This window comes from Neopsephotus bourkii, unplaced genomic scaffold (assembly GCF_033783945.1).
Source record: "Neopsephotus bourkii isolate Nb327-2 ecotype Australia unplaced genomic scaffold, CSIRO-AGI_Nbou_v1 NB_245, whole genome shotgun sequence".
NCBI lineage: Eukaryota > Metazoa > Chordata > Aves > Psittaciformes > Psittacidae > Neopsephotus > Neopsephotus bourkii.
In genome coordinates this window covers 128,430-234,575 of record NW_026900755.1, presented here as the reverse complement: position 1 = coordinate 234,575, position 106,146 = coordinate 128,430, and the positions used below count along the sequence as shown (strand labels likewise).

At 36.8% G+C, this 106,146-nt stretch overlaps 2 protein-coding genes across 15 annotated transcripts; both read right to left on the bottom strand.

Moving 5' to 3' along the window:
* Nucleotides 1-5,964: 5,964 nt before the first annotated feature.
* Nucleotides 5,965-36,039, bottom strand: DPY19L3 (dpy-19 like C-mannosyltransferase 3). 9 transcript variants are annotated; one of them, XM_061345879.1, is made up of 20 exons: nt 35,913-36,034; nt 35,241-35,362; nt 34,303-34,445; nt 32,671-32,804; nt 27,153-27,243; nt 26,170-26,291; nt 25,825-25,970; nt 24,044-24,167; nt 22,502-22,636; nt 21,196-21,327; nt 20,582-20,683; nt 19,700-19,773; nt 19,299-19,457; nt 17,671-17,793; nt 17,205-17,316; nt 16,582-16,638; nt 13,759-13,841; nt 7,863-7,995; nt 6,966-7,124; nt 5,965-6,364 (listed from the first exon to the last, which is right to left on the bottom strand). In XM_061345879.1, the coding sequence occupies exons 3-20, from the start codon at nt 34,415-34,417 to the stop codon at nt 6,203-6,205; spliced, it is 2,163 nt and encodes a 720-aa protein (XP_061201863.1). In that variant the 5' UTR covers nt 34,418-34,445; nt 35,241-35,362; nt 35,913-36,034; the 3' UTR covers nt 5,965-6,202. The 9 variants fall into 9 exon arrangements, 8 of the variants coding, with proteins under 8 accessions (XP_061201863.1, XP_061201862.1, XP_061201865.1 ...); XM_061345878.1 differs by having other exon boundaries at nt 35,241-35,378; nt 35,913-36,006; XM_061345881.1 differs by lacking the exon at nt 35,241-35,362 and having other exon boundaries at nt 35,913-36,039.
* A 2,624-nt stretch (nt 36,040-38,663) lies between these two features.
* Nucleotides 38,664-61,041, bottom strand: ZNF507 (zinc finger protein 507). 6 transcript variants are annotated; one of them, XM_061345872.1, is made up of 8 exons: nt 60,883-61,031; nt 55,200-57,331; nt 53,957-54,062; nt 48,088-48,202; nt 45,718-45,822; nt 42,485-42,619; nt 41,991-42,356; nt 38,664-40,675 (listed from the first exon to the last, which is right to left on the bottom strand). In XM_061345872.1, exons 2-7 carry the CDS (start codon nt 57,324-57,326, stop codon nt 41,999-42,001), a joined length of 2,946 nt encoding a protein of 981 aa, XP_061201856.1. In that variant the 5' UTR covers nt 57,327-57,331; nt 60,883-61,031; the 3' UTR covers nt 38,664-40,675; nt 41,991-41,998. The 6 variants fall into 6 exon arrangements, with proteins under 6 accessions (XP_061201856.1, XP_061201858.1, XP_061201859.1 ...); XM_061345874.1 differs by having other exon boundaries at nt 60,920-61,023; XM_061345875.1 differs by lacking the exon at nt 60,883-61,031 and adding an exon at nt 59,982-60,302.
* Between the last annotated feature and the right edge of the window lie 45,105 nt (nt 61,042-106,146).

Genomic DNA, 106,146 nt, shown 5'->3' with positions numbered 1-106,146 from the left:
GCTCTGCCTTGGCAGGGAGAGCTGACCGGGGATCCAGAGGCATTTTCAGTGAATTAAAATGCAGCATCCCTTGGATGTGTCAGAATACCCAGTGTCTTTGGGATGACTGAAGTCCTATATCCAGAAAAGAACTTCACCTGGTGCTGGCACTTCTGAAATTAAAATCCTGTGATAAAACCCTGACAAAAGTCTAATAATCCAAAGATGGTAACTTTCCAAAGGCTGTGACTGATAGACCAGAGTAACACAGGCCTCCCTTGGATACAGGTTAGTAGAAAATCATCAACTTGGGGCAGAGGAACACAGGGAAAAACTAACAGTGTTCACAGGGGCTGCAATATTATGCTCTAAATTATCAGTCCCTTTCTCAGACGGTTTAGTGGTCAGCTGACATTCTGTATTTCATTTTTTTAATTTGACAATAGGTGGAAGAGAAAAGGCCCCACAAGACTAATTTTTTTTTCCTTTTAAATTGAGGCATCTTGTATATATAAATGGTGTAAAGTGCAGCAGGAACACCATCTTAGGACACAAACACAAGAAGCAGCATAGAATATGTGACATTCTATGATAATCTGATCATATGTGATATCATATCTGATAATATGTGATACTGTGATAATCTGATCATAGGCTGGTGAAACGAATATACATTAAGATAATTTGTTTAAAGCATTAAATTGTATTGTAAAAGCAATTAAAACTGCTTTGATTAAAGTTGCATAGTAGCTTGTCTGGGGAGGTCTGGCTGTTGTTTTTATATGTATATTAAAGTCCCATGAACGAACAGGTGAGTCTGTGGCTGGCTTAATTTGTACCCTTCCCAGATGGGAGACATCCACATGGTAACCTTGTTCCTGTGTGCATTTGTGACATGTTGGAAAACCTTGAGCACACCATTAACCAGTGGTTAAACTGCAGATGATGTGGTGTTTCCCTCTGGAAAGGCTAGATGCCGTTTTCCCCCATCCTCATGGCTTTTATTCACAGGTTGTACATAGTCTGTGATGTTGAAATACTACCAATACTCCTACCTGTGAGGAAACACTGGCTAAAATACCTCTCAGTGCTCACCCGTGAGGTGTGTCAGCCTCTATATTTTGTGATCGTAGAAGTTACAAACAGGATCTGGAAAATGAACCAAATGTGTTACGCACAAAACTCTTCCTTCCCCAAACAGCAGTAGCTTTGTCTGCACACCTTATGCTCTGTCCATACCTGTGGATATGCTGTTGTTTTGGATGGTTTTAATTAATTTTAGCATGTAAACTCCTTGGGGCAAAGACTATTCTCCCGTGAAGTGTTGTGTGTATCTAAGGCACCATATAAATAACAAGTAAACGTTGTGTATGTGGTATCTCCTCCTTGAATATATTTAGGGTTGACTAAAGCTTGGACTATATTCTCCCTCAGCTGTGATCAGATACTTCCACAGACATAAGTCATGCGTGCTGTTCTGTCTGAAGCCAAGGGAAGCAGCAGCTGTTTGTAATTGAAGCGTGGACCCCCGCTCCAGTTACACACTCGGAAGGCATGGTACCATTGCCCAGGTGGTTTTTGCACAGTGTGGTGGTGGATTCTGCAACAATTAGTTCAAGAATTCCATGATATCAAAGTCTTGGTCCCATTTGCTGGAGCTAACCTGTAGTTGCTGCGGTACTAGCATACTAGTCCTTCTCCTGCTACAGCTATGGCACTGATATGTAAGTAAACATGTATAATAACCCCCCGCCCCAAGCTCACAGCTGCTGTGTAACTGCAGTTAGCCTTACAGTGTAACCCAAAAGGTCAGAAACCATTTTAAAACTGCTCAAGAAACGTGTGTAGGTACAATCACAGTAACAGGACATACTCATTTGCAGCTGTCATGCCCTATTAAAACGTACTTCTCTTTCTAAGGATTACTAATTAGTTAGCTTAATTTATTCTAATTTGCATGCTGCTTTTTTAATTACTGTGCAGTTTCTGAAATGATATATTCACTGGCTCCACATTTACACCAACACATAGAGGTATTTCAGTACTTCTACAAAACATCTTACTGCAGAGCAGCATGGCTGTCACTCAAGAACTGGAACAGCTGCTTCACAGCAGAAAGCCCTCCAGTGGGTGAGGGAAGAAAAAACATTTCTTGGGTCCCTAGGGTAGTGGGATTTTCAGTAATCTGGTGCTTTCATTAATCTTCTACATTCTTTACAGACTTTAGCCATGTAGTAACATTTTATTTAGTATAAAATATTTGCAAAGGTCTGAAATTTAAATCCTGTGGATATTAGTATTTAATCTGCCTGCCTGTCAACTACATTAATCTTTGTGGTTTTTCTCCTTTTAGCTCTGACCCCCTGCCTTATACCATGTTAGGTAGGTTTTAGGCAGTGGGGTTTTTAGAAAACTGGTTCTCTGGAACCCAGAATCCCCTCTGCAAGCACATGTACCTGTCACATTCCATTACTTTAATGAATCTTGCAGGAGTCCTATCTGTACCTAATTAATTTCAGTGAGCAAGCTCCTCCACAACTGCCTTTGAGAGTGGTTCTAACCTGCAACGCTGTGACTGCAGTCAGGTACCTGCTGCTCTACAAACCCGGCTCCTCCCTGCGGCAGGAACACCTGGACTTATAAAAGCTTACCCGCACCAGCACATCCTGCTTCAAATTATGCCCTTGGTACGCTCAATTTGTTTCTCCCAAAGAATACATGTTCCTTTTACTGAGAAGAATATTAAAGCTTGAGCTACAGTGTGGAAATAAGCACAGCCTATTGGTCAAAGCAAATCATATTTACTTAAAGGGCATAACTGCCTCAGCCTACTGACCTTGCTGAAGTTAACACAGCAACTGGTAAAAATCATACCTGATACACCTTTAACTTGTAACAGGGAAAGGAATCCCAGCAAGCCCCTTAAATACAAAGGGGATTCAAAGTCAGTGAATATGCAATGTAACATGCCTGAGGAAAGTCAAAACTTCCTCCTGAAGAATACCTTGCTTTCCTCCATGCAGGCAGAAGTGAAGGTGATGCCCTCAGAGCACCTTTCCCAGTCCATCACAACATAAAACCAACCAAAAAAGTGATTTTTCAAATTACACTATTTATTTAGTATACAATAGTCATTACATCTCTTTACAATAACATATTATAAAATAACTATGTTAGATCTCAACAGCAGAACACTGAAACAAGAAATGAAAATACACTCATGGATCTCAAAGGCATTTCTTCTCTAAAAATATTCCGGCTACTTGATAACATTTGTCTCTGTGACCTACAAAGAGTAATTAATACTACACTTCCATCGATAGTGCACAGCTTCAAAGTTCTCACAGACAACAGGGACACACACCAGGAGTCACAGTGGTGCCATTCCCATTGCTAGTCATGTGTAAGACTTTGGCAAACACACTGCCACAAGGGATGTTCCTGGGTGTGGATGGTAGGTAATACAGTGGAACAGGGACACTGCAGTAACTGCTTGGAAAAGAGGTGCTCAGGGGGAAGTTCAGGAATAGGTGAAGTTACTCTTCAAAACCTGGCATATTTTTAATGCAGTGAACAGAGATCCCAGCAAGACATGAGAAGTAGAGGAAATAGTTACTAGACAAATATCACCTACCTCCTAAGAAGCCTGAGACTCTCACAGCCACATCTATAGCAGGCACCACAGTTCCATCAGAAGTGAGTTAGCTCCTCTACGTGGCCAGCCCCTAAATGAAGGCCAGAGAAACAGCCGCTCCCTCTTCTCCAGTGCCGTCTTGATGCCTGGGTTGTTCTCTAAGCTGGTGCATGGTTCTGCTCCTTGTCTATTCTACTGTTGTAAGGAGCCTGGTCTGAACGCTGCACTGAAATACATCCTTCCCTTCAGTACTGCATCTTTCTGGTTCAGGAACTGCTAGGTTGTTTAGAAGTGCCACCAGCTGTGACAACAGGCTTTAAGGACTGAACTGCAAGAGTTAGGCAATCTCCTTAATACTTTATGTATCATCCTTCAAAATTCTGGTGTGCTACCTGGGGGGATGTTTGTGTTGCAAGAAGAAGTGACGTTATTGTGGTGGTTCTGGATTGTAATGACCAGTGGCTTTTATACTTGCCCAAGGGCAGTGGGAACTCGGGACTGTTTTGTTTTAAAACAAAACAATTTGCACTTGGTAGTTTCAACAAAAGGGTTAAATTTCTCCTTTGGCAACATTAGAGACTGTATTTTTTGAAAAAAATCTACTTACATATAATTACTGTTACAGTCAAGACTTAGTCTCTCAGGTGTTACCTACAAGTAAACTGGCAGTGATAGGGGTACCACTGGATCTTGGAATCTGTCATTTCACTCAGAAGACAGCTACTGCACCTTTAAAGATGCAACCACATTTTAAAGTGAGACAATACAGCCTGGAGATACTTTACCTTACATGTGCTTGCTTTCAATTACTGTAAGGCACTCATCGAGGAATTCACTGACCCATGCTTTCAGCAAGAGCAGGCATGCATCATTACAGGCCTAATTAAAGTTTTAATACTGATTAAAGTGTTTTATTATTGCATTATGTTAAACTGCAGTGGTCTCCAACCTCAGTAAGGGAAGCAGGCTAGAAATTACTCAGGAGTTTCAGCTGCTCAGTTTAACAACCTCACTACTTTCACTGTTTGATTTAAATACAGTGTGATTAAAGCACACTTCCCTCCTCTGTTAGCGTGAAGTGCAGAAAGATGTTGAACATTGTTTAATGGGTATTTACTGAATATAAAATTGTTTGAGCATATGACATAACCATCTCCATTGCTTCAGTAATTTACCTCAGCACAACTGAAAAGGGAAAACACTTAAATCACTTGGAACTGGAACACAGCTCAGTTGTGAAAGCTAGTATCATTACACATCCTGATTAAATTAAATGTGGGGTTTGCTATCAGTAGCACTTTAAGTTTCCCATCATTAGAAATTAATTGCAGTGGTAATGATTATAACTGAGTTATTTGCACAGGCCACAAAGACTCTTATAGGTGTTCAAATGTTAATTCAACATTGGCCTAGAGGCACTTGATTATTACAGTTCTGTTTTTCTTAAGAAACAAATGATCCTAATGCATGTCTAATTAAAGTTGGAAAGTACTGTTAGGCTTTCAACCAGATTTAATGTCTAATTTCAGTATAAAACCAAAGCAGTGCTAAACCACAGCAAAAGTCATGTGTAATCTACAGAGCGTTTAGAAAGTCAATACAATTCACAAAGTTCCAGCTGGTAAAAAGACGAAGGGTACAAATAAATCACAAAGTTGTCAGGATTGAGCCTGTCTTCACTGAATCTTCTAAGTCAATTTAAAATAAGTGTAGCCTCTTCTAGGCTAAAGAGCAAGGACACAGTGATTTTGTGCTAAAATATATAGCTTTGTGTCTAAAATAACATAAAGCAAAGCCTAGTTCCCTGCTGATTTTAGAGATGAGTTTTTCGTTTCTAAGGTTGGCAGTGTTCAGTTTTGGTAGCCTACTGGAATTCAGACACAGAAAAAGGATCCCCTGTAGTTCATAAAGCAGATACAGAAAATGGCATTGTGAGACTCCATGCTGAGAAATCTGGAGTTTTGTTTGCTCTGAGCATTTTATGAGGATACAAACATGCAACATGTATCAAGCATGCTCCAACCTTCATTCTCATTAGAAATACATAACACTCCATCATGAAAAGCTTAACATTACTACACTTGCACTCAGAAACTCATATCCACAAACGTTCCCAAAAAATTCAAAAAAGAGGCACTGAAAGAGCACAAGGATCTGTGAAAAAAGGATCAGATTGTAAGAAAAAATTTCCTTTCTGTGACTATTTTCAGGATTCACAAAGATAATGCATCCTCAGGACCAGAGTAGCATGGTCTGCTCCTATTGAATTGAGAATAAAAATCCAAACTGCTGAGCAGAACTTGTTGGTCAGCTACACAGCAAGCTGCTCAGCGTGTTTAATTGGAAAAACTGGAAAACTTTCTATTATTAAAATGGTCCTTGCCAGCATGTATTTATGAATCTATGAAACTTTTGGCAACATCAAGAATGTTATCAAAACTAAACTGTCTAAAAAAGAACTAAAATCACAGTAATTAAACAAGAAACCATCAATGTAAAACGTCTTACAAATGTAATGTGTTTGTAAACTTCTGCATCTTATAATGTGGGTCCTAGCATTAAAATACTGAGCTCAAAGGGTTGGGAATGTTATTTATGCTTAGCAAGCTTGTAAACATGGAATGTTTTGTTTTGAAACACTCTAATGAAGTGTGTGGTGTAAGAAGGCAGGTTTTTTTTAATTTCTTCACAGAAGCGAGGATACATCGAAGGTTTCAAATCAGGTTCATTCTCCCCCAAACCGTCCATTATCTGTAATGAAATTGAACAGTTAGTGAAATGCCTTTAATCAATTTACAATTACAGGCAATAACAGGAAGCTAAAAACAACCTCAATAATACTTTGGTCAGGGTGGCCAGATTTGTTATCAGCAACTGTATAAAACAAGTGGAAGAAAATAACATTATATATAAGATATATACAGTGTCTTCTGTATTACAGATAACAATTGTCAGATGTGCCCATCTGCTCTGGGTTATGCTGTCTTCTGTGGGTCCATGTTAGTCCCAGACATGCTTGTAAAATCCCCAGACAAAATGGAGTAACACAAGTGTCCAGAGGGAGTTGAAGGTCTGAAGTGATTTACACTGAAAGGGAACACTATTTGTGTACTGCTGACTGGGAGCATATGAGGAAGTGATGATCTACTTTGCCTAGCCTGAATTCCTTCTTTTGTTATCAATTATCACCAAAGCAAGCAGTGTTCAATTTGGCCGTTTTTGAGAATGTCTAAAGGCTCCATTAGATTTTACTTCCTAAGTCATGAAGTGAAAATCATTCAAGCTACTTCAAATTGTATTTCAGAAAGAAATGAAATGTACTTTTTTTATTACTTTTGTACATTATACTTACATGGCCATTAGCTATGTCAAGTAAGTCACGTAACCGACAGCCTCTACTGTGTCGTCTTTCATAGCAAATGCTGTCCTCTAGGATGACGTAGTCTGTGCCAAAGGAGTGTAGTATTCTGTAAACATCTTCAGGGGATCTCTTGGCATAGATCTGATAAATCTATAGAAACAAAAAACTAAGCTGTAAAATACATAACATCACCACTATTTCTTTGTCTGCTCTTTTATGATTCCTTTATCTTAAACTAGAGGACAAACCAAGATTGCCAATCTGTATGATTTGAAGTAAGTATTTTAAAATAGTAACAACTAAATGCTTCATTCAGCAGCCACCAGGAGTTTCTATTTTACTGCTACTGCAATGCACAATAGTAGTGCTGCTGACTACAAAAGCACTGAATGGTGGTGGTGTCTGCAGAAAGGCACTGGTAGATGCCAGTAAAACATTCAGAATATCTAAATTAGAGGAAAGGATAGTTCAGAACCATCTCCTCTGCTTGGTGTGGAGTTTCTCAAGGCGGTTTCTATATAAAAATGTTATGTGCTGGTGTGGGAACTGAAGGGAGTAGCAGGGAAATGAGGAAATGCTGTGTGTCCTCTGGGCAGCAGGATCTATTAACGCCAGCAGCACCTGAAACAGCCCACTTAGAACTAGGTTGAGTACCTTGTTACAGTAATTCTGACATACACCAGCTGCCTGAAGCAAGTTAGCAGATGCCTGAAGTACAGGTTTCATAGAAGTTAAATTCTGGAACTGTATCTGAAAATAAGTTAGTTCAGTGAGTAATGAATATGGTGTCATCTCATTTGCAACCTGCCCTTAGAGATTGCATGTGTTTTCTAGAATGGACCCACTGCTCTGGGTAAGAATTAGCTTAAACAATCAGAATACTCTTACCTGTTTTGTTCTCTCTCTCAGATTCTTATCCTCATAATGGGGGTGATTAGTTAGGGTCCGTCCAGTGCACAGTTTGACTCCTGCTAATAGCTGCATGCTCCCAGCAAACACTGCTGTGTTTGGAGTGTTTGACCTAAACAAATGGTGATAAGGCTGAGGAAGTCTCTGCAGGGGCATTTTTGCACTGCTTGTTACAGATCAGAAGGAAAAAAAAGACTGAAAAAATAGTTTTCTGCTTCTCCTCTATTCAGGGAGCAAACTGTTCAAGCAACTGTGTTTTCTTCAAACATGAAGTGGATAAATCATGGTAGTACTCTGACTGCAAATAAAAAATTTACTGTGCACAATCAGGAAACATCATCCTGAGAATTTCAAACTACTTCCATATTTTATATATTTCTAGGGTTTATATAGCTTCTGAGTCTTTGTAAATGTCTATATCCTAGTTCTTGTCACGTTTCAAGAAACTTACTGTGACTTAGATTTCTGTCTGATATATAAGGCATTCTTTACAAAATGGATTATTTAATCTGAATGATAAAACTTCTTGTGACTGTTCTGGCATTCACCATTCACTTGAAATAAAACTTTGCTATGTGAGACATTAATCCTCTTATTGTGACAACTGGGGGAGGGAAATTATGAAACAAAAGTCACGCCAGTTGCAAAAAGCAGAGTAGGAGGTGCATGAGGTGCTAGGTAGAACTGCTGTCAATTACTTGCCCTGTGATCTCATCTGAGTTGCAAAGCCCATGTCTAGAACTGTTATCTGAGTAAGTGTTTTGGTATCTCAGGATTGTTTAAGTACTCACAAGGAAAAAATGATTTTTTTGCTCACCTTCCCCCCAACAATTTTCCAATCTAAAATATATGTAAAGACACAATAGAAGGGCATGGCAAAAAGACAAAGTAAAAATGATGGGCATCAGAGACTACTATAGAATCATAGAATATAATCATAGAATAGTTATTCTATAGTTAGGTTAATTAAAACGCTCATAGTATGCTTGAGTGTTTTCCAGCACTTAATAGGCATATCATCATGAAATGTCCTATGAAGACTAAAAGAACAGAAAGCATACATTAAATCAAGTAAAATGAAATTAGAAAGGACTGTGAATAGTTGACATCCACAGATGTGCCCATATGGCCCCTATCTCAGTGGTCAAAGAACTGAGAAACCCTGTGGTGTGCTTTAGAGAGCCTTTTGAAACTGCAGCTGCATATTCAGTCTTCTTTATGCTCCATGATCGGCTTGAAAATGGTCAGAGACAAGTATTACATTTTACTATTGCCTTGCAAGAGATTCTGCTTAGCAAATGAATAAATAATTGCAAATCCTTCCTAAAAATTCTTGCACTGCTACATTCATCTCATCTAGTAAAGACAGGGAGAATATTTTTAATAGGCCAGTTTAGCTTGACTGATAGACTAGTTTTTCAGCAATTTATAAAAGTAATAGTGTGAAAAATCTGTTTCTGTGTTTGGTCAAGATTAGCTCAAGTTCTGCCATGCTTTGCAGTACTTATCTCCTGACCCGGCCTTACCAAGGCTGTCCTGCACCTCTGGCTCCTGAAGAACCCAATGAAATGCCACTGTGCAGAATCAAACTTTCTTAAAAAACCCGAAACCATAAGTACCAAAGGGAAAACCACAAGAAAACAAAGACAAATCATTCCCAAGAAAACAGCCCGCAGCCTCTTTTCTTACAAAGGAAAGCTAGAGGAAATGGTGACAGTGCCCTTTTTCCATACCTTGCTGTAAAAATGCTTGTCAGAAATGCAAAAGCTCATCTCCGATGGTTCCCAGACCAATGTGCGACACCACCAGCAGCCAAGGACACAAACCTGGCACTGGATTTCACTGCTTGGAAGCTGGGTGGTGACACTGAGCTTCATGCAAAGTCTGCCCTCCTTAGTTACATCCTGAAGAGCTTCAGTTGGTGACTGTTATTGAGGCTTTACCTTCTGCAACAGCCACTGGAAGAAGCTGTGACAATTTAACTAATATTTTTCTGGTACGGGATGATTTCTACAGTTCATGCAAGCATCTTTCTCCAGTCCACCTAACCAAATCCTCCTCTAACTGCTGTGGTCTGTATCCAAGGCAGTTAATGTGCTTCAAACCACTGAATGACACCTCTCTATTATACAAAAACAAAGCAATTTTTACAAATGTCTGAACAAATGATGTATAAAATTAAAGGATAATTTGTTTTTATAGCTTTCTGCCAAGCTCCATACCACACTGCCCAACCTGCAAGCAATTTATTCTGTATGAAATGTCACTAAATAATGACAAGGACTTACAGGTCAAACTGATTTACATTATATAATTTAAATGCCATTCCAAGCAGACCTGATGGCATTTTGAACAAATAATCTCATTTATTTTTGAAGCTGTAAGCTTTCAACAAGTTAATTACAGCTGAACTAATGGGTAAACTAAGCACTGTAATACATTGTACGAAGCTTTTCTTCACCTACACTTAAGAATCTAGAGAATTATATAAATACTAAAGAATAACTCATTAAAATTAAAAGGGTTTTACAGGAACTACTTGCACAGACTCTAAAAGTGGTAGTAAGTCTTTCTCTTAAGTTGACAAAGAAATATTTTGAGTTGGTTTTAAGTAAGCCCTACAATGTTGCTATTACAGGTTATGTTGTTAGAAATAAAATGGTTATTTCTTTTCAAAGTCCTGCAAAGTTGAGCTCTGTAGTTGCTTTCTAAGCCATAAATTCTGACAGATCTCAGATTATTCTTTCACTAGTGCCTGTTCGTGATAGGGATTTTACAAAGCAAAGGGGTTTGGGAAAAGGAGATACTGAAAAGGAGTTCTCAAATATGCCATGTTAGATTTTTTTCTTCGTTAAAAGGAAGTCTTTTTATTTGCAGAATGCTGTATTAAAGTATTACAGGTTTAGCTGCAAATGACAGGCAGTAAAGCATATTAAGTCAAACTGTCATGGTTCTTTTTTTTCCCTCTGTTTTGGAATGACTGAAAATTGCAAAAATGGAAAACAACAGCCACAAAGAAAGAGCAACAAGATGCATTTCTGTTAGTCCCAGCCTCAATTCTATGCATGCATATTTTGTTCACATAACGGAGTGCACCTACACAGTTGGTATAAGCCTAGGTCTCAGGCACTATCAAGTTCATGCCTGAATCTTACTGACAGATCAGTCAATGACAAAGGATAAGCAAAAAAATTTAAGAACAATAATTACAAAAGTGTAGTATTGCCTTTAAAGTCTGGAATGTGTTGATTTCAGTGTGAGTATCCTTGAAAATCAGGCATGTAAGTAAGAGTGAAGAGTTAAAATTTATAGCTGTCTTGAAATTAAAATACAGCCATTAATATAAATTACTAAATGAAAGAACCACCATTGAAACATGGGTATTCCATTTTGGTAACCTTAAGAGCTTTTTGGAAATTTGGGGGGTTTCCACTAATATAAAAATTTGCCTTCTTTACCCCACAGACAATTGCTCTGCCAAATCTCAGTCTCAGTTAACTTTCCCACTGTTTTAGATTTTGTCTGAGATTTCCAAGAAGTTCTATGATTTTTGGTAACTGCTAATGAAATATTCCACAATTCTAGACAGGTTTCCCCTTTAAAGGCAGAAGACATTGCTTCTTAAACACTTACCAGAAGTAAACAGAGTAGGGAAGTTCACGCTATTGATTTGCTCATTCTACTGATATTCTTCCCCATCTCACAAATGAGCATGTTGTTCCTGTTGTCTTAGGGAGAAAGACCAAAACTAAGAATTTTAATGTACCTCCCATCTGGGAACACAGCTGTGAACTATCCCTGGGTCACTGCAGGACCTTCTTGAGTTTTTTTTTTTTTTCCTTAAGAAAAAAAAAGAAGCTAAGAAAATGAGGTGGTGGGTAGGAAAAAGCAAGAGACTGGGACATACAAGACCATTAGGTAAAAAAATGCACTCTGCAATAGCTGCAGTCCCATACTATGCAGTAACTTTATTGTAGAGATCTAAACCAGGATATCTTCCTGAAAATGCTTTGGTGATTCTAGTAAGGGGAAGAGTGAAAAATACATCTGCAGCCACTTCCCAGTGGACAGACTAATAGTTGGCTATTATTCAGATTGTATATTTGGACAAGTTAATATGCATTTAGATCTAAGCAGATAGAAAGGTTTTCTTCTTGAGGAGAGATTGCAAGACAGATGAGTTATTCCTAATTCACTGCTATACATGACAAATTAGAGCTTCTCATACTGAGTTTTAATAATGAATTATTAGTTCCTGACACCAAACTTGACAGATCATTAACTGCAGCATAACTATCAAGTGTTAGAATAGTAAAATTTTCTCTTGCATGTGAAAACTTAAGAAAATCTGTCCCACTTCGAGAAACTTACCATAAATTTTGTTGACTTGATTTAAAGCACAGATAATTAACTCTTTACACAAATAACATTTCTAAACACAATAAATTCTAAGCAGAAAATTTCCTTCTGTAATGACCTGTCATGACTTAAAATGAAAAGAGGACAAGCACCAGTTTAGCATTCTCAGCACTAAGAACATATGAAAAATTATTCTCATTGGATCAAGTCAAACTCAGTTCATGGCTGGGAATAATTCCACATGGATATTTTATGTATAAATCTATATATAACTCTACATATTGTACACAGGAGACATGAACTATCAGGCATTTACCATCTTTTAATAAAACAGTAGTGCTAAATGGAAATGGCTGGTAAACATTAGTCACAAAAAGGTGTCAATATGGCTGCAAAAATTTTAAATTATGGGAAAAAACATGGCTTACTGTCAAAATAAGTCATTGAAAACTTGTAATATACTTTACTTCTAAATTACACTTTCTAGTTTATGGATTAAAAAAATACAACATTATGGACTGTAAATATATTGTTATAGGTAGAATAGGCTGGGTGGTGACTGGACTCCCTGCAGCTCATTGCATATGAAAGCAGAATATATGGCTCCAAGGAAATAGTCCAACTAGTTGAATGTTAAATGTAGTAAATCCAGATTTACTTTCAGAATGTTCTCCTCCAGAACATGAAACTTTGTCAGGCTTCCAAATAAATACGCATTCCAGGAATATCTCTGTTCAGAACTTAATCTGAAAGGTTTTAGTGATTACTGTATCCTAATAGAGAACATATCCCTTAAATTCATAATCCTTCAGAGAACAACCTACTGGCCCTTTTTCTCAGGATATCCTCTAAATGCAGTATTTCAAACTGTTTCCATCTAAAAATACCTTTCTGTGCTCTGTGTGAAAGCAGAAGTGATGAGGTAGGGTTGTAATGATTAACTCATACTCCTGAAAGGGACTTGCACCTATGCTTAGCCATCGCAAGTTCAAATTCAATTACAAATATTTTGTTTACAGTTTAGAACATATGTTGGGATTAATTATGGTAAATATAAATAACAGAGATTTTTTAAACTTCATAGAGTACAGATTTTCCAGCCCTACAACTACACATGGGGGTGGGGGGTAAAAATTAAATTATTTCACTGCCAAGGTCTACTAATGTAAAGAGGTAGCTATAATATGATAGAAGAAGCTTGACACCTCCAAACTGTCCTCTTTCAGGTGAAAAAACGATGTGTACTTATGGGAGAAAATGTAGTCAACTGGTTCCCTGAGTATCATGCAATACAGCAGCATGATACTGAATCAGAACAGAGCAGTCTGGGGGCCTTTGCATGTAGCTGTTCTCCACAGCCATTAATAGCTAACCTCTTGACAGCCCATCTGTCCTTAACTATCTGCATGGGTCACCAGAGTTCACCGATGAGCTGTGACAAATAAGAACACTGTAACTAAGAACATTAGAGCTACACAAATAGCCTTTAACTTAAATAGAGAAAAAATCCTCTTACTTAATCCAGTTCATCAGCTCCACAGTGTCTGGGTCATAGAATTCTCTCAGCTCTGACAGTTCATCCATTATTCCTGGCCAGAACTATAATGAAAACAAAGCAAAGTAACTGAAGACAGAACGATCAAAACTAAGTCCTGGATGATGAAACATTATTTCCTCTTAGCTGGTAACTGATCTTGTCCAGCTCATGTCAGCTTCATCATCTTATGAAGGTTTGGTGGCTGTCATTGCAGTATGAATACAGAGTTTTAGAGTTTGAGATTTGGTCATCTGGCATCTCCTGTACAGAAGTACCTGCTGTGGGGAACCTGAGAAGAACAGCTTTTCTCAGATGCACTTCTCACTGGAGGTTTCCAGAACTCTATTAATAAAGATCAGTGTGTTTCTTAAAATCGATGGGAAACTAAAAGTTGCCACCGAATATGACTGCTGTGCAGTATATCTACTTTACAAGTGAACCATTTCAGTCCCCTGGACTACAGGGTGAATGCAAATGTTTTGTCTTTTCTTGACAGACCAAGCTTTAAGGAACAAGATAAAGAGGCATTATGTAGCAGTTCAATATGTATGAGCCAAGCCATTAAGTAACGCCTGTAATTACAGGAGAAGGAAACACCCCAGGAATTAACATTAAGTTTGGGGAGGCAACTGAATGTCAACATCCAATAGGCTATTGGGGAAAAACGGGGGGTGGACGGAAAGCATTTCAAAATTTACTGAAGACCAAGAATATATAAATCATATCTGGACGACTGAAACTGATTTCTGAAAAGCTTACCCCTACCCCCCCCCCCAAGCTAACAGAACAAAGATTTATTTAAGGGTTTCTTATCGTTTAAGATAGTGAATAGTCAGGGCAAAGAAGGAACAATTAAGAGAGATAATGACAATACTAATGGCCGATTGCTTTGCATCAGTCTTTACTGCAGAGGATGTTATGGTGAACCTATTCCAAACCTACTTTCTTTAGATAACAAGATTGCTGGCTTGCAAAGTGAAATGTCACAGAAAAGTGTGAGAAAGCACACCTGATAATCTAAACCTATTCAATTTAGGTAATATTCATCCAAGAGATCAGAAGGAATTTGAATGTGATGCTGCTGAGCTGCTTAGCAAAAACATGCATTCTTTCCCTAAAACTGTATCAGGTAGGAGGTCTGGGGAGCAGGAGAATATAACTGGGCCAATTCTGATACTTAACTAGTATTTCTGTTTATTTGATACATTCGTTAAGTAATACTAGTTGATAGACTGAGAAACACCCAAAATATAGTCACGGCAATATCACAACCTTACAGTTTGAGGCAGTAGTACTATAATAGACATTTCTGCTTCTCAGAACACTTGAGAGATAAGTAAATAAATTAAGCAGTTGTGAAATGAGACTGTAAAGTCTCAGAATGAATCAAAAGGCTCACTGACTCTTTGCAGCTTTTTAGAAGAGACAAATGTACACAAAGATATTCACTCCCTTGGCAGCTGAACTGCAAAAAATGACTTAAGACAATAAAAAACGCTGAGTGGGGAAGTATTTCTTTATTCCCACTGAGCACTTCGAAAAATGATACTTTTAATGTCAATAAAAATGATTTCCTATATTTAGAAAAAAAACAAAGATGACACTCTTGAGGCATGCCTGATCTAAAGCCTATGAAAATCAGTGACTTCAGAATTGAATCTGATTTAGGAACTTCCTATCTGCTCATGAAGAATGGGATGAAAATTCTTCCTAGTTGATCTTTCACATGAGATTATCTATTAAAATGTCATGCTCTTGGCATTACCCATGTCAAAAGAAATGGCATTATTTCTATTATTTTCACAGATGATAAAAAAGGTAAATGAGTTCCCTAACCAACATACTAATGGAAAAAAACACCCCAAACAAACTTAAAACTCCTCTGAAAACAGAGTAACAAGAAAATTTAAGTGGACCACCTCACTGTAACTTCACTGAACAAACTCTTACGGTCTTTCTTGAATTTTCATTTCACTGTCTGATAGAGGGAAACAGACTTTCAGAGTGAACTCTACTAGCAGCTTTCTTAACTGCTTTATTATTGTCTTTTTAATTTTTATAATGAAATTCACCTTGGGTTTTCTTTGAAGGCAATTATTTAACAGGAGTATTCTCATCTCATACTAGGTATTGCAGAAATAAGTTCTCCACTGAAGTGGCATCTGAATGTTCAACCTTTGTAAATACAGATTAAAAGAATGGTATGCCCATTAAGTTAATGTTCTAAATCTCACTGCTATGAGAGACTAAAAGACTAATAATCTTGTATATGTTATTATTTTAAATATATTTTATGTATGTACATTTAAACACTTGACCATATAATTTGTTTCTGAGACACGAAGACAACAAAAGTACTTGACAAGTTTAACAATTCTGTACTTTAAAAATACACGTGATGAAGCACAGCACATAACATATAGTATATTATGATTATTTCTGCTCCTACAATGAATCATTACACAACTGAACAATTTGCATCTTATCTGCAGGGTGAAAACCCAAACAGACAACTTACATTTCCATAAAACTGTGCATTTAAATAACACCTGGTAACTTACACACATAATCGGAGAAACATTTGTATCTACGAACAACTACTTTAGATCAAATAAGCCCAACTGGTCCTTTACATACAATTTCATATACACAAAGGTACTTCCACTTCAGGTAGGTTATGCCAATTTTTAAAATTCAGCCAAAAATCTTGTATGTAATTTATAAAACAACATCCCTTTGTGAGAAAGGAAAATTCCACATAAGTAAAAAAAGCCAGAACAGGCAGGCAAAAAATGGTCTTACCTTATATGAAATGTATAGTAATGTAATTATTGGTATGGAATATTTCATCACGTGCATCTAAGAAATCGCAAAAAAAAAAAAAAAAAAAAAAATTGGTTATTTTGATGATACAGTTATTTTGATAGACTTGATTTTTAATGTATTGATACCTGACATATTTATCATGTGGTGGAATTTACAGTTTTAAGACCATGCTCTGGTTTGTTTTCAAGTAAAACTCTTATCAAAGACCCATCACAAATGATGGATTTATATCTATGTATACTATCTTCTACAAAGTGGAAAACACTGTATCATTCAGTATAACAGGCTATAAAGGTCTTGCCAGACTGCTGATGATTTCTTAATATGGTGACTAAGACTTTTGTAGTAAAATTGTGGTTATTTTTCATTGCCACATCTACATTGCCATCTAGTGTATTCAAATGGAATTGTTTAACACATAAATTGTTTAATATATAAACCACTGGAAAACACATTTCACTTACTAAATTTATAGAAATGTACTTCAGAGATACCAGTTAACAGAATTCATTTCAGATGTCTTAGAATTCTGAGTCATGATTTGGTTTAGATGTGGAGCAAACCCACATTTCATGAAATGCTGTAAGTATAGCGCTAACCCTCTGTGATGTGTAGAGATGAATACACTTCAGGATAAGTTTCCATACTTCTGTACTGCACAGGCCAAAAGATGCAAATACACACATGTGGGATGTCCAGAGGTACTTCATTCTGGAAGAAGACAGACAAGTTTTTGCTGATCATCTGGAGCTCTGCTAAGCTGTGTTGATGAGAACAGTTAAGAGAAATTCTGAACACAGTTGTCTTGGACCTTCAGGACTCTGAAATAACTGAATGAAAGACTTTTGCACTTTGTTCTGTACTTTTGAGAACATCTCTGCTCCCAAACTTCAAAACATTATTTCTGGCAGAATTTTGGGAAATGTCTCAGTCTACAAGCAGAAACACACCAGGGAAAGAAAGAATCATGATCAGTTTGTGGTCAGCATATTTTAGACTTTTATGAAAATATACTCAATCATCTAAAAAGCCTTCAGTAGAATTAAAAACTCCCCCAAACTATACCTCATTGTGCTTAATGCCAGACATCCAAAAAGAACTGTGTGAATCAAGTTGTAAGCAGCATCAGGCTTCAATATTATTGTGCATTCACTCATTTTTTCCATCAACTGGACTTGATTTGAACCACTAATTAAACAGAAGATATAAGAAGGGTTATATTAAGTTCTGTAGCGTATTTCATAGAGTTGCCTGAATATTAAAATGTATTTAATCCTTCTGATGCTAATAAGCAATAGTATTGATACCAGTTCACATATGGAAGATAAAATGTTCTATTGTATCAGTTATGCAATTAAGCCTGATAGCACCAATTTGATGCAGCATCAGGTATTTATTTTCATGTCTAGTTTTCTGGAAATGCAATGGATGTAAATGAGCTGGTTTAGAATGAGATAAAGTTCTTTACAGAAAGGTATGGTTGGTTTACTGCTTGAAGCAGTTACTCCCACAGGCTTCACAGGGCTTTTGATGAGAGTGAAGAACTTTACTGTTGTGGGGTTGTGCTGGTATATCTGGCTGCTATTACAGCCATAAATTGGAAGTAAATTTACAGAAAAACAATTGCAGAAAGGACTGGCTTGAAGTAGCCAGTCTTGTGAATGTATGTAAAGGGCTGATCAAGACCCCAAAACTGCTCAAAAGTGTGTGTTTTTATCATGTGGGGGACAACCAAAATAACTAGGCAGTGTTAAAAATCAGGGTAATGTTTTGGATTATATCTAGATTACAGAAAATAAGAGCTGCAGATCATTTTGGTTTTAAAACTGATTGATGCACTAAGTTTTTTTTAAGGGGCTGGCTGAGTAGTATCAAAATGCCTTACAGATAACTATGACTTCATAACTAACATAACATAGTTTCAGCATGTCTTGGATCTTCTCCCTCTCCCTCCCCCTGTCACTCTTCCTCTTTTATCCTGTTCGCCACAAAATCTAGGATGAGTGGCATTAGTTACGTGACACTCCTTGAAACTCCTTGAATTAATCAAGTTGTCTATCATCCATCCTAGCTTTTGCCCAGGTTGTAAATGCAAAACTGAGAGGTCTGTAATGAACCTTTATTATTATTATTATTTTTTTTTTTAATGGTTCAGTACTAATTTTCTTCTGGTGTTCTCTAAATACCTGTAAGACCTACAGATCAGCCAGGGGAACTGGCAGCAGTGATGCACAGTTGCATTCTACCACTCTTGCTTTTTCACAGAGATGATGCAAGTTCAGTACAGACCATCCTAGTTTATTTCTGGGCACTCTGAGGGTACCACCAGGGAAATCCTTCATTGGGAGTGCTTTGCTCAGGGAAAATGGGATGAACAAAATAAGCTAACGCTGTATTCTATAAAGACACCCTTTCCCTGCTTCCTCTCTCACTACCAAAATCCAGCCAACTCTACACATACTGCAAAACTTGAACGGTAAATAAAAGGAATCTAGGGAAGAATGTTTCCTTGTTCAGCCTCATTACATCCTTTACATTTTTAGCTTTAATACTTATTTTGCACGATCTATTACGTGCTCTACTGTTTTCCTAGTACCTGTGGAAAGTAATACTCTATTCTGCTGTATAAAACTGTGACTTCCTTAGCCTGTTGAAAACTGACAGAAAATGTGAATTATTTTAATATATTTTACCTGAGGTTCCGAAAGACAACAATTACAGCTGCTACTGTCATAAATAAGAGAACAAATACGTAGATGTAAAAAAGTAATGTATCCGAGAGTCTTGAAAAAGTATTTAATGGCAGTAAACCAAAAGCTTCTTCACAAAGATACAGGTTAGCATCAAAATCTCTAAAGAAAAAAGAATAATCCTTGTCATCATATATTTCATAACTTGATGTCAAAAAGGACCAAAGTTTCCTTTTTTCCAAGAAATTAGAAAGCCAGAGTTATGCAGATTACTACAAAGGAAAATACACGATATAAACATGCAGTAAAAATCCATGCTTTACCACCAAGATCTAAAATGAGAGGAACCTGCAGGCTTCACTTAGTGAGCCATACAAGAAAGCAAAATTGAAGCTGATTCATACCTTGTTGCCCCAAATCCAAATTTTGCTTTCAGAAATTTGAATATATGCTCATCTGACTCAAGATTAAGAATTTTCTACAAAGGATGGGAAAAAGAAAGGAAATTATGTTTTAAGTATCAAAAAAATTAAGCTTTACACATTAAATTTTTTTTTTTTTTCATCATTTAAATGAAACCGTGTGGCAATACAGGCTCACTGAGATAGAGTGTTTTGCAGTCAAGCAAGCATTGAGTTTGTAATTATGGTCCTGTGGTCCAAAGGGCAAGTTACTTTTTAGAATATCTACTAGGGTTAGCTTCTTATTTACAGATAAATAATTTCCAGCACAAGTTGTTTTTTGCAGTGCTCTTTATTTCTATGACTTATCTTATCTTACTTTTAATTTCCACGTGTACTAACTTTTAATCTGTTGAAACAGACCTCTTGAAGGACTAAAACTCTAAGGCAGAAGTGTTACAATCACAAATGTCTGCAGACAGCTCTGCACACAAGAAGCAACTCAAGTATGGCATGGTCTACAAAATATTTATAACAAGTATTCATTTTTAAGTGCATTCTTTCAAAAGTTAATTCAGTGAAAAACTTTGCAAATGCTTAGCAGTATCAACATGCAGTATAACCTATAACTATTACAAAATTACTGGTGAGCTTCAAGTTACACATATATATTCCGTTATTTGGTGTTAATTTATGAAGTTTTAAGAGTATGTTTAAAAACCTGTAATCAAAAATGATTAGCAAAACAATCTTTCCAAAACAGTCTCTGAAATGCAGTGAAATCTCACTGCAATTTTTATTTGATAGTATTACTGTAGATAGTTAACAAATAGCTTTTAACGTAATAAATTTCATAAGTTTCTATATTAAGGAATATTTTCTTACCTTGATGAATTTATTTATTAGGAGAGTTAAGCACAAGACTAATAGTACATGGAGGATAAGTTTCCCAAGCCTATTAAGCAAAGGACCCTTTTTTAGGTTTTTCTAGAAAGAAGAAAATATTAATATTTCAGTACTATTTTGGTACATATGTGGAACAAAATACTAGTATTTCAGTAAATTTATATGTATTTGCAACAAAAGCAACAGACTACTTGAAATAGATTGTATGCTAGGCCAGATTATATTAGGTTAATGTAAGAACAAATGTACACAGAGCCAAGTATCCAGAATATTTTGTTGGAGGCAGATCCATAAATCCAGGACAAGTCCTGCTGAGACAGGAGTAAAGTCTGCTTATGCAATTTTTTCTTTTGGACGACCCAAACTGCAGTTTGCACTATCATAAAAGTTAATAGCAATCACAGAATTATGGTGTCTGATGTGCTTGGTTTTACTGCAGTTAGTGTAATTGAATTCATTATTTGATCATGCAACGTTTCTGTAGCTTTACGCTATAGTAATTCCTCTAATTAGTAATTTAAGATTATAATGTAGATAAACTACTCATTTACGTCACTCTTTATTTAGTACTACAAAAACATTTCAGTACCTACCTGGATTGTTCTTGCTATCAAGACAGAAGCATTAAAACTTATAAGTAATGATCCAAGAATCATAGAATTAAAGAACTGTAAGACACAGACTAGCAGCAATCCAGAAATCTGAATGATATAAAGCCATGTAACCTGTAACAATAGTAAGATTTTTATGCCTAAAAAACTTTACAGTCATACCTGATTTTCTTTGAATGTTTTATAATTTATTTCAACATTAATTATTTTTACAAAAAAATGTATCATCTTGTACTGAATCATTACACTTAAAGCCATTACTATATCCTTTCTGTATTTATGTCCTGAATGAGTTAGGTTAATATTTTATACCTAAGAAAGTTTTATTCTGTAATAAAGCAGGTAAGTTAAACAATTGCAGAATGATGGAAATACTAGTAACTTAGTATTTGGAAGATGTTTTGTATTTTCTTTAGTCAAATAAGTGTTTCTGTAGCAGTCTCTAATGACTTTATCACTAAAGAGTTACAGCTCAGTGCAGTTCAGCAATCAAACAATACATGATTTCTCTGACTTTTTTTCTACCAGTTTAGTATAGCTCTGCTTGAGCTATGCTAATTCAGCTGAATGCAGACACTAAAATCCAGATGATTTTCTGATACAGTGGTAACAAAATGTCAATTTTATCTGATGCAAAGATCCTGAGTTCAGTCTTGTATTACAGCAGTAGTGTAAGTCTGTATCTAAAGTCCCAACAAGCTCCAAGAGAAAAGTAGCACTTTGGAAAATCAATGTGCGATAGAAGTTGTGCAGTAAGTCCATTTTGGAATAATTCAGGATGAAGCTGGTAATTTGCCAGCTTTCAAGGTTGCTGATTAGTCACACTAATTGTTAACTCCAGCTTACATTTGCAAATATAATGAAGAGTTTAGAAACTGTTAAATAAACCATAGATATCTTGATATACAGCCACCATACTGATTTTCAGTTAAATTACTACCAACATTAATATTCAAATCTGGTTTGAATTTAAAATGAAACAAACAAACATGAACAATTCTTCCTTCCACTGTAACCTTCCTTAAAGTAAAGTTACAACCTTAGTAAGGTTAGAACCTAATGTAAGCTTCTACAAGTGCTAAAATAATCTTGGTACAATTTCACAGGGACATTAAATTCAAAGACAATGTTTTCATCTTCCCTAAAATCACAAAGCAGCACAGTGTATTATCTGTATTACTTTTGGCATCTGAGCCACTGGTTAGTAAAATACCTCCAAAACTGTTACCTTTATGACAGGAAAAAAAATAAAAAATAAAAATATTTTTTTTTCCAAACATAATCTTACCTTTGCTGTGGGAAGCAAGTCAAAGCAGTCTAGTACAAATAATGCCAATGCTTGTATCAGCATCATAAACTGATTAAATTGCCAAGTCAGGCTAAAGAGAAATGTTGCTATAAATACAGCCATAAATGTCAATCTCTGGAAGGAGGGAACAAAGTTTTGTTTAACGTTATAATTTTCTTCATTAAAAAAAACCACCACAAAACCCCCAGACAAGCCCCCAACAAAACCAACGAAAAAAACCCACCTTAATTTGTCCATTTTAAAAACCGTTTACATGAGTTTTCTAGCTGCAATAAGTGCTTGGAGGGTAACGAATATTTTTGAAAGTTACAGATTCTTGTATTTATGCCTGTATTTTACCACTGTAGTAACACTTGCAAAACAGTGGTGAGATCTCAGTTTCAGCCCATAGATTAACGTAACGTGCAATACATGTTTTACTATACTATAAATAGCAGTTATTTTATCAAATTGAAGAGTAATAACTTCAGAACTGTTTGTCAAAGAAACTGTATCACCTATTGGCTCTTATTCTTACAGATCAGGACCACATCTTAAATTTGGAAACAAATTAAATCAAAGAAATTCTTTAATCCTTGTGCTTTACAAGCTTATTTCCTGCCTGCTTTATGTTACTCTAATGATTTCATAAGAACATAGGACTCCTGTACTCTTCAGATCTTATCTTTGTATTTTTTCACTGCTAAGCATAGAATCATACAATCATGGAATGGTTACAGCTGGACAGAACCTTAAGATAATCTAGTTACAACCCCTCTGCCATGGGGACACCTCACACTAGACCATGTTGCCCAAGGCTCAGTCTAACCTAGTCCTGAACACTGTCAGGGATGGAGCATTCACCACTTCTTTGGGCAACCTGTTCAGTGCCTCACCACCCTTACAGTAAAGACCTTCCTTACACCTGACCTGAACTTCCCCTGTTTAAATTTAAACCCATTTCCCCTTGTCCTGTTGCTACAGTCCCTGATGAAGAGTCCCTCTCCATCATCCTTATAGGCCCAACTCAGATACCGGAAGGCTGCTATGACATCTCCACACAGTTTTTCTTCTTCAGGCTGAACACCACCAACTTTCTCAGCCTGTCTTTATAGGGGAGGTGCTCCAGCCCCCTTATCATCCTCATGGCCTCCTCTGGACTTGTTCTAACAGCTCCATGTCTGTCTTATGTTAAGGACACCAGAAGAGCACACAATACTCCAAGTGGGGTCCCACAAGAGCAGAATAGAGGGGCAGGATGGCCTTCTTCAACCTTCTGATCGTACTCCTATCGATGTAGCCCAGGATATAGTTGGCCTTCTGAGCTGTGAGCACACACTGAAGCCAGCTCATATTCAAGTTCTTTGTATTTCAATTACATTTAAATTAACAGAAGGAGTATCTGAATACTGGTTTTAATATTATGAGTGATTTGTGTGTGTATATTCTCTGCTATAAACGCTTATTAAGCATTTGTCCTAGGTTTTCTAGACAGTTTTCTGATACTAATTATACTGTGTCATACATGTTAGAAATACTCACTTCTCGAGCAGGCTGTAAATTAGTTCTGAGTAGGTATGTGATGGCTGCTATCTGAACAGCAAAGAATGGTAATGCCCAGTTCTCTCTTAAAGGAATGGTGAATTCTACTCTTGTAGTATCTATTCTGTACAAAACAAACAGAGTTCCATACACTTAAAAAAATTAAAACACCAACTTGGTGACAGAGAGGTTGTAATGACAGGCATATTTGTGGTATTTTAACTTCTTATGGATACAAATAGTGTCTCGACACTTTAGCTCCTTCAACATGCCTGGCTCTGAAACAAATCATTATAAAATTTCTGCAAGTCATCCATTGTTTCTGTATCTAAAATGTTGTATTTCAGCTTCACTTACTGTTAAAAAACTTACATTATGGTAAACCTTACTTACAAAGCATAGCTTGGGTAGTTTAAAAATGAACAAACAAAAGCCAAAACAAAACCGCTCTCAAAATGTTGAATTTTCATGTCACAGGTAATTCTACTTCATTTTTTAGTTCATAAAAAGCACATATAAGAATAAACAGGTATCAATTTCTTCACAGTGACCCCAGTGCCAGAGATCTGAATACCCCTAAACTGGCTAGGAACTTCCAGGCATTTTTTGAATACTCTAGCATATAAAGTATGGAATGGAAGTGAGTAAATGTTCCCCAAAGGGCATTCGTTCACAAAACCTGAATTGAAAGTTAAAACAAAAAAATAATTCCCTTTTTTCTTTTGTAGAGAAAATGTTTGCTAAAAACTAAAGTAAGCAACCCATCTGAGACATGCTAATAGGGATGAAAAAGATGTCTAAAATGTTGTAACTTGGTAGCTTCATCTGGACAGAAAGTCGTTATCCAAATCAATTCCATTCTATTTGTATAAAGGATAATGTATAAAGCTTCCATTATTAGAAAGATGGACAAAACAGATCTGCTCCAAATACTCTGTAAATGGAAAAGATCAGTTCATGAGATAAATGAGAACTACTGCACACTGCATGTACTTTTTAATTACTTTCATCTTTGGAGAAAGAAACATTTTACCTCTATATACCTATTTATTCTGTAATGGACATGCTTGCAGATAAACACCTTTAGAGCTGCTGATTAACATATCAAACAGTTTTGATAGAACTGACACTGTACTTTCATTTTCCTCATTAATTCAGATAACAGCCTATGTCACCAGTCTTTAGCTTCACACCAGCAGCTCACTACTAGCATAAAGCCAGTTCTTCAGTTTTTCTCCCCATATTGAGAATTCTCAAAATGATAAAGCACCAGAACAGCTGAATTGCTGCCTTTTTACTCTGAATCTTAGTGAAAGAGGGAAACTGAGAAGCTGAAATTCTGACAATTTTAGGTTATTGAAGGAATCCCTGGAGATTAGGTGTGGGTCAGTAAGGAGAGAGCTGAAGGGCGTATATACAGGTGTCTTTAACACCTACAGGATCCTAGGATGGAGATGACAGAACGTCATCTTACATCATCTGAACATCCAGACACATCTGAAAGATGTAAACCAGTTTCAGAGACCGATTTAAGACAAAATATTGTACTCAAACTTCTTGAAATTTAAAATTCTAGTCTCAATGTCTGACTGTTTTTTGATTATTCTGTAGTATGTAAACTTTTTTTTTTTTTTTTTTCATTTTCTGGCTAATCTGGAAGAGGCCTTATAGTTTCATATTTTTTGTCCAGTTAATCAGCTACTTGAAGGTTTAACACATTACTGCCTTACCTTTGAAATGAAGTACAATTTTAGAAAGATAGAAGGTTTAATCTCACTTACCTGTTTGTAATATACCAGCAAGCTGCCAACAACCCTGAAAGCCACGTTCCACTAAGAAGCCAGCTCGTTACATACAGAGCAATGACATAAACTGCCTGAAGTCCAAACAAAGTGTAGATATAAAAATAAACAGGCTCTAGGTATTGCTGTAAAACACAAGAATACTGATGTTGACATAAAACACTGATGGGGGCTTATCGTTAATATGAATTAGGTTTTGCTTTTACAAATTAAAAAGGTATCAGGAATATTTCTAATTAGAAAAAAACTATAAAAAGGGGAGCTATGATTCACTGCACATCTTCATAATGCACTTACAATCTAAAGCCATAAATAAACGCCTACCTGAATTGGAAGAATCCTATACAGAATGCTGAGAAACACCTCCTGGTAAACATTCATTCTTTCAAGTATGTTAATTGTCCTCACAGATTCAGTTTTATTGTCATATACTAAACCATGTAAACCTTAACGATAAAGAGAAATTGAAATAGGAGATTATCATTTTCCTCCTCCATCTTCATCTGAACAGTGAATAACTTTTTCAAAGGTATTCTAGGATCTGTCATCCAAAATGGCAAACTTTGAATCAAGGATTCAGATCACATTACCTCTGAATAAACATGACCTTGTGAGGTCTTCACTTTCCCTGCTTCGAATCTGACTCAGAGTGTTAATATGAGTACTATATATTTAATAACATGTAACATTTCTTTTTACACTTGCATTCCTAGCATAGAATCTGTGGTACATACTGGATATCGAGAACCATTCTTGTCATTACATTGAATACAGGTGATGTTAATACTGACAAATGCATATTATAAGCAAAAAATTGCTAGGGAGCAATAGCTAAGCATCTAGGAAACATGACAATGTCACAGAAAATCCCATCATTGTATAGGATTTCCTTGGAAGCTTCTTATTGTGTCACTTACTGTCCAGGCATACAGCAAAAAAATGGCCCTTTCCCACAAATAGCTCCTAATTCAAATTACACAAGAGAAGAATAAAAATGTAAGTAATGTATTGAATAAACCAGCAAGCCTGAAACTTAACAGATATGGAAGTTGTCCCTCAAAGTGATTGCCTTCATCAGAATGTGAAGGAGTGACACAGATACCCCTGTATCATTGTGAAATTTATTATGTCCATAACTTAGTGGCTGCCTGGCACAGGAACAGAATAAATCTGTCTAAAGTACAACTGTTACACTGTTCTTTCACAGTTATAGTATTCCTTGTTCTCAACTAAATTTTTTGAAAAAAAAAAATTAAAAAAAGTCAGCTGGCAACATGAAGTAAAACTTACTTTACAGTTTACAATACCTTGCTGGATGGAAGCAGCCTGAATCATCTGTTTGTAGTAGGAGTAATAAAGTCCACATTCTGTCCTGAATGAAATCTCTCTTTCCACTTCCTGAAAGTAAAAGTACATATAATTTCACTTTCTGTTTGCTTTTCACAATCATATGAAGCTGCCTTCAACTCAAATTCTTGCTGCACGAGGGAAACTGAGCTACACAGTGTCTTGTTAGTGCACTCTATGTGAATCAGTTCAAATAAAGGGTGTGAGACAAAGGGCTGAGGTGTAAATGCCTCTGGTACCTGGGAAAATGAATATCCCTTTTGCGATTCTGCTCAGAAACATTTTTGATATTTTACTATTCTTCTGTAATATTCAATATTTAGATAAGCGCACTGGCCAACAGCTGCACTTTTGAGCTGCAGATGTTTGCTCCATGCATTTAACCTTTTCTTCCAGATATAGATGTCCCATAGTGTTCCATGGCTGTGCCACCTTAAGGCTTAACTAGTTCAGTGTGCTTTACATGGAACTGCACCATAATGTTACTCTGGTATTTCAGCTGGCAGGGTATGCTGTTTCCCACTTGGTAAGTGCTGTTTCTGGCAGTTAGCTAGCTATTCATCACTCTCATACTTAAAGTACAGATTAAAGGAAAAACAATTCTTTACTTGTTTTCAGGTGTAAGTAAAGTTGTTATTTTTTAATTTTAAAATATTCAAATTGTTTAAACTAGGTACACTTCGAGGTGTGCCTCTTTCTTGGCTAATGTTGCAGCAGATGGACCCCAGTGAGATATGAAAGCTGTCCCAGAGAAAAGTGGTCTCAGAGCAGGATATTTGCTTTAGAATTCACTTCCTTTTGTTAAGGACTCATTATTTGTGAAGACCTAATGAAATTTAACAAATTCAGAGTCTTGAGCAACCACACTTAAACAAAATACAACTGCATGAACAACCAACATGAAGAGAATTAATAGGCATCATATACAAAATTATTTTATTGTTAGTGATCTTTTTAGTAGGTGATACAGAAACGTCTCAGCAAATATCTCTCATAAGCAGTGAGTTAGAAAAGCTTACATTGAGATTTGAAAATTAAATGAGATTCTTGTATGTGGTGTATGTCCTGGTTTTGGCTGGGATAAGAGTTAATTTTCTTCCCAGTGCTGCTGCAGTTCTGTGTTTTGGCTTTAATCTGAGAATGATGATGATGTTTTAGGTGTTGCTAAGTAGTGCCTAAGTTAAATCAAGGACTTTTCAGTCTGAAGAGGGGAAAAAGAAGCCAGAAGGGAGCACAGCCAGGACAGCTGATCTGAACTAGCCAAAGGGATATTCTGTACTACAGAATGTCATGTTCAGTATAGAATTGGGCCTGGCAAATTGGAAAGGGACAAGGCTGCTTGCGGATGGGCTGAGTGCTTGTCAGCAGGTGGTAAGCAATTGTAAGACCACTTGTCTGTCTTGGGTTTCACTCCTCTCTCTCCCTTTCCTTTACATCATTATTATCATAATCATAGCTATTACGAAACTGTTAGCTCAGCCCGCAGGTTTTACTTTTTCCTAGTTCTTCTCCCATTCCACCCGGGGTAGAAGTGGTGTGAGCAAGCAGCTGCATGGTACTTAGCTGCTGGCCAGGTTTAAACCATGCATGTATGCAAGTCATTAAACTTGAGTGAGATGTCTAAAAATAAACTTACTAATTCAGCTTTGTTTACAAAAGTACATTACTGAAATAACACAATGCTACTGTTTTCTGTGGTTTTTATGAATGCCATTCTGGTTAATACAACCTTGCACAGACTCTCCACTTTCATCTTTCTTATACAGCCCTGTCTCTTTTGCTGAACAGGATCAATATTATTTCAAAGCTAACATAAAGGTACATAAAAGAGCATGCTCCTTCCCCCTCTACTGCTCACTACAGAATTTCATCTCAAATCATCTGCTTTATTGAAATAAACTGTTGACAAACTGAATCAATATTAGTTCTGGTCTGAGAAAAAATCAACAGATAAAACCACATCTGATTCAATGCAAGTTCACAGTTAAACTCTCCAGCTGCTCTGTGATATAAAAATCACTGTAATAACGACAGAATAAACTGACATTGGCACTAAATACCAAAAGCCACACACTTAGCAAAGTGAGAATGCTGGAGTTCAAATGAGATCTAGTTTCAAATCCATCACTACTGAAAAGTTTTCTGCTACCAAAAAGTAGCTGATTCCAAGTGCTCATTAAAAAAAAAAAAAAAAAAAAGGGAAGAAAGAATGAAAAAAGAAGGAATGTTAACATTTGGAATTTATTAAGGAGGAGAGAGTAGTCACAGAGGGGGATCTAATTAGCAAAAATGCATTCAAACATGATTAATTTGTTATCCTGGCACCAGCTGTATTCAACCAAATGGTATAGTTTATGAGACAAACACTGGTGAGTTTTACATCTGTTTCATGCTAAGATAACATCTGTTTTACTCATTTACAATACTTTTCCAGTTCTACTGCAATTTATACTTTTCCTAGTATTCCACGTCAATAAAAACATACGGACTTATGGGTAAGCATTGTAAGAGCACACGCTTATCTTTCTGTATATTCAATTAGTGAGTCTTTAACAAAGAAGTTATCAGTGTTCCAAGTTAAAAGAACCCCAAAACTATCCTCCAGGATACATATAGAGCTGCATACAATTTCAATGTAAGTGTATCTTAATAGTAAGCATTAAAATCAAAATACAATGGACTTCCTCTCAAATGCAAAACTCTAAAAACCCTTAGGTTTCCTCAAACTCTTTAACCAAGTCATTCAGAATACTGAGCAAGTAGCCAAGGTCTGAGTTGAAGTTTTCTATAAAGAGCGTAAGTAAAGCCCAACTACTTTTCTGACAAAGCTGAAACACAATTTGTGTAACTAAAAATATTTTTAGTTGTATAGTTTAAGGTCAGAAAGATTTGTAAGTAGTCTCAACCACACAAGTGGAAATGTATATTATACATATATGTACAGCTGCTACCAGTGTTCCCAGTTGACAATCATGCCTTCAGCAAACAGATTTAATGCTTGTATGTTGTCTCTTGGCTGTTAACCTCATGCCCATCTGTTAGAATGGCATGGTTCCTACTCAAATCAGACTTTTGACCCAGGGTAAAAGTACCCATAACTACACAATGGGCTCTTCTTTGAAAAAGTACTGGACTACCCTGCTTCTCTTTGTGGCTTATGCATTCATTTTCTAGAATACTAATTAGCAGGCTACCCACTTTCCCACCTTTTTTCATCTTTCTTTTATATTCAAAATGTATAAAGAGAAAATAGCAGCACTTCAGAGAAAGAATCCCAGGATTCTTATCCTGCATGTCGGAAAGATTTAAAACTTGATAGCTTTATTCCTGACTTCTTGCAAGCAGTAGTTTTATTAAAGTAAAATTCAATAGTAATAGTTTAAATGGTTACTCAGAAGGGATCAAGATTCAATGACAACTAGAAGTTTACCTATTTGTGTTATAGTATTCATTTGCTGTGTGGCCTTGGCTCATTTGAAGTTTCTTTAGTGTGCATCTGAACAAGCAATGCAACAGCTGAGAGGTGAGGTGGTGCCATTCTCCCCCTGCAGATCTTATTCCTGGAAGATACTATATTTGAGCAGCAGGCACTAAACTGCCATTGAAAAATAACTGAAAAAAGACTAGCCATTTTTTGTGTTGTGTCAGAAAGTTTTCAGAAAACTGAGAAAATATGTTTGGATAAGAAATCTGTTTTGGCTTTCACCATCGTAAACAGAAATCTTTGTTGTTTTAATGTATTTGAGAGGAGAGTCAAACTTTTTCTTTCAAATCATTTGGTCAAGATAAGTGATTATAACCTTCTGTGATCTCTGCTAGGAATGTACACAAACACAGCTTCTGACTATGTAACATGGTATTCTGAATTCTTTTTTTTCCTTTTTTAAAAAAAATAAATTGTTATTTTAGGAAGTTTTGGAATAAAAAAGGGAATACCAATCATGTAGCTCTTTCATAGCATAAAACACTCTTCAAGGTCTGCATTTTCAGTTTTTCTGATAAGAAAATAATTTTGTATCTTTCTCCAATGACCATGGCAAATTTATAATAGTAGGCATATTTATTAGCAAGTAAGAACAAGATTCACACATACTGCAGCAGCTGAAATTAATACCCTATTGAAAGCCATATTCAAAAAATGAAATAAAACAGTAGAACAGCCACAGAACAGGTTTTCTAGTTGGGTAAACCATTACTGGAAGATACCCAAAACTGAACTGGCTTTCTATAAGCGGAAACTGAAATTAACAGAAAGGCAACCACTACTTCAGAATATGAGAGTTGTGAGTTAAATTACTCAGAAGTTAAGAATCATGACTTTGCATAATGAACTCTCTTTATTTTCAATTTTTAGGGTTGAATTCAATTGGCAAACTGCACAATATCGTAACTATGCAACCATGATGTTCATGTATCAGTGGGGTCTTCAGAGCAAAACCTCCACCTTTTGTACATAAATGGTATTTATTATATCAGTACATTGCCACAAGTCCATGCCTGTTTGTACTTCAAGTTATATAATACCTGTGATATTAATAAATATTGGGTTTAAGTAGAAAAAGGCAAACCTAAGATGTACCTTCAACATATATACCATCTATCTATATATTCAAATAAAGATCAGAGTGAGTACAAAAGAGTATTATATGTATTATCCACAACAGTGCTTGTTACAGTAAATGACAATTATTTTTATTACAGGAATATAAACGTTTCTGGGACAGAAAAGGTGCATAGTCAGAAACACACATTGCAATGCAAGTATTCCAATTAAATACATGTAATCTTTGAATTACATCATACATAGACCTAACAGAGTGATTTTTAGGATCTAACAGGAAAATTACTTACCTGCTTCTTTTCTCTGGTTAAATTTGGATATGTGTACAGCTGCATTATTTTCCCATGTAATGATTCTATAAAAAAACTAGTCAGTCCTGGATCTTGGGAATAGCTGGGTATACACTGATGAATGTCTGAAATATGCTTTGAGATTTGCACATTTAGGATAACATCATATAACATTAGTATTGAATAGTAAGAAACTGTGCAGTATCACAGTATAAATACAATTAGAGAGCTCTGTACTAGGATTTTGCATATTGTTTAATTTGAGTTTTGTTTGACATTGGATTGATCTGCATAAAAGAAAGACGATTATAGAGCAACATATAGTAGATTGTTGAAATTCTGTTCTAGATAATGATCAGTGGTTGGAAGAACCATAGCTACAATTCAGGCAGGAGCTGTGTAGCAATACTTTTAGAGAAAAATTAGGCAAAGATATTTGTAGAAATGACCAAGTATTTAAAAAGTGGTGGGAAGCACAGCTTTTCTTTCTTTCTTTCTTTTTTTTTTTAATGAAATATTCTATGGTTTTGAGCAAGTTCCAAGAAAAATACATAAATAAATGAAATTTCAACTAACACTCATTAATGTCCATGTAAGCACTGCTGAAAATATAACAATGACTGTTACCTTAATATTGGAAAACCACAGGTCGTTTTCATGCAGTGTAGCAACGTAAACAGAAGTAAGAAGTCCAAGAAAGATGGCAACAATTCCACCAACAGTTATGGAGAGTATGTTCCACAGCTTTCCACCTGTATGATCTTAGAAGAAAATAATTTCATACTCTAATTGTGAAACAAATAACTAAATTTAAAGGAATTCCAGAAACGCATTTATAGATTATCTGTGCTAGTACAGTTTACATTCTATAGGTAACAGGACACTTGGTTTTAAGAGGTCTTTACGGAAATGCTTTTTTTTAATAGCAAATTCAGAGTATTTTATTTGCATGCAAAGTGAAGTGGAGTGTGCCTTAACTGGTAAAATGTAGTTTAAGAGCACCACGATCCTATAAAAATCTAGATCAATACCACATCTAATTTTTACATCTAAGTTGAAAGTATTCTCCAGGGCAACTTTTTAATTAAAGCAATACAGGATAACTGTTAGATCACAAACTAAGAAATTAAAATCTTCTTTAGGCATCTTCAAGTGGCTTCCTGGTTTTGAGGGATTGCTTGCTTTTTGTAAAAACCCAAACCAAATAACCCAACACTGAAGGTTCAGAAGTCTCACTAAGAGACTGAACAGCAGCCAAAGCAGCCTTTGATAATGGTGTCATGCTTTGAATTGCAGATGATCTCCTGTTGACATCAGAATAAGATTACAGATAGAACGATGGGAATGAAAGGTTGTGTTTCTAAGTAGCTCAACCAATTTATTGTACACCTATTTTCCTGGTGTTTTTTAGACTTTTTTTCTTTTTTTTTTTTTTTTTTTAATGTTCATATAAGACTTAATACAGATGCTAGTGATCTGTAATCGTACCTGTGAAATGGCTATTTCGCATTGTGTGTGACATCTACATAATGGGTACCAAATATGCAGTTCAAGGGAACGGAGGGGTGTCCCGTATAAGAACTACAATCACTTTCCTGTTTTGTACATAGCCTAAGTGTACTTGAAAGGACAGTGACATTGTTGTTTCCCCGCATCTACCCAAACTGCATATACAGAAACATTTGCAATTTATATAAAAACGTCTCCCTTAAAAAAATTAAAAAAAAAAAAACAAAAAAACCAACCAAGAAACTCTGCCAACTCTAAAGCTGCAATTCCATATAAAAATGCTCAGTATTTCATTACTTAAACAGATCCTTAAGACATTTAACGCTTCATTTAAATTTACCTAGCTAGTCTGTCCTATAGTCAAAAATCAAGTGTTTGCAGCTAAATTGAGATTTCATGTGCAACCTGCTTATATTTAAGCAGCACCTTCAGGTCTTCAAAACCTTTTATATTACCAATGATATAAACTTGGATTTGTTTAAGAACCTATGATGGCTGTATAAAATCCGAGTGTCTCACTGATACTAAATGACAAAAAATATACTCACCAATTTAAATTAGGATCTTAAAACAGCGATGAGATTGACATGCACTAATTTGCATGCCCTCTGTCTCATCCAATTAATTTTGTTGATATTCAAGTATGCAAATGTATTTGGTACGTATCTAGTTCTATATTGTTCTTATGATAAGTACCAAAAACTAAACACTACTAAAAGCCAGAATGTTACAATCCTTTCCATTACGCACCAGACAGATTTTTTCCATCAGGCTTTACACTCTTCTCCTCTGAAGGCTGTTCTTCAGCTCCTTCTGTACCTTTTCCAACCCTTCTCTGTCTTACAGTTGTCATCATATCAGCCATTTTAATTCATTATTCTTCAGTCTGACCCCTAAATGGACATATACAAGCAATGCATCTTCTTACCCAAACACTCAATACTGTATGAAAGATCTGAAAACAGAACCATATTTTACTGCCATCTGAGACTTTGACTTACAAAACTATACTGCAGTTGAATTGGATCTTACAAAAATACAAGATTTTTTAAAATCTGTACAACTCAGAGTGCAAATGGAAGTACAGAATACATGATCTTAAATATGTAAAGACTTAAGTTTACCATTTTACATATTCTTGAGCAGGTTTTCAGAATGGTTCCTTATTTTGACTGCCCTCCCTTTTAGCCCTTGACTCAAAATACACGTTAGGCACTGTTTCTTTGAAAAAGTGTAAGCCCTTCAAATTAAAATTAGTCCTTTTAGGGTATTTTGGTTGGGCACCTAAAAGCGAAAGCCAATTGTTTAAATCCTGGCTTTCAGGAAATACTAAGGAAGGGGGCCATAAAATGCAAAAATGATATCAGAGAAGATGTGTCATAAAAACTAGAGAGATGATATTAAAAAAAAACCCAAAATAAAAACCCTTGATATTCTATACTATTAAAGCACCATAAAATTTGAAAACATTACAAAAAGACAAAGAACAGAGCAGCTAGTCATTCCCACCAAATGCCAGGTGCTCTCCGCTTTGTGAGCATGGTCCATTCATAAAACTGCTTCAACCTGCCGTTCTACATTTGAGAATCCATGCCCCATCCTGAATGCCATTCCCAGAGCATAAACAAATGTATCTGTGTTACCACTGGTGTAACTGACTGGTAACAGTAACGGTCGGACAGATACACCTCAGAGGCACAAATTTGTTGTTTAAAGCTTTTACAAGCCATTAGCTTCATTTCTTTCTGCATGCCTGGGAAAACACATGGCAGGAACTATGTGAGCACGTATCAAAGTTGATTTTAAGTACCTGGTCTGTAGAAAACCTGACAACTAATGCAAGCAAGATGGTTACCATAACCAGGCCCTCTCTTTCCAGTGCCATTCTCAGGCAGCTTGCCTAAACGCCTTCTACCGAAGCGGTTTGGCCGTCGCAGGGCGCCGGGAGGGGAACATCCCGCCTCGTCCCCACAGCCGCCAGAGGTGAGAGGAGGCCTCAGCAGGGGGAGCAGGCTCTACGGCTGCAGGCCGGAGCGGGGGCACGGTGGGGAGCACGGGGCGATCCCGTCGGTGTTGTCGGGCACCGCGGCAAAGAAGCGAGAGGGCGGGTGAGCCGCCGGAGAGCGAAGCGACCCCTGACGCTGGGCAAGGGCGGGAGGGGAGAGGCGAGAGGGCTGGGCCTGGGGCCGCGGCACCCCCGGCGGGGCGCGGTAAGCTTTCGAGGGCGCCGCCTCCTCCCCGCCGCTGGCACGACTTGCTGCGGCCTGCGCGGCCCGGCGGTATGCCGCGCGGCCTATTAGCTCCTCTGGCCGCCCGCATCTTCCCCTACCCCTCCGCATCTCCCCTGGCGGGGCCGATACCTGCCGACGATCCGAGGGCCGCGGGTTGGCTGCAGCGGGGCGGTGGCTTCTCCTACCGGGGCTGTCTGAGCGGGACCGCCCGGGCCCCGCGGCGATGGAGGGAAAGGGGCGGGGGCGGACGCGGCGCCTTTTGTTTGCCGCTGTCAGGCGGTGCGGAACGAGCGCAGCAGCGGTGGCTTGGGGCTCGGCGGCTTACAAGGCCCCGGCGCGCTGGTGGGCAGGCGGCTGCCGCCGGACGGGGGAAGCCCGAGCGGGGAGGAGCCGCCGGCGGTGGGCAGTGGGCGGGCTGAGGGCCGGGGACAGGCTGAGGCGGAGGAGCCGGTCTAGGACCTGCGGCGGTGTGGGCAGCGCAGCTTGTCCTGAGGTTTTCGGGCTTTGTGAGAGAAGCACCAGAGGAGAAGGCTATCTGCGGAAGTAGAAACGGGTGAAGTCAGCCCGGTCCCAGACTCATCCCTCCCCACCCGAGAGGGTTCTAGGTAGTCTTGAATTCCGAAAGGCGGCGGGCCGAGGAGCGGGGCTGGTCCTCCTGCGCCGTGTTCCCGAGGCGGCCCCACTTCGGGTCTGGCTGTCTGCTGGCCGTCGGCGGGCGCGGACGGGTCTTCTCTGTAACACTGACATAGAAGTTTTTACTTTATTATTATTTTATGCTTTTACCAAATATCTGTAGTGCCAGGTCTGTGTGATGTTTAAATTTAAATTTAATAATTCGAATTTAAATAAAAAAATTCTTCCCTGTGAGGGTGGTGAGGCGCTGGCACAGGTTACCCAAAGCAGTTGTGGCTGCCCCATCCCTGGCAGTGTTCAAAGGCCAGGTTGGATTGGCCTTGAGAAACCTCGTCCAGTGGAAGGTGTCCCTACCATGGCAGGCGGTTGGAACGCGATAAGCTTTAAGGTTCCTTCCAACCCAAACCGTTTGTGATTCTATGATGATGACGATTTTGTATTCAGTTCATTATAAGCTCCAGTGTATTTATCAGTTGCAGCACAAACATGCAAGGGGGAAGTGACTATTACCTCTGTAGCAGAAAGATAGCAGCAGCACCATTTTTTTCTGGTACAACCTACTCTTACAGTGAGTTTTATTTGCAGTGTCTTTAAAGATAGTCGTAGACAGAAAAGTTCCCCATAAAGCCTTTACCAGCACACCAACTTCCAGATCCTATCCCAGAAAGCAGATTTCCAGACAAATTCTGTAGAACAGGTGGGGATCAATTTCACTTCTTCAGGACAATATCAGGTTATTTTCCATCACCATTACAGTCCAGCAATACTTCCACATCCATGGTTCATTGGCAGAGTTATTTTGAACACAGAGGCATAGAATCCATAGAAAACATGCTCAGAGATGCCAAGTAATTAGTTATCATTCTAGTAATTCAGAGCTTTGAAACCAGGAAATTTTTCAGTATCTGGCTTGGTACATTTTGTATGTTACAGAAGTGTATTTTAGAAGAAATGATGATTTTATCTTACTTCCTCTGCTAAACTCTCCAAATAGTGAAAAATTCCTACTGTAAATCAATTTACTTCTATTTTTTTTTTTTTTTTTAGCAATAAAGCAGGTGGTACATTTTTGGGGAATGCTTGAACTTAATATGAAAAGTGAAGAATTACAGGTTTACAATGGGCGTTAATTGTATCTTGTTTTTATCACTAATGGCATCTCTACCACATCATTAAAGTTCATTAAAGGAACACATTGTATACAAATCATACAAGTGATTTTACACTGTAAATAAAGAAGCAAACTTGAGTATGTGTACTTTTTTGTGTAAAGGAGGTCATATCTGACCTCCTTTATATCCTCCTTCATATATTTGATAATTGACTTAAAATTTCCGAGATGGGGAATGTTGTGGAAGATGTTTCCTAGAACGGAAATTCTGCTTATCCACTACCTGTAAAGAGGCCAATGTGCAGTAGAATCTACACAGAACATAATCATTCAAGAGCTATAGAAATCCAGTCATTATGCATGGTCAGTAAAGTTGGGACCACCAAAAGCTTGCTCTCTACAGAATCAAACTTGGATAGATGTTACTAAGTGACAGGCCGTGTTGCGCAGTTGCCAACAGGTAGTAGTACTGAGAAGAGGGGAATTAGTAATTTAAATTCTATTGTTTTTTGACAGTTTTTTTTTTGACGTAGTTTTTAACACCGCATATTTGTAATATATTTGTGATAAAATGCTAGGGTCATTGAAGTTTTCCGTTTTGTGGAAATGACTGCAGAGGACCAGCAATGCAAATTCTTCTGTCATTCCCAAACTACTAATGCAAGCTACGCTGTAAAATAGTGTTACTTAAACATAGAAAAATTTGTGTAGTAGAAAACCATTAGACTGCCCTACATAGTGGTTAACTCAACTATAGCCACAGTTTGGAAATACCCACACCTTCACTTACCTGAAAAGAGCTGCCTAAAGCTTTCATTCCATTGAAACTGGGGAAGAAATTCCCACTAGCTTCATAATGAAGAACTTTGCAGTTGTGTCCTTCAGCCTTGTCCCATCATAACTGTGTGCAGGCTTACAAGTATTTTGACTTAACAGCATCATATTTCATCACTACAGCTACTTTTATAAAACTTGTGTTAACAATATTAAAAGTGTAACAACAATGAGCAAGAAATGACAGTCAAGTTTTAAAAATATTTCTTGATCTAAACAGATTCCCATGTCTCTAAACACTGGTTCAGTGTTTGAGTTTTCCATTTTTGTATTTCACAGGTGAAATAAAAGTGGCTAAAGTGTTTAACAAAAGAAGTTTATTACCAAAATACAATATTAAAGTCGATACGTGACAAACTCCTGTAAAGCAAAATAAATTATTCTAACATTGTACAGTATTTCAGAAGGTAGTTAAAGTAGTACTACAGACTTTGCTTCGTAGTTCCAAACAGTCATCTATCAGGAACACAATCCTAGAGAGAGCTTAAGGCATGCAGCTTAATGTGCTGGATAATCTCATAAAATGAAAAGTCATCCTGTTTAACAAGATACAGTATCAGAATGAACTGCAGTCTTTACATGTCAGTTTTCTAATTTTTTTATACTTTGGCTATAAAAGCAGTGCCATAGTGTTACATTACCTTTTCTTAAAAAAATACATGTACCCATGTCCATGAATATCAAATGCAAATGTAAATTTCTATTAAATATATCTTAACAAATGTTACTTTGAGCACCAACTGTACATTTTTTTAAAAATGATTAAATAAGTGCTTCTGGAAAATACCCTAACTCTGACTGAACCCCACTGTATTTTTCCAGGCCAGGTATCAGTCAGAAAGATGAAATATGCACCTATTTATCAGTACAGAGTAGAATGAAGTAAGTTTTCTCTTTAGTAGAAGTAGAGGCGTTTAAAGCTGCAAGTTACAGTTTATAACACAGAATAAAATCTAATTGAAACAAATGGCAAGTGAATAGCTGATCATCTGATAGTACTGTGACAGAAGATCCAAAAATATTTTACAAGCTTAGAGAAAGGCGAAGACTGCAGTGTTGGTGACTGAAATGTGCCTAAAACCCATTACAGAACATGCAACCAAGCCAACCATACACTTTCTAAAGCAGCTAACCTGAGGAATAATAAAGCAAAAAAAAATTTGCTTTCAGAAAAACTAAGTCTATAATTACTTCACATGCAGAACTTCGGGTAAAGTCCGAAGGGAATTGTGAGTGGGTAGCTAATGGCAAGCAGAATGAAGACAGTTTTTAAAAAAATAAATCTCTGTACATGTGGAAAGGAATTATTTGTTGGCATTTGTTACGGGTTTTATAATGGTTTTTAGCATCAACTAACTTTCTACCATTATACGAACACACAGTCAAAAAGAAAAAAGCAACAGGATGGCAAAGAACAACTGTGAATAGACGCATCCTGCTCTGTAATCCCCCTACAAAGACTCCTGGCACATTATACTTACTGCTGCAAGCGTGGGTTGATATACACCAGAAAATTGATAATTTTGATTCAAGGGTGCTGTTTTGAACTGTTTGTACTCTCTTGTTTCATTGCCACCTCCTTCTTATTTTAAAAAGTTTTTCACCTTTTTATCTTTCACTAGCTAAGCAACTTCACTTATGTACTTAAAATATCTCAAATATCTGACACAAAAATGCTCTGACATTATATCCTGACCAATTTTTAAAGCAAAATGTGTACTTTCTGCTACCCAATTTATTAATGAAATAATATTTAACCCAAAAGAACAAGTCAAATTGAGGAAATCAAAAGAAAAATCACCAAATGTACTTGGACTCTTAGTGCGTTTGTGCTGCTTCATAAAGTTGTGACAAGAACTGTTTTCTTTTCTGATGCCACTTCTAGTCAGCAATAGCACAATAGACTGTACACTATATATGCCACCTCAGATTTAAAGTTGTAGCTTATTTTTGCTAGCAGAAAGTTATAGATAAAGTAACCATGAAATACTGTTCTTCTAAGAGTAAGTAATTTTCTAAGTAATAAGCTACTAAAAATCAGGTAACTACATCCCCATGTCAAGAACTAGGCATGCTGCTGTGCATCTGCCTGTCATTAAAAGCAGAAATACATGCCTGAACTAGAAAGTTTAAATCTGGCTCCTAAAGGGCCTCTTTGGAAATGCTACTACTTCATTTTATCAAAGCATGTATTTCCAACAATTTAACTAGCCAACTTTTTAAATAACCTCAACAAAGTTGCCAGGTAATTAGCCAGTATAACAATATTCCCCACTGATAGAGAGATGAACGTCTTCTACTGCAAACTGCTGTACTGTAAAAAAAAGAAAAAGAAAAAGGCACTGTCATTTTAGAAGCTTTCTTTTTTCTTAGAAAACAATCCTACTTCCCTTAATGAATCCTTCTTATATGCAGTAGTAAAATTTATTGTACAAGTGACTGGATACAGTTTCTGCTTAAAATATTGTTTGCTTTTTTAAATATTATTTTCTACAGAAAGATTATTCTATCTTTGAGCAAATTATTTCTACAGTTACAGCTCTGCCAGACAAATGGGCAGTTTAGACAGCCAGTGGGATTTCAAAGAACTCCAAAAGCATGTAAGGTTTGCTTAAAAACGCACTTTGTGCTCACCTACATCTTTAGTAACCTACATAGGTTTAATCTACATCCCCTTGTGGCAATTACTGTTACTATCTTGTTCTCATTAAAGCACATTGCTCATACAGACTGCAAAGTAATCACCACAAATTAAAAATGTCATATGATGAGCTTTTTTTTTTTTTTAATAGAATCTGCTGAATCTGTCAAGAAAACAGCAGGTCATTATTATAAAAAAACAGCAGGTCATTATTATAAAGGATCTTTTACCTACTATCAATTCAAAAGATCGGATTTTTGTTAAGTTAGGATCCAATCAAACAGTTATTAGCAAAACTATTCCAGGCTCCTCAGCTCCCGCTGCTCTAAATCAATAGAAAGGATAGCAGTCTTTTTTGAAGGATGCCTTGGAGTTTGTAAGTCCTTAAAAATAGATGGGGAGAAATGAAATGCTTACATGTGCATGCTTGCATGCACACGTCCCTCTCCCTGCTGCCAAGAATCAAGCCAGTGAGAGTTTGTGAGATCATACTGTAAAATTTTTATCTGGTCTGTTGCTAGTTTAAAAAAAACCACCAAACAACAACCAACCAAACAAAAACACCCTAAAAAAACACCCCAAAATCTAAAGTAAAAAAGTTGCTTGATGAAATGCCTGGAACACAACAAAGGAGGAGGAAGGAAAAAGCTTTTCAGTTGATACAAAGCTTTCATACCTTTGGGTTTGATTGTATTGTGCTAATGCCTTATTAATGACTAGTACCTGACCGTAAGAGAAAAAACCCCTCAAGAATCTTACGTTCTTGGCACCATATACAGAAACAGCAGGTTAAAATGAATCCTTCTATTCCCCACTCCCTAAATTTATCTCTTAACTGACTCATCAATCCCTCATTAAAATATTGTACTCCTACTGAAACAAGGACTCAGAATGGGAAACCGAGTTTTGTTTGCCATTCTTCTCTTCAGCAAGTTTCTTAAGCAAAGAAAGAAAATACTCAATCTAGGAAACCCTCTTTTTAACTTACTGCTTCTCCTAGTTTGTGCTCTGGGATGTGCTGTGGTCCTTATTTAGAATGATATTTATGATTTCACCCTCATGTTCTTTCATATGATCCAGCAGATTATCTTTATTGGTAGACTCAAAACCGCAAATGCAGCAGCAGAAGAGAAGAACACAGTATTCTGTGCCAATGTGGGGTAGAGTGGAGCTCTTTTCTAAACTGCATGAGGTATTCATCAAGTTAGGCTTTTCATCAGAACCTGAAATTTCGTTTGTAGTCTGGTTAATAGACTCTGTAAAAGACACCAAGTTGTCTGAACTTCCTAGTATAGATATTGTACTCTCATCCGTGCCTTCTAATAGTGTTTTGTCAGGAAGCTGTCCTTGAAACCTGAAATAACAAAAATGAAACAAATATCAAACATAAAGTTGTTGCTTTTCACAGGAACTTTATTTTGGATCAGAGCTGGGTCATGTGAAAACTCTACATGATAGGGCTTGAAAGTAAATCAGACGTACCTGCTGCTTTGCGAAATTGCATCATTAATAGCCTTGTTCACTTGTTCATAGTTGTAATTTTGGTCACTTGCATGTTTCCACATGTGGGACTTCAGGGATGGAGGATGGCTACATACATACCCACAGAGAGAACATCTGAGGGAAAAAAAACAAGCGGAGAAGGAGAAAGAAACACTTAGAAGTTAAATTTTATTAGCTTAGCAATGGATTAGTTATTCCAAAAGGATGAGAAAAAAAATCAGCTTCTTGGTCACACTTTCAGTTTCATTATTAGGTTGAGTTAGTTTGCAGTTTCATCCTGAAATTTAAGACTGTTTTTAGAGTCTGAGAATTTTTAAGTTTGCTCTTTCTGATTTCTTAAGCAGCTGAATGAAAATCTTATCTGTTTGGCCTGTTTAAATACTGCAAAAATGCAATAGTTCTGGTGACTGCAGAAACAGAGAGTACATTGGTATGGTAACTGTCAGGCAGGTCACGAGCAATCTTTGCTATTGCTATGAACCAAGCAGCTGTGTAATTAGAACTGGTAATTTAAACTGAACTAATGAAGTCTTTCCTGATGTAGCATATATTAATTTATTTAAGGATCACAGACTTGTTGAAGTTGGATGGGGACCTTTTGAGATCCCGAGGACAGCATCCAGTCAGATATTGAATATATACAAGGGTCAAGATTCAGACAGGTGTCAATTTTGTCTACAGAGTTTTCCATAAGCTCGGGTACCACAAGACTATAAAACACTGCCTTATACAGTAAAGGACAAAACCTTGAAGAATAAGTCTCATTTATATAGAGATGTGGTGTATTTATGGATACAAATAACCCAAGACTGATCAAATCCCATGGGACCCTTTTCATACATGAACATACATCCACATTTTTTTTGCAAGTGTTTCATGATAAATTAGTTATCTCAGCATGAAAGAGATGAATGATACTCCATGACATCATGCCAGAGCAGAACAGTCCAGAGCAGAGTACCTCTCATGGTAAAGAGGATGGAGCTCCTTGTCTTTTGGACAAAGAAGCTACTTCGTTTAGCTACATGCTATTTTGGAAGTTTTCAGTTTCTCAAATCACATGGAAAAGACCTGAAGGTGACCTTCTTCTAATAAATTATACCTAGGAATGCATCTCAGTCTGTCTCATTCCTCAATGAGAGGATGTCTTCTGCTCAAGCAGCGTGATCCCAGTACGTTACACTATGATGAGTCTGTTAAAATGACTACTATTCCAGTCAGTTTTTCTATGTTTTTAAGACCTTTCCAGAAATATAACCTGGAAACATGAGAAGGCCTATGTAAAACTGTGTTATACACTACAATTCAGTGAGGTTTTATGACTTCTCTTAATGATGGTAGGATATAGTCCTTAAATGCCTTGCAAATAATCATATATAGGAAACTATTTCTGCTTAGCAGAAGATTGTGGCGAACAGCACAAATCTCACAAGTTAGGTGAAGGCATGGTACATTACCTTGCTTATGTAGCAAGATAATTCTGTCCTGCTGGGGAACAATAAGCATATCATTCTGGCTCACTTTTCTCTTTTACCTGATTTGGAATGAACAATCCTATTTTTCTCTTTTTCTTATAATTTGAAGCCTTATAAAGAAAATATAGGCATGTTCCTTCTCAGGTTGAGAGTCTTAATATTTCTAATAAGGCTGTTACAAGATAGTGGCATCATAAAAGTAAGATAAAAGGCAGACCTTACAGTTAATTTATAGATTTTTTTTTCAAAACAAAGATCAATAATCTTAATTCCACTCTATGTGCATGTGTATTCTACTAATCTTATTATATATATGATTCTTCTGCACCAGTCACTGGTCAGTGGGTTGGTAACACGGAAATGAAGCAACAGTTCAGTGTTTGTTTTTATCCCCTCATTTTTTAAAGTACATTCATTTGCTCAGGTAATGTACTAATCAGATTTACTTTGCTGTGAACAGTATCACAAGCCAAATGCTATTGACCACTTTATCACACAGTTCAAATCAAAGACACAGAAACTCATCAGCTTTTAGCATGATGCATTACACTTCATGATCATATACTTAATATACAGTTACACTCTATGCAAGACATCCCAGAGAAACAAAACTATTTAACAAATAGTTTGGTAGTAGAACCCTTTCAATTCTGTACTATGACTTGCTCAACAGGTTGACCTGTTTTTGAATTACTGAACTGTTCAAGTATCCTAAACTGATCTACTGAGGAAACAATTACCTTGCAGCTTTGGACAGACTATTTCCTTGGGATGCAGGGACCAAAGTGTGGAGGTTTGCAGTAATCTTTGGTAATACTAACAGCATTCAGCAATACAGTAGGACTTATGTCAACAGAGCAAATAGAATTTAGTGCTATTAGTAATAGTTTTGGGGAAAAAGGTAGTGGAAGGAATATGAAGTTGTAAAAGCAGCTTTTCTTGAGAAGAAACCCTTAGATGAATGTGCCTGGTTTGGATTCTTCCTATTGCCTTTAAAATATTCCATGAAGAAATGTTCAGAATTGTCAGAATATTCAGTATATTCCTGATTTACTTTCCTTTCCTAGTTTTGCTTTTTTTTTTTTTTTCAAATTAGTAGTAAACAATTATACACATTTGTGCCAACTTTCTCATGTATCTGTATCTATATATCTATATATATATCACACATATCTATGGACAGAATATAAAGGACACTCATCACTTAAACATAATGACTGTTCATACTAATTCTTAACTAGGGCAGTGTGATGCCAACCTGGATTCTAACTAACATGTACACGCAAAGGCTGTGCCTAGACTAGAATATTAAACAAAGCCAGAGAACATTCCTGGGTACTGGCATTTAACAATCTGTAACATTAAACGTTAGAAATGCCCTGGCGTGATTTTGGCACATACATTCTCCCAAACAAATCCAGGCATGCTTTGGTAATTAACACAGATCAGAAACTGTTTGCAATAAGCAGTTTATATGCAACCACCCTATTCTGGAAGAAAAAAGCTGACTATTGATCCAGAGGGAGGTCACGGATATATTTAATTACTAAGCATAAATATCACCTTGGAATGCCACATCAAATCCCTCTCTCATTCTCTCTTTCAAAAAAAAAAAAAAAGTCACTGGAACAAATAATGAATCTAGGAGGGAGAAGAACAGAACCTGAACTCTGCTTTGTATCTTAACATAACAAAATCCCTGTCACAGCTGTTTGCCAAATGAGAACTGTTACATACTTGTACTGTTCCATCAGCTGCACTGCCTGATGCTCCTGGGGGTGGCGCCTCATATGGCATTTCAAGCTATTCATGTTTGTGGTGGCGAAGTCACACACTCGACATCTAAAGAGACAAGAAGAAGTAAACAAATCTGACAGTTAACTGCTAACACTATTCCAGAAACAAAAATCTGTAAGAAAGCAAAGATATCTGGAAAGACTATAGTTAAAGACATAACAATATTCACAGAAGTTCAAGTGATGGCATTAACTTTCAGTTTTTGGACAATGAGAACAATTTACAGGCCAAAAAAGCCTCCTCCTTTGAAGAGACATATGATCTGTACTCCTTCCTGACATCTATTGTGAAGCTGGTAAGTGTAATGAAGTATCAGGATGCACAGGAGTCAGTGCAGCTCTGATGCAAGTTGCTTGGCTGTGTTATACCAAGGCAGAATATGGCCATAAGAGCTATAGGGCACATAGTGTATTCAGAATTAAGTCTTGTTCCTCAAGAATACATGTTATGCTTAATGCAACAGCCATGTTTCTCATGACATTTTTAAAGCCAAACTACCTATTTAGTAATGAAATGACTAGGTTTCAGAGCATTTCTTGTCCTAAAACGGACAAGACCAACATATTTAGATTCAAATGCCCTAAGAGAAGTGTGTCACACCATGCTCTTAATTTTTTTACTTCTGTCAGTTTCTTTGTATAAAACAATACATAAACCAGTCAATGTAAATTTAGATCCCAAAGTGTCACACAAAATACTATGCTATTCTTAAATAAACAGTATACTGTATATATTAATAAATAACAGTATACTACCACACAAACTTTTTGTGTGTAATATACAGAAGCCATCGTGCTCAGCTCAGACTCTGCATAGTTGTTAGCTCTTCAGTTGTTTCTTCTTTTGAAATGGTAATGTGTCCAATTTTAAGTCTTGTCTGAGACTTCAGGATACTTCACTTGACATTACTCGCTTTATTTTTTAAAGGTCTTAATTTGCACTATTAAAATCCAGAAGGTTCAAATCTACAAAAATGCATCACTGGAAGCTATGCAGTTTAATTTCCAGTACTTTTTTTCAGAATAATAAGAAAATACGTTTGCAGGTATAAAAACGGCAGCAGTGTAATAGGTTGCTATTTGATACTATTAAAGACTTGAGGAATACATGTTTCAAAAGGAGAAATACCATAATACTGGACTTCTATGTTTATTAGGCTGTGGCTTAAGTATCCTACCAGGTCTGTAGATTTGCCTAAGGGGTTTATGAAAAAATCATAAGAAAAGCAAGCCAGATCAGTAGGTTTAAATTTAGTATGCAGCAGTCTGTACCACCAGTGGAAAATTTTCAAGTCTTCCTAAATCAAACAAGCTGGCTAACACCAATTCAGAAAACTACCATTTACAAGACCCTTTACAGTATCTGCTGTTCCAACCCTTCTAAGTAACAAGTAACAGCGACAGGGATGTTCCTGAGGAGAAAAAAAGGAATTTATTTGTATTCCACGTTTGCTCTCTGAGCAAATATCTTGCAAATTTTTGTTAGTATTACGGGATATCATCATAATGTACAAATCAAAATACAATGTGTCTTCTGGGTTTGTTTATCCAAAAGAGAAAGACCCTTGCTGAGCTCTGCATTTCAAGGTGTTCAGTTTCCAGCATTTGCATTTAAAAAGATAGAAGTATATCAGCTAAAAAATTCTATTAACTCAGATCTATTTTCTAGCCACTAGAGAGGGACAGAGATCCACACTAAAGTAGCACAAATTGAATTTGCAGGAATTTATGCAGCAACCCATAGAAAAATGCATGATTTATTTTTCTGCTGGGGACACGACCTACAGTATTACACGTGACTTTAGATACCAAAGTTGTATATAAATCCATATAACATCTTGTAGAAAAGTTATAAAACAGAGCCTAAATGAGTGTATTACTATTGCTTGAAACCTGTGAAAAAGAGGAGAGGATTGGTGATAAGACAAAGGGCAGAATTTTGCTACAGTCTGTAGTAGCCAATGTAAAAAGTAACCGGATAACAATAAGAAACACTTTGCAATAAAGCAAATATATTATTACTATTGGGCAAAGTTCAATATTACAATGTAATTAACTTCCTTTTTCACATCTGAATGTTTCAAACTGAAAAACAGAAGTAGACTGCTATGGTCACAGATATGTCCTGGAAAAGTCAGCAAACCTTAATAACATAAGTTTGAGTCAACCAGCGCATGTAGATCCATCAGAAATGCTAAGTTAATCAGAATTTTTTAACAATATCTTCAAAACTGCATGAGCAATTTAGTAACCTTTTTAATTAAAACAAGCAAACCAGACAAGTGGCATTAGCAATAATTAAGACACTTACCTGTATGGCTTATCAGAGTTATGAATTCGTCTGTGATTGCGTACACCAACATAAGTTGTGCTTGTGTAGTCACACACATCACACCTATACAGTTTCTGAACTGAAGACTTGTTTCCTATGTGAAACAAAATCCATTATTTTAGTGAGTTACATTCAGTGTTGTAAGGTGTTGTCAGGTGATAATTTCAGCACAACTGAATCATCACAGAATTACAGAATGATTTGGGTTGGAAAGGACCTTAAGACCATTCAGTTCCAACCCCCTGCCATGGGCAGGGATGCCTCACCCTAGACCATGTTGCCTAAGGCTCTGTCCAACCTGGCCTTGAAACATGAATTAACATTTAAAAGCAATACTTTTGAATATCTGTAAATATTGAACAATTTTAAAGTATCTGGAGCAAACTGGATCGTTTATTTAGCATGCTGTTCTGCATTTACCCTACCATTTACTAGAATTACTAAAATTTTAGGATAACACATCCTTTCTCACTATGTGGACACTTCTTTCTGGGTTAAACACCAGCAAAAGGTATTAAAATATGGGAACTGCTGACCCCAGGAGTTTCATTGCTTTGCAGAACGGAAAGGAAAAGATGGGCATTAAGAAAGAACAAGTTTAAACTGGATATAAGGAAGAAGTTCTTTACTGTAAGGGCGGTGAGGCACTGGAATGGGTTGCCCAGGGAAGTCGTGAATGCTCCATCCCTGGCAGTGTTCAAGGCCAGGTTGGACGGAGCCTTGAGTGACACGGTCTAGTGTGAGGTGTACCTGCCTATGGTGGGGGGGTTGGAAATAGATGAGCTTAAGGTCCTTTCCAACCCTAACTATTCTATGATTCTGTAAGTTTCAAACTGGCAAAAAGCAGAAGTCTTCCCAAAGTATCTAAATCCCCTCTCTCCCTCCCACATACATGCACATCAACAAAGGAAAAAAAAAAAAAGAAAAAAGATTCTGATCAGACGTGAGAAGAAATAATTCGGAACTTCTCCAAATTACTAAAAAGCAATTGTAACAAAAATCATTTTTTTTTCCAGAATGAAAAAGACTCTTGAAAAATTAATGGCTGCAAAGACAAAGACTAATGACTAACCTAACAAAGGAAAAAGCATGCTCACAAGTGCACAGTCTGAATATTTTTGAGATGTATGTGGATAGACTTAAACAGCCTTATTCCTGCTTCTTTACTGAACAATGGAACTGATATGGGTTAAAATATTAACATATGAGAAGAGCGATGGTATTTTCTATGCTTCTTTTCCATTCCAACCTACCATACAGCCTTCACACACTCCCCAAATGAAGAACAGCAGATACATGAAGGAACACAAAGGCTGGAGCTGTTTAAGTCAGGACTACCACCAAAAGAAACATCAAACTAAAATCACAGGGCTTTCATCCTGCACCTAACCTCTTCATTAGCTAAAGTGAAGTAAGTGCAAGTAACGTGCTTAAGTTCATTTTATCTTTGCACCGTTTCTTACTACCTGGCTGAACAGCCAAGACATTACTCTCAGTTTCCTTCATGGGCTTTGAAGAAACTCTGGTATCAATCCTTAGAGAATATCTCCAGTGGGTGAAGATCATTACTAAAGTACAGCCCCAAACCAAAATAAACAAACAATTCAATAAATAATGTGTGGGAGTAAGTAAAGCTGAAATATCGCAAAAACAGACTTCAGAAACTTCAAGCTCCTGTGAAGTACATCTCCAGCATAAATTAATTTGTGTTATGAAGAGGTTTACTAGTAACAGGATAAATCAGAAGATCCTGGACGAACAGAAAAGGCTGTATTAGCTGAATGTTTTTTAGTAGATATTGACTTAAAAAACTCTGGGAATACCAGCAGGTGATCTAATTCCCAGGCCTCCCAGTTCCTCCCCAAACCAAGGATAACTTCCCTTCCCTAGAAAAGCAAGTTCTGATTTCCCAAGTAAGATTCCTTCATTCTGAATCTTGAAGAAATCTTGTCAAGGCCAAGAGGTCCATGTCACACTGAGGGGAGAGTCTGTTTGCCATTTTTCCAACTTGTAAAGACACACAAGCTTGAAATATGAAAAAGTGGCTGTTGAAAACAACAGAAAGTAGAGTTTTCAGACATATCTCAACTTAGGTCCAAATACCATGAGCTTCCTTCCAGTTTGGAGTAATAAAAACTTGCTGAAACCCCCTGCTTTATCACCTTCTGAAGGGAGGATATAAGACAAGCAGACTGAGCTTAGGAGGAACTACAGTTTATCTTGAAAACAGAAGTTTCATCTCCCGAGTCCAAAATACTAAACAGATTTTGTAAAGATAATTTTGTTCTGAAGTTCCCTTTTAATGATGCTGGACTCCACCTGGAATCTTTAATCTTTTCCTTATCAAAGCAACACTTAGCAATCTTTATGGCAGAACTCTTTTAAGGAGACACTGCAGAATAAACCAGTGGAAAGAGTGTCATCCAAAATGGAAGCTCAACTTTTCACTTTGATTTTTGCCTCCCCCAACAGGTGGGCACTGAATTATGTCCAAAAAAGTTTTAGTTGTATTATTCTGAGGGATAATAATTCTGTTTAAGCTAACTTAGACAGTAAGGGAAAATCATCAATAATTAAACCTTTCCTCCAAAATTCAGCACGTTAGGGGAGGCCTGATAATCCCAGAAGGTTATTCTGAAGAATATATAGTATGTCGTATAAAACAGCAATGTGAATACAAAGAGTCTGAAATAAAATCTGAATAATTCTGTGTGTACCAAGATAACAGAAAGAATATTTTATATTTTTAACTTTAAAACATGACATAGTGCTCACTCTTGTAGCATTCTTAAAAGTAATATGGAAGTAATATATAACATACAGTCTTTGCAAGTCAACCTTAAAGCAAAATATATCATTTTTTTTCCTACAATATGCTCACATAGTAAAATTTATTGTTTGTTTTTTTTCTATTTAATGTAAATTATCAAAATGATCTTAATATATACTTGAAGACTATGGAATTTAGGCATCTACAATCATTCTTTTGTGAATGCATATGCATGCAGAAGACCACAAATGAATACAAAGACACTTATGGGGCTGCAGATCTATGGGAGAGCAGGGGTTGTCTGAAGGTCAAGCTACTGCATGCTAAACTTGAATGGGTTTTCCATCTTAAATTCTGCAGCTTTAGAATAAACTGCTTCCAAATGTATTTTCTGTTACGAATTTGGTATTTTATTGGGTGGGCAGCTTAAAAGAAACAGTATCTAATGAGATTTTTAAAGCATTATGCAAACATATTATCTATTGCATAGTTGTACATGGCTAACCACCCAGTAGCACACACTTAGGAGCAATTATTTATACCAATCACTACTTTAGATTTATTCCTTCAACAAAATGCACATAAATTATAATACATCATATAACCTCTCACTGTTGCAAAATAGCAGTCGTGTGTCCCACCTCCTGCTCCTTCCATGGGCTTATTTCTTGTGGGTTCTGGGCCTTTTTTGCTTTCTGGAGAGAGGATATCAGGCCTCTTAAAAGGGAGCAGGAAATGACAGATCTTTGTTCTAGCAGTAGTAACAGGTGCTCCTGTAATGCTGCTTATTGCCCTATTCCTTCATTATTAGACATTTACAATCCGATCATATCCAGTGTCATAATGCTCCCTTTTAATTTATTGTACCACCATGATGAATAAAGAGACTTTTAGGACTAACTATTTCATTAACAAGAAATGAAACTGCTCAGCTCAGGCATCTTTCACATAACCAGATGCTATGCCATAAACTTCTTTGTTTTGTGTTGCTTTATAGGGATGACATCTGTTTGACAAGAGATCGCTGTACTGCAGTAGTGTTGCAATTCAATTATAAATTGGTTCTGAAATAATTTAAGCATTCCAAAGTATGAGTTAATAAAAGTTTCAAAGGAGAACTGTTTTCATTCAAGCCACATTATTGAATTTCATGTGGGGTAAACAAGCAATTAAAGTGCATGGCTGCAACACTTTTGTAAGATAATAATAAGCAAAAAATACTAAAGAAAAATCTCAACAGTAATTAAATTGAAAGCAGGCAGTTTTCCCAAACAGGGCTCCTCTTTCATGAAAGCTAAATTGCAAGATCCGGATATGAACTCTAAAACCACATCATTAAAACATACTATTTTCAAAAGCAAAAGGGCACCTTGACTTTCAGTCTCCTTAACAGGACTTTAGATCAAAAGTTACAGTATTCCCCCAAATCTAACATGTTTCAGGCACTTCAAGGTAGTATTCCTGTATCATGACATTTATAAAAATACTGGTTTAAACCAAACAAAACATGGTCAGAAGTAATAGTCCAAGCTGTGCTCACACATATTTGTACTCAGATAAACTAACAATGTTTTATTTCCTATCACTTCCATTAAAACATTTATTCTATTTCTTCTGAAGAAAAAAGTCTTACTACTTCATGGGGAACATTCCCACTACCAGCAGACCCTCCCTTGCTGCCTTCCTGTCTCCTCCTGACTTCAGATACCTCTCTCAGACTTTGGTCTTAGGGATGTAACAAGCCCTACAGATCTGAATTTAAATCCTTTCTGCATTGATGAGACTGAAAAGGAGTTGGGAAGGTTCGTTTTACCTGAGGCTGATAATGTAACGAACTTTAACTTTCTATGTTGAAAGCCAGAAAGAGAGGCAGTGTGAGCTAAGAGAACAGAAGCCAAGTATAAAGATCTCATTCTAGTCCAACATATACAACATTGCTTTGGACAAATAATTAGTGGTTTGAACTGTCTACCCTGGCTCATGCTGATTAGTCCTTTTCACAAGTAGTTACATCAGTATCAGTGAACGCTTTCGCAGTCACTGATCACCTGTAGAGGTGAGAGTAGAATCCAGAAATTTCAGCTGTGGTCTAAGTACTGTTATAGTGCACATATTGGTATCAAAACGCACAAGGGACCATACTTAGGACAGAAAAGAGCAAAGTGCACAAAACAGAAATACTTCAGCCCACAGTTGTTCAGGGGTGATATAATTACTAGCATTTTTCCACAGTGCTCTAAAATTGCACAAGACTAGTAATTACAGTGTCACCTTTAGAATAAAAGTGCTGTATTTTCAGTAACTTCAGCTCACCAGACAGGAGGACGCATTCAAGTTGAAATAATAAATATTGGGCCTCCAGGATATTCAAAAGGATTTTAAACATGTTCTCCTAAACTTCCAAATCTGGTTGTTTTTTCTCCCTATTTCACTACCTTAAGACATCAAGGGTTTGGTTTGGGGTTTTTTGCTGCTGTTGTTTTTAAATCAAACACTTTTAAATGATAAGCAAATACACAGTTAAACAAACAATTAGAAAATGCATACCTACTGTTACTCTGGCAACTATTACAGATACAGGTTGAATTTTTAGAATGCCTTATATTTGCCTCTGAAGGTCTAAAATGATGCATTTTGGACATAACTACAATTAAATGAAAATTTCTAAACACAGAATGGATGGTACTGTATATATACACTGACAACAAACTACCACAGTGAGTTTTAAAAAAGGCTTTCTTTTATTTGCTCTAGATGATTTAGAAGGAAGGAAACAAATACGTTTTTTTTTAATTAAAAATTCAGAGTAATACTTCGTACCAGTTGTTTTTCACAAGAAATACAATGTCCAATTACAGGGCTTGAAAATGTCTTGCCTACCGATAAATGTCAGTAAGATATCTCAAAACAGACTATGGTTAAGCTTTGCACACTACAAAGAATATACATTTGTTATGAAACAAGCATGAAAACATTTCACCATAAATGAGATTTTAAAGCCAGTTTTATACATATATAACAAACAGAAGTCATGTTATGAGTGACTTTTTTAATTCCAAGTGTAAATATAAACAGTACCTTCTCTTTCATCTACTTCGTTGGAAACTATTAGTTTGTTAGATGTGGCTGCTGAAAAGATATCTGGAAGACTGTGTTGTTCTCTTTCATGATTTCGTAGCTGGCTCTGAAAAAGCAATATCCTACATTTTAATATACACTACAAACACACACTGGTCACTTCAAATATTGCAATCAATTTGAATTGTTACTTAAGTTTTCAGGACAACTATTATAAATTGGATGTTAACATGTATATAATTATCCCTCCCATAATTTTACTAGAAACAAAACAAAGTAAATAATATTAATTAATAACATAAAGGAATGATGCCAGTGACTGAGAGGATTATATGATTTGTGTTTTGTTAGAAAATAAATTTCCTTCTCCCCTCATTCACATAGACAAGTAGCAAACAGTTCTTACACCAAAATTATTATACTCCAGAAGCAGTACTAGATTAGAGGTTAGATGATGGCTTGTGTGAAAACTGACTCAAATCTCGTATTGCCTAGTGACTTAGGAATATGTTATTCTGGTTTCCACTTGCCTGGGGAGGAGAGAGGATAGAGAGCCTTTCGCCACCCTACTTGTACATTTTTTTTAAAAATAGGATTAAACAACAATAAATATGTGAGAATTTGTGCTACCATTGCCTACAAGAGTTTCAGTTGTACATCTAGATATTTATTATTTCTATTCCTGACTACTGAACTGAGTATATAGGAACATACTCACCAAGCTTAAAATAGCAATTATAAAAATGGCAGAAGTACATTATTCTGCTCTGGTGTGTAATCTTTCAGTTCTACAGAACACCCAGACCAATCAAGAGGAAAAAAATAAAAGAATTTCTGCTTCAAAGTGTCTCATGTTACCCCCAAGTGCCATGATTACTTTTGCACACACTCAAAAATAGTGGATGTGTTTGAGCATTCTTTTAAAGTTTCAACTATTAAGTTATCTGATACTTCCATTTCCTCCAGCAGTTGCTACATGTGGGCAGAAAAACAGAAATGATATTAATATGTCCATAAGATGGTTCTTAGGAAAGTAACTTAGGTGATGAAGCAAGTTTATTTCAGTGGGTAAGGCAGAATAATTATAGCTGAACTGTATGTTTGGAAAGTGCTGCTGGCAATAATCCCCAACTTCAATGACAATCAAGTCAGGCTGAATTAAGTTAGAAAGAGGAATGACCAGTTATCAAAAAGGTAGCAAAATAGGTTATTTAGCTATTACAGTCACAGAAAAGAACTTTACCTTATAATGAAAGGATTCTTCACATTGCTTGCACTGATACATTCTTGTTTTGCAGTGGTTGATCATGTGGCTCTCTAAATCCTTACTATTGTCGGCAATATGTTCACAGATAGGACACTGATATGGCTGCCTCTGACGATGGACTCTCAAGTGTTGTTTTATGTAGCCTTTATTACCACTGCTGTAATGACAGAGGCGACAGCGGTAGGGTCGATCTGCGTTAGGTATATATTCTACTAGGTTACTGCCAGGAATGTTTGCATCATTTGCATTTTGGCATTGTGCATTGTCTTGCAATTCTTTCAAAATGTCATCATCAGAAGCATTCTGATCTGTCCTCTCCTTCAATTTTTCAATGACAGTGAGTAGTGACATACTGATGCCCATTTTAGTTGGTGCTTCTGATAACTCTGGCCTTTCTTTCTGTATCTCAACTATCGCACATTCACCTTGGCTAAAGTTACTAAACTCCACTGAATGATCTTGAAGTGAGGATGCCACTTTAGAATGAGTCACACATGGGCCATCTGCTTCTCCCTGTCCTGCACCTGCATCCACAGCATCTTCTCCAGTCAGAGTCCTGAAGCTAGAACTTGTTAGTTCTGCAGCTCTGATAGGCATTGTAACAAGAGCTTCTGCAGCTAATGAGTGTAGTCGTAAAGACTCTGAATTTGTCCTTCTTCGTGCAGGCGGCACATTTTCATCAGATGGTATGGTTTTATTAGAGCTTAATTCATTATCTTTCTTCTCGGTATTATTCCATCCTATTACTACTTCTTGAATTGGATCTGAATGATAAACTTCATCAGGTTCTTCACAGGCAATGTGGGACTCCTCTGAGATTAATTTTTTTTCCGTTTCAATGTCAGTGTTCATCAAGAAAGGCTTCTGTAAGATACTTTCTTCAGCACTTGGCAAACGCTCCACTATTACGTTAACATGACCCTTTTTATTTGGACTACAATTGATGATTTTCTGTGCTGATGAAAGCAGGCTATCAGTTATCATACTATCTGGTTCTGTATCTGATACAGTGTCCTCTAAAACCTCTGTAGTAGGAGAATGCACTACAGACTGATTTAACATCTCTTCCTCTTTTACGTTTGTTCCTACTGGCGATTTACATGACAGTTGCTCAGAACTGCAAATCTGAAGTTGAAGAGAAGGCTCACTCTGGATATCAAGTTCATTGTTTTCCAAGGAAAGAACAACTGCATCCATGCTATGAGGTGTATGAGTTACAACCACCTCTGACATGTTGGTAGTTTCATTTTCTTCCTCAAAGATAGGATAGGAGCAATCAACCTCACCTGCATGTTTCCAAGCGTGTGTTTTCAACATTCTTTGCTGACCGCATGTGTACCGACAAATTAAACACCGGTACATACCATACTGCTCGTAAGTATACCATTTTCTCCTACCCATTTCAGGCCTCTGAGTAGACTGAGTTGTATTGTTACCTTTCAGATTTCCTGTCTGATCAGCCCCTGATTTGACACTTCCTTCCACTGGCCCTTTCAAAAATGAACTTGCGACATTTACACACTGCTGCACTTTTGTCTGGGTGTTATTTTTACCACCATTCTCATGGCAACTTTGGATGTGGGACTGAAGGTCTTCTTTGCTTTTGGAAGCAAAATGACATTCTGAGCACATGAATATCACTTCATTTTTCTGCCCATGTTGTTTTATATGTTCTTGTAGTGTTAAGAGAGAGGGTGATAGAAACTTACACAGGCTACACTGGTAGCACATCACATTCTTTTTGCTTTGTGGAAGACATTCAGTCACAAAATAATTTGCTTGTAGCTCTTCAGTCTTTCTAGTTGTGAAAACAGAGAGCTCAATTGCTTTAGCTGGGATTTCACAAAGATCATCTGCGTCCAAGGACTGTGCAGAAGCATTAGGATGGGAGCGTTTTTTCCCTATTAAAAGGCATCTTTGTGTCTTCTCACTTTCAACTATTTTGCTTAGTTTCTGGATAACATGAATTAGTGGGTCAGTGTTACATTTTCTTTGATTTTCACTGTTCTGCAGTGTTGGGCCAATGACTGTTTCAGAAATCAGCACAGCTTCCTGTTCCCCAATATTTGGCATCAATACTGCAACACTGCTTCCTTCTTCCATAATACCTAGAAGAAAGTGGTTTATAAAAAAATTAAAACAAATACATGCACAATAATAAAAATACAACCCAGTACTGTTTAGATTTCATCCTCTACTAAATATGGAAGCCTAATGCCACTACCTTTATAAAAACTTTCAGAATGGCTGTACAGACAAAGATTTTTGAGAACATTTAGTGGATAGCATGGATGCTGTTCAATACATCTGGACAGAGTAATTCCAAGATAGCCTATAACTGCCTGCCTCCAAGTTGTACAGGGGCAAGATATATATTTTTCATGTTTAGGCTGATTAATACTGTCACAGCTATTGCCTTTTTCTTTACAAAGGCTACACATTTGAATGGTAGACGCTTAAATATACCAATCAATAGTAACTGGCATATTTAAGTTTAAAAGCCATGATGATACAAAAATGTATTCCCAACATACTTTCACTGATGTGTCCTCAAGCAAACAACAATTTGCAACAACATAATTTACAAAAATAAGCAATTTTTCCTTGAAAAGTTAGGAAAACAAAGGAATTCTGGTAATTGCTTGCATTAGTCATTTCACTATAAATATATATAAATATATAAAAGATCATTCAAATGTTAAATCATACTTCTTATTATAAACGTAATTTTCTAGAAAAGCTACTAATTTTAGCTTTTTCTACAATTCCTTAATTGTAGGGAAAATCAATTGCCATGAATGTTACAAAGACTCGTTTTTTTCTGTTTTGAGGGAAAGCTACAGGAAATAGCTATTTCCACTTACACTTCCTTTAAAAATACCTAACTATAAACCACAGGCAATATGTGGTACTGCTGGAGGTTAAATTAGAAACCAACATGGATAAACTTCCATGAAACATACTTTGTGATGTGGGCAATGCTGTGGGGTGAGGGGTGCAGGAGCTGGACAAAAAGTCTTACAGTGAAATTTACTTCTGAAAAAATGTCTAAAAATAACCTAGACAAGTTCCACTATGTACACACACATAGTTTATACACGACATCTGTTTTTGCATTCTATATATAAAGTATAGAACATAAAGATATGACAGATATTTATCAGTCATCCTTGAAAATGCATCTCAAGCTCTTTCATACAGTTTTTTTTTTTTCCCTAAGAGAGATACAGATACAGAAGCAAAATCAGAACTTCCAGAACTGATCCTAAAGACCCATAAAACCCATTGTTTCCTACTTCTGGATGTAGCAATGTAATGAAGAGACACATGAGAGTGGGTTCTATGGTGCCCTTTTCCCATTATGTAAAAATTCTTGGCAGAACTACTCATGTTACCTTCCTTTGCCATTCAACTTACAATTCAGGTTATCATCAGAATTACCACTATAACCAGTGTTAGTAGCATTCACACCTTATACACTCATGTAAAATATTTCAAGTTTAAAATGCAGTGATATTTGTCAATTCTGAATCTTTAAGGAAAACAAGTTATTATTTTTCAGTGTTAGTTTGATGGTTATTTACTTGGTAATGGCTAAGATCAGCATTAAAAATGAAAAATTAATAAAATATAAATAGTGCTGTAGGGCAGCTGGATAACTAGAAAAGTAAGCTACTTAAGGCTTTATGCCTTTAGCTGGATCTGTGCAAGCAGACTAAAAATGATCAATACTGCACTGTGACTGTAGGAGGTAGAAAATAAAATTTATTTAAACCCCAAAAGTATAATTTTATGTAAGAATATACCAAATAGTCTCCTTATTTAATTCAAGCTCAGTACTGCCTTATTAATAGGAATCAATGTCTGTATCCACAGAGTTACCATTAAACTGAAACATCCAAGTATCTAACTCTTAAAATATAAACCAGTAGATACCTCAATGCGCATGTCTGCTCCTATTTCCATTATGTGCTTGGCACAGTATATTGAATGACTAACTCTTGTCTTTGTGGCTAAGAAAAAATATATCCCTTCCTGCAGTATCTCCAACTATAACTTAAAATAAGTTTAAGGCCATTATTTGAAAACCGTCCTACTTAGTTATACAAAAATACTTTGCTGTTTGTTTCATACTGTTTGTTTCATATGTTTAAAAGCTATTCTGAAGAGTAAACTGTGTTTTTTCTCCTGAAAGCAAATTTGACATTACAGGGAGCACTCAAAGGAATAATGTGTACTTGAAATATTTTCAATTTGAGAATGACTTAAGGAAAATTCTAAGCTACTTACGATTGTACCTGGCAGTTTTAAAGTTCTGTAACTAACGCTGAATAGGCATGTATTTCCCCTACCTTTTCAATCTGAAAGCAGCACAGAAACTATGAGGAAAAATCCTAGACAGATCTTAAAAGAAATATGCTGCCACATACACTACTGCTCTGTCAAAAATGCAGACGGAGTAGAATCAGAATCAGAATGGTTTGGAAGGGACTTTAAAGACCAGCTGTTTCCAACCCCCCTGCCATGGGCACGGACAAAACCGGATTTTTGTGCCTCTGCACACTGTAAAAGCAGAATACGCTCAGATGTATAGATCTGGGATGCCTGTATCTGACGTGGTTATCGAATAGGTAACTACACTGTATATATGTTACGTCGTTCTTTGTTTACAGTAAGTTTCACACTTATTGCAGCAGGCTTTCATTTTTACAGGGATGATAAGAATTGTACAAAGGTTATCTGGATTTTAGTAACTACCTTGCTTTCACCAGGAACAAAGATGATTCAGCCTCCCATGACAGGAAACTTCAGCCTGGGAAGTGGATCTGCAAGCACATTCCCTTTACAGAGCTACACAGTAATTAAAATACAGGGTTTGGGGATAATGAAGGGGCCCAAAGGGAAGGCCCAGACTAGAGGAGAACGCCGGTGTGCTGGAGGGGCCCGTTCCACCCCTGCCAGCCACCCACTCAAGCAGCACGGCAGGAACCGGGTGAGATGCCCCTAGGTCTAGGAAAAACCAACCACCGCTTTGCACAACCGCTTTACTGGGAAAGGCCGGTCTGGTCACGTTGCGGCTCCCGAGGCCACGGAAACTTCATCAGGAGCTCCGAGCAGTCAACTACCGCCTCCCGACCGCAGAACCCTTACCCCAAGACTGAGGTTAGGGGACGGGACTTATCGCGGACCGGCGATACGCTCCCGCGGGACCCCTCCGCCTCTGCCGCCACTCCCCACGCGGCCGCCGCTTTATACCGCGCAGGTGCCGCCAGCAACGTGCCCTCAAGCAGCGGGCCCGGCGCCACATGGAGAACTAGGAGCAACGCTCGCGGGGAGCGGGCCCGCCGAGGAGGCGATGCTGTGCGGTGAGGAGCGGAGCGAAGGGAAGCGACCGCGGGGATCTGGCCCACCGGGGAGGCAGTGCGGTGAGGAGGGGAGGGAGGCGGCCGCGGCCAGCGCCGCCTGGCCCGGGGAAGGCTCTGCCGGCAGCCGCAGCTCCACACATGGGCTGCGGCGCGGCGCACAGCCCCGGGGCCTGCCTGCTCGCCAGCCCGCCCGCCCGCCCGCCCGCCGCCGAGCTTCGCACCCTCTCTCCCTGCTGCCCGGCTGCCAAGCCGCTACCCTTCCCGGTGTCCTGCGGGCCCGCCCGGGCTTTTACCTGGGTAACGAGGGTAAAAAGTGGTCTTGTCCCTTACCCCGGCCACAGCTTCAAGATGGCGACGATGGAGCCCGTATCACGTGACCGGCGATCTCGGATCAGGTGACCTCCGGGTGCCTGCCGCCGGGCCACTGCCTCCGCGCCGTTGCCACGGAGACGAGCGCGAGCGCTGCTATAGTCTACATGTGCTTCAGAAATGGTAGCGTCGCCATGAAGATACTTCCTTCGAGCCCAGCTTTGGAAGGATAAACAGTTGTAGTTAAAGAACTCATAACAACACAGACCCCGTATTTTGGGTCAAAAAATGGCAAGTCAATGCAAATGTTTCAGAGCGTGAAGTGCAGGGAGCTGGCAGGAAGGTTCAGCAGTTTATCAGGAATAAGCAGCCTGGTCTAGTGGAAGGTGTCCCTGCCAGTGGCAGGGGGTTGGAACTGGATGAGTTTTAAGGTCCTTTCAACCAAAACCAGTCTGTGATTCTGTAAATATGGAGGTGAAAGTGTGTGTTGCATGGTAGGGGCACTTGGAGAAGCTGCACACCAGAAATGCTGTGAATCTATGAGATATTTCATTTAAACTGAAAAATCGGAGCTATAATGGGCTTTGGAAGTTGCTCATGGCAAGGTGATAGCAAATAACATCCAATGTTCATTTCCAGAAAGAGGCTTGAGGTGTATTGAGGTGTATACAGTTGGGTGTGTTGGTGACTTGGTAAAGTTGCAGCAAATTTTTGCCGGCTTGTTTCCTCCCACAGCAGGGAACTTTGCTAATTACAGAATCACAGAACCGTTAGGGTTAACAGTGACGTTTGGAGACTATCTAGTCCAACCCCACCTAGAGCAGGTTACAATTGTGTATTCTTTCATATTGATAAGGAATATGTTTGAAATACTTGCAAATCGGGTATTATTCAAGAGATGGATTTAGCCATCTTTTGATAGGAGTTATTTACTTGGTTAATTTGATTCCTTGAATTATGAAGCTCTGTTTAATTGTGTTTAGTCCTAAGACCTTTCAAACCTTATCTGTGACTTTGTAAGACAACGTTGGTAATACTTTTTAAAAAAGAAATTGCTGTGGGGAAGATGCAAGGGTACAACCCTTCTTCTGAACGCCTACTGCATAGCATTTACAATGTCAAATGTAGTAGTGGTAATAATAATAGCACTACCATATTAAATAGAGCTTCTTCATAGAAATGGACCTTATTCCTTTAAAAGCTTAGCTTCCACTTCTCTGTTTGTCATCATTTAATTACCAGGTATCTGAATTGAATCACTCAAGAGACAGAACTCTCCCCTCCTTTTCCCAATCAAAGTATGCTAGGGTCTGAGATGTCTGGATTAAAAATACTGGGTTAATAGTAATGGTCTATATATGCTTTGTTACTGTTCTCTGTTGTAATTAAATCTGGACTAAGTTAAAGATTTCTTTCTCTGTTCAAGTATGATAGTACAAAAAAAATTTAGATTTTATAATTTTACATTAATTTGGAAGGCTTCTTAATTCACAAAGTTCGTATGTTTCATTTTCATTGCTTTCAAGCTGAAGGAGGCATGAAACTAAATGACATTTGGATAAGGCAGCTATCCTTGAGTGGCAGAGATGAGACTCTTGTTTTGAGCATAATATGTTCAGAATGTTGATTGTTTTGTAAAAGTTTTACAAAATTGCTTTGTGATTACTGTAAATATGTACAAAATGTCAGTGGCATGAGTTTTATGGTAAGCATTATAAGCCTAATTTAAGGGAATAATACATAGTCTAGAAATGCCAAGTAAATTTAGAACACATCAGCAAAGATGCTATCTTGAAGTAAATACATGCGAAGCATACATACTTTTTTTGTTTACACTTTTAAAATAAGAGAAAAATACATGTAGCAACTTGTCTGTAAGGTGTCTGTTCATTTTTGTGGCCTCAGTTTCAAACACTGTTTAGTTTTTGAGATTAATGATTAGGCTTATCTTCATTAATGACTTGTACCAGCAATGAGTTCTATAGCTGTTAATGAAAAATTCAATTTGTCATAGAATCGTAGAATAGTTAGGGTTGAAAAGGACCTTAAGATCATCCAGTTCCAACCCCCCTGCCATGGGCAGGGACAACTTGCCCTAAACCATGTCACCCAAGGCTCTGTTCAACCTGACCTTGAACACCACCAGGGATGGAGCATTCACAGCTTCCTTGGGCAACCCATTCCAGTGTCTCACCACCCTTACAGTAAAGGACTTCCTCCTTATATCCAATCTAAACTTCCCCTGTTTAAGTTTGAGCCCATTACCCCTTGCCCTATCACTACAGCCCCTAATGAAGAGTCCCTCAAACTCCCATGAGTTTTCTACACTTTTTTGTGTTTGGCTGTTCCAAAACCATCCCAAAAGCTTTATAATTTTTGTAATTGTTACCATGCATTATATAAGTAGTGTCCCTGAATCTCCTGAGCAGAGATTAAATGAACTGCTTCATAGCTCTATGTACAACAGAAGTGAATCTTGCCTGGAGCACCGGTTAGAATGGAGGCCTTGGCTAGGTGAACAATGACCAAGAGTACTGTGCGAGCACTTTGAGTGGCACATAAAGTACTATGTTTTTCTTTCATACCTTGCTTAAGATTTAGGTCTTGGCAGCCTGGAGGTGGCCTTTATCTATCATGAAGTAGAACTACCATAAAAACCAGTGAAATTTGCAACAGTGTTGCAACAATGTTGGCAACTAGGAATTTTTCTGCGTGTTTATAGACTAACTGCAAAACATGAGCCTGGGCTTCTTTTTCTCATTCTTTTAGGATGATAGAATCTGTTTTCATATTGTCTATCTGCATACTGGGTTTATCTGCTCATAGGTGTTCTGTTTCTGGGGAAAATACGTGCAGAGTGCGTAAAATACAGTTGATTATCACATGGCTATTAAAGTTTTAGGTTTCTCAGAAAATGGTGGAGGAATTTGCATATATTTACATAGGTGCATATGTATTGGCTACTTCTATTTGTCAGGCTGGCATCTTGGACGTTCTTACTGTGAAGTTGAGCCTTATAGAGGGAACATTTTGACCCTTTAAATATAGAAGTTTGCAAATATGGCGTGTACTCTATGAAAATACAGAAAGTAAGAGAAGACTGGGAAGAACACTATATAAAAAAAAATGCTACTGTGTTACTTGTTTATTAAATAGGACCAAGTTATATTTTGAGAGAAAATATTGCAGATGACTTAAGAACTATTAGAAGTATTGAAAAATGATGTAGGGAAGAAAGTACACAACATTGCTTCATTTACAGAGCCAATGCAATAGAACATGATAGATACAGAAAGATAATAAATAGTATAAAGAAAATAAATTGCATTTAAATATGCTTATCCTACAGATAGACTAATCAGATATTCAGTGAAGTTGAAAGGTTGCACTTTCAAAACTTTTACAAGAAATTTTAGATTTTTTTTCTTATATGTTTGTAATTTATCTCTGGAACTCATTGCTACAATATCTTGCAGAAAAAAATATTTGTGAGATTTTAAAAACCAAGAATGTAACTCTTGTATATATATATATGTATATAACATGTAGAACTGTTCCAGATAGAATTAGAGATACGTTAGCTGTATGAAATGTCAGTGGTTTTAGTATTGAGGCAAATGCTGATAGGAGTTACAAAGGGGCATATGGTCTTTTCTGTGATGAGGTTTGGATTTCAGTGGCCTTAGAAGTGATTGTCTGAACCTGAATCTCATATGCAGCCCTGTTGTATGTAGTTGGTTAGTTATCTTTTTTTTGTTATAGCCTGAGAGGTCTTTGTGGTTTGGTATTGAGGTGTTAAAGCTGAGCAAAATTTGTATCACTTAAGGTAGTTTATTTTGCTTTACACAGCCTCTTCTACTACAGAATTAGGAAAGTTCTGTATTAAGTGATATTTCAGCTGCAACAATGACATCTAGGGGCTGATTTATATTAATTTAATTTATATATGTTTCTCCAATTTTTTTAAGATGGTTACTAGCATGTTTACTAAATTATTACTATTTGCTGAAAAGCTGCAAATCTGAAGTGTTGTATATTCAGAAAATAGCCATGACATTTAAAAATTAATATTTTTTCTGCTTTGTTTTATCTTGATCTGTCTTTTAATTATTTTAGTACCACTAAAGCTGCAAATAGTGAATCTCTTACTGCTTTAGAGCTTGTATTCTTCCATGCTATGTTATCAAATTGTGAGATTTTTTTCACTCTCTGCTTAATGCATATTCTACGAATTAAAGGGAAGTCTCTTTGACTCTCTTTTCTTATATGACTTATTCCATCTCCTAAAATCACATCTAAGTTGTTTTGTACAGGAAATAAGACAAAAAAATTCCCTGTATTCAGCCCCCTGTTTCCGCCAGCTTTATGGGTGTGTAGATAAAGGTTTGACTTCAGATTTAAACACTGTGATTCAGGGCCACCTCTCAGCTATACGTAAATCCAATTTTATGTGTGCAAGTAAGTGTATACGTAAAATACCTAATTGCAATTTAGAGATAATTTAACAGCATCTGTCCTATTATTTGTAAAATTACTTTCTTTCCCTTGAATCTTAGTTATTTGACCATAAGTCACTTATTTGGAATTGCTTTTTACAGAAAAAAATATTTCTGTATTTCTTTCCTATCAGCTTCTTCACTAGTGTTTACAACTTTTTTCTTAGGAATATAATTTTTTTTTTTTTTTTTTTGCAAAATGCCCCTCATGCCATTCTGTGTAATATATGGTGCTATTTTTAACATACTGACATTTCGTTGGTATTGAGAAGAAGATACTTGAATGTAAGAAATAGGGAAAGGCTCATCTTTTTCTGTAATAGTTCCTTAAAATTTTTGAGTCATGTTTGTTGTTTTGGGAGAGTGTTGCTCAGGTCAGTAAGATTAAACCTCAAATGTTAAGTTCTGTAAAATGTAAAACTTAGAGCTGTATTTTCATAAGACCTGTCAGTCAGCTGTTAGGAGGCACTCAGTTTAAGAGAGTGTGAGAAATCACTTGACATGAGGTTGCTGATGATACACTAAGAGTAGAAGTGAGGGTAAACCAACTTCCTTCATACCTTTTCTGGTTGGTGTGTAAGAGAAAGAAACTACAACCAGGTGAGCTGAAAACAGTGAGACATTAAGGAAAGCTTCACCTTGGCTCAAATTAAGGTACTGAAATGTTCTCTACAATAAATAAAGGCGTGCTGATACAACTATACCAACAGGAATATAGATAACATGCAGACATTCTACTAGCACAGCGATTCTTTTCACAATTGCTGTATTTGCTGGTTTCATTTGTGAAGTAAGTGAAAGCTTATTTCTGGCTGTGATACTGGCAAAACGTAATTATAATGACATTCTATGTTAAGTCTTACACAAAAATGTAAAAAAATTACATCCCTAACTTCTATTAGTATGTTAGATTATTTTCATGGACTTCATCCAAGTATCATAATGGGCATATCTGCCTCTCAATGGAAGGTCTGCAATGAGTGTAAAGCAGCAGAGGATAAATCTGAGTGATAGCTGAATGTGAATAGGAGTGGAGGAAGGAAGAAACAGGAAAGAAAAATTTACAACATTCTCAGAAAATAAGTAGTGATTCTTAATGTCCATTTTAGCCTATATCAGTATAACACTGCCATTTTATGATTCTGTTTTGCAAAGGAGTGGGTTTGCAGCAGTGACTGAAGGTAGTAGGATGCGTTATGACTTGAAATGTTTTAAACACCAGTTTTCTTCTGCCTTCAAAAAAGCACATTGAAAAAAATAGCTGAACCATGCCATACTCATTCATATATTGAGGCAAAATACGGAATCAAGAACACTGGATCCTCTGAAACCAGGGCACTTCAGGGAAAATTGTTAGGGGATGAGCTAGAATTTGTGGATTCTTTAGACTGGCTTCTGCAGTGATCTAGGGTAGTGAAAGCCTCTGAGAGTCAATGGGATCTAACTTTCTGACTAGCCTGTCCCTTTACCAGTTTACTGTTCTCTACAGTTGTAGGAATGATATGCCCTCTGTTAGATGACAACTGGACCTTACTGCCATCTTTTTCTTCTTTTTGTGTGAATGATAAATCAGTAGCTTTCATTCTTAAAAGGTGTTTCACCATTGTCTTCCAAATAGTCTGGCTTCTCCTAGCCCTTGTAATATGCACTTTTCTGTGTTTTTATTAATGTAAAGATGGTGTGGTCTGTGTACATGTACTAAGGACTCGTAAGTATTTTAAATTAGTGAGAATCATAAGGAGAGTTTGGCTTGTTTTTTACTGCTGAATTTGCCATGGGGAAACTCCACTTTGAATAGAGACAGAACTTATTTAACTCTACAGAAAATATCAAGGCAGTTCCTAGAGACTTGCCACATGATGTACTATATTTTAATGTCTATTATTATTTTCCCTTTTTATTACTTTACATAGATACTGCTATTTTTGCAAGTTCTTACTCCAAGCAGTGCTTTCTTAGATATGTAATCCAATTAAGGGAGTGTAGAACGTGATTTATTACTGGCAGTTGTAGCAAGGGGAGTCATATGCACAAAAGACTCCTACAATGATGACAGCAAACTACCGCTCTTTTTCTTGTTACAGTTGGTGAAAATACATGTCCTTTGCATTCTTAAGAGAAATTAACTGTACGAGAAGTGTTGCATTATAGCAGATCCATTCTGATCACAGTTGTTACATTTTACCCCAGTGACTGTCCTTGGTGTGTGTTTTACGTATACAAGAAAATCCATTTGTGAATGACAAGTTGCAGTAGAATTGAAATCAGACCCTACATTACATTAATCAATATTTCACAAATAAAAGGAGATCTGTTAAAAAGAGTTTGATTCTCTGGGGTTCTAATACAGTTAATATTCCTGTAATTGATTTAACTGCCTTTTTTTTTTTTTAATAATTGTAGTTAAAAGGAATTACTTTTTCCTTCTTGTTAAATCAGTCATTGTAGACCAAAATGCACTCATTTCTGGTGCAAGAGAATTTCTGGCTTATGTACTACATGCTAGCTCCCAAAGGATAAAATAATACCAAAAATTTGTAAATCCAGCCGTATGTGACACTGCGGTATATACATATTACTTAATTTGAGTAGCTATTACTAATATAGGCCAGAATAAAATTATTAAGGTTTCCTGCTCAGTGTGGGTACCTTTAATCAAAAAATAACAAGTGCTTTTGAGTACTTCTCGTATCATTCAGCCTGATTGTGTACCACTCCTTTGTATTCAGCAAATGTTCTGGCTAGTCCTGGCAACTTCACTTATGTTCCATAGATTGATCTCTTCCTGCAGGCTTTTTCTTACTTAAAGTTCAACCCGTATTTTGCCAAATGGGATTATGTAGGGTTTTTTAAATCAAGCACATATGTGCTTGAGATGGCCTTTAAGCAGTAGATTGAAGTTTTAGAGTGTGACATTTTTCAGAGAACTTCAGCATAGAAGGCACCTGAACCTAACCTTGATAAAGTTTGCAAAATTTATACAGTCTTTGACCTATTTGTGATGTGTATGACGGTGTAACACTTCTGTTATGCCCCCATAAAACTTTTAGGAGTACAAACATATAATTTCTGAGTACCCTTACAAGCAGGCAACACTGCAGATATTTCATATTACCAGATAAATATATTGTTCCAGTTTTCATCATTAAAATATTTATTTGGCCTCCAAAACCTTAAATAAGAAAATTTATGCAACTTTCCTGTCTGTGCTACAGAACTTGTGCACTTGTTCCCTCAAAATATGTATTAAAATCATAACAGGAACTGGAGTTCTCCAATCCGACTGTGATTTTTTTCTGAAAGTCTAAAAAAGCAGCAAGCAAACAAACAAAACCCTGTAAATTTTAAATTCCCTTTTCAAATTTTCTGAGTCAAATTCTTGTTCATGAATGTGTGTAAAATTAGGAGCTCATGGTTTGGTTTACTTTATGAATAATCCTTGACATTGAAAGATTATTTTCTGTAACCCTTAGCGCTGTGTGTGCATGCAGGTCTCCAGGTGCCTGTGTGTTCACTCCCATGAGCATAGAGAAGTAAAATTATATTTTCACTGCAGATACACATGTGGAATCTGCAGACAGTGAGCATTGAACTGCATGAAAACAAAGGAGTCTGTTCATTCTTAGTTATTGAATCTTGTTACTGTTTATATATTAGACCAAAATGAACCATCACACTTTTCTGTAGTGACCTTGAGGTGGCAGCAGCATTACATTCAATTCTGCCAGACACCAAGTCCATTAAAGGGGAAAGTAAAATTTGCAATAAATCAAAATAATACTGATTGTTATAATTTTATTACCAGAGCATTAAGTCAATAAAACTTATCTGAAATGTCATTTGCATTGTATACAATTTTTACTAGTTATCAAGTATGTTTTAAAAGCATGTTTAAAGCAACCAAATGAAGAAATCAGTGATAAATTGTTGGAAAGCTGGGACTTGTCTAATGATGTAGTAAAACTAAAGTCTGTTTTGATCTCTGGTATTGTAAAAGACTGTTTCTGAAAACATTTGTTAGTACAGTAACATCTTGGGTCTTGACTAACTGATGTCTGATGAAATATTTTCCTGCAAGTTGTCAGGTCCTTTTTCATTCATGATTTTATGTAGGAAGGTCATCTAATTATATGACACCCTTTCAGTGATGGAGAATGTGTTTGTTTCTTTTAATAATGAGGAATAATGAAACTTATTTATGTTGGAAGTCAGAGAAATTTATTGGAGAATTACATCATGAGAAACACGAAAATTAAAAAAACCCTTTTAATAGCATATTCATTACCAAGAAGCTTGCAGGTAATGAAATAGTTGTATGAAAGCCAGTATATTGGGTGATATAATACTGCTCATGTCAGTTTTCAGGGTATGGTTGTTGGGCATTTCTATGTTGTCAATTACTATTAGGTTGCAAAATTATTATTAGCTAATTAGTCAAAATAGGAGACACTAGAACAAAAAGGTGAAAAGCATTTGGTTTTTACAAACTTCTAATCAGCTTCTGGCTGGGAAGGTGGTTGGTGGGTAGTAATGCTCCGCAATGATCCTGGGGCGTGGGTTGTGTTGCTGCTGTTCTGGAAGACTAGTGCAGGTTTGGTCTGGAAGTTAAAAGAGGTATCCGTTACTCAATTTAGTGATGTTGGAAAAACAACATTCAAAACTAGTTATCATAAGTAATGCAGGAAAATAATGTTACTGATGTGTTTATGTAACAGTTAAAAATGGATTTGAAGGAAACCCTTTGTCTGACTGCTGCTAAAGGAGCCTCAATTACTGGCTAAAGATAGCTTACGTAATAGTTGAAATAATCCAGTGATAATTTAACAAAAAATAAGGTTATATGTTGGTAATTTAAGTTTGGCATTTTTCAATGTTTAGGGGTTTATGTTTATTCTAAGACAGGACATGTAGACCAGTTTACCCTTATATTCTTTATCCACGTTTCACTTGTTTTATTTGTTGACCAGTTGTACCTTGACAACTCTTTCAATGCCTCATGAAATACAAATACGAAATATGAACTAGTATAGCAATATCTAAACAAAAATATAAATATACATTGAATTATAGTTCCAGAATGATGTGCTAGTAGATTTAAAAAGCAGATGGAGAAATACAAACCAGAAGCCAAAGAGAAATTACAACGCATGAATACCGTTTGGGATGTGCCAGTGGTTATCATGGCCAATACAAATAGTATTACTTCACTAAGACATAGAGTCAGTCTTCTTCTGGTTAGTACTTTATTTTTTTCTTTGTCACACTTTGATGTTTTTTAAGCTGACTTCTATGATTTTACAGTGTCCAAAGGTATGGATGTGGCAGAATAACCGAAGAAACAGTATTCCTGTGAGGAATGTAATTCACTGTGAGTCTCTTTCTTCTTCCCTTCTGATTTTAACCTTATGGCTCTTTATCACCAAAATGTATTTATCTCAGAAATAAAAGTAAAGCAACACTGTCTATGAGCTGAGCATAGTTAACTTTGGCAAGTAATTTTTTTAGAAATATATCTAGAAATGAGGTTCAGAGGATACCCTTAATTTCTGTAGATCAAGAACCTTGATTGTCAGTGTCTCAAAAGCTGAGATTTGCTTTTGTTTGTCTTTAGAGAACCATAAGCACACATTCTGTTGGAGAAATAGCAAAATTATAATTGTTACAGTGGGGGCTCTTTGTAAAGATACAAAATTCAAATGAACAGGTTGCCCTCGACTTCAGTGGGAGAAGAATCTACTATAGATGTTGCAGAATATTCCATAGTCTTTGACCTGGAGTCAGTATTTCAGAATTTATTCAAGTGTTAGTTTAACATTTGTCAAATGCTCAGGTGTTAATGTTAGCAAGATTTTAAGACCTTGTTGTCCTGAAATCAAAATGTTGCTGTCTTAAAAGTAACCTTGCTGTGCTGAAATGGAAGCTACCTGATGTGATCTGTCTCTTTTGGTTAAGCTGTGCAGTATATGATAAAAGGTATTTCATTATTTTGTGCAGTAATTTGTATAGCAAGGATGATATTGCAGACTGTTCAGTTATCAATACTACTGTTCGGTTAAATCACATTACCTTGGACATTAAAACAATCATTCTAAAACATGATTTGTAATGATTTGAACATGTTTGTAAAAAATAGATGACTGTTGTACATTTACAGTTGACACGGAGGTCCCTAATGCCAAGAAAGCATTCTTGACCTTGATGGGTAGTTGCAATTCCATTTAAATCAATTGCCAATACAAGTCAAATGAAGTTCTTATGGCTGTCTAGTGTGCACTTCGCTGTTCTTCTGACATTATTGGTCTACTCCAAGTCATTCTTCAATCTTTTAACAGCTGAAAGGGACCTGCGTTCTGCAGCTTTATGAGAAAGCAGCACTAGGTTGTACTTGTCTGTGTTTTGAAAGCTTCCATTCTTTCACTGACTTTATTTCCAAATTAACTAAGGAAACCCCATCTTTTCCTACATAAAATAGAATACTTGGCCTTTGGTGGCAAAGCAAGGCTTTTCCCTACTGCAGGGAATACAGAATACATTTTCTGCGCCTACAATCTTATTCGTCATTCATTTAATTTAATAGAAAATATCTTTCAACTTTGAAAACTGGAGATCTTTGTTAGTTTAGCTTTATTAAAAACTTTATATTCTAAGCATAATTTACACTAAAAAAGATGGTGAATACAATTTTTGTGGTGTTTTTTGGGGTGGGAGAGAAAGGGACACAGCAATTCAGAAAAATAACTTGTAAATTTATCCTGTCTTTGTGCATGTCTGGATGTTTATTTCTACAAAAGACATTGCTAAAACTGGAGATGAATATATGAAAAGTGACAAAAAGTTTTGTCAACATTCTTGGTAAAATTTTAAGGTTACTTATGAATGTGTTAATCTCTTTGCTCAAATAAGAAAATCCTTAGATATATAGAACTTTCTAAAAATACCTGGGGTTTGTGTGATTAACTTACTGGTAATATTTTACTCAATATATTTACTCTTCTAAATGAATTTAAGTGTCTCCTTTTTCACTAGTGGGAATATTAAAACGTCAGATCATGGCACAGTTTACAAGACTCAAAACCCCTGAGTACAGATACTTTCTTAAAGACAGATAATACAAACTACAGCTAATCTCCAGATCTCTTTCATAAACTAGTAGAAGCTTTCAGAAGATCCTGTATGAATGAGTATAGTAGGAAAACTTAGTCTGACTGATATGTTAACATTAAATATACACAACTGATAAGAATTGTAATGCTAAAAGTGATTCTGGTTGCTAGTGGAATCTGGCTGGGATAGTGTTCACAGGTTGCTGCAATTAATGCAAAACTAATCACCAGTCCTCCATGGAGAAATGCAAATTACAAATTGTTAGAGGGCCTGTTCCGTTCAGTAGGATTTGTATTGCAGCTAATCCACTTAGCAGCATCTCATGTTTCTCTGTTGAGATGTTGTTTTAGGAAGTAATGACATATGATTCCTTCCTAGAGATTCTATGGACTTTAGTTTCAGGATTTTGACTCTTCTGTTTTTACTAAATATGTAAAAATGTCTGCCTGCTCTTTCTTTCCCATTCCCATTGGCTGAGATCAAACTAAGTGACCCTATTTTTTAAATTTTCCTAACCCCCTGGAAACTGCATTAGATGAAGCCATAGCTACAGAATTGATCTTCTTGATGTATAGAAAATGTTACATATACTGTTCTTGTTTCTGCAGCTGAAATTCGAAGATTCTGCTGTATCAAATATTTGGCCTGTCTGCTGGTGGGCAAGAATAGCTGCACAAACTTGCATTTGGTTGCCCATTTTCACGAAACAAACCTTAGTGCTTTGTGTTTTAATTCTTTAATTTAAAAGTAGTCATAGCCAACACTGTCATGTTAAATGATCTTTTAATCCTTCTGACAATATATATGCTTAGCAGCAGTTGGTAGGAGGAAATGCATCAGCTGTGAGTTCTCCTGTCCTCAGCAAAGATACTTGTCCCTAACCGTGGGTGTTCTATACTGTGACTTAATCTGAAGAGTAGCTGTGATGAACAGAGGTAGCCTGTCCTTACAATGTTTGTAGGGTCACAGGAAGACACATCTGAAGGAAGGCACTGGGTTGCATTTACCTCCCATTGAAACACATGACAGAATCATGAAATTCAGGTTTTAGTGTAGAAACCAAAAACATTGAAATGCTAATGTTTGAGGGTTCGAACTAGATGATCTTTAGGGTTCCTTCCAAAACCCAAACCATTTTATGATCTTTCAAACCCAATGTCATGGTTTAAGCCCAGTAAATAAGAAACACGCAGTCTACTTTTGCGTGGCTAAATAGGGAATTGCTGGGTATGCTCAAGTGGAAGAGGAAAGTTTACAGGTCATGGAAGGAAGGGCTGGCCACTTGGGAAGAATATAAGGCTTCTGCTAGAGGATGTAGGAAAGCAGCTAGGATGACTAAGGCCTCCTTGGAATTAAAGCTGGCGAGAGGGGTCAAGGACAGCAGAAAGAGCTTTTTCAAATACATGGCAGATAATATTAACACCAGAGGCAATGTAGGCCCGCTGATGAACGGGACGGGTGCCCTGGTGACAGAAGATACAGAGATGGCAGAGTTACTTAATGCCTTCTTTGTCTCTGTCTACTCTGCCGGAGGCAGTCCTGAAGAGCCCTGTACCGCTGAGACCTCAGATGAAGACAGGTCAACGGAGCGGTTTGCCTTAGTCGATGAGGAATGGGTTAGAGACCAGTTGAGCAATCTGGACATCCATAAATCCATGGGTCCAGATGGGATGCACCCGCGGGTGCTGAGGGAACTGGCAGAGGTCATTGCTAGACCGCTCTCCATCATCTTTACCAAGTCTTGGGAAACGGGAGAGGTGCCTGAGGACTGGAGGAAAGCAAATGTCACTCCTGTCTTCAAAAAGGGCAAGAAGGAGGACCCAGGTAACTATAGACCAGTCAGCCTCACCTCCATTCCTGGGAAAGTGATGGAACACCTTATCCTTGGTGCCATCTTAAGGCATATCAAGGATAGGAGGGTTATGAGGAGCAGTCAACACGGCTTCACCAAGGGGAAGTCATGCTTGACCAATCTCGTAGCCTTTTATGAGGAAATAACATGGTGGATGGATGATGGCAGAGCGGTGGATGTGGTCTACCTTGACTTCAGCAAAGTGTTTGACATGGTCTCCCACAGCATCCTTGCGGCTAAATTGAGGAAGTGTGGTCTGGATGATCGGGTAGTAAGGTGGACTGTGAACTGGCTGAAGGAGAGAAGCCAGAGAGTTGTAGTCTATGGGGCGGAGTCTAGTTGGAGGCCTGTATCTAGTGGAGTGCCTCAAGGGTCGGTACTTGGACCAGTATTATTTAATATATTCATCAATGATTTAGATGAGGGAATTGAGTGTACTATCAGCAAGTTTGCTGATGACACTAAGCTGGGAGGGGTGGCTGACACGCCAGAAGTCTGTGCTGCCATCCAGCGAGACCTGGACAGGCTGGAGAGTTGGGCGGGGAATAACTTGATGAAATATAACAAGGGAAAGTGTAGAGTCCTGCATCTGGGCAGGAACAACCCCAGGTTCCAGTATAGATTGGGGAACGACCTGTTAGAGAGCAGTGTAGGGGAGAGGGACCTGGGGGTCCTGGTGGACGACAGGGTGACCATGAGCCGACACTGTGCCCTTGTGGCCAAGAAGGCCAATGGCATCCTGGGGTGTATTAGAAGGGGTGTGGTTAGTAGGTCGAGAGAGGTTCTCCTTCCCCTCTACTCAGCCCTGGTGAGACCTCATCTGGAATATTGTGTCCAGTTCTGGGCCCTTCAGTTTAAGAAGGACAGGGACCTGCTGGAGAGAGTCCAGCGCAGGGCAACTAAGATGATTAAGGGAGTGGAGCATCTCCCTTATGAGGAAAGGGAGCTGGGTCTCTATAGTTTGGAGAAGAGGAGATTGAGGGGTGACCTTATTAGTGCATATAAATATATAAAGGGGGAGTGTCACGAGGATGGAGCCAGGCTCTTCTCAGTGGCAAACAATGATAGGACAAGGGGTAATGGGTACAAACTGGAACACAAGAGGTTCCACTTAAACTTGAGAAGAAACTTCTTCTCAGTGAGGGTGACAGAACACTGGAACAGGCTGCCCAGGGAGGTTGTGGAGTCTCCTTCTCTGGAGACATTCAAAACCCGCCTGGACACGTTCCTGTGTAACCTTATCTAGGTGTTCCTGCTCCGGCAGGGGGATTGGACTAGATGATCTTTTGAGGTCCCTTCCAATCTCTAACATACTGTGATACTGTGATACTCCCTTCCCTGCCCTTTCTTCCCCCTGCTCCTGGAGGGATGGGCAGGAGCATCGGAAGAATGTAACTCCCATGGGTTGAGATAAGAACAGTCCAGTAACTAAGGTATAACACAAACCACTGCTGCTACCACCAATAATAATAATGATAAGGGAAATAACAAGGGAAGAGAATACAGTACCACCCGCCGACTGATACCTAGCCCGACCCAGCTGTACACTAGCCCTTCTGTGTAATTCTCAGTTTACATCCTGGGCATGACGTGCTATGGTATGGAATACCTCTTTGGCTTGTCTCTGCTTCCTCCTGGCTTCCCCTCCTCCCTGGCAGAGCATGAGACTCAGAAATTCCTTGGTCAGACTAAATATTTGAGCAGTAACTAAAACCATAAGTGTTATCAGCACTGTTTCCAGGCCAAAAGTCAAAAACAGAGCACTGCACCAGCTACTAAGAAGGAGAAAAAATGACTGCTACTGCTGAGCACAGGACACCCGATTTTGATGATAGTGCCAGATTCATTACTTTTATTTAATTATGGAGGGGTAATTCCTTTCAGAACAAGTTCTGTATGTGTTATAAGTAAATTTTGTAAATAAAAAGACAATGTTATTAAAATTGAATGTTTGGCAAATGTTTTGTCCAGAAGTAGATACGTTTTGGTCATTTGTTTTTTTTTCATTTTGTTTTTTTGCCAGTTGGAAGCTGAAGAGCCAAAATGTAAAAGGTTATGAAGTCTCCTGTTCTCTGTATTCCATTGAATGTTTGAGCTTTTATTGTAGAATGTAGTTTTTTCATGCAGTGAAGATTTAGAACCAGATATGCAACCAAACAATAGCAACTTCCAGAAAATGAGATAATTTTGGTTTGTGCAGCCTTTTACTTTGACATGAAAGCCATTCCTAAAAAAAAAATATAAAAAAATAAAAAATCCATCTGCTACTTTATTGTCTGATATCAGCAGCAGAATAATGTCCAATTTTAATATCATACTGCTTGGCTATGTATGGCACTAATTTGTTCTGTGACATCAATGAATCAAAGTAGAGTTCCTGTTAGAAGAACATCAAAAGGAAATTAATCTCTCTGTGATAGTATTAATAATTTCAGAATGGACGTGTTTTGCTCAATTATTGTCAGCATTGAAAGCTGCGTTTTGGTGGACTGTTAGATCAATATCACAACTGCTACACAAATGGAGTGTGTAGGAACAAGACTAGTGCTCTTCAGTAGCCAGTCAGGAGTGTCAAGAAGTTTAGTCAACATTCTTAGGAAAACTTTAGGGTTATTTAAGGAAAGGAGACATGGAAGTGTGAAATTGGTGGGGGAGGGGGGAAACTGGAAAAAAAAAAAGGCAGCTTTTCGGTATGTTGGAGAAGATGGTGGGTCTGTCATTAATGGTAACATCAGTGGAGTTTGTAACAGGAATTTACTGTGAGATACTGGAAGAAATTTAGTGCTAATGGAGGCTAATAATAGCTTTCAGGGATACTAAATGCATCTCAGGCAAAGATATATGTAGAAGTATGGCATGCTGGAGGTGTCATAATGTGCATTCAGCATATATATCCTGGAAATACTGTGTTCTTTTAAAAGTATTTTATTATTTTCCTTTATTATTTTGTTTTGTATATAACCTGTTGGAAGCATATAATCTAAATATCTATTTATTAAACAGCATGTTCCTTTATGTACCCCTCCCGAATACCCATACAGTTTCGTTCACACCTTTCCCTACAAATAGATATACACATGATTTGACATGATACATGAAATTTGGGCATTTTTATATATAGATCCTTCCAAGTGCTTACACAGTTCAGGAGTAGAAGAAGGGGTTACTATGGTAAAGCGTGATTTTTTGTAGCTACAGAGCATGGCACCCACAGACAGACAAGGCCTATATTTAGGATTCCAATTGTGTGCAGAGAATAGAACTAAATAAGCACAGAGGCCCAGATGTGTCATTGAACTAAATATTGGCAGTATGGATGTGTGATCAAAATATCCAGATGTATCAGATACTGACTGCAGAACTTACAAGTCAGTAAGAATCCAGGTAGGGATAAGATTTCAAGTAAATCTACTATTCCTTTCTTATGTTTATCGCCATATTTTCTTCACCCCTCAGCTGGCAGTCAGTAGTGTTTTTTGGCCTGGGGGTATGGTGGGTTGACCTCGTCCTGCCACCAGCCGCACATCCAGCTGCTCTCTTATCTCCCTCCTCCATGATGAAAAAGCTGATGGATCAAGATAAAACTTGAGATCACTTACCAGTTACCAGCACGGGCAAATCAGACTTGACTTTGACCAGATAGATTAGGAGCAAAAATAATATAATTTATTGACAAATAAAATAGATGGTGAGAGACAAAGATGAGAATCAAAATAACAGCTTCCTACACTTCCCTCCTCTTTTTCCCCAGGCTCAATTTTACTCCTTCCTTCACGACTCCGCTACCCACCCCTGCCCCAGTCGGTGCAGGGGTTTGGGGATGGCGGGTTATGGTCAGTCGATAACAGTTCCTCTCTGCTGCTCTTTTCTCCTCACACGTTTCTCTTGCTTCAGTGGGAGTCTTTTCCAGGGCAGTAGTTCCTTTAGGAAATACCTGCCTTCTGTGGCATGGGGCCCTCCACAGACTACAGTTTGGTGCTCCCCCATGGCTTCTCCATGGGCTGCAGGGAAGCGCTGTGTCTGCAATACCTGCTCTAGACCCTGAGGCATCTCCTCCAGCCACCATCCCTCTGCCCTCGGTCCTTGCAGGGCTGTTCCTCACATTTCTCCTCCCCTTCACAACCAGGCGGAATTCGCCCTTTCTGACTGCTGAACTGTTCCTTGCGCTGGGTGGCTGCAGAACCGGCCTGTCCACCAGTGGGAAGCCCTGACACCGCCTCAACAGGGACCGCCTTCAGCCAGCCACAGGAAAACCTCGATAGCGACACCCAGTCTACTAATTAGCTCTGTACTAATCGCTTCTTTACTCATATAAGACTACCACTGATATTAATGAGCTTGGGTTTTATCTAGGAAGATGCAGCGACTGCTTTTTAAGATTCCATAGAATTCCTAACAAGGGTGGCATACTTCCTTCTAGATCAGGACTGAGTGTGAAGGCTTTTTTCTGCATTGGCTAAGGTAACATCAGATACTTTTACAACCTCTATCTATCTGATCTACTATAAGAGTATCTTACTACAGTAGACAGTATGGTGAGAAGGCTTCCACAGAATGTCAGCAGAAAGTGTGGGAAGCTCAATACACATCTAACCAGCATCTCTGTTCTACTCTGTTCTTCACCACCTCCTTTGCTTTGCTTTCTGCCAAAGCTAAGGCAAGCCAACTTGAAAGGTGTCTGGCAGTGTGACATTTGAAGGAACTGTTTCCCAGTAGTCAGAGATTTGCAATATCCCATTTTGACCACTGCAGATGTGCTGTTTGGATTGTCTATGCCTGTTTCAAGGGTAATAAAAAAAGTGGTGACAGGAAAACTGTGAGGTAATGCTCTTGTAAGCAGTGGGCAAGAGCCTAGTCCTAGTTTCTATCATGGAAATTAAAGGAAGCCTTCACAGTTTTTCTGGTACATACTATGATATAGAAAAGTTTGTCTCTGTGGTTTTGCACACAAATCCCCAAAATCCACTCTATCTGCTGAAATCAGATTATTATTTTTTTCTTCTCCTTCTATGCATGTTCAAAATATCTTAGGCTTTTGGTGAGTGAGAGATGATGTCCGCACAGGAGTCTTGGGAAGCCGTATGGGGAGATGGCCTTCACAATACGATGTTCTTGTGTTCCTCTCCCCCGGAAAGCATGCTTATAATGTGCTTTCAGAGAACAAGATCACCCGCTTCCCCTGGAAGTTGAGTTTGTAAAACCTCCCTCTTGTTCAGCTTTCAATCTGGAAAGAAGTGAACTCTACCTATGTCTTTAACAGAAGGGATATTTAGACAGTACTTGTGAACACGGAAACAGTATCTGTCTTTTGGACTAATAGCTTATCTTCTTTATAAAAGTGGGTAAAGATAATGCTACATATAACCACATGGAGTGAATGTCCATTTAGCTTTACTAAAAATCTTCACTGTCAACTGAAAAATTTAGATTATTCAATATGTGACATATTGTAACTACCCGTGCAATGGCTATCTGTTTACTAGCTCTCTGATTTTTTAAATTTCTTCTACAAAATACTATTTTATGAAGATACAACATGGCATGTTTTGATGCAGTCCTCCAGGGAGAGATGCAATTAAGAATGTTATGCAATAATACATTCTTTTTCTTACACATAATGTATTTGTGAGCATCGTACATTCAGGCAAAAGTGTTAAGCTCAGTAACTCAGATCTTTACATCTCTGTAGCATTTTGACTGTTTTAGCAGTTTTAGCACAAAGGTAATAGTTCCAAGTGCAGTATTAATAATAAGGAATGGAAAGTAGTTTATTCATTTTGTGTACAATAATGATAATAAGCATGTTACTATTGAAAGGTTTGCCAGATATTAGATATTAGTTATATTTCTCCATTTTAGTAGAAGTGGCTTATGTCTCAAAAATTCTCTAGAACAGTGGTGTTGAAATAGACTTGAGTTTTGACAGTTAAATGCAATGTCATTGTCGGTTAATACTTTTTTTATAAATTATCAATAAGAATGATTAGGAAAACCTAACTGCTTACCTCTTGTTTTCCTTTTGTTAGAGCTGGACTTCATGTTTCCTGTATTTCATCCTGGTTTTCTTTAATTTTCCCAGATACTGGAACTTCCTGAACAATGTTTTTTTGTGGATTTTCTACAGTTGCATAGGTGTAAGGTAAAGGAAATCCTCTTAGAATATTTTCCCTCAATTTTTGTTTTTCTAATGATAACTTCTGCTCCTTTCTCACCAGCAATCACAAGAATTCCATTTTACATTCTCCAAACCCAGCTCACATAATTAAAATAAAAAGGTAAAAAGCTTGCTTTATAATACTGAATGCAGTAGTTCAGTAGGAAAAAGAAATCTAGTGAATGAGTTTTTAATACTCTGTTAAATCATAGCAATACCTTTTATTGCTTCATTAATTTACTACTGTGTAGTGTAAATGATAATTCATAGCGGCGCCATTTTGCTAACTTGGCCGGAGTTGCCAACATGACCCTTGGTAATGCTGCAGTAAAAGATTAAGCCTTTTGAACTGTAGATATGGGTGAATGTCTTTTATGGGAAATAACACAAAGTTTCAGGAGCTGAATTATTAATCTTTTGTGAATTAAAGGTGAACCTGTTAGGTAACTGTGAAAGCTTAATAAACAAATATCTGATAACTGAACAAATACATTTTGTCATGTATGTAAGACTTTAGTGTATTGTACTTTTAAGAAAAAATGGAGAGAACTGAATGCATTTGATTATAGGAATTTGTGTATCATTATGGATAAATGTTCTACAGAGGTGTATAAATTAAGACTGTTATGAAATGAAAAAATAATAGTTTTCCCCTTACATTTACTTTTTGGAACTTACAAGTGATCAGATTAACTTGACGGAGGAATCATAAAACATTTTTCTTACATTGACAGGCCGGCTATTTTTGGTAATACATGCCGGAGTGCTCACTGACACATTTGTTTGAATTCTGAGTGGTGGTTTGCTTTCTATGCTTTAAAGAAGAAAAATGTATTCCACCTTTGCAGCTAATCCAGAAGGCAAAGGTAACCCTGATATATATATATATATATATTTATTTATTTATTATTTTTAGGTTATATATATATATATATTATTTTTAGGTTTCTCTATTTTAAAGATGTCAGGGCACAAATTCAATAGTAGATAGCTAAGGAATACTGCTATGTCCACTAAAGATACAGTCAGGTAACATATGACTGATGAAATTCTTGCAATTATGAATGACAATTGTGATTAATTTTAGAATACTGTAATCTGCCTACAATGCTATAAAAATCAAACTTAGTGGTGTGGTTGATAAATTGCTTCTCATGCTAAGCTTTTTAAAACAGAAGTTTTCCATCACTGGTATGTGCTGAACTCCTGTAGTGCCACCTACTTGAAATCTTTATTGCATTTGTGTCTTCAGTTTGTGATATCTGCAGCTCATGAACAAGCTTTTTACTACTGATGAGTCATTTCAGGATGTACTAGTATGATGTTGTTAATTGATAGCTTATTTATAACCAGAGCTGTTGATGTAAGCTCTTGTGTTGATTTCCTGGTCTTATTTTTAAATAGCTTGGTATGAGTACACTCATTTCTTTGGTACACCTGTATGTGAAGAACATGTAACCATAAATTCTCTGTGGCTGGTTATCTGCTTGCTTTAACACTGCTTTTTGTGTGATGTGCTCTTTGATATTAATTTGCAGGAGATATAACATTAGTAAGAGAGCTCCTATTCCAAAATTGCCAGCTCTCTGATGAACCACGGTGCAATTAGTTCTTCCCAAGCAAAAGTGATTCTTAAACTGTATGTGAAGACTGTCTTGGTTCCTGTGGCAGTCTCACTGATCCAGGGCAGAGCATTCAGTCAGAAACCCTCATGTGAAGATTGTGACTGGAAATATGTCAACTAGAATAATAGAAGTAATTCATAAACCACTCCTCCCCAACAACCCTGGTATAGTCTAGAAAGATTTGCCACAAGCTGATAAAGTTGATTTGCAAGTGAGTGAACAGGATTGTACTGTGCAGGATAAATTGTCTCAAAACTGAACAATTTATAGCTTTTAATGCGATTATTAACATTTACCTGGGTGGAAGCTAACACAGTGTCGTGGTTTAAGCCCAGCCAGCAACCCAGAACCACGCAGCCGCTTGCTCTCTTCCCTCACTCCTGGAGCGATGGGGAGGAGAATCGAAAGAATGTAACTCCCACGGATTGAGATAAGAACAGTCCAGTAACTAAGGTATAACACAAAAACACTGCTGCTGCCACCAATAATAATAATGATAAGGGAAATAACAAGGGAAGAGAATACAACCGCTCACCACCTGCCAACCATTACCCAGCCCGACCCAAGCAGCGATCTAGCCCTTCCTGGTAACTGCCCCCATTTTATATACTGGGCATGATGTGCTGTGGTATGGAATACCTCTTTGGCTAGTTTGGGTCAGGTGTCCTGTCTCTGCTTCCTCCCAGCTTCCCCTCCTCCCTGGCAGAATATGAGACTCTCAAATTCCTTGGTCAGAGTAAACATTCTGACCAGCAACTAAAAACATCGGTGTTATATCAGTGCTGTTCCCAAGCTGAAAGTCAAAACTGCAGCACTGCATCAGCTACTAGGAAGGAGAAAAATGACTGCTATAGCTGAACGCAGGACACATAACTATAGGAACAAGACAGGACAGCAGTGTGAGTAATAAAGATCTTTCTAAGGAATCAGTGACTCCATCTTCTGGCTGAAAAGAGAAACTTAAGAATTTAAACTGAGTGAGGGTAAAGGTAGAAAATACTAAAAGGTGTTCTCAGAATTAGCATTCATAAAATGAAATGCAAATACCAGTAGCAAATAAATATTATGTTAGTTCCTCCCTTATTATTTTTTTTTTTTTACTGCAACAACTTTCATATGCTGGGATAAATATATTGTAAGTATATCTCAAAAAAATCTTTGTTACATTCATTTTGTATTGGAAAAGTTGGTTTAAATAATTTTTTGAGAACAATGATATTACCTTGCAAATGATGTAGAAATTTTCTCGATACTATGGATTATTGATTGACGAGATTGCAGTATAGCAGGTGTATTTACCTGATAATGAATGCATATCGGTATATGAGATATATCGTTAACATTTGTAAAAAGGCATTTAGGAGCCTAGTTACTTTCTTTTAAGTGTAGCTAGTCACCCCAGAAATTATTATCCTTTTGTTAGGAATTGACTTGTATCAGGAAGATCTGTGATAATAAAAGATAGGCTGAATTCTGCAAGTTAATTCCTTACTCAGCCAAACGATTTGCTGCAGAGACTAGTGAAACCCTCAGCCTGTATGAGGGAAGCAAAGCTGGCCTTTCCATTCCCTACTCATCTCCATGTTGAGACCAGCTTTAATGCAGAGAGGGAACATCACAGTTTTTTTTTGTGATGTTCTAATTTCAGTTTAGTAGCTGGAAATGCCTATTTCACCTCGTGGAGACACAAGATAAAGTTGAGAGTTTTCTCTAAATTGCTTTTACTCTAGATGTATACTCATTTAAATCCTAAAGAGACACCTCTTTCAAGATGTGCTTGCCCCCCAGGTGCTTGATAATATCAACACTGGCAATCTCAGAATCATGTAAGATTTGAAAAAAAAAAAAAAAAAAAAAAGAGCAAAATAAATGGTCAAAGAAAACCTGCATTTAGACTTTCTTTTATAGATATGATCTTACAAATAATTTGTTATTTTAGTTCACATCAATTTTGAAGAGAATTGGGATGTATGTAGCAAAGCAAAATTACCAAATTATATTGTAGCAGTATACCAATTTCAAAGGATGTAGAAACTGACAGTAAAGATTATTTGTATATATTGAGCTTTATGTACATGCCTAAACAACAACCTATTTATGGTAGCTTGTAACCTATGTGTACAGTTGGATAAACAGTTTAACTATTCATGTGCATTATTTTTATATGATGGAGTTCAGTACAGTAAGTACACCCAAAAGGATAATACTGCTCACTCCTCTTGTGCTGGAGAGACCAGCAGGGACTGGCCATTAGGGCTATCAGTAAACCAGTACTGTACTAGGGTGAAAGGAAGCATATGAATCATAAATGTAGCATGCTTCACCTGTTTTGTTGCTAGCTTTATGATTTCATGCTGCTTAAGCATTATGATTTTGTGATTGAACTGTCTGTTTTCCTCCCTTGCAGTGTAATAAGATGACATTGAAGAAAAACCTCCTGTTTGGGTTAAAGCGTGTTTAAATATATCAACATTCGATCTGAATTCCTGAAATAGCCCTGATTTGCCCTCTATTCTTTTCAGTTTGTGAGTCTGCACTCTTTTCGAAATTACTGCGTGGATACTTCAAAGACAACAGTAACAAGAGTCAAGAAGTTCTCTTCAGTTTGAGAGTGTTTGACTCCTGTTTTATTGTTTGCTTTTTCTTCCATGTCATCTTCTGTACATATTTCATGCTTGTTATACAGTTAATAGAAACAAGGATAAAATGGCTGTAACATTTTTTTGTGCCAGTTTAAATCCAGATATCAGTATGAGATTTTATATTAAATATCCATATTTAGGAATACTGCATTTTAAAGAATACCCCATTTCTGATGAAGAGCTTTGTGCTAGAAAGGTCCATTAGAAGTGACAATGGTAAGCTGAACTCTTTTTTATTAAATAAATGAGTCTTTATGACACTTAGAAACAGTAGATGCAGCAATCCCCTTTTGATAAATTCTGCAATAGGCTGTCATAAATTTTGTTTTAGCTTAAAGTATGGTAACTCCAAGGATGATCTAACTGTGTCAGACTGTGTCCTTTCTGGCTATTATTCAGGGGCAGATTGGCTGGATTGCTCCTACCAAAATTTCTCATTTCTGCCATAATCCTGACATATGATATATGCTCCCTCTGATGGATTTAGCTACTGATAGTACTAGCTGTCAAGTTAAACCATCTTTAAGAACTCAAGCCATGATAATGTTCAGGTTCACTCCATGCTTTGTACTAGGCAACTAAAATGTGGTTGAGATGGAACCAGTACTTAGAGGTGTTCTTCCTCCATTTCCGTGAGCATTCTGTAGATTTATTGATGTTTAAAAACCTTGAAGCAAAGAAGAAACCCCAACTCTTGGAGAAGAACCAGGTGCTTTTCAGGCCTGTGTACAACACTTCTGTGTCACCCTAAGTACTCTCAAACCTGTGGTGTGAATGGGAAGAGCACAGACCTGGCCATGTCCAGAGCTTTACTGCTATCTTTGTCATGTATAAAGTACCTAATATTAGTGTTCCATTTAATGTTCCAAAAAAATTGGTAGGTACTGTTCACTGTAACCCACATTTTAATTAAGTCATTGTTTACTAAATCACATCTGGAACCAGACTGGTAATAATGTATTTACGTATAAAGGTGTGGATAGGCTCTTCTAGAAGTACAGACTTCTGTATTTGTCAGTAATCTTCAAATAGCATTCAGAGCTCATTCCTTTTTTTTCACTACAAATTGGATGCTAACCTACATATTTTTCATCATTTTAGCCTTCAAAGTGGCTGCTGATCTGTCATTACTTTGCTGTATAGGTAAAATGGGTGTAGATATTCTTACAAGTATGTGAGGCACATTGTATTTGGTAACTTTATAACGCATGTCTCATAGCTATGGGACTGTGCAGTGATGAATTGTGTCTCCATGTCTGTGAAAATCTTCGTTAAGGAGCCTGTGTTTGTCTCTCTGAGTGGAAGTGTTAATTTTGCCAGAGGTGTCAGTGAAAAGAGGAAGGCAGTAGATATGGTTAAACCCTTGTCTGCTTTCCTTGTTTCTACAGTGGTGTTAGGAGCCTTGAAAGTTCCCAGACCTCCAGGTCCCTTCAAAAATCGTCCTGAGTTCTGACAACCGGTAGTCGTCTGTAGTTCATTTAGGCCAAGGAGAACCCAGATAGTACACCTGTAGCAGAAAACAGTAGTTTTTCTTTAAGTTAATTAACGTCTGAAACTGAAACTGTTAGAAATGTTTCATACTATTTTATTTCTGCTTATTACTTCAGCCAAAGAATAGATAAATCTTATTTATTTATAACAGAAGATACTCTCTCTAGAAGATCTTTCTTTACTTTTTCAAAGAAAAAGATGGAAGTTTCATTTTGAATTCAGAGGAAGCAAGTCAAAACTGTTAATTTGTGTGTCTTAGACATAAACAAATAAAAGGATTTGATACCATAACATGTCATTTAGATTGTTCAGGTTTATTTGAGAGTTTTCTTCTGTATAACATATTTATCTTTTAATCTATGTAATGTTTTATGCCTTGAATTTTTTATAGCACATTTACATTTCTGATGCTGCTGTTAGACAGGAGCAATAGAACTTGATAACAGTAGCGAGATTGACACAAATGTGTTAGGAGAAGCTACAGGGACGAAAGTTTTCAACTATCACGATAAAGCCATGCCGTACAGAAACACTCAGGACTGATGACCACTGCATTTCAGATAAAAGAGTGACATTGGTGTAAAACACATGAAAAAACAATTTGCTACAAGTCTCTTTGTTTCCTTTAGTATTTTGAAACTTTTGGGCTTGAGCTTGCAGTGTTTTCTTGTCACTGAATGTTAGAAACAGAATAAAAAAAAGTTGTTTTTTTTTTAATATATATATATATATAGTACAACAACTGTGGGCTGGTTCTATGAGAAGGAATACCAAATAACAAGACTTATGAAAGATCCTGAGTATTGCCAACACAGTAACAAATAAGAGAGAGATGTAAAAAAAAGTAAGCATCCACTGTGTTCTGTTTAAATATTTTCCTGTTCACCTTCCTGGAAAACTATCCATTATGGTGGATTCTTCCATACATATTGCTAGCTGAGCTGAAATTGGAACACTAAGCCAAATACAGAAGTCATTTGTTGCAAAACAGTGGTTTTTAAGTTCTCAAAACTATGCTGTCTTAATCAGTGGCGGGCTTCTCTTCTGCTTGTCTCTTGAGATGAGACTACATGAGAGATGTCTCTACATATTATTTCTGTAGTAGCCTCTTCACTAGGCTTCGCAATAGTGAGTTCTGACTAAATTTGCATATCTATTATGAGTAAGTCTACTGGTCAATAAAAGTAACCATCAGTAGAAGAAAGGCCTGCAGGAAAAGAATGCGTTAGGCCAATTCTTCCCACAGTTTGACATACTCAGCCATTTGAGACAGTTTGGTGGTCTAAGGCATTCTCAGTGAGTTGATATCCTCTTGACCTCTGCACCCTTTTCAGCAGCTGACAACCTAGTGGGTCTGAAAGAGATACTTGTGTTTAGGTACATGTAATGAGTCCACTCAGTAAGATGCTGAAAGTTGGAAAAATTTGTCAGTGGGAAAGAAAAGGGATGTGAAAAATGCACTCAGACCATTGGAATTTGCACACAGCCCCCCAGTAGTTATAGGGAGGTGAATAAATACTAGAAAGACAGTAAAATAGGAGGAAATTTTATTTCTTTTTAAATTGTATTTTAAATAATGTGAAAGCTTCTCTTAAATCCTCTCCATTCTCAGCTATATCATACGATGAATTGTATCTCTGTACAAATTCTGTCTGCTGAAGGCTGAGGACAATATTGTTCCAGTCCTTTGCTGAGGAATACCACACAGATGTTCATGGATCATGATGTTCTGTTTTCCATTGATCAATAACTGTCATCTGTCTCCTGAAGAAGCCATTTTCTGTGTTTAGAAAAAGAGCTCTCCCTGGGGGAACTGAGGCAGCACAGGTTTTAGTGATGTGTTCGATATAATATGAGAAGTTTGTAGCAGAGCTAGGAATAAACACCAGAGCTCTTGATCTTGGTTCCTTAAGTATAAGGCTGTGTTTTCTCTTTGGCAAAGCCTTCTTTCAGTTCTGCTCCTACCTCATTTCATCTGTCTGGACATGGTAGTGCTGGTAGTTAAGTTTTTAAAGGTGGAAGTGGTTTAGGAAAAATATACTTCAAAGTGCAAAATATATTTCAAACTAGATGTTCAACTCAAGTAAACATCTTGAAATCTTGAATTGAGATAGAACATTTTACATGCTGTAATAATTGGAAAGTAAATAATAGAAAATTAAAAGATATTATAAAACCAACTGTTTCAGGCAGAACTGCCAGACTTCCAGGTGAAATAATTAAAATGCTTGGTTTTTTTTTCTTGTTTGTTTGTTTACTTGTTTTTTTCTCATGGTAAATCATAGAAGTGTCTTTATGCTCTGTATATGTTAACTGCCAATCCAAACTCCCATACTCGCCTGCATATTTCCCTATATGAGAAAATGAATCTGAATGTCTGACTATTGCAATAGCTTCAGCTGCTGAAACATTCCATTCACAACGAAGCTGTTTATGTTAAAAAGGACAAAAAATCCAGAAGAAAAATCCCCACACAATAAGATCAGGTGCAGGGGAAGTAAGTTCTGTATTCTTGGACCTTTCATCAGCAGAATGCCATTTGGTAGGTATATTTGCTATTAGACAATTTCAAGTAGTCCTTTAATCCTTCAATTGCTATTAAAATGGGGTTATAAGGTAGTGGGATGCTGTCTTTTGGATATATTGTGCTTTCCTGAGATGAAAATAATGATATGTTAATTATATTTCAATAAAGGTAGCCATATTTGTGTTAATACTGCATAGATGCATGACTGAAATTGAACGGTGGGAAAAAATAAGGATAGAAAAGAAAGGAGAAACGACAACAAAAAAAGCACAGCGGCTGCTTACAACTACCTGAAAGAAAGATTATCTCTTATCCTAGTTTCCTCTTGCTGAATCAAATGTGATGTGATCAGGTCACTGCATGTAAAATGCTGTAAAAATGTGATCTGTACTTCATCATTATAAAATTCAAACATTCTTGAACCTTTTATTCCACCCTGTTCATATTTATCTTTTTGGTCCTGCCTTCATCGGGTACCACATTTATATTGATAAATTGTAGGTACTTGGAGATGTATTGATGGGCTGAAGACAGTTCAAAATGTAGAGTGCTGTGGCTTTGCATATCATTACACCTAGCTCGCTCTTTGCCTCTTGAAAGCTGTCGATTTGTGCATTATTGCTATTCAGGCTGATAAATGACAGTAATTGTTCTTAAGTTGAAGAGCTGGCTTAATGTGGTGACTTGCTTGGGAATTCTGAGCACCGGGGTTAAATTAGTGCTCCACTGGTTCTAACAAAATGGTCTTTTCCAGCTCAGAATAGATGCTTAATTGAATTACTTTAGTTTTCATGCATTTTGCAGCTTTGCATTTGAAGAAAAAATATTCATAACAAGATCAGGGAATTCAAAGCTGTTCATAGGGAGGTCAGGCTCAGTATGTGCCCCCACTTCAAGGCACCTGCTCCCAGTGGTGCTACCACAATTAAAAAAAAAAAAAGGTTGAGAGGGAGAATATGTTAGTCCTATGATGCCACTGAAAAAGACATAAAAAAAATTAGATGGAGATATGTCCCTATTCTTTTTTCCACTGTCCCAGGGGCACACTTACAAAGATGAAATACAATTTGTGGGATTTTTTAAAATAATGTTTTTCCAAGTGTAGTGGCACTGATTTTTCATCATATTTTAGTCTAGGAGTGATGTCTTAAAGCCTCTGTTAATTCTAGAAAAATACAGTTGTTTTTTTTTTTTTTTTCAGGTATAACTCAAGAATTCCTCAAGAATTTGGATTATTATTATTTTTTTTCCTGAAATATGCCCACAGGATTCAAACCAAGAATTCTAAATTTTCAGAAGTTGAGTGTGACTTGTGTTGAACTGTTCACATTTGGCACTGCTTATGTGTGCAGCAGTACAAAATAAGGCTCACAACTGAAATTACTGAGTGCTTCAAGTTTCCTTTCTTCAGACAGTTGTGTTTATTTTAAAGTCTCCGTATGGTTCTTTTGGGTAACTGTTGGCTATTTCCAGTTCCCACATTGGTGCAAAAAAATTTCAGATCAGATTAAAAAAAAAGAGTTGTTAAAGAAGAAGAAAACAGGATTCAGATTCCTGGGTTGGCATCATAAAAATAAGTGAGAATTTTAGTCACAACCTTACTGCAAGATTATCGTCTTCTTATTTATAACTGCTGTAGCTTCAGTCTATAATGGATATTTTCAAACAAAAGTTATGAAAACATTGGAAAAATAATAAATACAACATTTGTTTAGTCATTTTAGAAAACAGGAGTCCTTTTCCTTAGGCTTAAAAAGGAAGATTATTTACAGTTGTAGACAATCAGTGGATAATGTAATCAGATGTTACCTATGTAATTCAAGGTTAATTCTCATTCTCTCCTCAGAGCTGGTTTTCATTATTTTTTTATTTTTTTATTTTTAATCGGTCACCTACATCTTCCAATTAATCCCCTACCGCCTTCTATGAGTTCAAGTGCAGATTTGATGTTTGGGACCATTGAAGACATGGGTATGCAGATGTTCCCAGCATGTGTTTTAGTTAATCCAAGAGTACTCTTAAAGTTGACAATAGAGCAGGAGACAGGGAGAGTTATATTATCTATTGTGCATGTATGAGCCTTACTCTTTTGGATTACTGATGTTAAAGTAGATCAACTTTTTATCACTGGAAACACTAGTCAGCTCTTAGGGGGACATTTATGCTGTTTACATTAGATATTGGGGTTCACCTACTGAATGTAAAATAAATTATTGGTTATATAGACTGTAAAAAAAATCGGTTTTCTCCCTTCCTATTCTTTTGCTGCATTACAAATTACTTACCTGTACAGCTGTTTGTGTGTTACTGTGCTAGAATGCATTGAAGATAGTAGTTAATTTCTGTTTCCTCCATGTCATGCCTCAAATACGTTTCCCAGTAAGAAAAGGCTCATTACCTGACTATGATAATTTTGAAAACATAGATTTTCCTCAAGATGCCTTTTTACTATTTTTTCTTCTCTTATCTGCTTTAAAGATAAACAAGTAGTCATTTCATACTTTTCTAATAGGAGAACAGCATTAACTGAGTTCATAGGAAGGTGGACTTAGGCCTTGTGTGAATACCGTATTTTTTCTCAATTTTATTCAACCAATTTTCTTGACTGAGCTCATTTTTTGTTATTCATGAAACCTAAAGCCATTGCAGCATAAACCTTAATGGATGCTATCTTTCACATGCTGATCTTCACGTGCTCAGTTTTCTTGCAGGGTCTCTGATATAAGGTTAAAGAATATTGTGACTAAGGCATTTATTTTATTTTACTTCATCCACTCCTCTCCAGTTCATTAAATCTTTGCTATTCAAGTCAGGATAAAGACGAAACTATGAAGGTTCAGCTCATAGAATAACTTTGAAAATATATAATTCACAAATTTTATGCTACTGGGAACATTTAATATCCGTCTTCAGCTTTTGTGTAGTGCTAATGCACTCTTTTTTTTTTTTTTTTTTTTTAGGGATTAGTTATTATTTTAAAGAAAAATGTTTAATCTTTTTAGTTCCAGGAGAACTTTGAAAACGCAGACCACTTGTTGTTACAGATTTTTCTCTCTGGCAGTGTTAAAAAAAAGTAGTTGTATGTATTTAGGTTAGATATTAGGAAGAAATTCTTCACTGTGGGGGTGGTGAGTCCCTGGCCCAGGTTGCCCAGAAAAGCTATAGCTGCCCCATCCCTGGCAGTCTTCAAGGCCAGTTTGAACAAGGCAGGAAGGTGTTCCTACCCATGGCAGGGATTTGGAACTGGGAGATCTTTAAGGTCCCTTCCAACCCAGGCCATTCTGTGGTTCAAAGCACTTCTCAAACAAAATGTCTCTTCTGAAGACAAACATATAGCCTTTCTAAACTTATGAACTGAAATAGCATTTGTGAACTTTTTCATTCAATCACTTGGAATTACAACTATTTTAAATTTACTAATCGATGAGAGATTGCTTTTAAGGCCTCTTGGTTTAGAGGCAAAGTCAGGTACTATAATGTCCAAATTACATCTGTAATTCTAATATGACATGGAGAAAAGGGCTTGTTTGTTTTAGGGTACTAAGCATCTGCAGGTTCCACTGAAGTGACTTGAAATCCTGAAGAGATGAGCAGCTCTGAAAATGCAATGTTTAGTTAAAAAATTTTGGGTGGCTCACTGGCTCCTTTGTTGTGTTTTTTGGGGGGGAGGGGGGGGGGTTGGATTGTTTTATTTTGTTTTTTTTTCTTTTTTTGGTAGCTTTCTCTGTAAAATGAAATTTAATTTCCCTCAATTGAAGTGTTGGAGTATGGGAAAGACAATAATAAGGAGAAAAGTAAGAGAAGCATTTTGAATGGGAATGTATTTTTCTCTCCATGCATTTTATTCTTCCTTTTAAAGGATTATTAAAAGTTTTAAAATAATGTGGTCTTGTGGTTCTGCATCATGCTGAATCTATATTTATCATTTTCAGCTGGTTGACTGTCAGTTGACCTAATGGAAATTCCCTGTAGTTACTGATGTTACTTTAATCCGTTTGTCTGACTTCCTTCAGCTCTTCAGGTGGTGGTGGCTTTAAGTTTAGAGTGATCATGTTTGCTTCTGGATTTGTCATACAGCCAGGCTGCTGATGGCTGGTCTTGGCTTTTTTATCTTTCTGGGCATAACTTTTCTTTGCACGTGTATGCACTATTAACGTGATCCAGTAGGAGATAACTATGCTGATATTTCATGGTTAAAAAGGGGAATGGGGAGGTTTTTGCTGCCTGCTTTTTTACTTTCCAATGTTAATCTGTATGCTGTATATAGATGGAATGGATCTTTAGGCAAAATTCCTATTTAAAGTTGATTTATGTTTTATGCCCCATGTGATGTATCCTGTAGAATAATGTTTTCTTCTAAAAGGATGAGTTCTTCCACTGTAGGCATGCAAATATTGTTGTAGCAACTTATGCATCACCCTTAATTTAAGTTTCTTCAACCTTTTCAAGTAAAAAAAAAAGTTTTTCAGTGTCTTGAAACTGTCACCCATTTTTAGGTGCTAAAACTTGCATGTTCCTGAAATTCTTGTGTTTCAACTAAAATGTTTTAGGTGTTTCTGACAACTAGATTGCAAGATGTATTTTATTGGCTAATGTTCAAATAGTCTTCTGTCTGTTTTGGAAGTTTCAATGTTCACTTTCTTTGCAATATATGTGTGGCAGGAGGACACATTTGTTCCAGTTGGGCATTTTGGTGGCCACATAAAAAAAAAAGTCAGCACTTGGACATACTTCTGTGTGTTTATTAGAAAGTTTAACTTGTCAGTATGTTTGCTGCAGCCAAGGTCAGGATTTCTGTTTTGGAAAAAGGTATGCTGGAATGAACTTACATCTTAAAAGTGATATCCTGCAATTTTAATGTTTGTTCATGAAACATCATGGTTGACACACTGATAGGAATAATCTTAGTATTTTGAAAGCATTAAGGATTAGTTAGTGATTTGGAAGTTGTTGCACCACCTGTGTAGTATTATCTTGCATATTCATTATTGGCTAAATCATTGCAGGAGTTCTGGCACTCTGATTTGGGTTTCACTTGTGTTACCAAGATCATTGATGGGATCTTGCTGTGACAGAAAGGACATTTGAAAAATTACAGGTAAAATAACAGTAACCCAGGTCCAAACCTGACTCACAGAATCTTTCTTTCTTTCTTACTTAAAGGAGTAAAAAGACTTCGTGATGATTTTGTTGTTCGTGGTTTTTTTTAAATACTAGACAAAAGTCCTAATCTTCAGTTGCATCAACTCCCTCTACCCCAACGTTTCTCCCTTCCCCACAAAATCCTAACACTTGCTACAGAACCTTGTTAAACTAAGTAAATGCAAATGGTGCTGCAATCACAAACCACCTAGGGGAAATCATTTATAAGGGTGTTTCTCGGTTAGTTCAGGAGTTGTAACAATTCCAGTGAATTTTCTGTGTTCTTGTTTTCCTGCTTGCATTTGAAAAACATTCAGTACTTTATGAAAGGACAGATATGTGCATAGAGTTTATAAATATACATGTCTGGTATACAAATCATGCTTTTTTGTGTGAAAGATTTAGAAAGGATTGTTTGATACAATAGTGGCTATGTGGTGGTGGGTTAGGCTTTTGCTCATCTTTGAATACGAAATCTGTGGAAGAGTTATCAGTAGGTAGACTGAACATTTTTATGTCACAAATTGGGTGTGCTGTCGTCATGAGACTGGCATAACATTTGAGATTTTATAATGCAGAAAATAATTGTTCCTTGTTTCCTTTGTGAGTTCAGTTTTTTTTACAGTGCCCTACAGTGTTTAGATTTCTTTTATAGTCAAGCAGCTTAGGAATTTCCCCCTCCCCTTCTTTGACCTTCTGTAATAATTTGTTGTGAAGAGCTGAACATTCAAGGAAATATCATAACTTTTATGATTGGCAGCATAAAAAAGGGTAATGTTTTCTGACTGGATTTTGTCATCTACTATACTTAAATTGTGGCATGTCACGATGGACACATTTTAGCAGTTAAGCTTCTTCCTACCATCTGCAATATGCAGAGTATGTGTATTTGTAAAGGAATGAACTAGCAAGAATTTTAATTTTTTGGCTAGCGACACCTGATTAAAACATGGTATGCATTCATATGAAGCAACAAGAAAATGAAGAGGAATTTTCAGCACTTAAAATAGACTTCATATTTATACATTAGGATTCAGGTAAATGTAAAAGTGCAAATACTTCCCTCCTTGGTTACTGTTTTTGAAAGCAGTGGCACTGTGTATATCACAGATACAAGTCTGTAAGCTTTTCCTGTTCCATACTTAGTCTGTAAGAATATTTCATGCTTTGCAGAAATCAGTTAACAATTTCAAAGGTTATGCAAGCATGGTAGCTTTCCCCATCATCTTTAGATAGAAATATAGAAAGCAGCAAAATCCCAGACTTTGGAAAAGCTGCTGGAAGAAGTACCTGCCTGAGTTGGGTTTTAAATTCAAAGGTTCTCGGGTCTTTTCATAATTCATGTAATTCATTTTGCACAGGTTTTTTAGAATCACTTCTGTGGCACCTGTGATAATGCAAAGAAAACAAGTGAAGCTCTAGAATTAGAATACACCTTCATGAAGTATCCATTTCTAGTTTAAAAAACCCTTATTCTCTGCAAAATTTTTTTTATAGTCTTCTCCCTAAGTGAAAGTGGGGAGAGTCATAGAAGGGCAGAAATACTGAAGTCTTCAGTAACTGCATGCTTCCTGGTTTTCTTCTAAAGAAATGTTTGGAAGATATTTTTGAGGCTTTGAAATTCTTTATGTGGGGTTTTCTTTTTTTCTTTTTTTTTTTTTCCCTTCCTCACTTAATTTTTACTGATTATAGTCTAATTTCTTCCTGTTTCTTTTTACAAAGAAATCGAGGAAATAGGGACTATATTAACAGAGAGAATAAAGTTCTTAATGATGTGCTTTTTTTTTTTTTTTAATGCCTTGCCTTCTTTAATGTGTTTTCCAATTTCCTATTGGGCAGGAAGCTAGATACATGTGTGGTTTTTGACACCCTGCAGTGTCCCCGCAGAATGCATTAATTGTATTTAAACTTTTGTGGTTTTGAACTTTTGTGTTGTCTGTGAATGATGTAGTGATACATTAGTATCATATATGGATTAATCATTATATGGATTAGTATCACTATATAGATTAGTGATACATTATCAAAATTGATACACTGCTTTGTACAGGAATGCATAATGAATTTTGAATGGATTTTAAATACATTTTTTTAGTGTGTAATGAATACTGTGTAAGGAACCAAACATGGAGAAAATTTTGTATTTATGTTCCTACATTTTTTTTTTTTCTTCATTTCTTAATATGTAACTGAAATGGGGAAGAACAAAAAAACCAACCCAAAACCAAAGTACTATTACCCCCTACCTTCTCAAATGCTTAGTGTTCTGTCAACTGCAGAATGATGTGTGTCTGTTTAACTTTGAGGAGCGATTTTTGTTTCTGACTCTGGGCAAAACTAAGAACTAGGAAAATAAGGTTCTCATTCTCTAGGGCTCTGTGTGGGGAACTCTTATATGAAAGGAAGCCTGAACTTCTTAGGGCATGAGTGGATTTGCATTTGAATCCAAAATCTGTTTTTTTAGCGACATACCCTCCAAAGGGAAGTATTTCCTTTTCATTTTAAGGAAGTAAATATTTTTTTAATGCCAATTTCCCTGAAAAGTGGTCATGGACTACATTAGCTTAATTTGTTAAACTGATTTCTTTTGACAGAAAAGGAAAATATTAAGTATACAATGAACAGAGTCGCATATCAGTTTACAAAGCAGACCATGATGTTTGCTCTTGCAGGCATTACTGTATATGAAGCTAGTGGATTATAGAAATGAATTGATAAGTGTATAAACATTTCCAGAATGAGGAGTTCTCTATTTGTCATCTTTTCTGTACTATTTCTGTCTACACCAGCTTGTACTTCAGGTTCCTAGCTTACTTACTGTACTTGGGTCTTTGAGTTGTTTCTGTGTTTGACTTTGTTTCCAGAAAAACACAATAAACCTGAGATCATCACAGCATGTCATAGTAATTAATAACCTTTAGTTTCTGTTTCTGGAGGAGATGTGATAATTTTAAAGGATATTTTAATCTAAGATCAATTGGTAGAGAGACAAGGGAAAGCATTAGCTTGTTTTGTTCTAACAGATGAATTTGTTGTGAAGACTGACCATCAAGTGGCTGAGATAGCTTCATTACTTTAGATGGATAGCTAATTACTATCATTTTGTTATTATTCCTATTTCTGCCCTTCATGTGGTGGTTGTGAATTAGCTTTGTGCCATTTTCTAAAGTATCAGGCGTTTTTATACATTTGGTATATTGAATGGCAAATACTTGATGTAAAGTCTGCAGTTTTACTCCATAACCAGATTGTAAAATATGAACTGAATTAATCATAACTGCAAAGAGTAATGGCACATTTTCTCTTATTTTATCTTTACTGCCTTTCAGATCATGGTTTAAAACCTTCTACATCTGGTGCACAGAATGAGGCAGCAGCTTTGGTAGTGGATAGCAAGAGGCAAAGGTCAAACCAGAGGCTGCACAAATATTGTGCACTGGATTTATTGTTTTAATTAAGACCGTGGCAGTTCATCATAAACAGTTTATGGTGTTTTTGCACAGTGCAGCATTTTGAAATCAGCTGTTTTAATGAAAACATAATGTCATATCTGTCAAAGTTCTAAATATTTTGAAAGTGAAATATGAAAACAAGAACTTTAATTCTGGGTTTACTGGGATTAGCTCTTGGAATTGTTTTAAAATCCCTTATGTGCCATATCACAGGTAGCATAGTTCTGTGTTAGAGAGGGAATGGAAAGTACTATATGGAGATTGTTATTTAATTGTGAAAATACATGCTGAGGGTTAATGTATTGAAGGACAAAGCTGTTATGATTTGCGTTGGAATGCCAGAAGTAAGGCATAAACAGAGATAAGGCTCTTCCTTCTTCATAAACAGTATGTAAATGCTGAGTTCTGATTGTGCTTTAAAAAAAAAATAAAAATACTCCCCCCACCCCCCCAAATGAATGAATCCTTAAACCTGGAAAGAAAGAAATATGCTGTGGGTCATATGATGCCGTGATGTATTAACATCAGGGTCTTTGCAGCTAATTATTTATAAGACCTAATGTCTTCCTGTGGAATTTAAGGCTGAGCATTTTGTAGTCTAGCTAGTTTTGAGTATTGTTATGTATTCATGTAGATATGTAAGGCAATTTTGGTTACATTTTTTGTATAGTCTGATAAAATATTTGTATAATCTGAAAATTATATTTTTGTGGTATTCTCCTTGGAAAATAGAAATTAAGTCTGTCATCAGATGCTAGGCCACAGTAGTTGACTGAACAGGGTAATGTATGTTCCATTTTGTGCTATACTTGGTCAAGTTTCATATATATCGTATTCCATGTTATTTTATTAAATTTAATATCTGCACTTCCTATTACCAGACATGCCTCTCATTCAAAGCACAGAGGCACAGTTCTCTAATCAGAAGTGACAAGCTATATACTTTCTTTCAGCCATTATTTGGTAGCCTAGAGCAAGGAACTCTGTTTCCTTGAAAATGTTTTGAATTGGGTTATTTTTATTGAAGTATTAAAGTAATTCTTCAGATTTTAGGCTATTATTTAAGTACTTTTGGGAGAATGCAATAACCTCTGGATTCTCTAGCCTTTGTTATGTTAACAATTGTAGCTGCTAAATGTATCTTTTTAATGCTTGTTATGTAAGTGTCTGGAAAAATCATCTGATTGATAGAAACTAACAATATTTAGGAAATAAACAAGATTAGTTGGCTAAATTAGTTTTCTATTGAAGTATAATATGAAAGTGAGTCACTATTTAAATATACCACTAGAGTCTGGTGACTATACCTTTACCAGCAAATGAGCAAGTTTAACTGTTTGCTAATGTGTTGAACTTATGAACAATATGAACATATGAAAAGTTTATATTTGGCAGATTTATTCTTAGAGAATCTGAATGTTGTAGTTTCCTATCTTAAGGCAGTCAGTTGCTTCCAATGATGTTGGTTAAAGCTCTCTACAAAAGCATCTAGTATTTAGGTTTGTTGGATATCTTTATTTGGAAGGACTTCTGGAATCTCTGCTAATTTTGTAATTCCTTTTACATTTTTTAAGATGTAAATCAGTGTGGAAATGTCAAAACAGGTAGAGTAGATTTGCTATTGGAGTAGAAAGGAAGCAGTTGTCCCAGACTTCAAAGATGTGGTGGCCTTTGCACCTTTTCTGAAACAGTAAGCATCAAAAGGAAACCTCAAGGTGAGCAGCTTTACTGTGGGTGTAGTCCTTTTGGGGTACAGATGTTTATGAAAAGTGATCTTAATGCGTTGAACACTTCCATATTGCTTCCTATGTGTTGTGTGTGTATTCATGTGGGGAGATGTGTGAAGTATAATAGAAGAACTGCCAATATTTCTTAGAGCTGGATGAACAATGTGAAGAGATGCAGAGTGTTGTTAGCAGGTCTCCCTGACTTCAAAAGAAATATTGCCCTTTGTTAAGTGGAGACAGTGAGCCTTGAGAAGCTTTGCAGTGATGTTGATGTACACAGGAGAGAAGGATAATGCTAAGGAGCTAGCTCCAAGCTTGAATAAGGATCTATTCTTCTAGGCAAATATAATTTTTCCCAGAAACAATAATAAATTTCTGCCAGTTGTAGGCATTATTCATATATTGTTGCCTTTGTAATCTTGCCTTTTTTTTTCTTTCCCTTGAGTTTGTGTTAGCTTTTGAGAGCTTTCTTTTGTTAGTATGCTTGATTGATACTGCTTAATAGGACCACGGTATTAACAATCAACTTTCTTTATCGGCGTTTTATGCAATTTTGGTGTATTTAAAAATGCAGTGGACTAAATAGCAACGTTTGACCAGGATTATCCTAGATCTAAACAGAGACTTGTGTGTATATTATTGCTTCCAAATGATTTTGTTATTTTCTAATTGAGATGAATGAAAATGTAGCAGATCCACAGGCAATGTAGATAGTGCTGAGCAAGGAAAGAGAAGCAGGAAAAAAGAGCGTGGGAAAGTGGGAAGACTTGCAGACAATGTGAGAAATAGGTATGCTGAAAATGGGGTTAAGTTTCATTCTACTGGCAGACACAGTGGTTTTGTGTGTAGTTTTGATTAAGTAATTACATGCGTAATATACTGTTTGATTTGCAAATGCAAACTCTATCACATGTACAAAAATAAATGACTGTTCTATGGAAAATATGGGCCTGAATAGAATTCAGGAATGACAGTTCTTACAGTTTGGTGGAATTAAGAGTTACAATTCAACTATATAATTAACTTCTTTGAAATGAATTTATCACTATGTGAAAAACAAGAATGGGTAATACTGAAGTGGTTAATACAAAAATAAATGAAATGGGCAATAACTGATGTGCTCTAATAGAGTAAAACCCCACCAGAGGTGACTGAAACATGTTAGAAATTAAAACATTAATAATAACTAGCAGTACCCAGAGAGAATGAAAACGTCAACAGAGTAATGACATTAAATGTCCAAAATATTTTGTAAGATGCTGAGTGATGCTTTGAGAAGATACAGAGTGGCAGGAGAGGTCTTCAGGTAGAAATGGAGATGAAAACTACAGGACATTCTGAGAATAGCTGAAGGCAGTGAACATATTAGGGGGAAGTATCTTATTCTGGTCCTGTTTTCTTCATACCTTCTGTTTACACCCAGTGTTAGTGACAGAGTATTATGTTAAATTTCCTGTTGATCTGCTGCTGTGAGTTGAGCTTTAGCATCTGAGTGTGCATCACCCTGTGAGTGATGGAGAATCCTTACTTCCATGCCAGCAGTTACACTGGCAGTAGGAGTGAGTGGCATTGCCTTCTATCTGCAGACACATGAGGGAGGGTTAAGTGTCTAAACAGACATGCAGGGGCATGCCATGAAATTCCCCAATACCCTGACCCCTATCTGGCCTCTGTTTTAGGGGTGAAGTTGGGTTATGGCTTTGGTATACAACTACAGAAACAGCTTGAAAATGCTTCTGGGTTCCCTTGGTTTAATGTAAGCATAGTCAGCTAAATGTCGCTTCGTACTCATTGAGTAAAGTGCTATGTCTAGTATTTAATGGTCCTGCAAGTTAGGAGTATGTAAGGCTGCAGGTACATGCTAACTTCTATAGTAAATGCTGATGCAGGATATACTTTGCATTCAACAATCTGCTTCATAGGGTATCATCTTGCGTTGCCCAGAAAAATGACTGTCAGAAATTTGTTAGCAGTGGAAGCATGTGGGAAAAAAGATTGCTTTTCCTATTCTGCAGTAATATGGGCTACTTTTAACCTGTTTTTATTCACTGCTTATAGCAATTCAGCTGCTTGGATTTGATCTGGGTGTTGCTTGGTGAACTGTTGTGGCAAAAGTAAGTCAGACTAGGTAGGATATGTGATTCCTATTAGCCTTGAAAAAATCCATGGATCTTTTTCAGCTGTGGATCTGTAGCACTATTAATGCATACTAAAATTTGTTCAGTTATTTGCTAAAATGACATGATACAGCTTTCATTTAAGAAAGAGGTGAATAATTCCATTAACATATAAAGCAAAACCCTCCCAAACATATAATAACATATAAACATTTCAGAACTTTTATTTTCAAAACCTATGTGTGTAAAATTTGGAAAAATATCTGTTACTTGGCAGGACAACATACAAACTGTTCAGCATTTCAGTGGTATTGGATGTGCATAGGAGCATCTTATATATTAGCTTATATGTCCTGGATTTCAAAAAAGCATCTGTGTTTTTGCAGAGAAAATGTATGCTATCCCTAATGTGCATTTAAATAAAAGGAAAAAAATCTAAGGAAAAATCTAAAGAAAAAAATGGAAAAAATCGTACTTCATTTAAAACTACTTCTCCTGCTTTCTGAATACACAAGTTTTTGCTAATTGTGTGTACAATGTCATTTGTAGGAAAAAAAATTGCTGTTAAGAGTAATGTGGACATAAAATGACAAAAGGATATGTGAATGAATCAGATGTCTAGAATTCCACAAAAGAGAAATATTTATCCCTAAATGGGACAGATAAATAGTATTTGGGATCTTCTGTTTAAATGTTAGTCAAAACAAATGTTAGTGGCAAAAATTATGAAATCATGTAAGAAGAACTTTAAAACCTTTTTCTCTTAATTTTTCTCATATAAGTGTCTGTATTATTGAATATTGACTATTGGAATTTATTTTGTTAAATAGTGCTAGCATATTATGTGGTAATTTAAACGATGCATTGTTAACAACTGTGTAAGTAGCATTTTTAATGAAAAGCCATAGCTTGATAAGCCAATTTCTATATTCTTAAAGCAGAAACCACCAGATATTTATTGTAATAATCTACAGCAAGTTCAAAAGAATAGAAATATCTGAAAATATATTAAGATATATGTATGTACATTGGATATTAGTGCTGTATATAAAATATATTGAGAATGTGTTTCGAAATATTTCAAACATTGTTGACCTTTGTTATGTAATACCAAGCTCAGGGAAATATATTTGCATAGATTTAGTAATATGTTGTAAATAACTGCATAGGACAGTGCACATTTTTCCTTAAGATGCAGCATTATAAGCAAGACAGTAAATTATGCCTATCAGACAAAGCAGCAGAATCTCAACATTTTTTTTATAGCACATTCTATTGGGAAGACATCTCTGCTTCTAAAAAGCACATGCATTAACTGCCTGATTCATGTGGTGACATGTGGCATATCCAAATGTGTTATGGATCTCCCAGGAATAAAAACAACATAGCAAAATCATCACCTTGGGATGTTCACTGAGTGAATATTTTACAGATATACTCCTTTTATATTTATATAATAATTTAGTGTTATGACAATTTTTTTAGCAGTGTTGGCAGTTTTTCTTTTTTATAATGGTATTATATTTGTGAGCCTATTAAGTGCACATGGGCTAAACTACAGAAAAAAGTATTTTTCATAATTCCTTAGGGTGCTTGTAGCAAAAGAACCATATTGGTATAGAAAAATGTTAATAAAAGGTCAAGCAGAACTTTCCTATGTTTATCATGATAGCAATAGCAATTTGGGTTTTTTTCAATTATATGTTGAAGAAATAGATTTATGGAGTGTATAGAGAAGAAACTATACCTACTATACTTTTTACTTGAACTCTTTATTAAGAGACCCATCTAAGCAACAGTCAAAGTAATTAATTTCTACAATTTTTCCTTTTAAATACCAGGAAATTAGTGTGAAACTGTATGAAGTGAGCTGAAGAATTTTGCTTGTTTTGCTGTGTTTTGTGTTACAACTAGTGCTACATACTCTAGAATCAAGACTAATGCTTACCTCAGTGTATCATTTTTGCTGTTGGGAGCAATGCTTTTGGTAGAGTGTGTTTATGTACAACAGGTAAAGAAATGCTGTACAACAGGTAAAGAAATGCTGGCTTATAATTTAGGAATTAACTCTTTGTTTTCATGCATCATCACATTCTACTCACTTTACACTTATTTGCACTGAAACAAGGGCCTAGCTGGGGTAATGTTGAGCAGCTCTTGAGTCTTCTAGATTCTGAGCTCAAACTTTGATTTTATTATTCTTATAGATTGTTTCTTCTTGCAGACATGCTGTGTTTTAATTCTAGAATAGATTTGTCTATTCGAAGTATACAGATTATAAAATGGTTTCCATGTATATGGAACAAATTTGAAGAAGTAAAAGCCAGATAATGCATCTGTTGACTATCTCTGAACAGAATGAAAACTGTCTGATCCAAATGTCAATGGTACCCTGCAAGTTTTCTTTCAAATTGACCAAGTGTGTGGTCTTGCACCCTTGAAGTGAGTGTGATTTTTTTTTTTTGTTTTGGTTTTTTGTTTGTTTGTTTTTAAAAATATTTAGGTACAGAGGTTGATGGGATTAACTATAGCATGAATACATACATGTGTCTTTACCATTTTTGCAATTACTAATGACTTCTCAGTGAGAAAGTAGTAGCAAATCTGGTTTGTGCATTAATTTGCTTAAGTGTCTGTATCCTAAGGCAATTAAATAAGTTTTTTCAGTGTCTTCCTAGTGATAGGAGCAGGCCATGAACTTCAATATAATGCTAATGAATGGTCACACCTGGTAACTGGATTAGGATTAACTGCTACAGAGAGTCTTTCAATCCTGATGAACTCAGAAGACATGGATGATCTCCAAATGACAATGCAAGTGTCTTCAGACCCAATATTGTGAGGATGCTAATTTTCAGTTAATTTTATGTTTCTGCTGCAACAGATGAAACTGCACTAGGTGCATATAACAGTATATGTACAGTGCATAAATGATATTAAGAATTCTGAACTAGATGCTTTTCTACCGCATTTATAAAATGCAAAAATAATTTTCTTCAATTGCTTTGTAAATCTTTCTCTTGATAGTATGCCATGCTTTAATTATATGCAAGTTACAACACTGTTATGTTGCAGATTAAAATACCGACCACAGAAAAATACTGCATCTCCTCAAAATAGAAATGTATTTTCTGTGCAAAAGTGTAGATAAAGGCTATTTTCTTGAAATCGATCCAAGCTGGCTCCACAGGAACAGAAGCATGAGCATCCAAAGTAGCTGTAACAGCAGGAAATTCACTTTTCATTGCCATTTTGCTGTATCCCTTGTGAGAAGGGTTGAAAATAGTGCAGGGAAACTACAGAAAATCTATATCAAATTTTCTTAGAGATCCATCTTATTGTTTAGCAATTTTCCATTGTATCATATTAGCTACTGTATTTAGTAGTACTGTCTGGCAGAGACGGTAGTGGTGATTTTTATGTTATCAAAATTATATTAAGAATTAATAAAGTGTTAATGAAGAGCAAATGAAAACATAAAATAAGTTGGTAAAATAAGGTATATAAGTTGGTAAAATAAGGTATATAAGTTGGTAAAATAAGTTGGAAAAATAAGGTATATAAAAATATAAACAATATCAGGTTTGCCAGTGCAAACTGCTATTTATTATGTTGCTTAATATCTGGTGTCAAGTTATTAATGGTTTCCACTTTTATCATATGGTCTAGAAGAAATATGTCCATTCAACATTTAAATATATAATTATTTTCCTTTTTAAAAAAAATATCTTTTTTGTGCATCACAAGGCTTCCTGAAAGGTTTGTTCTGCAGTGAAACTGTGATGCTTTTCACATGTATTGAAATCTGTAGGTACACCTTAAATAGGTAGGAGTAGAGAACTAAGCTACACAGAATCCACTAAATGTGAAGATGAAACATCTTGAACATGAGTATGGTAATAAAGCATTACAATTCCTATGAATTTCCTGTGAGAAATACAGACAGATTGGTACTCAGTTATGCTGCAGGCAAGAAAAATTTATCTTAGAAATTGTCAATTCAGTTTTTAATTCTGAAATGTTTGAGTTTCGCTTTAGAGTTTTGAGATTCACTGTATGTTTTGGTTCCCAGCTACCAGGGATGCACCAGTAGTGTTGAGGCATGGCATGAAGCCTAAATTAATAAGTTTTTCAGGTTTATTAGGCTGGGCCCCGTGCTGACACTGCCAAATTGGGCAGCTGTGGGAGGAGGGAGGTAGCAGCAGGGGTCAGAAGAACAAAGGATAGAAGACAAGAAGACAGCATCAGGCAGTAGTAAGAAGCAATGTGGTTAATAGGAGGGAGGAAAGGGAAGGTGGTGCCTGGGAAGGAGGCTGGTCATGAGGAGGTGAAGATCATTCCAAAAGGAAAACTAGGGACCAAGGACCTATTTCATTCAATGTAACATGTAACATGAGACCTAGTATGAGATAGTTCTCAGCTAAAACAGTTTTCCTAAAATGGAACTCTTGGAACTTTTACATGTAGAACAGGTCTCTGCTGTGACCGTTGGCATATGTATGCCCTGTTAATTTTTTGCTGTTAGGTAGTATGTAAGCAAAACAAATTTAAACTGATCTTGTAAGAAATCCTGTCTAGTCTGTGCACTGTAGCTCAACACCTGAGCAGGCTGTACTGGTGGGAGGAGGTACAGTAGTGGGTTGCAATTCCTAGATGAAAACTGTGAAAGCTATTCTCTCTGCTGGGAGTGGAGTGGCTGGGGAAAAGGGAGGTCTTGCAGGGAGGGTGAGGCTGCTGGCATGTACATTGATTCTGAGCTGTGAGGATGATCAGAAAAGACCTGTTTCTACACAGTCCTTCAAAGGTTGCTAGTGATTGTCTTCTCTATCTCATCTTCAGTCAGCCATGGAGCTGACCTAAAGTCAGCACATCTGGAAGCAAGATGGTAGGAAGGACAGAGTTCAGACTTGGCCTCCAAC

What these genes read in the sequence shown, in the direction of transcription:
- DPY19L3 (XM_061345881.1), bottom strand. Translation starts at nt 34,417, where the DNA reads ATGGCTGATATGATGACAACTGTAAGACAGAGAAGGGTTGGAAAAGGT. An exon ending in ATAGGATTCTTCCAATTCAG is followed by an intron (nt 25,971 to 26,169) that starts GTAGGCGTTTAT and finishes TGTGTTTTACAG; the next exon opens with CAATACCTAGAGCCTGTTTA. An exon ending in TGCTGGTATATTACAAACAG is followed by an intron (nt 24,168 to 25,824) that starts GTAAGTGAGATT and finishes TGTTTTGTACAG; the next exon opens with AATAGATACTACAAGAGTAG.
- ZNF507 (XM_061345872.1), bottom strand. Translation starts at nt 57,326, where the DNA reads ATGGAAGAAGGAAGCAGTGTTGCAGTATTGATGCCAAATATTGGGGAA. An exon ending in AAGAATCCTTTCATTATAAG is followed by an intron (nt 54,063 to 55,199) that starts GTAAAGTTCTTT and finishes TTGCTTTTTCAG; the next exon opens with AGCCAGCTACGAAATCATGA. An exon ending in GCAATTTCGCAAAGCAGCAG is followed by an intron (nt 42,357 to 42,484) that starts GTACGTCTGATT and finishes TTGTTATTTCAG; the next exon opens with GTTTCAAGGACAGCTTCCTG.